Genomic DNA, 144,179 nt, shown 5'->3' on the forward strand with positions numbered 1-144,179 from the left:
TGTGAGCTGTAGCTGTCCAAATCATGGCAAGAGATCAGGAACCTATAGTCTCCAAAAATATCTGAGGAAGAGGAACGAAACCGAAAACTTGTGGATTACTATAGAGCGTTGTGGTATGTGAGTTAGGACACACACGCACACACACACACACACACACACACTCATTGGAAAACACATCACAGGAAATTGGTAATGCAACCTGCTCCCCCCTTTTGGTGGTTATGGTATGTATTGTACATATGTATTGTACATATGTTTTGTATACAAATAGTTTACTGCACCAGAGCCTAAATCACAATGAGTAAACACCAGCAATGCCTCTAAACACAGAGATCTGCCTTTCACACTTGATTGCCAGTTTATTATTTATGTCATTTTTTAAGTGAAAATATCAAACACTAGCTTGTTTTTTCAAATCTACATATGATATCTTTGTGAATGAGCTATTTGACAGTTTGGAGAGCAAATCAAGCATTTTGGAGGACATCAACTTGGCCTGTGTGATCTTGTAACATGCATTTTGTCATCGTGCTTTTCATTTCACAGAAACCCGGCAATTAATTGATGACGAAAAGGCAAGTTTGTTGCGGCCCCATTGTTTGTGAAAGTGAAGTTGACGATGGGGCACTTTAATGGCAGGATGGTTGGTGCGGTGATGTTTGGAGGAGGAGGAGGAGGAGGGGGGTGCGGGGGGGTTGTTGGCAGCAGAAAGGAGGAGTCGATAGAAGAGGGAGGAGAAGAGGTGGTGGTGGTGGGGGTCACGCTGGACTCTATTCATGTCCTAAGACAACACCACACAGAATGATAGACTCCTCAGGATTGTTTGTCCCTCACAGGCCATTCTCCCTCCTGTCTCCCTCAATGGCACCCTTAGCCGCACATGAGAGGCTCTCACAGGTACCAGTGTGTGTGTGTGTGTGTGTGTGTGTGTGTGTGTGTGTGTGTGTGTGTGTGTGTGTGTTTGAAGGGTGGGGCGGTGGTGGTGGAGGTGGGGTTGTATTTTAGAGATAAAGCCTCCTAGTCCTATGGTTGATTGCCCCGCTATAGACACTGACTCAGTGGCTCTGAAAAGCTCCCTCAGACGCCAGTGAATAAACTCTTACTCTTACGCTTCCATACATCACCCTCCACCCTCCACCCTCCACCCCTCCCTGGGCAGATCCACCCCCTTCACCGCTCTCACTCTCTCACTGAATTTTCCGGGGATTTGAACACAACCCCTCAAACTCCCCCCTTTACGCCCCTAAAAAACGTCCCCACACTTCTTTAAAAGATTTGGGGTTTTGCGTTCAATGCCTACAAACATTCATCCCTCACAAAATGCAGCCAGCGTTTGCAGCGTACCTCTAAAGCTGTTATATGGAGAGTCATATATGTGCCTGCTTCCCTTCTTACATCAGAATCCGATCAGCACAAGCATCAGCACACACGTGGTTGAATGTGTTATGTTTCTGTGTAGCACACAAACTGTGAGATCACTACACTCAAGATGAGTCAGTATATATGACAAATAATTGCCTGCCTATGTGGATTGTTAATCTCAATCTGATTGTGGTGTTTCGACGTCTTTAAAATTGGTTTATCGTCTTAATTGGAGTTGAAGTTGAGCAGTTTTAACTTACTTGTAAACGCACTGACAAAGGTTAATGAAACAGCTGATCAGACTGACCTGTGACAGGAAACGTAGTGTTGACCTCTGTTTGTCCTGTCCTTCCTCTTCCTCTTCTTCCTCCCTGCTGACATGTGAAAGAGATAGATGCTGATGCTGTCCTGGCAGGCTAACCATTAGCCTGTGTGTCTATAGGTGTCGCTCAGCACCCACATGGCTCCTGTCAGCGCTTTCCTGCAGGAAGAAAAGATCAGAATCCAAACAGGATGAGTTTACTTACTGTCGACAAACTGCTGGAAAAGCTTCGAGAAGACAAAAGGAGGCGCAGCGATTCAAAAAGAACGTTTGTCAGAACTTTCACTGCAGCCCACAGCGGGGTGCCACTGAGTCCATCATATGAAAATAACAATATATACATTAAATTATCATAATATTTTTGCTGAGAAATTATCATTGTTTTTCAAAAAAATCTTTTTTTCTTCAATCACAATTTCAACTAAATTAAACTTGACTTAAAAGGATTCCTTGTATTCTACAGATTCAAAGTGTAGTAATCCAGGTTATCCTACAGTTTTATTTTCATATTTTTATTAGGTCTATTTCGAAACTGTAGCTATGCTTTAATATGCAAAAACCCCACACTGACTCACTCACGTCTAATGCTTCATCTCCACTGTGCACACTGAATGAAAACAGTGCGTTTTAGACATGTAGGCTTGCAAATTTAAACATGGTCCGAGTTGATGGCAATTTGATTGAGCAGAATGAAATAGAAATTTGTTTCACAGTTGTAGAATTTCTTATATTTCAATTCAACATTTTCTTGATATGTGTCATTGTGTGTAGAATGTTGTGTGTATGTTAAAGTGCAACTTTTAATGTGAAAATGGAAAGAAAAATTACTAAAATTGCTGCCCAATTTCATATATCAAAAATTGTAACTTCTTGATCCTTAGTGTTGTACACTGTGAGATCTGAGGGATTACATTGATGTTTATATTAAAGTATGTGTGTGTTTTAAGGTATTTTGTACGTGTCAGCTGGTGATTGCAGGCATTTGTTTACCACCTGTCACCTCTAATTCATGTTTAGTTGGTCTAAGATCTGCACATATACATGTTTTTTAGGTTCATGATGTTATGCACTAAACCCATTTAGCTGATAGTATTCCAATTTCAGAAGCAGCACTTGTGGCAGATTGATGTATTTATGCACATTATATTATTGGAAGCTGTGACCTCACACGGTTAATTAACCTCACTCAGTGCTACACAGCGGCCCAGCAGTGACGCTGTGCTGCTATACACACACTTGCGTTTCCATTCTTTAAGCACACTGACATCCCAGTCAGTGCCGTACATTTCCATTTTCAAACCTTTATATGTAAAGCTCAGAGGCCAGAGATAGAGAATGATGCCTCCTTATGGTGCCGCCTGCTTTAAGCCTCTCACATTCATCCGCGGTGTGGAAGTGCCGGGCTTTGCATATCCCTCCGTCCTCTGGGACCTGAGTTTACCTCAGACCGTGGACCCCTGGGAGTTCTCTGCTCTGATCAAACCTCAGTTTAAACAAGTGAAACAATAACAGCATTTAAACCAACCAGGTTCTCTCAGTCAGAGGTTTATCTGCAAGCTGTTGCCCTTCTGTTGCTGCTCTGATGATTAATGCTAATACCTCAGATCCTTACGTTAGAGGGAAAACTCGCAAGATGATGCAGTTTTGACAAAATTCAAAATGAGATTCTTCAGTGGTAAATGTTTTTACACTTTTTCATTCTGTTTTCTCAGGGAAAGTAGAGCGACTGTTTAGTGCTTGTCCCCCCTCCCAGCTGTTATTTTCTTTATAACGACACATTCAGGCTCTTCAAAATCTTTCTGAACAATAGATCTAATATAGTCTCGGCTAAAAAAAGATACTTTAAGCCCCTCGAGCCCCCTCCCTCACCTCTGTTTCAATCGTCTCATACACTTGTGAGGGACTATGGCTAAATTAGGCTGCTTAGAAATGGAGAAGTGCCTTAATTAAAACTTCATCCTCTCTCCAAATCCCCCCTCTCGCCTCTTTATTCCCATCCTCTCGTCCTCTTCCCTCCTCCACCGCTGCTACGTCTCATCCAGCGGACATAAGGGGACATCTTTGACTTGCACTCCAAGGCCTTCACTTGTACCGCCGGCCTCGATAGAAACTCTCCGTCGGACACAATGACCTGGCAAATTAAAGGAATGACTGTCCAAATTAAATCAAGCAATGCAGGCCCATGCAGGCGGCGGAGCTCTCCCCTCCTTCAGTCTTTCTCATAAGGGAGAGGTGAGCCTAGTGAATAGTGGTTTTCTTCCCGCTCCTCCTTGAGATGCTACTTCTTGCTAATTAACTGGTGCTCTTTGTCATCTCCTCTGTGAGTGTGAAGGACCTCAGAGGAGCTGAATGGAGCTTTCTCAAACTGGCAACCCTTGCCAACTGTCTCTTGCTCTCATGCACTCTTCATTCTTTTCTCTTTGTCACATGTTGCAAAAGCGCATGAATTGATTGTGCTTTTATTAATTAGGCTTTTGTGCCCATTTTATGCCGTTATCCTCCCTAACATGAATTTTTGGGTGGCAGTGGTTGATTGGTCACATCCATAGGAAAGAGTTTTGTGTGAAATTGAAGTTAAAAAAAAAAATGCAATAACAACAACATACGTGTGTGTGTGTGTGTGTGTGTGTGTGTGTGTGAGTGAGTGTATGTATGCATGTGTGTGTGCCTGTGTGTGTGCCTGTGTGTGTGAGTGTGTGTGTGTGTAGTCTCTTTGCATGTGAATACAGCCATGATCCCCACACTCAGGAGACGGCCTATCTGGCCTGTCATCTCTAATCCTTGAAATATTGTCTCGGTTCAATGAATGGAGCAAAATTGGAACATATGCGTCATTATTCTGTAAATCTTTCATTATGCCATGATTGCCTGTTTGTTGGCTCGTACTAAACCTCCTTTCACACTGCTGAGAATTCTGTTTCTCAGATTGCAAGAACGATGCAGTGGATTTACTTGGAGTAGATGAGCAAAACCATGCGTCCCCCCCTGACAACAAATGGAGGCTATAACTCCCCACATGTCTGCAGGGATCTCTGTCAGAGATCAGAACAGGCACTGCTGTTTGGACACACGTCATAAACCTAACAGGGTCGGACTCCCAGAGTGTGACTCACAGATTTGCTTCTCTGTTGATCAATTAGTTACTGCTCTCCTCACGGCATCGGCCTCAGACGAAAGACTGTGAAGTCCATCACACCAGAGACAAATACGAGGAAGACGATGGGAACAGATTAAGTGAGAAATGTGGCCATGGGTAATTGTTGGAATCCCAGTCTGATCCAGGAAAACTGGCAAGTAAAGCGAGAAGACGGCAACGTGCATACCACCACCAAGAATCCTTATCCCTCTAAACTTGTTTTGATCTTCACTAAGGCTTCACTAGAGCACAGGGGTGGGAAATGTGGGGATTCTTACCATAAAGAATTTCATCACAGATAAGAAATTGATTGATGAATTGATCAGCACCTGAAAATTGTAGTATAGTATAAATAGAATTAAAAGGTATTAAGTTGGTAGGCACAGCTTTTCCTAAGAAAAAATGTTTGTAAAAATGTCTGGATTAGAGCAATAGTTCTGAACAAAATCTCTAAACTGAGGTAGAGATGCTGAAAAACTTGAATCCTTAAATCAAACATTGTAGTGGATCCATAATCGTTCCTCTTGATAAAACCCAAAAAACTTTAATCGAGTGCGATTGTACATAAATCCTGTATTAAATTAATAAGTGAAATAAGGTTACAAGCCATACATGTCATAGAAACTACAGACTAAACACAGACATCTGCCTAACACAGTTTAAATGTCACGTGTCGATGTGACATATTCAAAAATGATTTATATGTGCAATTTGCTCCATAATTCATGAGGATCCACCTGTCAGACTCAAATATAAGCTTGAACGAGAGTCGCTTTAATGGAATCATGTAGGAAGTGTGTAGGAAGTTATGGTTCTATACCCTGACAAAAGAAGAGGACCGAGGCTCTCTGGTACTGATATCTGCCTCTGTGTGTGTGTGTGTGTCTGTGTGTGTGTGTGCGCGCGCACGTGCATGTGTATGTGCGTATAGTGGGACAAAGAATAGCGCCTAAGTTGGTAAGTCCTCTGTGTTCCCCAAACACAAAGCAAGGTGTAAGAGCAGGTTGAGCTCCTTGAACTGGCTCATATTTACCAAATGAAAGGCCGTCGTCTCCTCTTGAAGCCTTATTACCTCTGTGATTTCTGTAGTGAAAGTTTCAAATTCCTGCTCTGTGGCTTGTTGTCTGTGGAGTGGACGCTCTCTCGGCCCTTTGTGCTCTTCTTGACCTTAAGTGTCTTATCATTTGGCCTGCAGAGCAGAGGTCACATGGCAATAGGTGACCCTTCCCCCACTGCCTGCTCCATTCTGCCTTTTTACAAGTCCAAGAGGTCTGCAGGAAGACTCTCCAGCTAAAGATCAGATAAAAGTACCTCTGGGATAAACCTCAATGCAGCTCTAAAGCATCGGGAGAGGGACAGAGAGACGGATGGACGGGTTGGAGAAGATTGAGAGAATTCAAGCGGTCAACAGGTTTTCATCTGTAAAGATAGAATGAGTCTGTCATTGTTTCGTGGCTTCTCTGGCCTGGCTTAACCCCTCATGATCATGAGAGCACCGTTTCTTTCTGGTCAGTCTTCTCATGTCTGCTCTCCCAAAAAAAAGGAGCCAAACATGAAAGTGTCTCTGCATCTCACAGTTTCCCTGATCTGCTTAAACTGTGTCACTTCTCCCTCATTAAGCTGAAACGGCTCAAAGCTCAACATGGATGATAAACCTGGCGACAGAAGAGGCGTGAAGAAGAAGGAGAAGAAGAAGAAAGAAAGAAATGGACAGCAGGAGACGGTGAATGGGCAAAACGTGTGATGGATTGGAGAACTGACAAGCAGTAGGGGGGGGGCTAAAGACCTGGGGCAGCAGAGGTCACCTCACCTAGGGTCGATTAGATCCCCCATAATGCAATGATGGGATCAATTACAGGCCACAGTGGGACTCAGATCCAGCATAGGCCAGTGGCTTTAAATGGTCGCATGTGACTTTCAGATTCCAGACTTTGACCGCTGCAGGAATCAGACCTGGGGGGTCTGCAGTGTGGAAAGTCAGTCAGACCACATTACTGCTGTCTTCATGACCAAAGACCCGCGCGTCCCAACGGTCATCATGCCTCGCAGCATTTCAACAGGGTAAATGGACCGGCTGATGGTCCATATCCGGGTTGAGCAGAACTCAGCGGCCCTGTTGTTGACGGCCATCCCATGCCCGTAAACTCTGACCCCCAATGACGTTTGGAGAAGGTTTTGAACAATGTGTCTGCTTTCATGGCTTAGCTTCTGATGTCTGACTGATCTACTGAACTTATGAAAACACCAACGTATCAACCAATTCAGATTAGACAGTAATGCAGAAGTATGAAAGGTGCAAAGACAGTGATGTTCAGCATGATGGTGGACTAAATTGTCTGTCAGCAGGATCCGGACTAGAAATGCATTGTGGCGCAGTTTCTGTCCTTTATTTGACTTTGTGGTATTGTGTGAGAAGTGGACAGACGATAATGAACTGGAGATGCAAGTTGGTTTGTTGAGGTCAACCACTGACTTTTAATGCGAGTCCATAACATTGGTTCATGCATTGTCTTATTTCAGACAAAAAATAGTGTTGATGGGCAAAGCATTCATCCAATCTGACTTCTGGAGATTGAGTTCATCTTTGTTTGTATTCAAAATGCCTGCAGGAAGTGAATGATGCTTAAATGAATGATGCTTGAAATTAATCAAGTCGATCTGCGTGAATAAGAATGTGTACTTGTAAAATAAAAAAAATAAAAAAATAAAAGCATCATTAAAAATTCCCTTTATTTTTCACTGTAAATTCAGACTCAGGCAGTGTGAATTTTAACATAAAAAGTGTTCAGAGCTTCCAAGTCAATTTTTTGTAAATCAAGCATTTCCTCATAAAGTTACAGCAAGTGTTTGCAGCCACGGCCCTTTCAACAGGGTTTCAGCCATATTGAGTGCCTCCCCAGGTATGATATGTTCATTTGTATTGCTCAACATCAGGCATGTTTAACGTTAAGAGCTTCAAGGGCCCACATGGCAATGCAGGGACGCAGCCCAATGCTCTCCACCAGGACAGGGAAGAACTCTCCAAACATGTCATATCAAAAAGAAAAAAGGAAAAATCCACATCCTCGGACAAACAGGGGTGCAATTGGAACTGGAAAAATAAAGAAATTAAAAAGTCTAAATCTACAACATTGACTCCACACAGGAAGAGTTGAGGAGTTGAAGTGCATTTCAGCAGCAGTTTGAAATCCAGCGGCCTTAAAGAATGTAATTATCCTGGCTCTGCTTCTCAGCTCAAATCCACAGAATCTGAAGTTGGCCAGTGTTTTCTTTGCTCACGTTCTTGCACCACAGATAAACACGTAACTCCTGCTCCCTGCTCTTTGTTTTATTCTCAACGTGAAAGACGATAAGTGGGAAAACCCAATGTTAGGTCGTTTTGTTGTTGATCTTCGATTAATCATGAGAGGCCAAGTGCAAGAACCGTGTCCAGGCTTGTTTCTGCAGGGCTCAGCTAGGGACCTTTCAAACACACACACACACACACACACACACTTGTGCATGTTCACACACACACTTTAACAGGAGCAGCAGCAGCTCTGAAAAGATCACTGGTTTCCTCCTGTTATGCAAATGTATCAAAACGCTTGAGTGAGAATTATATATGAATCCAATGAGGCTTTTTCTCTCTTTTAGAAATGCTTAGCCACAAGTACTGGGAGCCCTCAATGGCAAGCGTCCGCTTCACTCCTCGGCCATGCGTATTATTCAGCTTGACGAGACGCAAACTGACATAAGCACCCGGGCTCACTTTCACCCACTGGCAATCCGATTATATGGCCAACACAGCATCAATGCTGCAGGGCCAACAGGCAGTGAAGTCCGTCAAGCATCCCCTCCTCCACCCAAGCCCCTGCTCTCCCCATTCAGACCTTCAACTGGCCTGCAAAGCTACCCCTCCCTCCCACGCATACACACACACACATACTCACACCAGTAAACAACAAACCTCCAAGCCACTGTCCTCAAATAGCAACAGATAGCCTGTGCCAAACCTTGACTTTGGAGGGTTTTTTTCTCAAATAAATGACAAAAAGTGGAGTAAGAGTTTGAGAGTTTTGGCAGGGCAGTAAAAACAAACACTTTATTTGCCAATTTCAGGATTGCTAATACTGAAGCATTGTTGATTTTTAAGCCTGCAGTTGTTTTTAGATAAAGTGGTTTTGTTAAGGATCCCTAAAAGTTGGTCATTAAACAGAACATTTGCTGGGCCTTGACATCGCTATAAGATAATGAATTACTGGAAATAACATCAATAAACCACACAAATGCAAGCAGTTGCTACCACTTTACGCCGTCTCAGGTTCGTCCTTATAGAACGCGCGGCGCTGCAGAGCATAAAGCCGGCAAAACCTTTATGATGCAGCTGCATGTGGTGGCCTCCTGAACTCTGTCTGCTCGCCCCTTCATTCCATAATAATCAGATATTAGCGGCTATATCTATATCAAACGAGTGCTGCAGGTCTTCCTGACCGCCAGAGTCACTGCTTATGTCACAACGGGAGCCCTAAGCTAAACCGGTGTTGACAACCACACAGCACGGCCTTCTTTTCCGTGCTGCGCGGTGACGCTTGGGTCCTCAGACAGGGCACCCGCTGGAGCGCTGGGTGTTTACATGACGCTACCCCAAAAAGACTGCCAGGTGCTCGGGGGGGGCGGGTGGAGGCCCCTAATGCAAATCGGCCCGCGTCCGTGAAACTAATGTCGAGAAGAGATTAAACTATGCAGAGAGATACATTTGCAATTGATTAACACTGAGCCACTGTGACGAATTGTATATACTTTTGAGGGAGTGTGTGCAAGGCTTTGTGTGTGTGTGTGTGTGTGTGTGTGTGTGTGTGTGTGTGTGTGTGTGTGCGCGCGTGCGTGCGTGCGTGTGTGACTGTGTGTGTGACTGTGTGTGCACATGCGTGTGTGTTTTTGTCTTTTTGGCGTGCGTGTGTGAACTTAGCAAAGCCTTTCAAAAGGATTTAACACAAAATGAGAATATTTATTTTGCATAAACAAAAGAGGTTTGTTAAACAGCTCGATTGAGTATTTTTATGTCTTTTCAACAACAACAAAAATACAATAAAATACAATACAATTGATGTATTTAGTTTTGTATTTCTTGTTCTAATTTCAGGTAAAGTTGAATGAGGCACTCGTGGCTGTTCCACCTGCTGCCTGTCCCCTCTGAAACAAGGATTTAAGGGGACTACTATGCTTCCTCTGCACCCCTCTGTTTTGTTTGGTATTAATGAGCAATTAACTTTGCATACAAGGTCATGCACAATGGTATTGGTTGTCAGATTATGTTAATGCTGTTGGCTGTGGCCGCGCTGAAAGAGGACGGGGCATCCCTGTGAATGGAGAGGGCTGTGTCCTTTTTCCAAGATGAGTAAATGATATGCAAACTGTACCAACATGCGCTTTAAGAGGATTAGGACACCTCGCGACATCCACACTGACAACTGCTGATAAATGAGCAGCAGAGGGGAGGCAGGCGTCCCAGAGGTGGACGGTAAACTAAGGACAATTACTCAAACGCTGCACGTTTTTGAGCAATCTATTTAACTCAAAAGTTTTGCAGATGTCTGTCTACTTCACATATTAAAATTTTAACCTAGTTTTTGTCCCTTTGTGTTCTTCACTAGAATTTCAAAACAAAATTCAGTGGGCTTGAACAGTTTGGCCCAATCATGCGAGATCTTAATAGTGGCTCCAAAGCCTCGGTGTTGTTGCTGTCGCATAAAATCTCAAGAAAAGAGGACATGGGCTTAATTTTGACTATTTCATTGCAGACATTTCTCCAAAACATCTTTCATCTCCTTTGGGGGATTGGCCCATTGACTTGTAGGGGATTCATATTAGATCAATAATTCAGCACTGTCTGGAGTCACTATTCACAGTGAACACTGACACAATAAACGACACAACTCACTTGCTTGCAAAATCCAAGCAAAGCAATGATGAACACACACACACACACATGGTACTGAGGCACCATTTTCCATTGTGTTTGTGATATTGTCCGTCCAAGGAAACCTGTTCTAGGTGAGGGGGTCACTTCCTGCTCAAATCTGACCACAATCACAACGCAGTTTGCAAGCATGTGCTGTTTGTTTACAAATGTTCATGTGTTCAACACAAATCCAATCAAAGGTCGTTTGTAAACATTATTCCCCAAATCAGAGCAGAGCAACTTTAAATTTTCCCTTTTTTTTTACTTTTACATTTTTTAGTTTTTGATAGTGACATCAGCTTTTCTTTTCTTTTTTTACCAAATGAGGAAGAACAATGCCTCCATTAAAGAGCTGTTTCCCTTTCCTAAAGCATGTAAATCACACATGTTAATGATTTCATTAGCTGAGGGCTGAATGTGAGCAGTGAAGATGAGATAGAAATGATAACAAAAGCTCCAGTGAAAGAATTCAGTGTGGGATGAAGCAGGAAAAAAAGCGCCTGGGGTGAAACTAAAAAGTTGAACTCATGGCCAAGTGAGAGAGAACAGGTGCAGGCAGAGTGCAGACAGAGCGCTTTGTGCCAAGATGTGGCTCCAGTCCATTTGGGGAGAAGGGAGGGGCCCATGTTTAATACAAAGTTAATATCGATTTAATGCTTGTCACTGCTCTTCTGAATCTGGCGGCATTGCTAATTCGTTCAGTGTTCAGCAGGGCTTTGGCACCAGATGCTGCAGGGACCTTCACCGCCTCCGGTGAGCTGAGGTGAAGCCGCGGCCAGAGGCCTGTGAGCCGGAGCCGGCTGAGCCTGGAGCCTGGAGCCCGGAGACAAAGTGGATCTGCTGAAATAGATGTTTGGTTAACTTCAGCTGGCAGGTGCAGTGGATTCACCGCAGCATCATGAATACAACCTGGATCCAGTCTGACTGTTTGAAGCTTCGGGACATTTGGTTGAAAGTCTTAAAAAATTATGTGGTGAGAGAAATCAGCATAACAGGGCTGAGGAATGATCATGAAGTTTTAAGACATGTTTTCTTATTTATTTTATAATAATGATATTTTAGAAATCGAAAAGTGAAAACCTGTGTTTCACAGACTCTTTACCAGAGAAAGAACATGAAGTTTAGAGTGTTCACAGCATAAGAGCGCAGAGTGGTGAGCAGTCAACAAAATGCTTTCAGTTTCATTAAATTAGAATAATATTCAAATACATTTAAACAATTTCCTAACTCAACCCACCTCATGTATGAATTATTCCCCACAATCTCCATTGACTTCACTTCCAGACTAATCTGTCATAACACCAGGGGGGCATTTAGGGGACCACCGGTGGTCCTCATACCACAGTTTGAGAACCACTGGCAGTTATTCATGTCCTCTGGTGTGCAGCCTGAAATAGCACTACAAAACTCCTCTAATGTTGCTCTGGACCATGTCTCTGTGTGTTTGAGTGTGATCATAAAATTTGAACATCACGATGACATCATCACAAAGCCGACGATGCCCTCAGGCTTTGTTTATGCTGATTTGCTCCAATAAAACGCGTTTAATATCCCCAAAGGAACCGGGACCTATGATATCAGCAGCTTGGTTCAGATTGTTCTAGTGCGGCTGTATTTTAAGGACGGGAGGAGGCGCAGGTTGTCAGGACGCGTCTGTCTCTAATTGAAATAAAGCGTCCCGTTTAGCGGCTCCTGACAGATCTGGACGCTGCTGAAAGGCTACGCGCTGAGATGGATGGATGAGCGGGTGACCGGTGTCATCATCATATACGAGACTGCGGCAACCAGTCAGCGCAATCTGTTCCTCCTGTGCGCCGTGAAAGGACGGGGGAGGCGCCTTCCCTCTCTGCGCCTGCACGTCACCGATAAATAATGAGGGAATAATAAACAGTTAACCACCTGTCGGACCCGCAGCACAATGGAGGAGCCCATAGAGAGGCTCTCATGCATGGGGAACATATTTACTCAGCCCCGCTCACTTAACGAAGCAGAAAGAAGCCAATAGACAATGGTTAAGTTCATCTATTTGGTAAACTGGTAAAGGAAAAGTGTAACAATCCTTTAATGAATGCGGCGAGTCGAGACAAAGATCGCAAACTGGAAGCACAACAACAGAGTAGAGGTTTAAATGTCACATTACTATACAATATCACTACTCCCAAATACGATGTAAGAAGTAATAAATAACAACTCAGACATTCTTTATATATGTGTATTGGAATATTGATTATAATATGACAGAATACAGAATGAGAAGCTCTATAGAGTAAACACAGCATTATGAGTTCCACTGATAATGCTATAAGTCACTTTGATGGGCTGGTCTGTCACGTGACTTGATGATATATTATTTATTAATATGTAAAGACTGTTGATATAGAAGCGACAGAAGAGAGTGTATCTCTAAATCTATAGGGCAATAGGCACACACACACACACACACACACACACACACACACACACACTCACACACACTCTGGCTCCCTATAGGATAATCATAGTGGTAAAGTGATTAGGCTTGGCTGGGAGGAGGTGTTGTTGTTAGTGGTAATATTTAAGAGATGTGCTTTTAATGGCCTTAATTCAGCCACAACCAGCTGTTTTTTACTCGGCCCGCAGAAGCAGCGGGGACGTGGCAAGCTTGCAAAGCTCGTAGAAATTAGTCTCGGTCAGCCCGAGCAGCCTGAGCTTCCTGCTAACCATCTGCTTAGCGCGCACAAAGGGAGGATTTCAGGCCGCCAAGTAAAGGAATATAGGCTCATAAAAAGCTTTGAAGGTCCCGTTACTTTACTTCGTGATGGAGGTGAAGAGAGCGAGAGAGAGCGAGAGAGAGAGAGAGAGAGAGAGAGAGAGAGAGAGAGAGAGAGAGAGACCTCTCCTCTCCTCTCCTCTCTTCTTAAGGCGTCATTTCACGGAGGCGTTCCCTTTTAATTATCGGATTGTCGCCACTTTACATTAGATTGATGTCGAAACACATTTTCATGATTATAGCGGATCACAAATGAAGCAAACAGCCACTTTATGAGGCCAAACCTGTAAACGAGCAAAAAAAAAAGAAAAGAGAAGCTGCTTATTTCTAAACCAATAGTGAAGTTCCATCAAAAAATATTAAAAAATAATTAAAAGACATGTTATTGATTTGCCACAATTTAATACTGGGAATAAAAATAATTGCTCAATTCCGTAAAGGAGTTTTTTTGAACGGCATAGAAATACAACCTCTATTCCTTTAGAGTCGGGTTTAACATTTTCCTTATTCTTTTCTTTTCGATTTTTGGATCTAAATCAATCACCTCCTAATCTAACTTTGATTTATTGTGCTTGTGGTTCTAATTAGTTTCCAAACTGTGGGGATCATTAGGCCCCCTCTTCCTCCTTTGGCCCCGCCGTCGCTGTGTGCTTTAACAGGGTTGGAGGGCCAAAGCTGACAGAACACGACGATCAGGCTCAGAGGCGCTTTAATAAGAGTTTGATATGCTCTCAGTGTCTCGGCTCATATGAATGCGCTTTAAATCAAATCACAGATGCACTTTTATTCAGCCGGTTAAAATAGCAGAACAAAACCGTCTTTAGAAATAAAGCTTTTTTTTTATTCCACAGGGTTCTTTTAGGAGGGCGAGAGAGAGAGAGGGAGAGAGAGAGAGAGAGAGAGAGAGAAAGGCCGAGGGGCGCCTTCTCTGCAGCTGAGGGTGACAGTTAGTTCATGGTTAACAGGATCATGGCCGCACACTTCTCTCCTGCGCGCACTGAGCTGCGGCTCTGCGCGCTGAATGAAGACTTTGCAACAAAAAAAAGTGATATTTAACACATCTGTTAAAGCGTTTTGATAGCAGAAATCCGTTTAAGACGTTATGCCATGACGAGGGCCAGATTGAGTGTTGAGAATCCTATGAAACCCGAAAACTCATTTGCATTTGAGATGCTGCACATGCGGCGATAGAGAAAAGAAAAATGCAGATTTATGCTGTTGATACAAATAAAAACACTTGGTTATGTTCTCCTGTCAGTTACTTTTAGAGGGCGGGGTTATGCGCCTGCAGGTGTTTTAGTTTGATTTGCGCCATCGCGCTGAAACTGTGTGAGTGAGCGTGATTTTGCAGTTTTAATCGAGCAAATAAGCGAACAAATAGGGTTTAAGCTCCGTTATACGCGGAGTAAAGTCCCCATGTAATGAGCTAATGTGTACGGATCGCTCTTTAATTAGGCCTCTTGCCTCCAGCAAACAAAACAAAATTGTCTGTGATGAAAAGAAAGTGGTCAACATGCAAAATGGATGAGGAGCCTCTTTAGCGGACGGGACATTGTGCCTTACTCGCTTATGAAGTCTAATGCAATCATAAATTGCGTCCTCTGGCCAATCAGCAGGCCAGGGCTGCGGCATGAAAGCGGCCCATGTGGAGAACTTTGTTGAGGCCTTTTGTTGCGGCTGTCAGCAGTGAAAGGAGGGCCGGGGGGGGCCGCGGCTATAAAGCGACGCTCCCCTGGCTGAGGGGGAACCAGAGGAGTTAGCAGCCATTCAGCACTCATTCTCTCTCAGCTCACACGGAGGATTTCACTTTTCCACGCACCGTTTCTACTTTTTCCAACCGGGACAATGATGATCCCCAGCGTCCTCGCCCCTCCGGCCCTCTACCCGGGGCTGTACCGGCCCGCCGCCGCCGCTCTGCCGCTGCACCACACGCTGCCGTCAGCCTTCCCGACGCACTCCAGCTTCCTCGTGGAGGACCTGCTGCGGATAAGCCGCCCGGCCGCCACCTTCCTGAACCGGACCGTCCCGTCGGTCAGCGCCTCACTGCCCACCGCCACAACCACCGTGGCCTTCAGCGGCGCGCCGGCGGTGACGCGCGAATCGTGCTCGCCGAAAATGTCGATGACGAGCAGCAAGGATCCAACTTTTCTCAAGTTTGGAGTGAGCGCCATCCTGGCTCCTTCACCAAAGAACGGTGAGTCTAACACACACAACACGCACGCACGCACGCACGCACGCACACACTAGGGGATTTGGTGCATGTGTTCAGATGTAATCTTTCTGTGTGTGTAAGTGATGTTTAACGTGTGTAATGTCCCTCCACAGCGTCCTCACACCCCATCATCCACAGCCTGCACTCCAAGTCCTTCCCGCTCCCCTGCTTTGACGGGACCTTCCACCCCATCTTCAGGACGCCTTATCTGCCAGGTAGGTCCCTGCACTCTGATCACATCTTCCACTTCCTCCATCTCTCAACTTAGCCTTCAGACTTGTGACTGAACTCATCGCAGTTAGACAGAAGACACTTTCACCTCTCCGTCATATATTTGAACTGGAATCAGGACAAACGGACAGAGAAGAAGAAATCACTGTCTTATTAATGGGGGCCGCTGGCTGTGGCCCCTGCCCCGCGGTCCCACCCACCCACCCCCTAATTAACCAATTATCCATAATCGTCACGCTCTAAATGTGAGGCGGGGTTGCTAGTTATAGTCCCCCTCTTCTTCCCATTCGGGGGCGTTTTGGCATTTCCCCGCGGCCCCGCGTTTTCCCACCGGGCCGCTGTGACTGGCCACAAAGCTCCCAGCACCGTGACCAATTCTGGTCAGCGAACCACCCACACACCCCCGGAGAGTGACTTTTACCAGGCGGGCCAAAGGCGTGAACCAGTCATGCACTAATTTCCCTATTAGGCGCTATTGAGAGTTTTCAATATTCTCACAAGACCACATAGCGCGTCGTTGTTCCTGGGCGGCTACAGTGCTGACGGGACGCGCTGTCAACAGTAAGCAGAGGAGGATGCGTTCAAGCCGCCATACAAGTGTGGGAAAGTCTCGTTCGAATTTGTCATACGAGCACCAAAATCAAATCAAAGGGTATTTATCCAAGCAATGTTTACTCAAAAGTATGTTCAAAGTATGAAATAGGTCATCTCTATCTCTTTGCTCAGTGTGGTACTTGGATAGTTTACCGCTGCATGGGCTGACCTCGTAAACCCCGCGCTCCGTTGTGTCCCTAAACGTCCCTCTATTCTCTAACCGGGCCAATCAACGAGGTGCGATAAAGAATAATCTCTTAGAAAAGTCTATAAAGTCGCTAGTCCGAAGCTTTTCATTCAGACAAATCATAATGGAGACGTGGAGTCTTTTCATGCGCTCAGCTGAAAGCCTCAACAAAACAACTCGGGCGTCCTGAAAAGCTTTTCGTGTTCATTTAATGAAAATGATTTGAGGGCACCAGGAAAAAAAAAATGCACCATTGCCCCAAACTCTCCGCCCCCCTACCCCCCCTCACCGGGCATCAGTATTCTGGTATGCAGTAGTGTTTAGTTTGAAAGTGTAAATCTCCCTTTGTTGCGATAATATATGGCCTTCGCCGCCTGTCCAGATTCTTTTCTGCGTTAGTTCATTACTACACAATTACCGTTCACGGTTTATTAACTCCTCTATCCGCCCTCACAGGGCTCCTTAAAGGAGACGCTGCCTCTTTACCATACCAATGCGCCTGGGGACCGGCCAATGTGCTAATTAGTCACCTCGTGCCATTTCACTCCAAACGGAGACGTATTGCGCCCAAAGAGGGAAAACATCCCATAATAAGCTCAAGCGTTTTAGGCCCTAAGGAGAATTTACTACAAATCCATACATGATGTCTGAGTTTATAAAGTGTTTGTTGTAATTTGTGCTCGTGGGATTTTATTTTCCCTTTACGACACTTTAAGGAGTTTTACGCGAGTTGCTGGCATGGAAACAAAGCTAACTTGTCTGTGTTGTGTCATCGCTTTGCAGTATCTTCATCCGTGGTCCCCATCCCCGGGACGTTTTCATGGCCCCTGGCAGCCAGAGGGAAACCCCGCAGAGGGATGCTGAGGCGGGCGGTGTTCTCCGACGTGCAGCGCAAAGCTTTGGAGAAAATGTTCCAGAAACAGAAATACATCAGCAAGCCCGACAGGAAGAAGCTAGCTTCCAAACTGGGGCTAAAAGACTCGCAGGTAAATACCAGTTAAGACTCGTGCGGTGTCATGTCGTAAATTGAGCGTAAAGACGTAAACACAGGGCCACTTTATTGACGTTTTCCCTCGCGCCTACAGGTCAAAATCTGGTTCCAGAACCGGCGGATGAAGTGGAGAAATTCGAAGGAGAGGGAGCTGCTTTCCACCGGCGGCTGTCGTGAGCAGACGCTGCCCACCAAAGCGAACCCGCACCCGGACCTCAGCGACGTGGGCAAGAAGTCCTCAGCCGAGGAGGAGGAGATGGAGGAGATAGAGGAGCGGCTGAGGGCGGCGGGCTCCAGTATGTCCTCCCCCTCACTCTCCAGCAAGCACTCGGACTTCTCAGAGTCAGACGAAGAAGAAATCACAGTATCTTAATTTATTAAATATAGATTTATAACTCCTGTCTGACTGTACAGCAGAAACAAATAGCCGTTTGTCTGAAGCCTTCATGAAACACCAGAAAACCGAATTGTTCATAAATAAGTTTCCTCCAGTTTCAGTAAATGTCAAATCTCTCACGTCATGCGCATGCGCACTGTACAGGCTTCTGGGACACAAATTGCTGTTTTGCACAGCTTCGTTCAATTGTACAGAACTTTGTACACTTCTGTATGGACATTTTATGCCAAGAATATCGAGTTACTTTCACTTTGAATTTTAATAGAGTTGTTTATTGAAAATGTAGCTATTTCGTTAATAATTTATATGGATTTGTTTAATAAGTATGTTGTATTATGTGCTGTATATATGTTTATTTCACACTTTTTGTACAAATGCCAATAAAATTGTAAACAGTTCTCAAAGAAGCATTTGACCAAATTCAATCATAAATAATCGTTCATTTTATTGAATCACAATAACTTAAGACTCGTACAGTGATATCAGATTTAGTTGTGGGAGCCCTGGACAGACCAGTGATGTCAAACAGCATCAACCTGCTCTGGTGTAAGAGACTGTACACTAAATACTCCTTTTCAAGTACTGTAACAAATCAGCTATATAGAAAAAGTCATCAAAATGCTGAAAGGTAATCAACTATTTACACTTATGTTACATATAAAAATGTACATAGCAAAGAAGGATAGACATTCATTTAGTTTGTGAGAATCTTAATAAACTTGACAGACTGGCCCATATACGTTTCAACAACATCCACACCTCCGCAAAGACCAACAAATAGATTCATCAGCCTCTTTGTGCTTACAATGACCATAGCGGGGGGCGCGCTCTATAAAACACATAAACACACACACATACGGACTGAGATCAAGTCCAAAACAAATCTGTGTTTCATGCTGTACATCATCATCATCATCATCATCATCATCATCGAGGCAGTGCTCGAAAAAAAATAGCAAAAAAAAGCATTTGGCTTCCACTTTAAGATCTAAATGTATTTTGCATAGGTTTGGTGACAAAACACTGAAAAGCAAATGGAAGCGACTCAGGCCCATCAGACGCCCCGGCTCGCTCACAGGGAGCATGCTGGGAGATCTAGGCTGGATTCAGACTCTGTTCGTTTGGAGCCCCTTATTCCGAAACCGGGAGCGTTTACCTCCCCTATATGGGTTCGTCTGGGCAGGTGTGAACACCGCAGTCGCGCTCGGATCTGAACCAATTCAACCGGCTCCACGGGGCAGTTTGTTTACAGTCAGAAAGCAACCGACTCTATAAACCAATACAACTCAATTTCTGTACTGCACACACTGAAAACGAGTTTATTGGTAGTGTGTATAGGCTCATAAACATTATATCAACTAACCAAACTTAACTGATGCGTCTTCAGACGATGAACTGTGAATATTTGGTTGTGTGCCTCCATCAGAGCGCATTTTTTCTTCCGGTCGCCTTTTGTATATTTGATACTGGCTCAGAATTAATATATTGTCGATGTAGTTAACGTTGTTAAATCAACAACAAGCAAGGCATTGATAAACACACATACTGATGCGCCATTTTCGCTTGGGTTCGTGATTTTGCCGGGCAACACGGAAACTTGTTCCAGGTGAGGTCATGTCCGGGTCAAATCTGACCAATCACAAAAATGTTTGCAAGCGCATGGGGTTTGTTTGCAAATTTTGGACCGCTGGTAAATGTTAATGTATGAACTCAAATCTAATCAAGGATTGTTTATGAACATTACTCCCCAAATCAGAACCAAGCAAACGAACCACAGGTCTGAATACAGCCTTGAACAAAAAACAAATACAGGCGCACAATATTCTTACTTTTGAAGCCACAGAAATGTCAAACCATCATCTTTCACCCACGAGTACCTTTTTTACCTTTACATCTTCACCTCCAAGTTAAGTATATAACTATAAACAAAGCAGCATATCCGCTAGTTGTCACATAATTCATTCAAAATGTTTGTTTGGACACTTTTGTTCATCACAAATCACATAAAACATGACGGTAGAAGCATGGGGTTGCGGTTAAGGATGGGGATGAGGTATAAAATCAACATATTTTCCTAAACATTTCCTAAATGAAAGGTATTGATTTCAAGCATCGAACGTTTATATCTTTTTTCGTCTTTATAACGGTCCAAATATGTACAGTACACCGGCTTGAGCCCAGCAGGATACTAACATGCATTAAACTCCAACCAAAACCTAAAGCGCTGCTTCTCATTCACGCCTCTTCAATTCCTAAAACAGGTCGACACTCTGGGGGAGAGTGTCGACACTGAGCCCTGTGAGGTTTAAACAGCCATTTAGACAAATAAGAGTTAGAGCTAATGCACATAGTCAGGTATAAAAAAGAGTAAGGCATTGTTTGTTTTGATTCAGTCCAGCACCTAAAGAGATTTGTGCTACAGCAGCCTGTTTGGGCCAAAATGCATTAAGACCTCTGAGGGTTTCAAGCACAAACTCAGCGTTATATATGAAATGAAATTGAAAGATTATTTGATTATTTATTGAAGGACATCATTTCCAACATGTACAAGAGATCAATTCTGGCCACATTGAATGATCGTTTCCAGAGATTGCTCTTTATCTGTTGATCTGATTTTATGGAGATTTGGAAATGTTGTGTGTTTTCTGTAAATTTTTGTTACTTTAGTTACTCCAAATGATTTCATAAACTTTCAGCTGTGAGGATTGTATTGAATTAACCTAAGTGATCAATCAAAAAGCTGGGTAATGTCATCTGAAACCTCACATCGCCAACAATTTCAAATTTGGGGTGTGCAGAGATGTTTCTGTTTCCTTTGGAGGACAGATGTGTTTTGGCGTCGCTATCGAAATGGGATCATAACATTTGATTTATCAAATCACTAGAAAGCGAGGAAATCCTCCAAACTAAAGATATGAGATTTTGAACTGACAGCGATAAAACATCCTGCGTTCACTTTGTAGTAAAACACAAATTCAAAAATAAAAATGCCACTACATTTTGAAATTTTAGCCCAGCTTAAAATCACAACTCATAAGTCATCCAAACAAAAGATGATGAAACTGTGCGGTGAAGCGTGTTAGTGGCATGCTGAGTCTTCAGCTTGTCTACAACACTCGTGTTCTTTTAAACTGTAGCCAGTGAGATCACACAGATGTCTGGACGTCAGGACATCACACTGATGATTGGAAGTGAGACTGTGCACACTGGAGAATCAAACATTCACACTGGCTGGATTCATCCTCTGTCACACAGGAGAAAGAGCAGGAGGAAGCTGGTCACCCATTCCTCCTGCTCCATCTTCTCTGGTCACTCCTGAGAAAGTGAAGAGGGCCTGCAGCGCCATCTGCTGCCCGTACAGCTGGAGGATGGTGGGTGGCCTCCTGGTGGGCCTTCAGTGTTGTGATGGCTGGTGATGATGGTGATGCCTCACCTACAGCGACAGGATGTGTGTTTGTGAAGTACACACTGATGATAGACTCCTGACAGAGGAGCCACTGGCCACAGCGGTGAAAAAAATAGCAGTGCAGTAAAAAAATGTTGTTGCCCATTTTCTGAAATGTTTCATATTTGGGTTACCTGCACCCAAATGAATTAAGGTGGCTGGATTTTGTGGTCGTGACTTCACGTTCTCGACCAAAGATGCTCTCAGAGAGAACAGTTCAAATTTAAAATGTCCTCCTTTAAAAATGATCCCCGCGTTCTTCTGTTTGTGGAGTGGCCGTCTGCAGTCACAGCTTGGAGTCACAGCTTGGAGTCACAGCGTGGAGACACATGGTAGAGTCACAGCGTGGGGTTGCAGCATGGAGACACATTGTGAAGTCACAGCGTAGACTCCAGCGACGAGTCCAGGATGTCGTCCTGGTGGCTGTTGCTGTTGGAGTCACTGTCGTAGCTCTGCGGGCTGGACGACGTGGCCGCCTCCTTCAGCCGCATCAGCATGTTCATCTAACGGCAGAAAGACAAGGTGTTAGTGATAGAAGCGCTTCTTTAACCAGAAACTCTGAGGTTAGATTACGGAGTGTTTCCCTTTTTGTCAGCTGTACCATCTCACAAACGTCATACACAGTAACTCTTCTATTTGACTTTCTCACCAGTGGATCTGCGTCGCTGTCACTCTGCGGGGGATCTTTCCGGACTCCTTCTCGCGGGGCAGAGTACCCATCGAACCCCACATCCTCTGGCCTGAGCTGCAGCAGCGGGGGCCAATCAGATGGAGCGGGCGTGGCTGACCACGGGTAGGTGTCAATCACCCAGTGTGCAGGGTCCTCCCACGCTGCCCTGCGGCCGTACAGCTGCAAAGAGAGACATCACAAAGGTTTGATTATGTCAATAACATTTACGCCAGCAAAACCTTTGGACTGAATAAAGCAAGAAAGTGTAAAATTCACAGATTCAACAGAACAAAACAGTAGATCAAATGCTGATTACATGCAGAAGTTGAAGTTGCGTTATGTTGCGTGTCATCCAATGAGTGTGTTTACCTGCAGTCCCTCTCTGACAGCCTCCAGCATGTAGGGGATGATAGAGTAGTTCCAGAGGTCGGTGAACCAAACCCTGGATCCTTCCACATCCATGGGACAGGACAAGAAGAGACGCGGTCCTGCAGGCCACACGGCAGAGACGTAAGACAACAGCAAAGCAATAGTTTTAACAGCTGATCTTCGTGTTTGGGCAGTTTCCTCTTACCGATGGTGACGTCAGACGAGCTGTGTGACTCCAGGAAGCGGTTGAGGTGGTGCCAAACCCGCGGTATCCAGTCGATGATCTTGACCAGCTCCACGTTGCGCATCCGGCTGCTGATTTCCGTCTCGATCAGCTTCCTCCTCAGGTAGCGACCAAGGAAACCTTTCACAGGCTCCATGTGGTTGGCGCACAGGACCCACCTAATCAGCAAATTAAAGCATTTCAAGACTTGTATGCATGTAAATGGCCTGTACTTGTGTATATGTCCAGCATCTCAGTGCAGCTAAGGTTGACAGTAGCGGTTTACCTGAAGTTGTGGTGAAGCTGGAGGTTTGGAGCAGAGGATGTGGCCTGGCTCATGGTGCCAATGATGTACGGACTGAAGAGAAAAATGACATGACTCATTATTATCAGGTCAAAGGAAACTGATACAAAATGTTCACCTTTATAGCTAAAATACCTATTATGTGTAGTGTGTGTGTGTGCTGACCTGTGCTGGTGGTTGCAGTTGAAGAGGCCGTTGAAGATCTCTCCCAAAGAGCTGACGTGGTGCAGGTTGTCCAAAATGACCACAAGGGGGCTCTCCTGCCCTGCATCGCTGCTACATTGCTCTGCCAGGCCCGCCAGGTACTGACGCAACTCCTGCAGAGAGAGGGAGGGAGAGAGAAAGAGGGACAGAGAGAGTGAGAGACAGAGAGAGGGGGAAAGAGAGAGAGTGAGTGTGTAAGTGAAATTTTGCTGGCAAAAACCTACAGTAAATGCAGTATTCGAATGTCAACGTGTGTATTTTTTACCTTGCTGGACTTGTGGTCCACGTTGAACGTGACGACAGCATGTGGGGTCAGAGGTCGTCCCTCCAGCAGCAGGAGGTGTCGAGACAGCTGAGTGGCCAGGTGCGTCTTCCCGGTGCCGCTGGGTCCTGACAGGATGACGCGCCTGTGCTCCCTCAGCAGAGACACGTAACGCTGCAGCATCGGCTTGGGGATCAGCGAGTCGAACACCAGGGAGTCCACGCTGCCACTGCTGCCGGCTGGACACACACGCAGGAAAGGGGAGAGCTTTTACTTGTGCTACAGTGTGTCTCTGTCTCCATCTGTTGGTGTTGAGTGTGTATTGTGGTTATGTTGTGCAGCTGTGGTACCTTTGAGTTGTATGTTGATGGTGTTGCTGTCTCCCACCAGGTAACCGCAGGGCAGCAGCTCGGGCGTGTGTGCCGCGCTGGGGTGGCTTGGGCGGTGGATGTCTCCGATGTTGTAGCCCTCGACGCTGTCGGAGCTTAGGCCCAGCTGGGTCACCGGGTCCACATGGGTGATGTACTCCTGTAGGACACACAGGCATGCAGGAATCAAGGCCCCAATCTCCCCATGATGAGCCCAGGCTGCTGCTGCTGCTGACGTCATCTTGTCATCTGACGTTATATTGTACGTTGCTGCCGTTTACCTTGAAAAGACGTCGCACCACGCCGTCCAGGACATCCCACTTGGTTTTACCACTCACGCCGATGCAACCGATCAGGAAGTGCCGGGGCCGTCCGTCCTGTGATGGGAACACAAGACTGAGTTCAGCTATCAATTCAGGATGAGTTCTGCCGGTAGGGCGCCGGTAATAATCAATAGCGCATGGGAAAAAAGTGTGTTTGACTGAATTTCTAACCCGTCAGGACTCACCTCTCCCCACTTGCCGTCCTCATCTAGGCTGACGATGATCTTCACGTGTCGCCCCTCCTTCCTCATCCCTCCCTCGCCACCGATGTCGTCCAGCAGCATGTCTGATCGGAAGAGAAGTAATTCAAACACGGCTCAAAAACTGGTTCAACCTGACAGCCAAACAGGACAGTAACTACCCCCCCTTCCTAACCCTTGCATTTGCCAAGCGCCACAGTCTTGCTCATGGCTTTTATTTAAGGGAACATGGAAGTCCTCTTTCCTAATCACCCTGTTTCTCCCAGAGACCTTCAAGTCCCCCCTTAATCTCACTATGTCCCCCCTCTGTCTTACCCAGGCTGGTGGACTCGCTGGTGGTGAGGTTGAGGGTGTGCTGGGAGACGCAGGCGCCGGGGCCCAGGGGCTGTGCGTGCTGCGGGGGCGAGGAGGAGATGGAGGCCTGGGAGCCGGTCCTGCTACCCTGATTCTCCACCTTCAGACGGTCGTTCTCTGATTTCAGCTTCTCGATTTCCAGCTGCACACACACACAAACACAAATAGTGAAGCAACCTGTTGACCACTTCCTGTCTGTGTGTGTGTGTGTGTGTGTACAGACCTGCATGCGGTTCATGGCTTCTCTCAGCTGGTCCAGCTGATGAGCAGAGCTGAGGGCCTCAAGTCGGATGTCCGTCAGCTTCATCTCCTTCTCCCTGAGCTCGCTGCGGAGCTGCATCACCATCTCCGCCTCGCTGTCCAAACACTCCGACAGTCTGTATACATACACACACATTCAAATTTTAAATTATACATGAAATCAGTACATAAAGTATCGCTCATACTTTCTATCTTACATTCTCTTTCCTCTTATCTACCCTTCATTTCTAATTTTGTACCTGATTTAATTCAACTGTTTTATTTTAATAAGAGATGATTTCTGATCCTTGTGAGTGTGTACGTACAGCGTGTTGGAGTGTGTGTTCCTGAGCATGTGGCTGGTGGTTGTGGTGCCGTTGTGGGGGAGTTTGGGGGAGGATGGCAGGGAGGAGTCGGTCATCTCCTCGATGTCAGAGTGGGAAGAGGCCGACTTAGGAGACTTCTTCTTGCTGAAGGCTTGCTTGAAGGAGCTCCGCAGCTGCAGGAGGAACACAGAGAGGGAGGAAGGAGGTGAGTGTATGAGGAATACAACTCCAGAGAAAACACAAAGCTGGGAGGAGAGGAGAGTGCCGGGTTAAAGTGGAGGAAAACAGCGCGGAAAAAAGTGGAAAGGAAATATGGGTCCATCAGTCTATGCGTGTCAGCTCTAAACACACACACACACACTGTGAGGGGAGTGTGTAACAGAAAGCTCGGGAGGGGTACATTTCTTAAATGATAGCTTGTATTCGAAGCAAGAACTTTACTTTACAAAGTCCACACGCTCCAGGATTATACTTGACCTAAACCACGTGTGTGCATGTGTGTGTGCATGTGTGTGTACGCTTTAATTTCCTTAGCAACTTGCACGTTTAATTTCATTTAATTTAGTTAATTTATTTAATTTTGTGTGTAAACTAAATTAGCAATAAAAGCTATTCTGATTCTAAAGCAATAACAACAATTGTGCACACACATGCAAGCACTGCATGTGTGTAGCTGAAATCAAGAATAATCAAGGCCAGAGAGTGACAGAGGGCAGGGCAACAGAGGAGAGGAGAGGAGACGTGAGGGCGCTAAGGAAGCAGCAGAGGGAAGGAGAGAGGTTAGTAACAGTGCGGGGGCGGGGTGAGGGAGGGGGTGAGGCTGTGTGCCATCCTCTGCTTTCACACCGTCCTTACCTCATACACCTGCCACACACCAAGCGAAGCAAAGGAATACAGAGAGACAAAACAGCAACACGTTCATATGGGTTTGAATGCATCTGTGGTGTTATGTAGGGGAAGGACACACAGGCAGGGGACAGAAACACTGAGGACAGGTCTGCTGCTGATTTGATTTCACTTCCATCCTCCATCGTGACTGAAGAGGATGTTTGATGATGCATTACAGGCTGGAGCACACAGACTGCGCACTCTATATATCACACACACACACACACACACACACACACACACACACACACACACACACACACACACACACACACACACACACACACACACACCTGCATGGATATGCTACAGCAGAGCGTGTGGGTTTTATCTACACACACACACAGTGACAGCTGGATTGCCTTGTTTATTATCACTGTAACCTAAAGCAGGAACTCAAGATGTACCAAAACACACAAACCCGCATCTGGGAAAAGATAACAGGTACCACACAGCTATAAACACACACACACACCCACACACACACATACACACACACACACACACACACACGCACACACGGTTATCTCTGGCTTGTCCTCTGGTACAGAAAAGTCCTTAAACAGAAGGAAAACATACATATATGTGTATGGTATATGATATATGGAAAGTTAAGGTGAAGGTGTGTGAGATGTTATATGATCAGTATAAAGAGGTAAAGTCGTGTCGAATTCATGGACAACTAATGACTAATCTACTGATATCCTGCATGTCTTCCCCAGTAAAAGACGCCTTAAAATAGAATAACAAGAAGACCAAACACACACACACACTCGTACATTTGAAAGGAGACAAGAGACAGAAACAGCGGCACCAGCAGACGACTCACCCAGTTCTTCTTGTTCTTCTTCTTGTTCTTGCTGTCGGCGTCCATGTTGGAGCCCACGCTGGAGTGGCTGGTGGCGCTGGCGACGCTGCTGACGCTGTCAGAGGAGTGCTGCCGCCGGATTCGTAGGTCAGGCTGTTGCTGATACTGCTGAGGCTGATGCTGCTGAGGCTGATGATAATGATGGTGATGCTGCTGCGGGCTGCCGTTACTGCCGGCTGAGGGGAGCGAGTGAGTACAAGAATGTCAGTGATATTGATGTTGTGTAGAGGAAATGCAATCACAATGTTACTTTGAATGGAATTTGTACAGTCCACCTTAACACCCCCCTTGTCTGTTGGACCCTTGCATACCTGTCCTGTCTCCTCTGGGTGTGAGTTCAGGTGTGTTGATGACGCCGTTGATGGCAGCTTGGGCGACGGCGTTCTGCTTCTTCAACAGCTCGATGGTCTTCCTCAGTTCATTCAATTCAGAGTCCTACGCACAGAACACAGAGCAGGGAGAGTCAATACCGCCCTGAAAACAGCGAGCGTACAGTACGAGGACCTGTCAGTGTACGTTAGTGTCACCTTCTGCTCTGCTGTCAAGGTGAGACTCTTCAGTCTGATGGTCATGTTGCCCAGGCTTTGCTCGAACGCTGCTACCAGGTGAGCCTAAAGGAGACAACACACACAAGTCACTGCTGCACTCAGGTGAAGAGAGAAAGAAATGGAAACAAAAGCTGAAAACATTGAACTCATGAGATTTCATATAGGGGTCAACCTAGCAAGGCTTATATGTGCTAAACATCTCAAACTGATCCACTTCTGCTCTTCCATGCTGAGGCACAACTGTTCAGTGTGTAGGTGGGTAAGACACAGTACACCTTACTTAACATGTAACACAAACTCCATGTTACACAACACAGAAAAATGAGAGAATGTTTTCACTGGTCCACATGTTCCACATGTCAGGATTCACAACTAACATAATTAAAACATAATTCTTAAGAATTTATTAATGAATTTACATTGTCACATCGTTTGAATGACGGTGTGTGAAGTTAGTAGGTTCTTAGCCTCTAGGCTTCTTGAAGGTGTGTTTCCCATAACTCATACAAGTATTCATCTGTCTCCCCTACACACACGCGCGCGTGCGCGCACGCACGCCCGCACACACAAACACACGTGTGGTTACTACTGTAAAGGAAGCTACATTTGGTTTACATGATTCTTTTGATGTTTTTGTTTTGGACATATTTTTACACTCCTGTCAAGAACTCCTCATCATCTTCACTGCAGGATATTTATCAGTGTGCTGAGACTCGACTCTTACTGTAATCTAGCACCTCGGCCCCCCCCCCCCCATTGTTCCTTATCTCTAATCCGTAGCTAAACCACCACCGTGCACACTGACTCAGACAGCAGATTACGAGCGAGGCGTGGAAAGACTTGTGCAATACGCGCAGCAGCGGTGCGGCACACAGGATATCGTGTCTGGAGAAGCTGGCGGAGCCAACAGAGTTTCTTGATGGCGTTGCCAGATTTCAAATTACACCTTGCGTGAGAAGAAGGAGCTGCAGTAGTGATTTGTAAAGCATTTGATGCCTATCATGGAATGTTTGTTTGAAGGTTTCCGGGTGCGTGAGAGACAAATTCAAAAACAACATTTTAGTTTCTTTAAGGCAAAAGAGGAGCACTCCTGTCCCTCAGTGAGCTCGGTGGTGATGCATCAAGCCAAAGCAGAAGTGGATCAAAGTGTTTTAAAGACAAAACCCCTACATGACACATGCACACGTCTGGAGTTAGTAAGTGTGCATGTGTGTGTTTTCTCTCACATTGGCACTCAGCTGTGTCGTCAGGGCAGAAACCTTTTCCTGGGAGGAGTCCAGCTCGCGGCGCAATTTGCGGATCTGAAAGCGGACATCAAAAAGAGCAACACGTCAAAAATGAGAGACAAAAACCCTCCATACATACATACATAATACATACATACATACATACATACATCCAGCCTGCCCCATAAAAGAACACACACACACACCCACAAGATGAAAAGAACACCTCGGCAACAAACGAGGGAGTCTCCCAGATGAGCCTCCAGATCCATGTGCAGGTAAACGGATGCAGCTATGTGGACACGGGTGTACACAGGTGCACTTACAGGGTCACACACACACACACTTACACAATGCAGTTACACGTGTAAGTGGATATGAGCGGCATAATGCCCCCCCCACCCCCCATGTTCCAACAAGTTCAAACCACCACACACACACACACACACACACACAGAAAATTAAAGAGGGCGAGAGAGGAGGAGGGCGGAGGACGAGCTTACCTCCGACTGAGACTTCTCTTCATTCTGAGGAAAAGACAAGAAGAAGGAAAAAAAAGCATTAAGGAAGCAAAACATTGAGTGATGTCAACAGCACAGATCCTGACTCCAGGCCGCCGGGCGTGATTTATGAGCTGCACAGAGACACGCTGTATAAACTCAGCCCGGTGTAATATGTCTGGAAAGTAGAGATATGCTCCTGGAGGCATGTGTGTGTGTGTGTGCGTGTGTGTGTTTCAGCACTTTTTGTCTCCACTGAGCTGCACACAGAACAAAAGTAAGAAAAGATGTGTGTGTGCGGGGGGGTGGGGGTGAGGGGGGGTGGGGCACAAGCACGCAAAGCAAACACTTGCATGAACACAATTCCAAACACACACACATATGCCCTACTGCTGCTGCTGCTGTTCCTCTGCAAAATACCAACGGCAAACACTCAACACATGTTTACATGTAAACACGTGAGGAGCAGCAGCAGCACCGGTCCGGAGGGAAACGACCCAAACAGCATCTGTTTGCTCACTGGACCGGAGCAGGAGCTGCACGCATATACTGTTCATGTTTGATTATCAGTAAAAGCTCAACATTGGCACATTTAAAGATAAAATATCACAGAAGATAAAGGAAAACAAGGAGAATCTTTGACGCTGGGTTGTAAAAACAAAAACTGAACTGAACACATGGATGGATTTTGCTGCTTCTTAACAAACCAAATCAAACATCTGCATAAGACGATTCTGTCATCCTCCATTGTTTAGTTGAAGGAACTGAAAGGGTTACAAATCAAACCACTGTGCAGCAGACTGAATAGAGTCTGTATTTTTGGTGTAATAGACTTTGGAAATGTCTTAAGCAGTAAGTGTGACTTGTGACTTGACTGTCTATTAGAAACGTTTTCTTGTTGTGACGCAACAACAAAACAGAACTTGAGCTTGTGGGTAACTAATGGTTTCTCCCGTCGCTCGCTGAGCTCTGACAGGGTTTTGACAGCTTTAAAGAGCTTTGCATGTGTGTGTGTCCACCTGTTATTCTTTTGTGGTGCAAGAGGCGGGTTGACAAAGTTCCATCTGTCTGTCAGCGCTGTCAATCACACACGCACACAACCAGCTGCTGCTGGCTACACAAACCAAACACACAGGTTCTTCTTTATCTGACGCACAGGAGCCTCAGTATAAATGAGCAGAACGTTCCATTCATCCTAAAGAAATCATCAACATGTTGACACTTTGACTAGCGGCTGAGCATTGTGTTTTCACATGCAGAGGGCGCGACACACAACCCGGACTCTGCGTGTTGTGTTGTCAGAGAGACGCGTCAGCACAAATCAAAACAGTAAAATCATAATAATGAGTTAAGCTGCCGTCACATTTTAGTCATATCACAGATTATTACATGATATTAAAGTTGTATAAATAATGATCTGTTACTCTGTTTCATCATCAACAGCAGGGACATTAAAAGTCACAGTCCTCCTTCTCTTCATCCCTACCGTTTGTTGCCAGGACGTGACGGTTCCCGCCAAGGATAATGTCGCCATCATTTTGACGCTCCGCTCTATTTTGAAACCCGCGACTCGCTCTCTCTGGTTTGGAAGATGAAACCTTGCGCCGTATGTGTGTATGTGTGTGTGAGAACCAGCGTCTCCTCTGCCTTACCTGCCCAGGTGAGCCAGCAGGCCAGCACACAGGGAGGGAGGAAGGGGGAGGAGCTCTGGCCTCTGATTGGTCCGAGTGCGTGTATGGGCGTGTTTGTGTGATTGCAGCCAGAGGTTTCGCCTCAGAGGGCTTTTGAGTCAGAAGTCATGAAGGATCCCAGAGTAAATGTATAACAGCGTCTTTGTTTCAGTCCAGATTGCATCATTTGCTGCTGCGTGTGAAGCCTTTATGACAAAGAATGACGACCGTGTGACATTTTTTCGTGTGTATTTTGTTTTGAGTCATTTGAAGCAAAGTTTGTAGTTATAGGGTCACTGACGGGTGTCTTTCATAACCTTTACATGGTTTACCGTCTCAAATTACTTTCCTTATTACAATTCTCTAACAATAGCATTCTCTACATTCTAAAGAGTTTTTACTGAGTGTGTGTAGAGACGCTGCGGCTGTGTGCTTACCGTGGAGTAAATGGAAGAAGTGCTGGAGACCAGAGACAGAGACGATCCGTGAACTGAGGAGACAAAAAACAGGAAAAGTAATCAGGATTAGAAGGTTTATCTGTGTACACGCATTAGCCAGATTATATACAGACCCCCCCCAGACACACACACACACTGTCCCCCACGTCACTCGCTCCATCTCAATCACTGCAGCTCTGCAGGATTCAAGACAGTCCATTTGTCTTTTCTGTCTTGGCTCAAATGAGTCTGAAAAGTAGATTGAAGAACTCGACACTTTAGAAAAAAGGAGTTTCGGCTTCATTTGCTGTTGACAGGTTTGGCAGGAATGTCAACATTTCCTTAGCAATAAAATGTTGAGCTGTTTAAAGTCATAAATTCAATCAAATGGGCTGAATCTAATATCATTCACCTTTATTTGCCAATGGGAGGACACATTTTTGAAAATAACTCCTGAAGTTTCTGCAAAACTAACAAATCAAACCAGCTAAAAAGCCTTTTGGTTTGTCTTCAGGAAATGTAATACATATCTTAATTTCATTTAAAAACCTTTTACCAGACTTTCTCACTTGTCTGTAGAATGCTTGGTTGATGTGAGTTTTGCAGTGTGTGGTTGTGAGCTAATAAGCGCCTGTGTCCCTCTCTGCTGATGACTCATCATCATCTTCACACATCAAACGCTGCTCAAGGCGCCGCACCACTTCCTGCCCGTGAGCACTAGCGATGTGATCACTCTCACCGGGAAACGCGGCCTATCCGAGCATGCATCACTTCACCCCGCAGCCAACGCAGAACGCTTTTATCAACGCACATTCATCAACATGCTGACGATGCAAAGGTTAAAAAAAATCACCGTCCATTAAAGTTTCTTTCCTTCTTCTTCTTTACTTTGTTTCCTCATTTCTTTCCCACATTCCTTCCTTCCTTCCTGTCTGCCTCTTTTCTTCCTTCCTTCCCTTCAGCCCTTATTTTTTACCAATTTTTTTTCGTCTTTCCTTCATTCTCACCAAGTTTCATTTGGTCTTCATTTGATTTGAAACCGCAAATTATCCAAACCAATGTTTTCAGAGGACGGTGAATCTGAAGTGTGATTTATAATTGTTACTTCGACGTTGGATACTTTTGCATGACGCTGCTTATATTGAAGTAAATACTGTATATTTCTGCTGTGCTGTCACCATTTTCCCCACTTAAGTAAAGTACAATAGTATAATAGTAGTAGTGTAATACTTCCACCTCCATTTATCTATAAGTGACAAGTATGAAACCTTGTGATCTTTGTGTGCAGACAAAATCGGAGGGCTTGCTTACATGGAGATGGGCGGGTGTGTGTGTGTGTGTGTGTGTGTGTGTGTTGGGGGGGGGACAAGTCTTTTTCTGGGTCAAATGACACTGTGTGCCCTCAAACACAGGACAGGTTCGACAAAGTGTTGGGTGTACCTGACTTTTTGTCCCGTTAAAGTAACAACAGCTGTGTAACTTTACACCTCAGAAACATATACATGTATACACACACGCACACACATCTATGTGCTCGCAGACATACACACACAAAGACAGCGCGAGAGTAGGAGAGGGAGAGAGAGAAAGTGCTTGTATATCACCATGTGTGTGTAAAGCCTCTCACTAACACCCCTGTAATTATCTCCAGTTTGGAAGCCTGAAGGGGAGAAACACTGAAGGAGAGTGAGACAGCAGAGTGAGACAGCAGAGTGAGACAGCAGAGAGGGACAGCAGAGTGAGACAGCCGAGTGAGACAGCAGAGTGAGACAGCAGAGAGAGACAGCAGAGTGAGACAGCAGAAACAGACAGCAGAGAGAGACATTAGAGTGAGACAGCAGAGAGGGACAGCAGAGTGAGACAGCAGAGTGAGACAGCAGAGAGGGACAGCAGAGTGAGACAGCAGCGTGAGACAGAAGAGTGAGACAGCAGCGTGAGACAGAAGAGTGAGGCAGCAGAGTGAGACAGCAGAGAGAGACAGCAGAGTGAGACAGCAGAGTGAGACAGCAGAGAGAGACAGCACAGTGAGACAGCAGAGTGAGACAGAAGAGTGAGGCAGCAGAGTGAGACAGCAGAGAGAGACAGCAGAGAGGGACAGCAGATTGAGACAGCAGAGGGACAACATGTAAACTGACCCTGTAAGAAAGAGTGTAAACTTGTTGGATCCAGCTGTGTGTGTGTATGTGTGTGTGTGTGTGTGTATGAGTCTGTATTTTTAAAACTCACATCTAAACCACAACCTTTGTACTATGAACTTCATTACGGATTGTTAATAAAATGGACGCTGCTGCTTCTTTAACTTCACACACACTCACACTCATTGAAAGCTGTACTTTTCCACTGACAACATAATCAGCCTCCCTCCGTCCCTCCCAGTCTTTACTTTGTTCCTCTGCATAAAAGCTCTCTGTCTGTCTCTGTGGCCTTGAGGACGGAGCAGAATCAAACGGAGCCTGCTGGTGGGAAAAAAGGACGCCAGGGTACTTTTTCCCAATAAACAAGCTTATGAGGAAAAACAAAGGCGAAGCAAAGCAGATTATGGATTTCTAAAGGGATTGAGGGCTTTTCTCCAAGGGGTGGTTGTAATCCCACGCTAATGTACTCTAAACAAATGGAATAATACTTTTTCTGGCACAGGGATGCAGACGGAGGGAGGAGGGAGACCAAGTCAGATGGACAGATTGGAGTTTTGAGAGAAGGATTACGCCTAATTACAGATTTGTTCAAGTGTAAATTGAGTACATGGAAAAGACTCCATCACCTGAACTCTCAACATCTGATACACACGCAGTGATTCATCCATCTGTCTCTTACCTTCCTCAAATCCGTCTCTGAAGGACCCCGAGCGGCTCATGGTGCGAGTTTTCTCGTCCAGAGACATGCAGGAGTTCCTCAGGCGGTTGTCGCCGCACGGGTCAAACTGCACGCCGTCCTGATTGGTCAGGCTGTTGTTGCGCATTCCGGCAAGGTTGATCTGAGCTGCAGAGGTCGGGCTGGACGCTGTGAAAGTGCACAAGCAGCATATTAAGAATTGGAGGACACTGGTCACTGTGATAACTTTCTGCAACATTCACTAATGCTACACTGCTCAGAACTGATGCTGCTGCTGAAGCTGTGGTATCTATGGCAACGTGTCTGTGTACGGGCTGTGTGAGGAATGTTCGTACCGAGCTGTGCAAAGTTGAAGCGAGTGCCGGAAGGCGAGGTGAGGCTGGAGCCCGGGGAGAACGGTGAGTTGCTGGCCGAGTCCTGCAGCCCGCTGGTGGAGTGGGAGCGCAGCCAATCGCGCGCCTCCTCGTGGCTTCTGAGCTGGGGGGGCGGGCCGTACCTATGGAACATTCAAACACAGAGTGAGGACAATAAAACAGGTGCACCGACAGACTGTGATCAGAACTGTGATCTTTGCAGGAGTTTGGAGAAGTCAGTGAGGTGTGATGTGTAAGAGTAGAAGTATAAAGATGACACAGCAGGGACAGGGACTGATTCAGCTGGAGCAACAATCACATTACAGGAAACAAATGCCAACAGGAAGCCAGAAATCAATCAACCTGAAATCAAACCAGCAAACTGCACAACACCGCACAATGACAGTGACATGCCTCCTCACCGAGGGACAACACAACACATGTGCCAAGTGCGGAAACAGAGGAGCCAAAACGGACAAAACATCATCAAAAAGCGTGAGCACAGGAGACTCGGAGAGTGAATGAGGCGTGGAAACAAGAAAGAGGACCGAGGTCGCAGCGTGACGCGGGAGGTCGGTATACCTGAGTCCCTTCTTGGGCAGAGTGTTTCTCCCACAGTGTGGCCCGCTGTGGGGGCAGCAGAGACAAACACTTCAGAGGAGGCAAGGGAAGGGAGCAAGGAGGGAGGAAACATAACATCCTTTACCTCAGCAGTACATCATCACTTAAAAGGTACAAAGTGGAGTTTTTTTTGGCACCAAAAAATATTTACTTTAAATTAAGCCTCAGCTTTTCGAACATTTAATGAAGCAGGAGAAAGAGTGAAACTCCACAGAGAACCTTTAAAGCGGCAACAACGTATGGCTGCACGCATACATTCCACCACACGGGGGCAGTATGTAAACACTAAAGCGGGAACCACTGCTGTAGGCCAGACAGACAAGTCAACGAATACACTGACGCTACACACACACACACTCACACTTTTACATTCATAATAGCCACCGCAGCTAGTGGTCCTAACACCACAAACGACACACAACAACCACAAAATCCCGTCAGACGCCGCGCAGGAAGTAAAGGAGCCTACCGAGCCACCGCACAGAGTTTAGTGCGGTGGCTTGGTAGGAACCTGCGCAGCGGGACTTTGGTTTAATGCTCAGCAGAAGCAATTGTTTACCTGTCCTGCTTCCGAGGTAGCGTGTTTCGGCTGAATATAGGGCTAGCCGAGGGGGAGGAGAGGGGACTGGCGAGGGAGGGAAACGGAAACAACAAGACAGAGAAAGAGAGAGAGATTTAGAGAGGAAATCCATTAGGAGTAAAGGGTCAAAGAGTCACACATGAGAGCGGAAGTGCGGAAAGAACGAGGAAGGTGACGTCACGCCACCGCGATACAACTTTTTCCACTAAAACATTCCGTCCCGTCGCGTTTCAACTCAAAGTTTGTGTTTCTCAAGTCGGGAGGTCGCAAATTGGCTACGAGCGGCGACGCCTTACCACTCTCACATGGTTTACTCTCCATCTTTGAGTCTGGATACTTCAAAATGAATAAAATGAGTGAAATGAGAGCAACAAAGAACTCAAAGTGCGTTACACATCCTCAAAATTTTACTAACAGAAACGTAGAGAAAGTAGCTGTTTCTAGATTTGCGCCTGTCAGAATTTGGCAACCAATCACAGGCAAATGTAATGACGCACGTTAGCCACACGGTGTCACTGTTGTATCTTGATGAACATAGCTTCCTCTTCGGCCCGTGCTCTCTCTTTCCTACACTTTTAATTGAACTGTCAGCACCTGTTTTGTGACAAACCCTGCTGACAGATAGCAGGAGAAAAAACACGTGACAGAGAGCAAGATCTCTCTGCTGCACTGCGGGGGTGTGCCGGGTGTCCTCACCTCTCCGACATGCCGGTCTTGACGCTGCCCGTGCGTCCCAGATTGGACAGCGTATCCTCCCGGTGTGTTCCGTGGTTGCCGGCGCTGCCCAGGCTCATGTCGATAGACTCGCTGCTGGTGTGCATGCTGCTGACGGAGGGGTAACCCACGCTGCCCGCCCCGCCCAGCCCGCCCAGGGTGCCCTCCCTGCTTTGTGCGGACGAGCTGCTGAAGGTGGTTCCCCAGGTCAGACTGTTTGAGGGCCCGGTGGAGGAGTAGACTGAGCCGGGACTGGAGGCCTGCAGGCGGGCAGAGGGGACCAGGAAGGGGGGAAGAGAGGGACGGAATGTTAACTTTTGCTGAAGATTTGTTAAAACACGACTGCTGTAACACAACACCCTGTGTGTCACTTAATGATTCATAACCCGTCTGATAAAATAGTTATGAATCAGTTGAGAACACGACGGTGCTTGCGCATGACTGAACACATTCATCATGTTCTTCACTAATGTGCAGCGAAACACATACATTAGTCAGGCAATTACATACTTAAGGAAACAGAAAATAGTTTGGACTGTTTGTGCTTTAAGAGAGGCAGAAAAGAAGGAACAATGTAAGAACGCTGCTCGTACTTTTCAGGTGTTGTTCTTAAGAATTCCACTTTGGGACAAAGTTCATTTACATTTCAACACAAACTTGCTTTGTCATTTCTGAGCTTATAGGCAAACAGTATTGGTCTTATACCTGAACCTAACCTTCTGGTTTGGTGAGGAACTTGCTCACAGTGGGAGTGCAATCGATAATGAGGCTTTGTATTATTAGGTTTTACTTCCTGGGTGTCCACTGCAGGTGATGTGACCTGTGGGTGGCTGGAGACGGCGTGCAGCTAAAAATAATCCTGACGTTTGAATACACAGCTGCTCATGTGACAGCTTGCTAAAAATAACCTGAGCTGCTTTACCAATTTGGAAATAATGTTTAAAAAAAAGAAAATCATCTGGTTTCAACTCTGTGACTCAATCCTATTTGTTCTCAACCAAGTAAAACAATCACATCAAGCAACATTTGCACCAGATGAGATATTTTGGATCTTTGGTTTGGGGTTTTTTCAGTCTATTTTTCAGTTTGAGCCGTCAAGAAACATTCCTCCAAACTGTTTCCAATAAACGTCAACTTGAATCGAGCAGTTTCTACAAATGAGTGTCAGCGGCGTGAAAGAAGAATGAGATGGATCACAGTGACGCCACAATAACAACAATGATTGTAGAGATTCCTGCACTCTGCCGTCATGTGAGCTGTGTTTGATTTACATCTCACACACCAGCTGAGGCTTTGGAGAATCGGTGAAACTTTCAAAAAACAAATAAACTTACTGCAGTCTCCTCGATTTAGATAAAATTCGACTTTACTTTCTATTTTACTACTTTTCAGCTTCTAGTTGCAACAATAAAGTCAGATTATTCAGTTTTGAGCTATACATTTGTTTACATTAATAGCCTAGTTTAACTAAATAATCACAATGACACACACATACACACACACACACACTACAGTGCAGTGCTTTGTAAACGGTCTTAGACAACAATCTACCAGAATCACATGAACAGTTTATCTGTGTATCTCTTTAAGTGCTTACTGACTCTCCCACCAACTTCTCTCTGTGTTACTACATTCATAATTACATTTTCGATTTCTGCCTCATATTATTTTCCCGTTTTCACTCACCTGCTCGCTGCCCAGCGTGCTGTTGCCCGATCCCAGCGCTCTGCCGCAAAACAGGGGGCTGCCCGTCTCGGTGTCGGCCCCTCCCACGCCTCCGTCAGGTGACTCCATCACGGTGGCCCCGTGGTTCATGGTGGCGTGGGGGTTGGAGATGACAGTGGAGTTCTTCATGTTTTCAGCTGTGGTGTGTGGAGCCTGTTTACTGGGCTTCCCGCCAAATAACCTGTAAGAAAGAGGAGGAGAGGTCAAGGGTTAAATGTTTCAGTGTGGAAAACTTGAAGAATGCAACAAGATGCCACAGTGAGAAACTATATCATCAAATAACAGAAGATGAAGAGTCTGTATTTGATGACCTTTGCAGGAATTAACTGCTGTCTCACAAACAGTTCCACTCACACAAGTAAACATTTAGGCATGCAATCCCTCATTATGATTCATTCCTGGGGATCATGAATAAGCAGCAAACTGTAATGGAATTCTGACCAAAGTGTGTAAAGGCCACAGATGAATCATGCAGATTGTGGCACCGGAGGACCGGACAGATGCCAGCTGTGGCCCCACGCATGACCGCTCCATTTTGCTCGTTTTGGAATTCAGCACAATTAAGGAACTGGATTAGGTTTGGCACCCAGAATCAAACCTGGGCCACCTGGAGCTTGTAACCAGTCAACACCAGTCTAGCCTGATTTCGTCAATTAAGCTGCACGTGATTGAAGCTGACGGTGAGCCAAACCTTTCCTGGCTTTGCGACAGACAGAAGAACAAAGCCTGGCGCCCTCTGCTTCTGCTGTGTGCAGGCCAGAAACACTGCTGCCATTATTCACTGTCCATGAAGCAAGACACACTGCAGCCGGCTCGCAGCCAGGAAAGGTAGAGTCAGCAGCAGCGCAGATCTGAGTCAAGGCCAACACACACACACACACACGAAACTCTCTCCCCTTTTCTCTGTAAATCCCACTTCAGACTGAGATGGCAGGCAGCGCTGAGAGGAGGTGGAGGGGCGATAATGGGAGCACTCAGCCTCTTTGAAGGTCTGAAGAGTTATCACTGCCTGACATTAATGAGGGCAGCACGGTGAGCTAAGACGCAGCTCCCATTACTGCACCGCCACCCCCAACACACACACACACACACACACACACACACACACACACACACACACACACACACACACACACACACACCGGGTAGGCTGAGGCTTGGCAGCAGAGCTCAAGGCCTGCTCTTCACAATGGCCTGATTTAACCCCATTGAGCCTGTGTGTGTGTGTGTCTATGTGCGTCCGTGTGTGTGTGTGTGAGAGAGTGTATTTGTGTGCTTGACAACAAGCCCACACGTGTGGGCCTTACTAACCACTGCTTATCATTCACTGTGTCCACATGATTACTGACTTTAAAATGGTCTTCTGTGTATGTGTGTGTGTGTGTGTGTTTGTGTGTTCTAATCCAAGTTCATGCAAGTTGACCTGATTCAGTTTCCTTCTCTTTCTTTCATCAACTAATATGAAGGCATGGAAAGTCTCTATAATTTAACTGTAATAGCTTACACACATCACAGTACTATTATGTATGGAGCGTATGTATGTGTGTGTGTGTGTGTGTGTGCGCTCACCTGCGTAGTGTAGGCGAAGACACCTGCTGCCGCCCCGTTAGAGGAACAGTGGGGGCTCCAGCGCTCTGCATCACAGCTCCGCTCCTGAGGTTGTCGATATCAGACACGCCCTTCTCCCGGTCCGTCTGATTGGCCAGCAGGACTCCGCCACCTAAACCATTGGTCTTAGTTATGCCCATGGAGTTTTTACCCTGGGAGGTGACGGAGAGCACGGCGGCCTCGATGCTGCTGGTGGAGGAGCGGTTTCCATTGCGGGCGGCAGCTCCGGAGCGGCTAGGTCTGGGCAGGCTGCGATACTGAAGCGAGGAGCGCGCGCTCACGGGCAAGAAGCCGTCGTCATGGTGACCCAGCAGCGACCCCCCGTCTTGTCCGTTGGCCTTCAGCCCTCCGGCCAGGGAGCGCACCCCGGATTTTGGCATCTTCCCCAGGGTGGCTGAACCACTGGTGATGGTTGCTCCGCTTGCAGTAACCATGGTTACCATCCCTTGCTTCTTGAAGCCAAAAGTGCTGGTCGGGGTGCGTGAGGTCAGCGAGTGTGTTTGGGAGTGGGGGTCTGAGACAGTGTGTGTGAGCGTGTTGGCGGTCAGCGTGCGGCTGGTGCTCACTTGCTTCTTTGTCTCATCACCGCTGCTGCGTCCGGCGTCCGATGGCGAGCGGTGCAGGCCGTTAGGACGCGGAGAGTGGCGTCCCTTCTCTGACACCTTTACATCGTCTGTTTTCCCTACGAGGAGCACAGCAAAGATCAGAACAGACACACACACAAACTGTGCAGACTGTTCAGTGTGTACACACACACTGTGCAGACTGTATGCAGGCGTAAACAGAAAGGCGTCACATGCTGCAGACAAACTCAAACTGGGGTCAGCAAGTGCAATAATAATGCATTTTCTTCAGCAATGGATCAATATTAAGATGGATTTCAGTATCAGTGGACTCTGTCAGACCCTATGTGCTGGGCAGCTTGTTAATAATTGCAGCTTGCTTGATTTGATCTGCTGGCTCCCCACCTGCGGCTAACACACACCTGACCGTGTGAATGAAACGCTCTGACCTGCTCCTCCTGAGGTGAACCTCCACTTTTCCTTTCATATCACGCTTCAGAGAGTTTTCCATGTCTTTGAGGGTTTAAGCTGTAAAGCCCTCTGAGGCATGATTATTGTTACAAGCTTTACAAATAACTTCACTAGACTCGCCTTGAAATTCGCAATCCCAAAGATGGCATCCTGTCAACCCTTAAAGGACTCTTCAATCCTTTAATTGAAGTGAAAACAAGATAATCACTACTTGTACCTGTGCAAAATTCCTGCCTCATTCATTATGGAGTTTATAGAATATAAGGTGTGGCAGCATGATTACTCACTGCCTCATGAACTACGAGGCTCCATGCCATAAATTTTTGTTTCATGTTTGATGTAAAATGCATACAAAACATCACGCAAGAGAATCAAGGGATTCAAGCCAGGCATCACAGTGACTAATACAGGCATGAGTTTGGACGGCTGTCTTACCGCTGTGCGTCTTGAGAGCGATGGAGCCGCTAGAGCCCGTGCTACTGGTGCTTTTGGTTCGGGGGGACGTCACCCCCACCTGAGTGCTCATGCCCCTCCTCCAGGAGCCAGTATGGGACACGGAAGGCGTTTTCCTCCCCGAGCCCCCCTTGTCGGACTCGTCGGAGATGTCTGAAGGGTTCCGGCGGCTCCACTTGGACCCCGGCTCCATCCTGACCCCGCTGTCTGACCCGCCGTCTGACCTCTTCACCTCGTCTCCCGACCAGGCCTGGTGCACTGCTGTGGAAGCCGAGTGCTTCTCCGCATCAGTCACAGGCTGGTCACACACACACACACACACACAGAAACACATGCACACAGCAGGTCAGATTTATTACGGCTAAAGTAGGTTCTTTTACGACACGTTGCCAAGTGCCTTTAAAAAGCACTTTATGACTCCAGCCATCACTCCAGAGTCCAGCCCTCCACCCCCCTCTGCAGTATATTAAGAAGCTTTTTTGCTAAATCAAAGCTCCAAACATGTCAGCAGCAGAGGGGTTTAGCTGCTTACTCAAAATCAAAGGGATTCCTTCTTGCTGATTTTGCTTTGCTGAGCATTGAAGTCGCCAAAATGAAAGATTTCAACTCCATTGTCCAATCAGACAGGGTTTGACGCTTGTTAGCTCTTAAACGGACTCTCAACATCTCATGACAGCTCAAACAGTAAGAAGCTGATTTTGATAAGAGTTCGTAGCCTCGTGGGACTTGGGTCAGACATTTATTTGTCAATATTTCTCAAAAAACAGCAACCTGTGTCTCCTGTGTCTCCAAATACCGGCAAGTTTAATACATAGGGGCGGTGAAAGCCGAGATAGAGTCTTAATGGGACTCGACCTAGTTCATCTTTACCTTCATTTACGGAGTGAGCAGAGAGCTGCTCATCGTCCTGCAGCTGCACAGCGCTAAAGCTAATATGATTTGTGTACGTGTAGCGTGTGTGTTGCTGCCAGAGGACAGGCGATACACACTTTATTAGTCTTGCTCTGCTTCAGGCCCGCTGCACAGACAGAATGACTCCTTTGTACTCTTCAGCACACATCTCACCCTGACTTTTGTATTTATTGGGCAATAATACCGTAATTTTCGGACTATAAGCCGCGCCTTTTTCCCCATTTTTCAACCCTGAGGCTTATATAACGGTGCGGCTAATCTATGGATTTTTACAGCTAACGGCCACTCGGGGAATATCTAAATCTATGGATTTTACAGGTTACAGTCCTCTGGAAGGCGGAAGTCCTCCGGAGGCCGGAAAAGAGCGCGCAAAAGTAAAAGTGGAACCGCGAGTGGTACGAGAGAACGAACGACAGCAAGACAGACGGACATTATGAGAGCGAGACAGTTTGTGAGACACCCTCATTATGGAAATTGATATTGCCTCGTCAAGCGCTGTAAGCTTTGTTTTTTGTTATGGTACTACTGTAGGCTATAATGTAGATCAGTGGTTTTCAATCTTTTTCATGCCAAGGACCACTGCTGTAGACCACTGCCGGTACGTGCGCTGGGAGCGCACCGTTTAAGTTTGAAAGTTGAAAAGTTTGTGTGTCTGAAACGCTATGTGATACAGTACAGTTTACACAGCATAGCACATGTTCTGTAGCTACTATTGCACTAAATGATAACACTTGAAAACGTTATGCAAATATGCAACTTGTTTGTTGAAATGTTAATAAATGGGAGCTTCCTTACATATGGTAATTAAACATTAAAAAACCGGCGGCTTATAGTCCAGTGCGGCTTATATATGTACACATCATTCAATTTAGCTTCTGCGGCTTATAGTCAGGAAATTACGGTAGTGTGTGTTTTCAAATATTATCCTCTCAGCCTCCTATTTCACTTTGGCGTGACGGCTTTCTGAATCACTGCTTTAATGATCTTAGGTGGATTTCAACATCAACGTTAGTGTGGCGAGTTAGCGGCTCTGTCACCCAGAGGACTAATGGGGTACTGCAGGGTACTGGAACCATTAATAGGGCAGCGAGGCTACGTGGAGATGAGGATGCTGGTCATTGTCAATGTTTATATTCTAACCAAATATTAAGCAATGCTATATGTGTATATAATTAGATATATTTATATGATCATTTATATTATTTATACATATAGTAGTTTGTCCTCTTTATATATTTTGTGTCTCACCTGTGCATGGAGGGCCTTGCGCTGGGTGGCGGGCGTGTTGGCGTACGAGGAGATGGAGGAGCTGGTGTTGATATCATCTGTGTCGATGTTGTCGCTGATGCCGCTGCTGACAGAGCTGCTGTCGTCCCAACTGGAGGCGTACACACACACACACACACACACACACACAAAAGAAGAGGGAAAGGCTTGTTGAAACAGACAGTATGGATGGCAACATGGTTTGTTCGGTTGCATGGTTTACAGCCATGTTTATGTCAACACATAACACATTAACCCACCTACACACCTAAGAGGCTTGTTTTGTCTCAGTGTGTACGGCAGTGCTGTAGCAAGGGAGATTAGAATTGGATTACTGTGTTTTTTGTCAATGATATCATTGCAGGGATTTCAGAATAATAAGGTAACAATTCATCAGTGGAGCTTTTTGGCACTGCGGAGAGACAAACACTTTATTATATCTTCTTTTTCTCTTTCCTTGTGCACATCTGCACCTCAAAACTGACACCACGCCTGAAGGCCTTTATCTGTTTGAGAAGGATGGATCCCATGTGTCTGAAACGGGCCACACACACATAAACACAGCCTGAATGAGGATGTCTATCAAATGAACAAAGGCTGGACAGAGGGGTGACATCACACTGTGTTTATGTGTGGTGTCACCCCCTGCCCCCCTTCTTACGTCACTGTTCAAGTAGACCATCTGAACACAGCAAACAGGCTCTGAGTTAAGGCAGGATGTATTGATCTATTAGTAAACTGTGTGTGTGTTTGTGTTGAGGCGGCAGAAAGCCAAGTCAGTTAGCAAATACTGAATCACTCTGAAACTAAGGCTAACGGTCAGAGGAGGGATGAGGACACACACGCACACACACACGCACACACACACGCACACACACACACACACACACACACAGCACACAAAGAGCTGATCTTTTTCTTGTTTTTTTTTCTTTTTTGTTACAATTGTTGGGCGACACTTTTGTTACAACTTCTGGGGTTTGTGTGACACACACATTATAATAAAACACACACGTGAACACACAGAACTCAAAAGAAAATCACACTCTGACCCCAGACTACTGACACACACACAGAGATGAGACGCCTCACAACAACTGAGATTCACTGATTTGGTTTTCTCTCCTGACTGAAAGCAAACACACACACACACACACACACACACACACACACACACACTGACATGCTGAGCGGTTATAAATACAGCATACAGCTGTCATTATGCTCAGGTCCTGTGAGAACATGAATTCTTGCATGTGACTGGAACCAAACAGAAATGGATATCCAACAATAAACTCTTTGCTTTGCTTATTTATACTGAGATTTGCACAGAAACAAGTTGGGTGAAAGAATATCAGTATGACCGTAAACTCTGCACTGCTGAGCTGAAAGCTAAATAAACTGGATTAAATCAAAATTACTAAAGCAACTATTGAGGTTATTTCATTAAGGACTAAAACTGCAGGATAGGATTCCAAGTTAATTGTTTTCTCTAAAATATTGAACAAAGTCATGAAATGGTTCCCCTGCTCTCAACAGAAGGTCATTTAAAAAGCTAAACAGATAAAACCAGCAAGTCCTGTCATGTCTCACACTCACACCTGTTCAGTCAACGGGCCCAATTTCAGAAGTGAAATAAAGTTACTTTGAACACCTGGATCAGACCACAGACACACACACACACAGAGATGGGGTTAAAATGGTTCAGACGGTCTCTGAATACACAGGAGTTGTTTCTTCGTCTGCTTAGAAGAGGAGCTCGACAGGTGAGGTGATACCTGTGCACCCACCAATGGAGAGTTTACAACCTTGAGTAAATTGACTTACAATGGCATAATATAGATCTGATTTCACTCTGGCTATGCAACAAACGCGTCATCAACATCAATGACGCACATGAACACCTCGCACATCAACATCTAGAAGTGTTATATTTGTCTTCAAGGTTTGATGTTCCACCAAAGTAGCAGGTCAAAGCCGCCTTGTTCAGCAGCCAGCTTGCCAGTCCTTGAAGCCAAACTTTCCCACAGTGCACGAATGCAGCGTAAGAACAAAAACACACAGCGTTCAGTGGGAAGAAATCCCAGATCCAGATTACTGACTAAATCTAATCAGCTGGTTCTGGTCTACCAGAGGTTTTTTATCCGGATCCATCTGCAGCCGCCCTCTGAAAACCACCGGTTGTGAGCATGTGTGTGTGTCAGGATAGAGGTATAGAGTAAGTCTCTCTTCCACCAGGAGCACAGAGCTCATCACTGACGCCTGGCAGCACTTGAGTTTAAAGGAGCCATGGAGCAGATGGGCTGCAAAGTGCAGAGAGATTTAGACTGACCACAGTCGTCTCAACTTGTCCTCACGGCCACAGGGAAAAGTCCCACGCACGCACACACACACACGCACGCGCACACACAAACATAGAGACACAGACACACACATAGAGACACACAAAGAGGGTGAAGTTGAAGCAAACACACATTTGCCCACCAAGACCTAAATGCTTCTGTCACACGGTGTTAAGCCAGCATGACCACAGGGACACACACAAACACACACTCAGAAAACACACAGCGTCTACCTGTTCAGGGTGCCTGGGTTGCCGTGGGAACCAGAGCGCTGGGGGAAAATGCCAAGCTGGACAGAGAGCTTCATGACTCCATGCTGCTGAGAGAGTTCACAGAGCCAACTACCACTCTACCTCGCTCTCTCTCTCTCTCTCTCTGTCTCTCTCTCTCTCTCTCTCTCTCTCCCTCTCTCTGTCTAGGTCGAGCTGCTTTGTCAGTTCTTGCGCTGATGCTTCATCCCTCGGGCTCTCTCTCTCTCTCTCTCTCTCCCTCTCTCTCTCTCTCTCTGTCTCTGTGTGTGTGTGTGTGTGTCTGGGAATAAGAGAGAGAGACTGGAGGGAGAAAAGAGGGAAGGACCTGCCCTGCTGGTAACTCGAGCCTCCCCTGGGACTGTTAACCACTTCAACGCCGCAGCCACACCACTTTTCAAACACACTTGCAAACACACACACCCGAGTCCTAAATAAGCCAATTTAGCCTAACAGGAATCAGACATTCTCCATTCAACCCGGCAACACAAGTCAAAGCCGCATGATCACAGGACTCAGACAAACTCTCCCAAAACTGTGGGACAATCCCAATCCCACCATTCTATCACTGTATCCCCCAGCCATGATGTGTGTGTGTGTGTGTGTGTCTGTTCGCAAGACTGCAATTTCCCAGACAGATCCACCCCGACTAGCTGACAGGCCAGTGCTAATTAGAGATCGGGCCAGGCAGCACGGCTCGGCCCACAGCCTCCCACTGGCAACGCAAACCCACCAGTTAACAACCACAGAGTTCTGTACGGCCAATCACAGGAGCCGGAGACATTAACCGCACGCTGCCCCCAGAGAGGAAGCTGTGCCAGGCTCAGACCAGTTACAAAGCCGGCATCTAATAGCTCATCAACTTCAGAGGGGGGGAAGTGACTCTCCTTTAAAAGCTGAAATCTACCACTTCTGAACTCTTATCGTCATGAGTTTTGCGTCATTCTGTGATATCCGCCGTGATGTCTCTTTGTTCCTGCTCAACGTCTGGCTGAAGGGCTGAAGGAATCCAGCCTGACCCGAGCCAAACCCGCATGATCAGCACAGGCATTGATTTGGTCGGCCACATGAAGCTCTCTGTCCCAGAATGACATTTTTTGATACACACACACACACACGCACACGCACACGCACACGCACACGCACACGCACACGCACACACACACACACACGCACACAGAGATCAAAAGGTTTGTAAAAGCAGAAAGAGGGAATTTCCTGAGCATCATACACATTCAGATATCATTTTCAGAATTTGAATCATTGGATGTGAGCTCCTTTTGAAAGCCATCCAGGCTGCTCTTACACTGTTTTCCCATTTGGAATTTTTTGATATCCTTTTTTTTTAAACATATAATGTGTGCTTTTAGTGTTTATACCTGGATGAAAGTGTAAATGTAAATGCAGATATGAAGTAATTGTGTTCCAAAGCTTCTCTATAGGTTTGCGATCAGCTTTGTACCTTATGTAGCAATGATTCCTGTCACTTTGGGTCATAGGGAAGTTTGAATGTAAGCAAGGATTTCATTGAAAGATTTGACATTGATTACTGGACGGCAATCATATTATAGAGATAAATTAGAAGAGCGTCGTGACATGTGACATTCCAGTTGGAACAGCAAGGAAATTCCAATTTGTGTGTCCATTTGTGATTCTATGTGAATCAGCATATTATTTTGTTCCATGCCAAAAACTGTGGAAGCCTGACATCTCTGTTGGTGAGCAAGATTGAGCAAGTAGCATTCATCGACATCGACAGGGTGCCATCTTAAGAACACTGCATTCGCTGATTAACACCCATTCAGTCCAATGTCACCATTGAGGAACTGACACCGGCTTCAGTTCACACGGATTTGGACTGAAAACAACGAGCTGGGACGGAAGGTTCCGGATTTCCGCTTTACATTAGCTGGAGTGTGCGGTTATAAACTTTGCAAACTTTTCATCATTTGCAGGGAATGACACAATACTTCACTCGGTGGACAGCCAAAGAGGATGCAGAGTGTGTAAAGTGGTTGTAGAGAACAGTAGGGGAGGAGGGAAGCGTCCTCTGTGAGTTGACCCAAATCAAGGCATTCCAGAGGGGAGGAACCTTGTTTCTCGCCGGATCCCTTTAGAAAGCTTTCTGTTTTCCCATAGGGGTCAGAGTTCAGAGGCCAAACCTCCAATTCTTGCTGTTAGTCAAAGGAAGAAGCAGAAAGGGGGGAGGCAGGATGAAAAAAGACTGCTCCCCTGGGGATGAGCCAATAGGAGTGACTGCAAGCGTCCTGAGAAAAAGGCAGCGCTTGTGTTTGTTTAACTTTTCCTGTGTGCTTCCCTGGGGACCGTGGTTGGTTGGTCGGTTGGCCCGGCAATACTGTAACCCCCTCAAAAAGCCCAATCTGACCCTGGCACAGGCACACAGGCTCTGTGCCGCAGAAACGTACACACAGACATGCAGCCACAACAGAGCTCTGAGGCAGAAGTAAGGGGATTTCCTGTGTTTGAGGGGGCTACTGTTCCTCAAACTACGGCTGGATCAGATAACCCTGTTTCTCACACACTCACACTAATACACAGGCAGATGTGTAGAGACCTTTCACCCCTCAGGGTTTTGGAGTGTGGGGGGGGGGTTACAGGTGACATCATGGACAAGTTTGACAGGTGAGACCCAACGACCTCATAAGGAGACATGGGCACAGAGTGGGCGACTTTATGGCGTCAGAGACAGAGGAGTGTGATGTGCACAGGAGCAACTGCAGCAAAGGGCAGCAGGTAAGCTCATGAAATATGCAGCTATACGCAAATGTTACTCATCCTTAGGGTTAGGGTCAGGGTGCCACTATAAGGCCTTCCATACAGGATAAGTATGACATTTCAGCGTCACATGATTGTGATTGATCAATTATATCCTTATTGTGTCGTGCTGCCACAGGCACGGTCAGACTCAACGTGATTGTTAAAGTTGTTTTCGTCATAAGTCAGGTAAACACAGACGAAGGAAACCAACCAACCAAATCTAACCAAATGTTAAAAGTCATTTTGCACAAACGAGCACATCTGAGTTTAAATGTCCAATATAAGGGAACACAGGACAGGGCCGCTGACTGGGCCACTGGGACAGAACCCGGCACATTCCGGGCCACAGCCCAGGAACCTGTGGTGCGAAAATGACACAGCTGTCCGTGTGCTGACGAGAACTGATCGGACCAGACCGGACAACACACTCAGGAATGTCTCTCTCTCTCTCTCTCTCTCTCTCTCTCTCTCTCTCTCGCTCCTGTCTGGTCCTATTGTGCCTCTACTTTGTGAAAACATTAACCATATGCACTCAGGGAATTTATCAAAGCATTTAGATCCCTGTGACTGCCTCTCTTTCATACATTTCCTTTGACTGCTCTGTCTCCCTCTCTCTCTCTCTCCCTCTCTCTCACTGTCTTTCTATCTCTTTGTTTGGTGTGTAAACAGCACGCTCCCTTACATTCGACCGAGTGACCCGGATCCTTGGTAAAAAAACAAAAAAACACTTCACACATGTGTCACACACACACGGCTTTGCAGGGCTGCATCTCCCTGTACAACAATCGCTGCGGAATTTTTACAGACTACTTGCCAAACATGTGGAATTCCACACGTGTGTGCCGATACACTCCTTACACAAACCAACCTATTGTCACGTCAGTGCTAGAATGAACCACAAGGCTGGAAAGCTTTCGATTCAACACCAGTGGATCCTTCAAATGAGGTTAAATAATAAATACTTACTACTTATTTTGGGTTGAAGCTACAATGTAAAGATTCATTTTGGTTTCTTGGTTTGAAGTCTGGTTTAAAAACGTCAACAGATGACAGATTTTAGGAAATAAAACATTTTCAGGTCGTCTGCATTCTTTTCCACTTCACTCTGTTATTAGGCAGATGTTCTACAAGAGATTTCCATTTGAACATAATAATATGGAAAGATAAGCTATATAATTAAGTCGATTAAGTATACGGAACATTACATAATACAAAATTAAGTCAATTGCAAATTCTTAATTATGGGATCAAAGTCATGATACATTTCATTCTGCCTGTACTTAACCTTCGTATTTATCCACAGCTTAACCAACAATCAAAGGGCTCATAATGACTTCCTTTATTTTTTGCAATGGACTATTTATAGATTGTTGATAACTCAAACCAATGAAAGCATCAGAAGCAAAGTCTTAGCGGGATCATTTCAGACTCTGAGACAGTCTGAGGCAAATCACTGAGCATCTATATTAAACTTATATCCTGCTATGTTAAAGCTGCTCCTTCGCTCAGCCTCAGTAAGAAAGGGGAAGACATTAGGTTTGGTTCTTACCCCGGGTTGTGATGCCGCAGTGTTCCACAAACCGCTAACTTTAAATGAACTCCACTCCAACATGTTCTTGCTGTCAAACTACTTTCTCCCCCTACTATTTCCTCCTGGCAGCCAGGTTCAGATTCCAGACATGCGACTGGTCTCTGACCTTTGTGTTTTCATACAAAAAACTACAGGCTCGGTGGCTTCAGCTCCAATCCTGCAATCAAGACGCCCTGGATGTAAATCAGGCCTGCATTCTTTGTTGCATATTAAAATCCTTCCAGTCTAATCGGAGCCTCAATACTTTCATATCAGCTACAAACTGTCCCAAAATACCACCCTAATGAAGCAGTTAGTGTGATGAAGGCAAAGATAAAGAGAGAAAAATTGAGGGTGCCAGAGCTGCAAAGCATGAACAAATCTGAAAATGTGAACAAAACCCATATTTACCTGCGGGAGAGCTCCACCCTATGTGTGTGTGTGTGTGTGTGCCTGTGTGTGTGTGTCTGTGTCCTGGGGTGAGGCAGGTGTGCTTGTTAATAATCCCAAATGGGAGGGGGGGATGGTCTGCCAATACAGTATCCATGGTTACCAGAACACCGCTGGTATTCATAAAACCGTCAAGATGGAGGCTTTAGATGATTAAATCTTATTTTTCACATCCAAATAAAATAATCACATCAGGCAACATCTGGACGTGGTTATGAGAGAGACACTTTTCGAAATAGTTTATCTATTTTAAGAAAATACAATAGGTTCGCTTGATTGAAGAAATGCCAGCCCAGTGAGAATATTTCAAAATCCACCGTCAACTTTTTGTGGAATTCTGTGCGTCAGGAATCTGGAAACAAGACAAGAAAATCAGAATCTATTCCAGAGGATTCTTAACGTCTCATTCGTCACACTGGCTCTATAAATAACAACACTAACACTAAATAACACCTGAAATTCTGAGGCTTCCTTCATTGTTTGCAGATTTGGGAGATAAGCAGCGAGTCATAGCACTCATGATTTCAGATGCTAGTTCCTAAAATTAGCTGAATTGAATAGGAATAATGCAGTTTGCAGCACTGGTAAAAGTGTTGTTTCACTAGTTGTATGCCAGTTTCAACAAATGTAATTAAATCATTTAGTTTACGAAAAGAATTCACCAGAATATTTTGCTGGCTTGGTTTCGTCAAGTTTTCCTCCATCTTCTCTTTCTCATTTCCTCTCTCTAGTGTTTTCTATTCCATCTAAATCCCTATTGCAGTGATACTCCTCCCACACACACACACACACACACACACACACACACACAAACACACACACACACACACACACACACAAACTCGTGGGTAGAAAATCTTTTTTTTCTACATGTAAATGTAAAGGTGGAAGGGCAGCATCTGGGGAACATACTTTGTGTGGGTGTTGGGTGGGTGTCTGTAGCTTTGGACCACAGCTAACAACCTGTGTGAAGCATCCACATCTGGGAGAAGATTGCAGGTTCAGACTCACTCCCTCTCTCGCTCCAGCGTGGCCCTGAACACCTCGCCTGCCTGGCTTCATTACAAAGACGCACCGCTGGGATCGGCAGAGACGCTGCTCTCGCATTAACATAGCTGGGAGGGATTTATTGCGTTTAATATTCCAGTGTGAGCCTGTTCAAGTGTGGAAGAAAAATAGTGTGTGTGTGTGTGAGCAAGAGATAAGGTGGGGGTGGGGGGCAAAGATGAGAGCGCTGATATGTTTTAATGTTAGCAGCAACTAAAGCTGACAACAGACCCACACACTCACCTCTCAGTGACACACATACACACACACACACACACACACACACACACACACACACACACACACACACACACACAGACACAGACACAGACACAGACACACACACACACACACTCGCTCTCAGTGTCACACACTCAGTGAATGTAGGGTTGATCAATATGTATTTACACAATCTTTTATTTCCCTTCAGGCGCCTGCGTCAGTGTTTCGTCACAGCATGTTTCAATAGACCAGTGAGTGACTGAGTTCACCTATGAGGCAAACATGTCTTTGTTTATCTTCTTCTTCACTGAACAGAGGTGTCACTGACGTCCAACTTACTAACTACAATCATCGATCATACGCATCTGAATGAAGTTCTGGGAATCGGATTATTGAATACATGGAAACCACTGACAGCAACTCCACTCCACTCTCTCCTGGTGTCCCCTCGTGGTCCAGACACACCTGCTCAGGCTGCTCGTCCCAGTGACATTGTCTCCAAGCAGGACATAACTGACCCCCCGAAGGTGTGTGTGTGTGATTATCATACAAATAACACTCTAGATTCAGGAGGGAACGTGGTCGGTGGCTCATGAAGGAACAAAGGGAGAGGAGGAGGAGGAGGAGGAGGAGGAGGAGAGTAGATATTATTATTACTTTGTGAGCCCCGAGCACAACCGCAACACTGAGGAGTGCAGGTGGTGAAGGGCAGGAGAGAGACAGAGAGAGAGACAGACAGGCAGAGAGGCAGACATGTACAGTGCCAGGTGTCGGCTGGAGCTGAGGAGAGGAGAGGAGAGGAGAGGAGTTGATAAGGAAGGAGGACGGTGAAGCTCTCTTCCCCAACCTGAGGCCAACAGGGAACCTGGTCAAGTCCAGACAGGAGAGATAACATATTATGTCTGCAGGCCTGTGTGTGTGTGTGTGTGTGTGTGTGTGTGTGTGTGTGTGTGTGTGTGTGTGTGTGTGTGTGTTTGTGTGCGTTTGCGATTGAGCCGCTGTGTTCTAGACAGCTTCATTTCAGTTATAAGAAGGATTATAAAGCCGCTGGGAGAGAGGAAGGGAGAAGACTCTAAACTAGAAACAACTCGAATGTCTAATTACTATAAATACAAAAATAACATTTAATCTAAATCTGCAAACATGAAACCTTAGTGGGGATATCAGGGGCATCATTTAGACCACGCCTGGAAGAATCTGGCAACAAAATGGAGGAAAAAGGCCCAAAAACAAATGCTGTAGGACTTAAACATTCAGCAATGGTGGGAAAGAAGGTCTTGTTCAACAATAAGAATGATTAAACATGACCGCACAGAACCACTGAGTCAGCAGATTGAACAGTGGCTTTGTTTTCTGAATCGCAGTCACCGAGTTACCAGCCAAAGCGTTTACACACGACCACATGGTGGCGCTTTACCATAGCAACAGCCATCAATGTGTAGCTTACAGTTCATCAACACACACTTCATCCACACACACTCAATCCACATAACAGGCAAATAATGTAAACACTGACGACAGTACACTAGATTAGATCGATCGATTTGTGTTCTCCTCTCTCTTCTTTTTGGTTCATTCTCATTTAGGATAGAGATGAAATCATGAGCTTCAGTAAGAGGGAGGGGCCTCTCTCTCACACACACACACACTGACACACACACAGACAGAGGTTTCACACCACAAAGAGCCTTTCTTTGTCTGCCTCAACAAAGGAAATTCAAATCAGAGGGCAGACTGTTATAGATTGCTTCCTCTTTCTCCAGCTACTGAGATAAATGACAGATAATCACACACACACTCGCATACAAACACACACACTTCCATTGTCTCTATCTATTTAGTCCTTTGTGTTGTCTTATGACTCTGCGTGATCTGCATTTGCATCCACCCGCTCACTTGCGTGGTTGTGACTGTTGTAGGTGAGTAATCAGGCAGCCGATCGGCCTCAAGATCGATCTGTGACGGCAGCTGACCCGTATCAATCTGTCACATCTGTCAGCAGCTCAGCTGATAAGGCCACGTTTCCTCTGGGAGTTTCACCTGACTGAGTTTCACCTCGCCAGCCTTTGTTTGAGTGCCAGGATGCATCACATCAAACGCAAGAGGCCAAACTCTCAAACAAGGACACGGACCTCGGAGTGCTCCGGCTCCTCGCTGGTCCAGGTTTTGGTCCGATCCCCAAAGTCCCTCTCCCACCCTTTGAAGAACTTCCGCCCTCGGCTCCGTTGTGTTTAAGCTGCATCAGGTTTATAGGAGGACACTTCCACACCCAGAGAGCAAACACTGCACACTCATTCACTTACTCACCCAGACCAAAGGTGAGAAGTAACAAACTACTTTTGCTCAATTACTTTATCTAAGTACACGTGAGAGGTTCTGTTTCTTTGCTTATTTAGTTTTTCCATTTTCTGTCTCTCTCTCCTCATGTCTCCTTCCTCTCCCTCCTTGCTTCAGGCTTCACTCCTTCTCATTCATACTGAAGTAAAGGATTTGAATATACCGTGTCGTTCACCGCCGACTGTTACAACATGCAAAGCAGAGACCTCAGCTACGCCCTCCCCTCCCCCTCAGCCCTCCTCCACCTGCCCAAACTGCACCATTAACCCCCCTCTCATGTATCAAATGAGCCTCATGTTTTACAACACCACCCAGTCTTCACCCTTCACCCTGCAGCTCCAGCGGCTTCCGTTTATTATGCTAATGCATTAATCCGCCGCTTCCCCAACTCTACTAATTAATCCCAAACTAAAACCAGCGAGCGCATTTACCAGACATTCCTTCAGGCGAGGTGGGGGGGAGGAGGATGAAGGGGGAGGGGGACTCTCCTCACCCCCCGTCTTCTTTAAGATCACTCTCCCTCTTCTCTCTAATTCTCTAATCATAGGAACGTGATAATAAACCTGTGTGGAGATCATGAAAGAGCATGAAATGTGAAGACGTGCAGATTTCAAGAAAAACGCAACACCTGCCGCCCACGTTCCATTAAAGCTCAGAGAAACATGAAACGCACAAAAAAAACCCCACAAACTTTTATCATTTAATTGCTTTCCAGTTTCTGTTGCGAGCCGCAGCCTCTAATCGACGAACGATGAAAGGTGAAGAGCGAGAGAGGAGAGAGAGAGGGGAGAGGGACAGGATGTGTTAAATCCCCACACTTGAGGGCTCGAGGAGTGTGTGTGAGTGAGGGGTCAAAGGCCAAAGGTCCAAAGTCTGGAGGACAGGAAATGAGACACACCTGAGGATTTACACACACGGCTGCCTGTGGCGCTCAAAGAGACAAACAAAGCCCGTACAGATGTGCCACACTCAGCATTTAAGACAGTTGAAATCAATGAAAATAAACATTGAATTCTCCATGAAAGTGTGCTGCAGCTTGTACATATGAAGAGCAGACTCCTCTTTGGAACGCTTGCCTCTCCTGCCTTCAGGGGGGCCACAGCACGCAGTTCAAGAAACCACTCAAACTACACAATTCCTTACTTTGGCTGGAGATAGCAGATTAAAGTACACAGGGGGGATTAGGCGGATCCAGAAAGCTGTATTTGCATCTCATATTTGGTAAAAAATAGTCTCAACGGTGTCTGAGGTCTGTGAATCAAATATCAATTTCCTCCGACAAGACAGCCAGAAAGTATTTCTTATTGCTGATTCGCAAGAGATAATTATCAAAGATAAGTCGGTCCGAACAAGAGCGAATGTTGAAATTATTAATAAAGTGGATTAAAACACTCAGGGACACCAAACATGATGCTCTCATCTTCCTCCTTTGTCTGTTCTGTCCCCGTTCATCTTCCATTCACTTGTACAGCCACGCGGCAATCCATCTTCATATCTCCTCCCCTCCCCCCCTTCATCCCCCTCTGTTCGGGCCTTTGCTTGCCCATTAACCACTTCCATCTGTCAACTCGCCGGCAAGGAAATCCCTCTCCACAACACCAAGACGGCAGCGTCTGGACCAATCGCTCACGTCGACGCCGAGTCTGAGTCCACTCGTGGAAAGTCCCACATCTCACACAAACTGCTCTGTCACGTTATCTCGATAACAGCGATGGGATCTTGCCGGCCTTCTACAAGTTCACAGCTGAGCGATGTGGTTGCGTAAAGCTCAGTTTCATCACATCGCCTGCATACTGTATGTGTGTGTGTGTGTGTGTGTGTGTGTGCAAGTCAGAGCACAACCTGTTCAATATGCATGTGTAAGACAGAGATAACATCAGAGAGAGACAGGCACGCAGATCTACCCTCAAAATGTAAAAGTGTAAAACTCTGCTTGTGGAGATGTAACATGGATTTAATTATCGGTCAAACACAATAACTTGACCTGAATCCATCATTTTTTTACTGCTTATCTGAGTCGGAGAAGCAATTTCACATGCACGGAAAACGCTGATGTCACGGCTCCGTTTCTCCTGGCACAGTGTTCCGTATTCAAGCGTACCTGTCGGCGTCTCCCTGTCCGGACGAGGCGTTTCGGTGGAGCGTCTCCCGGACGGCGGTCATGCTGTCAGGCAGGCGGTTGAGGCGTCGCGTGTACAGACCCAAACCTCCATCAGTCATGTAGCTGCAAAACGAGAGACAGACAAGAGTTAGTACAGACACAGCACAGCGGATATTTGCACATTTAAAGGGTTTAAGGAAGGCAATTGAAAAAGCAGAAGAGATAATCTGAGTAAATGATTTAAATGATTCTTCCAGCTTCTCCTTTTACTTGACAGAAGGGGAGGAAACCACATCCATGTAAGTTTTCCCACCGAGGCACAGCTCTCATCAATCTCATGCTCGGCCAACGCCGCAGCGCTCAGGACTTCGCCAACGCGGGACGACAACAGCCCATCAAACAAGAGGCAGCCGGACGGGACGGGACGGGACGGATCTGCTCAGCACTCAGGGGTATTTAGACTGAATGGATGCTGGGTGACCATTAAGAGAAGCTAAAAACATAGAGCGCGTATGTGTCGGCTCAGTAAGTAGGCCATTCACTTCACTTCTTAACGGAAAATGACTTCTGGAGGGAGTTGATTGATTGCTCAGCTGAGTCACAGACCGACCGTTAGTGGCAGTTAGAGTCTAAAGCCGACGTCCAACACTTACACAAACATTCCCGGTAAAGCTAAAACAACGGCACCTAATTCCTTAAATATTTACCCGCTGTGGAGATTCTTAATGGGTATAAATATTGACTCATTGCGCTTGTTGGTAATTTAATAAAAACGTTGTTGATTTAAGCGACAGGCTGCAGCATTCAGGGGCCCAACAGGTCCGAGTGGTTTCTGTCAGCTCAAAGTTTGGAACGGTGACAATTTTGTTTTTGCAGGTAAGTGAGTACAAAAATAAGAGAGTTTTAGAGAGTATTACCTCTAAAACACACACACACACACACTCATGCATGTACATTATAAACACAGTACAGTGTTGTTACAGTGGAGGTGTGACCTAAAAACAGAGCCTCTTTGTGTGACCTGAAGTCAAACGGAATCGGCCTCTGAGACTGAGATCTCGGCACGAAGCCCAAACTAAATCATCCCCAGGAGTCATGAGTAGTGAGGCGGCGTATCCAACCCTTTTTTTATACAAGTACACACACACACACACACATATACGGTACAATAAATCTTTCTCACCAGCTGTTTCCACCCGTGTCAAAGCGTCATGGAAACTCCATAATTACCTTGACATTAATGCGATTAGACCAAGATTATGAGATTGCAAATCAACTTATCCGAGCGTATGAACCTCGTAATGAGAGTGAGACACCTGCATGCACTGTCTCACTTGCTCTCCTCATACTTCATGATAACCCAGATTCAATCATGTACATGTCATGTCTCATAAAACAGAATAAGAGTAGTAAGAGTTGTTCACTTGACTACTTTTTAGTTTAATGGTGGAATTAATTATGGACCACAGCCGGTATGACAAAGCAATGTCTGCCGTCTTTACCGTTTTTCAGAAATCTTGCAAACAGTCAGATTGATAGAGCTGCTGAATTGTGCAGATTTCATTCAGATAGAGAGATAACAGCTGATGAAGACAGCTGAAGGATGTCCCGGCTAAGTTGTCCTCTAAGAAACATCATTCCAAAAAAAATGTCACCTTGAAGCTGACCTGGCATCCACACACACACACACACACACACTACAGCTTCACACACATGAGCGACTGAGCCTCCTCTTCCTCTGGCTTCAGATGCCTTTTAACCTATAACCTTCAGCAGCAGTAGAGAGCGTGTTCAAACAAGGAGGTTTAATAGCTGTAACTCTTAAAGCTGAAGCTGAGGACGGCTAAGTACGGTTCCCACACACACACACACACAAGCAGCTGACTGAAGCAAACAGGACAGCGCAGACATTTGACTTCAAGTACTGAGTGTATATACGTTTATATACAGTATATATTTATGCACAGACATCCCAGGGAGCTTTACCATTATTTCTTATTGAAAGGTGAAACACAGACGTACCTCTCTGCCTCAAACATGGCAACACACTTTATCCAAAGCAAAATACACAGGTCCAGGTGAGGGTTGATGCCCGTTGATAAAATCTCCAAAACAAGGTGGCCGATTCCAACCGTCTGGCAGCTGTTTGTGCGTGTGTGTGAGCGTTATCAGGTCTGAACATGCGTCATGTGAATAATATCAGGGGGTGAGAGCGTATTTGATCAAACTGCTGTCAGAAGTGAGGAGCTCTTGCAGAGCAGTGAATTATCCATGGATCTAGGTTAGTGTGTGTGTGTGCGTGCCTGATTTGAATGTATATGTGTAAGTGTGTGTGAGTGTGTTGCTCTGTTGGTGCTCAGTGTTGGTATGCAGCCTCTCTCCTGAACACCACATGCTTTCCCCCGCTCCTGGCTGGAGGATGGGACACACACGCGCACACAAGGTGGAGCCGGGAGGGAGGGGGGAGGGGTATTGGATAGGGTGGTGTGTGTGGGGAAAGAGAGGGGCATGTTGCTGTGCACCTTTTTATACGCTGCACTAAATGGTTTCATTACTCAAACAAGGAGGAAAAAGTCTGGGATTTCTAATCATATCTGGTTCCGAATCGGCATCAGAATACACATTCCCAAAAAAGGGAATAACAGTCTGGCTTTGTCCAAAAACAAACTGGGCAATCTACAAGCAGCACATTTACATGCTGTCAATGCTGGGAGCATTTGTCCTGCACGTTAAAGCAGCAAAAAGAAGGCGTTATTCTGCAGCGGTGCCTCATTTGTGCGGTGAAGCGGCGCCTCAGCACGGGAGCAGAGTCTGACCACGCATCAGCTCTGTGTTGAAGAACCAGTTAGAGCGTCGCGTGGAGGGGCTGATGGAGCTGAAAGTGCTAAATGGCCTCAGGAGAGCACAGAGGGGAGTGGCCAGAGTGAGGGTGACTCCACCCACAACACACACACACCATGCACACACAGACTGAAAAAGGAAGGAAAGACGATGAAAGCTGGTGAGGTTTACGGACGAGTAACTTCACTTACTTACATAGTACATGGTAGAATACTTTATACACACAGCTGAAGTGACTAACTGTTAAAAACTTTAGTGAGGGACTGAAATTCTGAGCTCAAACAGGAGGTAACCCTTGTGATGTCATAAGAGTCAGCACCCCTGCACTTACACAGCGCCCTCTACTGCCAAGAAAGAGTGCTTGCAGGTTCACCACTACTTCCTGCGGGCCATAAGCTGAGCTCCCCTCTGTCCACCTCTGTACACACACACACACACACACACACACACACACACACACACACACACCTTTCCACTTCATTTTGACACATATCTTCAATTTGTATATAACTCACTTTGTCATCCATCCTGCTTTTGACAGCATCTCTCTGGTTTGAGAGCATCACACACACACACACACACACACAGACAAACACCAGGCTGAAGAGCATTTAGCCTACACTGATTACAGCTCTGTTTCCATCCTGCACATCCCAGACAGCCACAATTTAGTCATCGGAGCACCACAGCTTAAAATAAGAGCTGCAGAATCTGCAGAGTCTTCCTGGCTCTTGTGACCAAGCCTGGATATGAGATCCTCAGAGCGAGCGAGCGAGCGGCTCGCATCACTCACCTGTCCAGGTGTGGCTGTGGTTGGGCTTTTGTCTGCTTTGCCACACATACAGACATATCAAGTGCTTCAAGAGCACTTAGCTGCCTGGACTCCCACAGGTGCCTCGGGGGCCTGTGAATCAGCGCATATCCATGGGGGCTCGCAGAATTAATTCAAGCAGACCCATCCGTTAAATCGGTCAGTTTCTTGCATCTTTGCTCTGGCAGCTCGTAAGGCGTTGTTTTTTCATTGACACTGGCAGGCCTCATCGCTTACACTCTCTTATGTCTCTGGTTTTCGGTGCCATCAGAAGGCGAGGTGGCGCCGTTCACAGTTTCATCTGATAATAACGATGACAGCAGGAGGTTTAAATTGCACAGTGTGACAGCCAAGGTATGCAGCGGGCCTGTTTTAACATGGACACCGGCTCTCACAAAGCAAATAAACAGGTTATCAGGTTGACCTCTGCAGACATCCACATGGATCTGAGCCTCACAGTATAAATGTTCCCCCCTGATGAAGCTCACGTACCAGATAACAGCCCACACCCTGGTGATAAGAGGTTTGGTATACTGCTGCCCTCTGCTGGCAAACCTTCATACAAAGGGAACTCAAAGAAGCAACAGGGTCGCCTTGGAGCCAGAAATGAATTTATTTTTCGATTTCTTTACTATTCACCTTGTTTGCTTCTGCTCGGTTGTGAATCTTCTTGTCATTTTAAATCACACTGAATATTTGGGTGGAAAACATCAATCCACTCCACTCACCCACTGTTGATGTCATCGGTACGAGTCGCATTCTTGCTCAGCACGTCTCCATCGCTCATGTATCCCGTCACCTCCATGGCGATCCCCTCCAGGTCCACGTCGTCCGCGGCTCGGTCGCCTAGGTCCACACTGCAGAGAGCTCCGCCCCTGCCGGCCAGCTGTCTCCTCAGGTGACCCGGGTATAAGTAGCGGCCTGCCTGGCCTCCCGCCACGCGCCCGCCGTAGCCATTCCCCAAGGAAGGGGCGTCGCCTGCCTGCAGACGAGGGCTGGACTGGCCCAGTCGCCACGACGACAGTGATGGTCGGGTGGAAGTGATGCTGAGGATGCTCCGGCCCCCTACGCTGCTGTTGCTGCCACCGCTACCGCCACTGATGTCTGTGGTGACGTTAGCATCAAAGGTAGTTTCCAAGGTGCTGCACGTGCCAAAGAGAAGGCAGGATCACAGGTTCAGATCGGAAAGAAATATAATACATTTACATATTTAACAACATTTAAACATACTGATTAAATACAAATGTTTCATCTTTTTTACCCTCTTCCTTAACTTAGTTGTGAAGGAAAGTTGCCCCATGGTGATAACTTCTACAGTCTTGTCAACAAACCATATTTCAGGCTCAGTTTCAACACTAAAAATAAAAATACAAGGGTTTCTAAAAGGAACAAATTGGTTCAGTTAATAGAGCGTTTCGACCTGGTTAGACTCTGTTGTGCTGTACACAACTGAAATCCTCGGTTCAGATCCTCTTTGTCCACAGCATAATGATTATAAAAATGCCATTATACTGCTTGGAGAAGAAACTGAGCCAAATGTTAAGAGGCGCACAGAAAGCTTAAAACTCTGCCAACTGCTGAGCTGTTCACCCAAAACAAAGGCGTCGTTGTTGTTACTCACGCAGAGACCCAGTGCTTTTCACAAAACTCAACACGGACAGACAGAGATTCTGCATTGAGGTCAGGGTTCTGTGGGAGGTGAGGAGATCAAAGACGACACCGACGTCACGCTCTCCGATCAAAGTAAAGGTTCCTTTCAAAGAGGGACCAGGCTGAAATAGGGGGCGGAAAACCTTCAGAGACGAGATGAGACGCTGCTGGATATCTGAAGGCAGCTCAGTTACTGCAGCAGGGAGCCTGATACAGCCTCACACACTCACTCATCCTTACCTGTGTGTGACCTGAGTTCCTCGTAAACTGGACATGGTCTCTTCCAGGTTCTGCCGCAGGTCTGCAATGTTTTTGACGGTGCGCAACCGCCTCGTCTCAGGGTCTTCACCTAAAGGAGAAATTCAAGAAGAAAAATTCAAGAAAGACTCGAGGACAGAAGACACCACCAGGATACACATTACTTCTCCAGGGACTGACCCCCCACACCCCCCTCACCTGAGAGGTCCTCGATGGAGGGTGGGCCGCTCTTTGTGAGGGAAGCGTCTCCGCCTCGTCCTGAGCCGGTCTCAGCGTTTGCCGTCCCCTCGCCGTCCGATTGGTTTCTGGGAAAAACAAACAGTGAGACGGATCACACACATAGATTCTGAATTATTGCGCACTTAGCAGCGACCTAATATTCAGAAAATTGTCCTGAAAGAGGGAAAAAGCTGATTAGGAATTACAGTAAAGCTGCATTGTTTCAGGTCTTGTGACTCTGGTCCGACAAGAGTGCCTGCTAAGCCCCTAATGCCAGTCAAAGTTGTGTTTGAGGAATAAATCAATAGGGTTCAGCTACTGCACACTGCTGGCTCCTGGCTTTCTGGTCTTTTGGCCTTTTGGTCTTTTGTCCTTGAGTGCAGCACAAACTCACTGACTGTGAGCCAGCTGACTCTCACAACTGACCTGGTTAACTGGTTAAAACCTTTTTATTACGAGGCAGCGATGTGGGAGTAACTCATTTACAGATGCAAAGCACTACTGCACAGATTTTGAGGTGCTAGTACTTAAATGTGTGGAGTTTGTGATCTTATTTTGTCCATTTGCCACCGAAAGAGCTGCACTGTAAAAACCTGTTACACAAATTTGGCTAATGTATCTCTGTTTGTGAATATCTTTATATTTCTGCCTCAAGTGTGAATGTCCAGTGACAAAATGAGACAAGCATGAAGGAATTTTCATCAATAATGTTGTCATTTTTCTTCTTGGTTGTGGGGAGTTTTCTCTTGTTCTTTAAAACCAGAATCTATAAAGTAATCTAATAAACATTCCCAAATCTCAGATTCAATGTTCTAGAAAAGAACACTGAAACTGGAGGCTTGGAAGGAAATGAAAGGAAAATTCCAAAATAAAATAGCTCAGATGACTTTCTGACAGGTGGAGGTGGTGTGATCTTCACAGTAATGCTCTCTGACAGGAACACGGCAGAGGGGGAAGTTACTAAGTACTCAGGACGCGGGGGTAGGTGGGTGTTTTGGTGAGGCGGGGGTCACCGGCCACAGGTCAGGATGTGTAGAGGGAGACAGGAGGTCTGAGACAGGAAGTAGCTGCAGGCGAATGAGTCACCATGAGAAAAGACTCATTGAGAGTGAGAGGGAGCTCCTTCCTTATCATACTCAGACCAGGACAGAGGTCAGAGGCACACAGTTCTCTCTCTCTCTCTCTCTCTCTCTCACACACACACACACACACACACGCACAATGTCACAGATGTGACATTCCTGGTTAACTGTTTACAGATGACCCATAAAAGTCAAAGTTTGATGAATGATTTAGTACTTTCACATGCTGCCAGACAAGCATACATTGGGGAAAGACATTTTCTCGTGTCTGTATTATTGTATATATTGTACTCATTGAACAAACTCATTTCAGTTCTCGGTTAATTTTCTTAATATCCTTATATGAGTATTTGGAGCCACAGTGTGTTCTCACCTGTACATGAAAGGTGCGACGGTGGCTGTGTTGGGGTGGCTGTGGTGCTGTTGCGTCTGAGGTAGCTGCACACTGACGGTGTTGCTGGCTGTGCTCTGTGTGGTGCCTCCTCCGGCCACAGGGGCGGCGCCGTTGGCCTGCGTCTTACCCTCAGTGGAGGCCAGGCTCGAGGTGGAGCTGGAGTGTCTACTGTCTCTGTCTCTGTCCAGGGGGCTGCGGTGTGTGACCAGACCTGCTCCTAACCTCATGCTACGAGGCCTCTCCCCTGCGTCCTTTGTTCCGGCTGAGGAGGCTTTGCCTGCAGGTCCTGGGGCTTTGCTTCCTGGCTTTGGTATTCCGCTGTGTGCAGGGGCGGAGCTCTCCTTTTTGGCCAATTTACCCCCCTTGGGAATGAAACTGGCGATTTTAGAGGTCCGTTTGTTTGAACTGTCTGTGTCTGCAGCAACAGGTGCTACGTCCTCCTTAGGCTCCTCCCCCCTGAGCTCTGTCCTATCAGGGACAGACATTTGTTTGACCAACTCCTTCCCTCTCTCCTTCTCTTTCTCCTTCGCCCGCTCCTTCTCCTTGTCTTTCTCAGTGCCTTTGACAGAGCTCTTCTTGGCCGTCAGAGCTCTGCTGAAAGTGCGCTGGGCGATGCCCCTCAGGGCAATTTTGGGACTGCTGGCAGTCATGGCAACAGTTGTGCCGGACGACGTGGCGGCTCCGTGGGCTGTCCCGTTACCGGTACCGTTCATTCCAGGCCGGACGTTCCCCTCATCTTCCTCCAGAGGGTCAGTGTTGGAGCCGGCTTCAGCTCGCTCCACAGGTCCCGACCCAAGCTGCCTGGAGAGGGCGGCGCTGTCCGTCTGGGCCACTGCTCCATTCGAGGAGGCAGAAGACTTGGAGCTTCCTTTACTGTTGAACAGTTTAAGCTTCTCCAGCATTGACTTCTGTGTAACAACCTTAGCAGGTGCTTCAGTTGGTGGAGCAGCTTTACTGGAGGTCTCCTTCTCCTGTTTGACAGACAGCATGGCGGAGGAGGGGGCGTTGGAGGAGGTGGGAGAGGAGGTCTGCTTGGAGCTCATGGACTTGCTCCTCCAGGGCTTGCCATTAGAACCGGGCTGGGGAATGGCAGAGGAAGAGGAGGATGAGGATGGAGTGGAGGGGATGCTGGTGGAGGAGCTGACAGTCACCAAAGATGATGGCGGATGCTCAGTCATTACCGGAGGGTGTGAGGTCATGACCTCTGAGGAATCTGCAACACAAGACAAAGGACGTTGGTGTATTTCTCACTCACATAACACACACACAGTATCTACAGCTGTGGAAATTTAAATCTATAATCAAGTCTAAAAATCAATGAAAATCAATGTTTTCCATCAGTTACACGTACTTGATTAATCTTGAGATTACAGCACATGTTGTTCGACTGTAAATACAGTTGACACTAAACAACAGACTACAGAGTTGGAGGCTATGATTAAGAAATGAGGATTCTCACATCTAAATGTAGCAAAGCAGATATCAATATCAATAACAGTTGTCATTTATGGAGAAAAGCTGAGGAAACGGAGGCAAACGTCAATTTTGGGTGGTTTGCTGGATGGAGAGATGTGAGAAACAGACTGGAGTGAAGTTTGTAGGAGAGAAGTGAACTCCAGCTGCAGTGACACCTGGATGAACTACAGAATGAAACACACTCACTCACAGCACGGCCCCGAACTCAGTCATAAAATGAGACGTTTACATCCACCAACTGCCAACAACTCAGAATAGAACAAACTGGGCCCGATGCGAAACAAAAACTGTCACACTGTGTGTGTGTGTGTGTGTGTGTGTGTGTGTGTGTGTGTGTGTGTGTGCCAGTCTTGAGCCCGACAGGCAGATGAGCAGAGAAGCAGAGGAGAGAAGAGAAACCAGATGCTGGAGTGATTCTTCAGTGACCCCACACAGACTGGCCATATAAGGGCCTGGAGTTTGCTTGTGTTGATGCAGCCATTCGTGCCATTACTTTCCTTTGGGCGAGCCACCAGAACTGTTAAAGACCCTTTTGCACTAACAATGAGAGGAGCCCATGACAAACTGTTTATTAAAACAATGAGGAGCAGTCTTAAGTGCTTTTAAGTGCTGCCAAGCCAGGCCGGGTCAAGAAGCAGTGGCGCTGAGCTTATAAGGTCTGAACTTATACAGGTTGGTGTTGGTCTGCGTCTCTTTACTTAAGAAAGAAACTGTTACGCTTACTGCAGGTTGAGACACACAAACAGAAAAGAGATGAAAGCTTCAATAAGAAAAAAATACAAAAATGATCCCCATTTTCTACTTTAGCCTCCTGCACACCTGTGTTAATGATTATCATACAAAATCATCACAGAGAAGGAAGCATTTGAGAATCCATCATCCAAGCAACAAACGAATCAGCAGCATCTCAACATGGAAACTTACCCAAGAATGAGAAGAGCCCAATGTCCCGAGTGCTCAGTGAGTCCTTGTGTTGAAATTTGTAGTACAGTCAGAGCTGCTGAGGTTGCATATGTGTGTGTGTGTGTGTGTGTGTGTGTGTGTGTGTGTGTAAAAAGCAGTAGGAATTCAGGCCAATGACATTTGAATATTCAAACGCCAACGGCCAGAGAGAGAGGAAGAAACAGCCTAAGCAGGAGCACCGGCGGGAATGAATGAATCATAACAGTTCCTCTGATACGTACCCCTCTCACTTTGCACACACACACACGCACGCACGCACGCACGTGCATGCACACACACACACACACACACACACAGACAACACACACCCACACACACACACACAGTATAGTGAACAGTGTTCCACGTCCAAACTACATACTAATTCTAATGTTTTAAGTGCTCAAGTCACACTGGAAAATATAAGTTAGCCAAAAGTCCAACAGAATGTTAATGTTAATCTGTACCTCAATTGTTCCCCAATGATGTGTACAACAGAAATTCAGGTCAGTTAGTTATTTAACAGGCTTCTCAGCAAGGGGTCCTTAAAGAGACAGGGACGCAAAACAGCCTGTTTTCACTCTGTGTGCACAGTGGTGATGCAGTGAGGAAGTTTTTTTTTTTGCACTTTGACACAGATGCCTAAATGAAACTACAAATCTCTTGTCTCTTGTGCTGTAGCTTTTAAACTAGTGCCCAAAACTGCTGCAGTCATCTTAGACCTGATGGTTAATGGCCTTAAGATCTATACAGAATCATTTTCTGATATCCTTAATGATGCGAGCAGCAAAAAAAACGAATACATAAATTCCTCAGTGCTCATGAACCTGTGAGTGTGTGTCTCTAAATTCGGGCTGACTGCTGTGATTTAATTTTCAAATGGTTCATTAGTTCAGCATTTGCTCAGAATATTAAACACTGGGCCCATTTGTTCAACCCTCTCTCTCCCTCCACTTTATTTCATTTTTTTCAGCGCCTTTCATACCCTAATTGCACATAGCCAGTCTCTCTCCCTTCTGTTAAGCATTTAGCAAGAACAGCCCCAAACAATGCAGCCATTAGCAAGTGATTAGAGCCCAATTAGTCCTGCTAGCATTTAGCGATGAGAAAAGTGGGTCAGGTTGCTAATAGCCAGGCTTCCTATTGGTGGCGGCTGAATGAGACGTGGACCTGCTGTAATTATGGCCCAACAACAGAGACACAGGGAGGACTGAGACTCCAGGTTGGTATGAGTGCAATTCTAAGCAGGACGGAAGCTTTGATGCGACCAGCAGCATGTCTAGTCTCGTTCCGTCCCGTCCCGTCTGTAAATGAGGTCGGCTTAGATTTGAGGAACAGATGAAGAGAGGGAGAGACGGGGGGACGTGGAGAGGCCCCGGACACTGGGACGGCTGGTGGATGCCTTGGCTGGACCCATTGACCGGGGTGGACACGCTCCAGTTGGGTTGCCAGGCGCTGAGTCAGAGTGGTCAGTGTTCATCTCACTGGGTCAGAGGTCACGCTGGCAAAGTAGCTCAGGACTCAAACGACAGCAAGAGACTCACAATATCGTTTAGGAATGATTCAATTCTATCTCAAATAATTCTTGATTTGTCTGATTGTTCTGTCTTTGTTTAGTTTGAGCTTCATGATCTGATGATGCGGTTGAGGCGTAACAATCACAAAAATAGCCCAAACCTGCCCTGTGAGTGGGTCAGTGACCTAATGACCCCGTGCAGCCTGAGGGCAAATCCTGTAATGAAACTGCTCACTCAGAACATGTTGAAAGTGTTTCAGTCTTTGCAATTAAGCTGCTCAATTACTGAAAGTCACTTGAGATGAGAGTGAAGAGCAGAGAGAACACAGACAGACCACCAATATACTCTGCCTGCCATTACTAAGCTCTGTAACACGCTAAAGCGCTCTCTCCATAATTAAGAATAAGTCTTCAGGAAGAGGGAAGCTGAGTTTCTCCTCCGGACCAGGAGCTTTAGCTCTTGTACCAGAATGCATCCTGGTACCTGTGTGTGAAATAAACCTTTCTCTCTGCTCGGTGCAGCTGCTTGCTCCCCTCTTGGCCTCCTGATGACATGAAAGCATTATGGGGGAAATCGGTTGAAGCGAACCCAAAGCTGTCTTCATGGATCGTCACACTAGTATGTCTGTGTGTTTGTGTGTGTGTGTGTGTGTGTGTGTGTGTGTGTGTTAATGCCTGGCTAAGACTAGCATAACCAAGTAATTACATAGAAGTGTCAACAGTCAGTATGTGTGCGCATGTGTGTGCGCATGTGTGTGTGTGTGTGTGTGTGTGTGTGTGTATGTGTGTGTGTGTGTGTGTACTGATCCATGGTTTAGGACAGAGGGGGATGTTTGTTCTGCTCCGCTACTTCAAACGCTTCACGCTTTTTCCGCCTGCTGTGTTCAGATTTAACCCTTTACAAACGCATTGCACCGGTGAGCAGAGCAAACACACCGCAGACCTGCCGTGACCAAAAAATGCACCAACACACACACACACACATAAAAGAAACAAGCACTCAATGCATTCAAGGTTTGGTGGGCTGACACTGCGACCCCTCTCACGCTCACACCGGTCACAAGACATCACGCTAAACCTCAACCTGCTGACCTGAACGTGCCCGACTTACACACAAGTCACTCACACATACAAGGCTGGCCGAGCTTATGTGAGAGTGTGTGTGAGAGAGAGCACACTGACCACATGTAACACACACACACACACACACACACATACACACACACACACACACACACGTGGACAAACAGAAACACACACACACAGTCACAGCTGCAGTGCCCACACATGTTTCTCTGTCTCTGCTCTGTGTCACCCAGCGAACACACACACAGCAGAGGAGAAACCACAGGTCCGCATCTTTACTGTGCCACTCTGCAGTGATATTAATCCATGTGAGTGTGTGTGTGTGTGTGTGTGTGTGTGTGCGTGTTACATTGACACTGCTAAACCAATCACATCCCAAACATACAAACTAATTCAGCCCAAACTTCAAATTTCTCACCTTCTGTCACTTTCTCAAATCCATAAAAAACCCTTTTCCAGCAAAAAACAAACTGTAATCAAGTTGAGAAAACTCAAAATTCAGTGATTGTTCAACTTAACAAAAGACAAGTTCCTCTGGTTTCTTAAGTTCTTAACTCCTGCTTTCAAATTTGGAGTTTTCTCAACTTGCTGTGATTAAAAATTCATGAGCAAAACTGACTGAACCTGTTAAAGTCCTCTCAAAGGCTCAACGCAAACGACAAGATAGTTATCTCCACCTGTAAACTGCAGTCCTGGCTGAAGGATCAACAAGTGCCGGCTCACAAACCTCATGGGTGCCGTGGACGATCAGGAGACAGAGAAGGGATGAGGAGGGGGAGGACAGAAGAGGAGAGGAGAGACTTGAATCAGAGCTGGTTGTCCACAGACTGGAGCAGGGACACAAGGAGGGCGAGGAGGACGGGGGGAAGAGGAGGAGGAGGAGGAGGAGGGAGGCAGAGCTCTGTCACTTTGATGGGGGGGAGGGATTTGGCAGAAAGTCAAAAGGGGGGGGCATGGGAGGGGGCGAGCAATGACTGTCATCCTACCTGCTGCCTATCACGCAGCCCTCACACACACACACACACACACCCAGGGACATTAATGCACTCCCTCCTGTCCTCCTGAATCCCCTCCACTGATTCTCCAACCAAGCAGCAGATCATCATGAAAAGCTCTCCAGTTAATTTGTCACTGTTTAAATGCAGACAGACAACAGACTAACAACACTCTCTCTCTCTCTCTCTCTCTCTCTCTCTCTGTGTAACGCGGGGTAATGAGTTTAGACTGTGAACACTAACATGGCCCGTAGCCTAACGAGTGGTGACAGAAGTTATTCCAATTCCACTGTACAGACTGTCAAACACACACACACACACACACACACACACACACACACACACACACACACACACTTGGCGTGCTGTAAGAACGCTAAGTGACTAAAACGAGTTCAAACAAAGGAGCTTAGAGACATGAACTTTGTGCTCATGCGACTCTGAAGAGCCTCCATTGGAAATCTCATCAGAAATGTCCAATTCTGGAGAAACTCCTTCCTTCATCCTCCATCTTCATCAGTTTTCACAGTTTGTCAGTTGGCTCTCAGATTCAAAGTCCTTAAAGGAGCCAGAAACATCTCAAACTGGAGCGTTCTCTCATTTCGTACGTGTGCATTCCAGTCACTGTCCTGTCAACTCTCTCTTATAGGTGGCTTTAATCTAGAGATGCTGTTTTGCTCTCAAAGCAACAGAACTCACTGATAAAACAGCCAAGAGACCCAGAGGATCAATCACACACACACCTGACCTTTACCAAACACCATCAAAAGATGTGGCAGGAGTGTTTACTGTGAGAGTTCAACAGTTTGCTTTCCTTACTTTTTAATCAATTCTCCATGTTTTGTTGAGTCTGCTTTTGTGTATGTGTGTGTGTGTGTGTGTGTGTGTGTGTGTGTGTGTGTGTGTGTGTGTGTGTGTGTGTGTGCGACACCTACCTTTGTTTAGGTGTGAGCTGGCTTTGGTTTTGTCACTGAAGCCCTGGCTGCGTCTGTTTCCCGCAGCACTAACCGAGCCTCTCGGAGTGATGTCACTGCCGGCAGTAGACATCCTCGCTGTGGGGCCGGGAAGCCTGAGAGAGAGAGAGAGAGAGAGAGAGAGAGAAGGGGGGCGGAGGGGGAGGAGAATGGTAAATAACACCGTCCAATAGATGTAGATGGACCACTGAGGGCTGCAGATGTAAGAAGCTTAAGTTACTTTCAAACACCGACATTGTTTGGCTTGTATTTCTTTTTGCATTGTTCCCATGCACTGAAAAGGTCACATACCATACAAGAGGAATGTGTGCAAACAGTGTAAATAGTGCAAATAGTGCAAGCTCAGAGTGTGTTCCTTGTAATCTCCACATAGATCAGTAAGAGCACGATATGTCAATCTTTTTACAATTCACACCCTCCATCAGAAAGGAAGAGATGAAGAGCCTCTCTGGCCTCCATGACATTTGTGGAAGATGTTGGGATGTTAAGATCAATGAAAATTGCCTTTACTTTTATTTCTGAAGCATTCCTGCCAAAAAGCGCTCTTTCCACAGTAAAGGTGAATTTCAAAGCAGAACAAACGCAACATCAGCGATCCCTCTTTACCTACGGCCCACCGTGCGACCGAGACAGATGATGTATGCGAGCAGGTAGGACAGACGGACAGACACAGGACAGCTTGAAGACGAGCGGTAAACAAGTGTCAGATTAAACGTCCTGCTCCTTTATTCCCCACGTGGATTAGAGAGGATCTACTGCGGCATGGGTAAGATTTGCTACATGTACAAAACCTTGATTCCATATTGTCAGCTGATCTGTAATCCAGCCAGGCCGTGACACACACACACACACACACACACACACACACACACACACACACACACACACAGGGGCAGCTAATGAAATGCTAATTCACCAGCAGTGACATTGTTGGCGTCGTCCTGGGACTGTTGGCTGCTTGCTGATAAGGAGATTACAGCTGTGTGTATTATTATGTTTCTGGTGTGTTGCATCATTTCTGGTGTGTTGGACTGACTGTGTTTAGAAGAATAGCTGAATTTCTAAATGATATTTTTGGTAATATCGGCTACAGAGTATTAAAGCTGTAGCCGTGTCTGGGGTCCTGGTTTGTTTGTTACGAGGAAACGTTACAGTTTATCAGAATAAAGAACAGAAATACAAAAGCAAGATCACTGGAGAAATGTACGTTAGAACTGTTTGGGTATAGGATTGTAAAGCTCATTTGCAAAATTAGAATTTATATGAAACAGGAAACATCTTGTTGGTTGACACAGGCGCTTTGGCCCCATTAGACAGTAGTTACACATGCTGGCCGCAGGGTGGAGCCATTGCATTGCTTTTGGGAAGCTGCTGTAAGGGCAGGTGCAATGCATATAAGAATCTGCAATACGAAGCATGCAAAAAAACAAACACACACACATCCTACATCCAATTTCACGGTGCATCATGGTGTAAGTACAGTGCATGCTGGGAAAAAAACGTGGATGCTTTAAGAGCAAAGAGCATTTAAGTGCCCAGATAACTGAATTTGAGCGACACATTCCAGCCACAGACTGTTTCTGTGTTAATTATTAATGTCACATCGTGTGGGGGATGTGCCTGTCGAGCAAACTCAACCGCACACACTCACACACACACCCACACACAAACACAGACACACACATACACACTGAGACACACAGTTACTTAAGGGTTATCTAAAGGTCTCTCACAGCCCATTTAGCAGGAATGTCAAATGAGGCGCACTGCCAGACAGAGAGGGCCTTCCTAAAATGGAGCCCGGAGCTTTGGGTCCTATCTGCTCCACACTCATGCATATTAGATAGTGCATGTAGTAGAAAGTGCCCTTAATCACAGACAAAGACGCGACACCAAACTCAAGTTTCAGCGTCTGGGTCACTACAAAGCAACACTCTCAATCATTGATTAGGGGCAATTTCTACCTTCCTACTTTATTTCCAGGAATGGGAGGGTAGGTGGAGGAGGTGAGGTGGAGGATAGAGAGAGGGAGGAGAGTGAGAGGAGAGAGGAAGGTGCAAGAAAAGAGCAAATGCAGTGGAAGCTGACCTAGAGGTCTTTTTCTGACCAAGGGAAAACTTGAGCAGTTTACTGTGAGACCCATCCCTAGAGGAGAAGACAAGAAAAGGGAAACATGGAAGAAGAAAGAGAGAGGGAGAGAGAGTTAAAATGGCAGAATGTGTGAACAAGACAGACAGATGTGATGGTTTAGAACAGTGGAAAATTCTGACGGTAACTGCTCTTCAGAACTTCAGCAAATACTTCCAAGTTTATGCTCCGAGCTTGCCAGTGATGAACCGTAACACTTGATCCACGTCCCAGAGTCTGAACCCTACCTGGACTGCATCTCGGCCTGTGCTGCTTTCTGGGCTTGTGCTGTGAGGGTGGAAGTCCCATGCGTGGAGTGGCTGAGCTGGGCTGGGGCGCTGCTCTGCTGGCTCAGCGGGGGGTGTGTGCTCTGGTGCTGGGCAGAGGGCGGCGGAGCAGCGGACTGGGGGTTCAGCCGGTGGTGGGCCTGCTGCTGCTGCTGCTGCTGTTTGTAGCGGGACAAGCTGAAGAAGAGGCCGAGGATGGCTTTCAGATTGCCATTTCGGATCTCTGAGGGTCAGAGGGAGGGAGAGGGTGGAAGGTTAGAGCGGAAAAGCAGACAAGGTGAAGAAGAGGAGGATCTCAGAGTTGTCAATCTGTCCTCCACTGACCTAATGTTCTGCATTATAATAGCCCTTTAATTCACTTAATTATCAAGTTCAATTATTTCAGTTAACATTAGTTCCCCCATTAAAATCCGTCATTACAATGTCCCGCCAGAAACTAAACTTTCCAGTTGAAGTCAATTCAGTGCCGTTTTGCCTGTTCTAAAAAGAGAAGAAGCGGGTGTCTGTCCATCTCACCCTCTGCAGACAGGCCCTGGATGTTGACTCCTTTAGCTGCCAGGAAACTGAGGCAGGCATCAATGTTCTCAATCTAAAGAGAGAGAGAGAGAGAGAGAGAGAGAGAGAGAGAGAGAGAGAGAGAGAGACAGTGAGAGAGAGACAGAGAGAGAGAGAGAGAGAGAGAGACACACACACACAGCTGTAAGGCACTGCCTGCACATTTCCATTTGTAAATTTGCATATTTGTGTAGTGTGTGGTGATCTAGATCAACACACACTTCTCCTTGGACGGATATTGTAAATTTGACTGTCCTGTCAAAGTTTAAGACAGGAAGTGCTGCACATTCACAAGAGTAGGAATGTCAGTTATACCTTTTAATGCCCAGTACATGATTAACTGGTCTTAGTGGCTCAGACAAAGCAGTGAGGCGTGTTGTCCTGTTGTAATTGGATGTATTTAGTGTAGTGCAGAGCAGTTTACACACATCACTGGCAAATGTGACATCGCCAAAACAGGATTCAAACCGGGCAGGCATTCGCTGGTAACGCAGCAGCGAAACGTGCCACCTATACCGACTCAGTTGCTATGACAGCAGCCTTGGCAACCCGAGTAGACTGTGCAGAGCTGTGAGAGGATTTGATAGGCAGACTGGCTTTGTTTAGTGCCCATGTGACCCATTATATAGTGGCTCTGCTGGCTGCCCATGTAATCACAAAGTAAACCACATAAAGTCAGTCATCAAGCAGCATCATGGTGGATAAATGACAGCGTGATCAAAGTTTACCAACTGTAGAAAACGCAGCAGTTAGCACACAAAGACATAAACATGCCGCAGCAGCTGCTCTCTTATATTTCATACCTGCTTGTAGAGCTATGAAGTTTACTCCGAGCTGAAGTATTGACTTCAAATGTAGATTTAAAAGCCAATTCACAGTGTTCAAAAGGAATTAAAGAGGCGTTAAATCTTCTTTAGTGTGAAATTTACTACACGTGGACACAGATTCATCACAGGCCGAGGCCAATCTGGCAACTTTACTCTAACGAACCCATTTTTAGAAAGTACCACTGCGGCTCAGATATGATGATAGAGCCAGAGCAGCACAGATGTGGAGTGGTGATAGTCAAAGTGTTTTCTAAACTAAAACACATATGAGCCGCATCCTTTGCATGGGGGGGAGTGTGTGGGCTGCGAGCGGGAGGGTTTCGCTCACTAAAGATTAATGACATGATTACGCTTAATACGCAGCAACTAAATATAGCCTGACCTACAGCTCCTCCCACGGCGAGGAAGCAGCCCACTGTGAGGGAAAGACTCATCTACATCTGGCTCAGTAAATGCTAAATTAAAGAATTAAATTACAGCCCATTTCAGTCAAATCAAACTATAGATTACCTCAGACAACAAATGGATTACAACTGTTTATTTCCTTTTACTGTTCAGATTTGAACTGCTTCCTCCTGCTACCAGATAAATACTCATCCACTAGATTACATCATTGCTACCTAAACGCCACAATGTATATCCATCATAGTATTAATACTAACCACATTACGGTTACTATAAACTGGGACTATATTACTACCTCACTGTAGTTTACACGCAACTAACTCATCCATCAGGGTTCTTACTAACTAACAACACCCAATCTTTGCTCCATCCATCTACTTTGCCGCTCTTGTTATATTGATTACATGGACTGATCAGAGTATTACTAATCACATCACGCACAGTTCATTGCCCACAGTGCCAAAATATTACTCCCTTAAACTCTTCGAACAAAGTGCTCGCCTGGTCCGTGTCGCCACGTGAAGGCTTCGCCGCTGATTGAGTCGACACAGCAGTGCTTCCCCTGCTGTCATTTCTGTGACCTCTGACCCCTCTGGCCAGCTGTTAAGAGCGGCTGACATATGTTGTCCTTCGAGGTGATCCAGCAGAAACACAATCCCTGAATACCACCTTAAAAATAAACTCCTTTAACCTGACTGAAATAAGCACAGCCTAAATAGCATGGCAGGGATCAAACCCCTCCCCTACTGCCCCAAATTCCCTGCTACAGTTCAAGCTTAAATAGCAGCAGCGTGCAGAAAATATCTTCATAAGAAAAAACCCAACAGAAATGCCAGGCTGCTCCCGCTGAGATGCACCCCAGCCTGGCCTCTCCCAGCGGGGGGCACCAATACTGAAACATCTCGCTATTTAAAACCTTTAGGGACATGAGCACAGAAAGTCAGCAGCAACAATATGGGAACTGCTGTCAGCTGTGCATATGTGCACATAACAATGCCAATGTAGAGTTCCACGTGATCTGTGGGGATGAAATCATGTGGTAACTCATGTGCTAATGTTTCTTTGTGTCAATTCAATTCAGTCGATTGATCGATTCTGGGCCGAGCACGAAAACTCCTCCACTGTGTGTGCCAATGGATTTCTTTTTTGCAGCTCCCATTTAAGTCCTTAAGTCCTTAATTCTTCTGATATTTGGTGTGGCCTGAATGCCAGGGGGGTGAAGCTGGTGGGTCGGGTGCGTGACAATGATGAAACGTGGGCAGTTTCCATTTACAACATTGACAATACGTGTTTTCTGGCTCCGATCATGACCTCAATTTGCTCATTCCTGGGAAAAAATGTCTCTCTGTGTCTCGCGGCAGACAGTGGAGAAAAGTTATCAACCAATCATACATCAATACATGCACTTCAGGCGGAAACAGATATCCCAGTGTGTTTCTCATCTTTCAGTTCTATTTGACTTCATAAAAACATCTCTGCAGTCTGAGTCTGTGCTGCTTGATTTGTCATTGTTCTGCTGTTTAGATCAATCAAGTTATTATTCTGATCAGTTAAGAGCCCCAGATTTGGGTCAGTTAGGTCAAAAATCGCCATGAAAACAGATGATTTCCATCCCTGACATAGCCAATGTGCCACAGAGCTGTGTAGTTCTGGAACCCCTGACCTTGAATAAATGCAACAGTGTGCATCCACCTCGGCTCAGAATTAATCAATCGACCCTTGAATGAATAAAGCTCTATATTAGAATGTACCTCCAAACAAGCCAAGAGACAGACACACCAACACACCAACACACTAGCACCAAATCCCCTCTGACACCAACGGTGGTGTGTTTGCTGTGGAATGTGTGTGTGCGTGTGATAAGCTCCTACCTGCCTGGTGTGTGACGCTCTCCTAATGACTCTCTGCCCTCATGCCTCTGCCCAGGCCGGCCGTCGCCTCACACTCTGCTCCGGCAGCACTGGGCCGACCAGGCAACAGCCCACTAAACAAACACTTCCTCCCATCACAGAGCTGCTATTGTGGTGTGTGTGAGTGTGTGTGTGTGTGTGTGTGTGTGTGTGTGAGATAGAAACAGGGAGGGAGGGTGTGTATGTGTGAGCCAGAGTGTGAAACGTCTGAAGACTTTGACTGATACTGTGAATGCTGATACTGATACCAATAGCTGGTCGACACAGTGATGGAACCTGGACTAAACATGCACATGCAGCACAATGTAAAGAGTGTAAAGGTGGAATTCTTGCTCACCTCTGACAAATCTGAAGGCCAAAACAGCTGATCAGTGACAACAGGGAGCATACACACTTTCAAGGTTCTATTTCCAGCCAGCAGAGACGGTAATATCAAGCAAAGAAAAGACGATCTAAATCTAAAAGTCACAGCTGAAAACTCCCCATAGTGCCTCTTAGTGGCCAAATTGGGCAACGCTATGATATGAACTCAATGATCTAAGCCAGTCGTGTGGATGTCAAAACTGAAGTGAATACAACTCATGATGATATAATACATAATGATTTTAGCTTGCAGGGGGTTAACAATGTCAGCCTGATATGTTGAGAGGCATCAGCATGTAGACACGAGCACTATCGCTTAAAGCTCTCTGTCATTTGACTTTTGGCTCTTGTAGGAATTTGGTCATGCCATATGATTGCAACAAGGTGTGTTTATGTCTCTCTCTCTCTCTCTTTCTCTCTCTCTGGGTGTGACTTTAGATAGAAGCTACCAGCTCACCTACAGCACTGTGACGACTTCAGTCATTCTGGGGCATTCTGAGGTCAGAGGTTACAGCAGCACAAGAAAGTGCTGCTTTTCACTGCACAAGAAGCATCACTTACTTACACACACACATATACTGTATGTCAGTCATCAGTATGTATCCTTCAAGGTCGAAGTGCTGCACTACTGCCGTGCACACTGAGAACAGGTTTTTGAGCTATTGTCTCTGATCTGGTGACTACACATCTGGACTACATGTCAAAGCAAACGTGTGACAGAAGTGAAGGACCAATCAAAACAAAGCTTTCAGGGCAGCTCAGGACCTATGGGGTTGTCCACTTCTTTTGGCTCATTGTTCAGCTCATTACTGTTCTATTATCCACATTATGACATTACGATCACTGCAGAAATACTCCATTAAAACATCATCATCAACATTTCCTAAAATAAGCCCTTACAGTTCCCTCCAAGTGAAGTGAACTCCTCTCTACAGTCTCACACGTGTGAATATTATGATTTATTGCATCTCGGCTGCTCTGGATTGCGTTAGACTGTCAGTCGCTCTGTTAGTTTGTCTTCCTCCTGTTTATTTTGTGACTCTGTCAGGATGTGAAGGACAAACTCACACCAGCGCCAATAAAGGTTTAGGCTGAGATAGTTGTTGGTATAAAGAAACTGGTTGCTTAGCAGCAGTGAGTGTGATTGTTTGTTACTTTTCAGGCCATCATGTGATCACTGCAGCCCTGACTGACATGGGGGAATTCTCTTTTTTCTCTCTCTCTTTCTCTCTCTCTCTCTCTCTCTCTCTCTGATTCTCTGAATCATGACTTACATGAACATTGTGATGGGCTTAGTCCTGGTTCCGTGAAACTTAAATATCAGCTGAGTGCTCTGCATGAATCAAATTCACTGACTGAGTAAAACTACAAAGAGAGACTGTGTGTGTGTGTGTGTGTGTGTGTGTGTGTGCGTGTGTGCTTTTGTGCGTGTGTGCGCACTCAGTGTGTTTTGACAAGCTAAAGCCTTTGTGTTGAGTGGCAGTGCTGTGAAGGTGAAACATGGGTAGAATGATGAAGAAAAGGCCTTTTGTCAGCCAAGCTTAATAAACACAGACATAACACACACACACACACACACACACTGCGTGCTGTATCCACATTTACATGTAACATTCCTTGAAGGTTGACAGTGAGTCCTTCAGTCTTGTCTTTCATCAGAGCCATTACACACCTGGTCATGCTTATTAGAGCTGGTTTCTGTCTCTCTCTCTCTCTCTCTCTCTCTCTCTCTCTCTCTCTCTCTCTGGCTGCAGTAGAGAACAAACACAGCTCTAAACCACTGCTATGGATAAATGATAATAAATATAGACAATAATAAGAGCAGTGTGGCACATAGAGGAGTGCACATGTGTATATATAGTCTGAATCTGCTATGATATCAGGGCCAATTATAGCCTCTGTTCAGCTGGATCAGTGTTGGTGTGACTTACAGAGAGATTTGATCTATTTCTGATCCTTGCTTGACAGTAAAAGTTTGAGCTCCGGGGCTGCAACAGCTGCTACATCACACGGAACTCCATTACTACGTTAGAACTGATGCTAACAGGCGTCGTTGTTCACAACGGAATTGATGAGGCACAAAATAAACAGCAGCCAATTAATTTATAACAATCCACAAACGTGTCAGCAAAGCATTCTTTCATGTATTTCAGGATGTAGCACATATCTGGTGAGCTGACACACACACACACGCACACACACACACACACACACACACAGAAATCAACACTCCTCTCACAATCCTGTCTTCAGTAAGAAATGAAAAGATGTTGTATTTATCATCCACGCAAAAGTACCGTAGCTTAATCTGCTTCTTATATGTCACTGTTGTGTGTAGTTTAACGTTATTTGTAAACTGAGGCAGATTTTCATGTACAGGCTGGTTGGCGAGCATCCAGACGCCGTATACACAACATATAGAAAGTACATAAATAATGCAGTGTGTTTGGATTCTCTCATAGTGCAAGTTTAACACGCCACGCCACGCTTGGAGGAGACACGTTTGTTTGTATTTGCGTGTGTGTGTGGCACCGTGTCGTGTGTGGTTTTAACAGCCCCGTGTCAAATCAACACCCCCCCCCCTCCACCTCCCCCCAGGCCCGAGCCACACAGACGGAGCCCGGCTGAGAGGCTGAGAACAACATTACGACGTGACGACGTAGGTCTGTTTAACGAGGGTGTGACAGTTGTAAAAACAGCCACACACTCCCACCAGCTAACGTGAGCGGCAGTTTATTCAGGCGATCGCTTAATTCCATGTTTATACGTTTATAGGCCGGGGTTAAGTTAAGTGGCGGTAATTGGCAGCAGCTTTCAAAGCTTCAGGGGTTTGAAAGCCGTTTCCACACCGATGAAATCAAGTGCAGCAGTAATAGAGGGCTCTTATGCTCCTCCACACCCGTCAGCTGAACTCTCGCGTGCCTGCGTTTGTGTGTGTGTGTGTGTGTACATATGTGTGTTTGTTTTGACAGATCTACAACACACAAAGCAGACATTTACATAATGACTGTGCTTGCACCTGCCCTAAGCACCGATTGAGTGCTTCGCATTTTTTTAGTTTTAAAGCAGACAAACCTACTGGGATTGAATGCAGCCATCCAAAAATATCTCAGATGTGCCCTCCAACACACACACACACACACACCTTCAAAGCACAACTGGCTCTTGAAAACAAAATAAAAACAATGCCTAATAAATCATATCTCTTTGCTTAAACGTAGAGCATAAAAAATATGTGTTGAATTTGTAGAATGACAAGCAACAACACACAAACACACACACACACACGCACAAACCCCCAAATATCCAACAATTTAGTTGGTGAAAAATGAGAATAAATTGTCTTGACCACTTGATTTGTCTCCTTAATCGTCTCATCTCTATAGAGAGCTGCAGTGTTTTGCCAAGGAGCACAACTGCAGGGCGGAACAGTGACAAGCACAGGATGTTCATAACAGCAGAACAAAGCCAGAGAGCAAGGGAGCCCAAAAAACAGCACAAAACGCTCATTTACACACAACTGGAGTGTGTGTGTGTGTGTGTGTGTGTGTTTGTGTGTTTGTGTCCTAATGGGAAAGGACAGAGGGCCAGAGGATCGTCCAGTGTGTGTGAGGTTGTCATGGTGTTTATACTGTAAAAAGATACATGTACCTACACAATCAAATGTGAGGAGTGTGTCTGAGAAGTTAAAAGCCCGGAATGGAAACAACAACAGCTCCTGATGGGGATCAATGGATGTTTGCAAGAATGATTGTGCTGATTCAGTGAAATCAAAAATCACCCAGCGAGGTTTTCCACAATTTCAATTTGTAACTCAAAGCATTTAGATGGACTTGACTGCTGTTTCTGAGCTCAGGCTTGGATTTATAGTGAGAGCCAGTTACGATCAGGTTTAAATTAGAAAGAGAAGAAGAAGAAGAAGAAATGTGTTTGAGCAGTGGAATGTTTTCATAGCAATAGAGATATAAGTGGATAGGTTTGTTTGCAGGGTGGAGGGATCAGCTGTGCCTCCTCCTCTTTAGTGCTCTTCACTGCGTGTGTGTGTGTGTGTGTGTGTGTGTGTGTGTGTGTGTGTGTGTGTGTGTGTGTGCGTGCATCTCTGTCTTTCTCGCCCTTCGATGCTGCGAGAGACTTCAGCAGTCTGGCTGGTGGCCAGAAATAGCCCCCTCAGCTGGCACACTGGCCCAATTTACGACCCCCCACATTCAGCGGAGGGCACCCCTGTCTATGGGCCGTCAGCTTACTTCCCACAGAGGAGACCACATTCTGAAAGGGCTAAAATCACACTGGCAGCTTTTGGAGGGAAATTCCACTTAACCCAATTGGAATTGTAAAAAGAAATTGTGAAGAAAATTGTTCCGTACTGTACTTGTGAAATGATGTAAACTGGCTGCAAAGCTTCTCCTCGCCTGCTTCCCCTTCTGGAGATGGGAGGAATGCCGACCACTTTAGTGTAACAAGATGAGGCAAAATTGGTGCCACTCCAAGCCCAAAACCCCAGTCTGTGATGCTTTCAAGTGAGCGCCAACTGCTGGCCTGAGCCAAAGGTTTTACAGACGGCAGACCGCACCATCCACTAAAGTAAAAATAAATGGACTAACCATACCTATCGACTGCAATTCCCCAGTGACTTTTGCACCGCAGTCCTCAGTGTTGTGATTGAGTGAAGGCCACATGCAGCGGTACGATAGGACATCAAACACCACGCCAAATTCACAACAATCACCCAAAATAAACGGGAAAGGTCACTTACCATCTGAGTACGGCTCTTGGGGCAGCCATTGATATCGCCGATCTTCTCATTGGCTAAAAAAACAGAGGAAGAGGAGGCAGAAACAGAAAATGAGAGATAATAGAGAAGAAAAGGGGAAAAGCCTTTTCAGGTGTGTTTCTAATGTAATCCTCTATCTCATTTCCAGTGATGGCTGCTGCCTGTGTGCCAGACAGTTTGAAGGCTGAGTGAGGAGAGCAGAGGTGTTCATGCTGGTAGCTGTGACCAAACACTCCTCCCTCCTACTGAGACATGAAACCCTATCTAGTTACAGCAAATGGGAATGGGGCCGTTGGGGGCCCGACCGGCATGGGAGTGCTCCTCTGCTTCATTTCAAAGGGGGGTGTGTGAGCTGGTGGTGTGAGCATGTGTGTGTGTGTATATGTTTGTGTGTGCTCTCAGGGTTTCCCCCCATCCGTTTAGAGGCCCAACCCACAGCAGCTGAGACAGGGTCGTCATCTCACAGCTGACAACTGTGCCAACAGTATGGCCGCCTGCATCAGGAGGCTCAGTGGGGCCCACAGAGCAGCTCCACCTCAGGACCCACATACCATCTGACCCACAAGAAAATGCCCCGCTTTTTGTCTAGTGCAGGGGTGGGGAACCTTTTTCCTAGCCAAAGATGTTAATGAGAACTTGGTGATGCTCTGAATTGACACCGCACCATTAAACAGGTGAAGGTTTGCCCTCTGCTAAGATCCTGTCCTTGAATGTAAGCCATCCAAACAACCAACGAGCTGCCACATCCGGTCAGGCCTTTGTCCCGGTATGGCTGTTTTGTACGACAGCACCGGCCTGCTCCAGTTTCACCGGCGATTGTCTGGTGTGATGTTTCCTCAGTGAACAGGGCGCAGCAGACACGGAGGCAGGACAGAACAGGTGAATGTAGGACTCTGCTGATATGTTAGTGTTGTTATGATGTGATAATAGAGCAGCAATTGTCAGCTGTCAGAGAGGCTATATGAAGACAAAACGCCCAGGATCAAGGAGCGTGCTCAGTCTGATACAGCATGTCTGAAAGCTCCATAGGGGCAAAGCTAGGTACCAAAGGTGTCATTGGCTGTAAATACCATGTTTGAATAAAGTTACTCTCAAAATCATTATTCTTCATCCTCTGACGTATGATAGATTCAATCAGGACACAAACTGAGAAGTCTTCTATTTTGGCAGAGAATCTGTTCTATTTATTGTGAAAATGATTAAGTAAAGCATGAACCCAACAATCAAATCAATGTTACAATCCACAAATAATCTCCATGGCAACCATCTACAACCAGCTAGGAAAACCTAAACAATACAATTTTGAAATCCACCTCTTGATACACACTAGCAACCATTTAAAAGCATCCTAGTAACCAAGTAGCAACAAACACTTACAAACCACGCAGCAACACACCATAACAACCATTAACCTTTAACCTTATGTTTAGTCAATAAGCTTATAATAAATAGGGCATTTTGTGACTACAGCCCTTGTGACAGTGAATCCTCTCACTTGTTTATTTAGAAATAAATTCAGCATACAGGGTTAAAAAAAATGATGCCCACAAGACCGGTCTAACCCCCCAGGAAACCCTCAAAATAGAGACTGATGAGCGAGAACAGTGAGGCCATTCTGGGTGCAGGATGCAAATACAGTACAAAGTACGAAATCTGGGTCAGCAGCATGGAAGAAGAACTGACAACAGAGAGGCAGTGAGTGAGCTGAGTCACTGGTCAGCTGCTGCACCAGCCTGCTTCAGCCTGGAGTCCGACTGACTGAGGCACAAATGATGAGGATAAACGTGCAGACGAGGGACGAGACACTCTTCATAGGATGAAGTTATGACTCAAAACTCTCAAATGGGCATTGGTCAATCCAGCAATTAGACTGCTCCCTTTATTGCCTGAAAGCCTATCTGTCTTCACACAGCAGTGTCTAGAGACCTTATTAATGAGACCAGCTGTGACGGGACACGAATCATAAATGACTCATTCAAACATAGAATATGTGTAACTGCCTTGTTGTAAATGATTGAAGGACAAATATTGAAATGTGCGCTTTAGTTATGGGCTTGTTTAACTAAACTATTGGTTTAATTGTAATATATAAGAAGCTTGAGATATCAAATTATTCACAAACAAAATGGCAAACATTGTTCAGTAGAAAAATGTTCCTCTGTTAAAAGTGATAATTAAGTAATTACATTCAGAATCCATATTAACAACTGTTATGAAGAACTAATTGCTTAAAAACCGGTTAAGACATGACAAATTACTTAACATTAATCATTCAATCCTGCAAAACAGCCTGTTCCTTGAATTATACTGGCAAATATCATTACAATTATGATCCTATTTCCAAAACCTCATCTGCATGTGAGCAACAGCATTAAGTGAACCAGTGTCAGAACTTTCTAAGCACAAAACAAATGCTTCTTCCAGCAGCCACATAATCAGAGCAAGTTGAGCATATTGTTTTCAACTGAATTTGAAATGTTTTCCTTACCTACGACCTGTATGATCTCAGCCAGAAGCACTCCGTCTGTGACGTCTGTTTGCAGGTCCTTGATCAGACGCTTGTGTCCTGACTTGGCAAGGTAGTGGTTGGCCCAGTCCGTGTAGATCTGTGGTCAAACACATAGACAAAAACCCACCGTGTTCAGTTGCCAAGCAGCAAAAAATTAAATCCAGTCCGACGTGGGGCAAAAACCCGGCAGGTCAGCCGCACGATTTAAACTCCATAAACACTTGAAAACTACAAAAGGTATAAATAGTTGAAACAAATTTATGACTCTAATAAAATAACAACATGGTTGAATGAGACCGGAGTAGCCCTCTTTCTTTTGTTGGGGCACCGATCTGGCACATATCCGCGTGGTATTCAAATTGGGGCCATTGTGCTCAGCCAGGGCATTCATCTTGGCGCGCACGGCGGCTGTTTTCAATGGGCCGCGCTGACATCACTCTCTGGGGACAGAAAAGGCCCTTCACTGCCTGGAGGGTGGGGAGGAGGGGGCAGAGCAAGCATCTGAATAATCTGAATAGCTTCCTTCATAATTAGTTGCCAAACTCTCTCTCTTACTCCCTCTCTCTCTCTGTTTTACTGCCTTCTTCTCTCACCTACAAATGTCAGGACAAGCGAATTTCTGTTTCTGGCGAGACTTAAAAATGCCATTTAAAGGTTGAAGAGGAGTTGCAGAGAATATTATTCAGATAAAGCAGGATATGAGATCACTGAACACATGCTTGTATGCTTTTCCAATACCCAGATACTTGCTGTCGTGTATAGATGGCAATCTTACTTGTAAAGTGATTCAAATACTGTAGTTTGGATTCTCTCTCTCTCACACTCAGGAGCGTGATCATTCAATGCAAAGTTTAGGGAAATCCAATATATTGCATCAACTAATAGATATAGGCTAGAAGTGCAGGACAACAAACAAAACCAAAACGCAATCAAACGTTAAAAAGAGAAACATTTTACATCAAAAGAGCTTTTTGTACAAATGTGTTGTGAAGTCGTTGTCACGGAGATGACTTAGGCATGAACATGAACTTTATAGCGAGCAGATCCAGGACAATCAGACTCAGCAGACACTGCAGCAGCAAAGCTAAACACAGGTGACATCATGCTTACATCAAAAACTGAATGCCAAACCCAGTTTTACTCATCCACACACACACACACACACACACACACACACACACACAATTAAGTATTGCACCTAGATGAACTGACGGACAAACATGGCCATTCCTCGAACTCCACAGCTAACGTTTGCCAAAAAAGGATTTATTTTGGAGAAACTGATACCTCATGGATCCAGGTTGATTTACAACATCATTAGGCTTGTCTGCAAACTGCAAAGAAACTGTTTGACAAGTGTAACTTTAGAGCAGCTTCCCAAGAGGGATGTGAAACATTTGCGACACACTCAAGCTAAAAAAAAAGGCATCTCTCCCTCGGCATCTCACTCGCTCCTTCACACGGAACACAGAAACTTTTGTGACCGTGCTGAATTAGACGACACAGACGAGACAATACCTTAGTGGAAACCTGAATTTCAACCTCCTTTGTGTGAAAACCAAGTGCTCGTATTAGGAGTGAATGAGTGCCTAGCGTTTTGCGGCGCCGTGATGCAGATATATAACTGCTGGCTGGGCTGTGTGTGACATGGTTATGACCCCTGTTTCTTTGTGTTTTCTGGGTAAACAGACCCGGGGCCTTTCTGGCGTGCTACTCATCATATGAATCATGCTCTCATGATGGCTTACAACAGGTGTGAGCACTTCAAAGGCACATGCAAACACACACACACACACACGCATGCATCCTCACACAAGCACAAGGTTTGTGATGGCAAACCACAGAGAGTTGTCATGAATCACACAGATCGTGAGTCCAAACACAAACGCGTGGTTATAAAATGGATAAAAAGCGTCTGAGTGACGCATGGTGCTAAAACAGCCAGTAAACAACGGGATTAGGGTCTATCCTTTCATTTCACACACTCCGCTAGTCACAGAGAAAAGGAAGTGTAGTACTTAGGACCTGGTGTGTGTGTGTGTGTGTACGTGAGTGTATACGTTTCCTTTGAAGCAGTTTCGGGCAGGTAAATTGAGGGGTTAGAGCGTAATTAAAAACCAGGTGAAATGGGTAGCTGTCAGTCACAGAGCTGGGAAGCACAGCGGGGTCAAAAGACCCGAGGGCGAGCGAGGGGTACGAGCAGGGTGAGAGAGGAAGCGGAGAGGGAAGTGGGCAAGTCGCAACATTTTCCTTGGAAAGATACACTACTCTTTAAGGTGCTCAGGTACTTCCCTTGTTTTCCCACACAAGGAACCAGAACCTATTTTGGTCTGAACCAGCATTACATTTGAAAAATGGCTGCTGGGCCACGATACATCCTGTACAAATTTTGATTGCCTAAAAATGTCTGAGAACCAATCATCTTGTTGATCTGATCTGAGTGCGATCCATCACTCAGGTCCACGCTGATGAACTCGGCAGGAATCCAGGTCTCATGTGCCAAACTTATAACTTTAATAATCTAACTATAATCACTAAAAACCCATCGTTACCATCGGTAAAGGTCTTCAAAGGACGAACGTGTATGAACCAATCGGAAACAAACCCCTGAAAAACCCATGCTGTCCACCCAAACAGACTGAAACAGAGAGAGAACACAGGCAGCAGCAGAGGACTCAAAGCTCTCAAAGGACGCCTGCATTTTTCATGCACTTCAATCTTCTGGATGTGTCCCATCTCACGTGCCACTCAAAAGCACTACAGACAGCAACCGAGGGTGCTTGTATCCATTCGGGACCCATGGCAACAGAATGGGAACCCTACCTGACCTGATTATCATTGTGGTTTCCAATAGCGGTGCAGTGCAGTGATGCACCACATTCAACAGATCACTGTTCACAGGGAAAATCCCTCTTTGGACCCATTCCCGTATATTCACAGTGATTCCGACCCTCTCCTCGTGGGAATGGGGTCTCTTTTTAGGAGCTGTTAATTGGTGTTGGTGACGGGGACATTCCCATCACCACAGAGTGCAACATGACACTGACTCATTCATGGTTTCAGGGCCATATGGAAGCTGTCAAAAGTAGCCTGTCAAGCTCTTCACTCTGTTTGATTTGGGAATTTCTCTCTTACCTGAACCAAAACATGGTCTATATCCTATGACTTGAAATTTCAGCATTGTCCTATGATCATTACAGTAGACCCCCCTCCCTGCCTCTAACATATGCAAATAGGAACAGTGGGCTAAGCCTGTGAAACGGAACATCAGTGTGACATTTCATTTGAACTGAGTCATACACAAGGACTTGTCAACAAGCAACAATGCTGTGTGAATTCACAGGCACGTGACACACTCCAGCTCCAGCCCAGGCTGCACCTCGCCACAAAGCTTTGGAAATCAAAGCGCCCAGGTCTTAACCAATCCTGTTGCAAAGTTCAGACTTCAGAAATGTTCCCACTTTGTCTTAAGAATGGAAAATCAAAGTTTGCCAAACTGAATGCATCCCAAGACTCTTAACAGAATGTCTACAGATCATTGTGTCATCACACTGAGGCTGCTTGAGCAAAAGTTGACATTTTTACTAGATAGAAGATTTACATGAGAACAGTCATATTTTCTGAGGGTATTCAATGTAGAATGTTAAAATAACTATGAACTGCAGCTGTAAAATAAAAGCATAATACAGACACGGTTTGCCCGATTTGAAATACTAAAGTAATGTACCAGGACCTCAAAAAAATACTACCAACAAACAATACTACAAACAGTACTTGAGTAAAAGTCAGTGGTTGATTAAGTAATTCAAAGCCGTACATTAATGACATCTCAGCCAAAAAAGATTGTAATGAGGAGAATCCACCGATCCAAAAAATACTCAAGTAAAAGTCATGAAGCTTCTGATGTTAAAGATCTCTATTCTTAGGATAACAACTGTACTTAATATTGAATGTTAAAGTGAAATAAGTTGTACATTGGGATTCTTAAATAGCAACTAAACTACTGCAACTACGATGATGATGATGATGCAACCACACATCTGTTAAAGGAGCTGATAAGGGCACAACAAACAAACAAACACTTCCTCCTAACATTTCCACTTGTTTCTCAAAACATTGAACTTTATTTCCAAATGTGACTGTTCTTGTTCTAAATGTTCTTACTCACTTACTTACTTTTTATACTTCAAACTTCTGGTAAACCTACAGTAAGCATTGACTTTCCCCTCTGCAGGCAGCAGCAGCAGCGGGCAGTCTCGAGTCACTCATTCACACAAACACACACACACACACAAACAGTATATGCTGGACAAGGCAGCACCCCCACGGTTTGCTGAGTCACCCTGCCAGTGTGTGATGCCTACAGAAGGGCATGAGGGTGTGACGCAGCACCCAGGCCAGGGACAGGCTGAGGGCAGCCAGGGCGTCACACTGCCACAGCGTCACACTGCCGCTGTCCTTTGTTTTGAAGGGGACTTACTGCGGTGAAAAGTAAGTTTTGTGTGCTGACTGGATGGCGTGATTGTGCCAAAGGTCACGAACCATCATGACACAGGCTGGTGGGAGGGGCTAACAGATGTGCTTTGTGTAAAGTGTGTGTGTTTGTGTGTTCTGGGGAGGGATGGAAGTGTCACACTCTCTCATCTCTGTTGTTGTTGTTTGCCAGACACTGACATGTAAGCGACAATCTGACTCACTGAGCAAATACTGCAGTGGCGTCCATGTGTCCATGTCTCAGACCTGCAGCATCGTCACTGTTTACCCCCCAGATGGATAACAGCACATTTTTTAACTTATCCTGTAAGTTAAACTGTTTCATAACCTAGACCTACACACCCACGGCAAAAACTCCTTTTTTTTAAATGACATAACTCCAAGTATTTGATGGTATATAAAAGCCACATTCAATGAGAAGTTCTATTGACTTTGGACTGTTTGTCCGCTTCATCTGCGTGTGTGTGTATGTGTGTGGTTGGCTTGTGAAGTTTCTCTCCCTCTGTAAGATCATTTAGTATTTCCGTTGAAGCGAAAGCATGAACATTTGCACACCTCCGCTCTGTGCATTGAGGCACAGTTCTCACATGCGGCACATGGGCGGCTCGGGCCTTTCCAGAACATTTACGCTGATATCTTGAGGACTATTAGCGTTATTACTTCCAGGGTTCAGTTAGCAACCTAAAAAGCACAGCACTTATAACGCCATTATGAACTAATCTGTGAGCACGAACAATAAAGAGAACCCAGCAGGACCAAAGCTGCCATGAAGCGCTATCTCTCACGACAGGCTTTCAGAGCGAGCCGGGCCTCAGCAGCTCTGGTTCTCCTGGAGGTAATGTAATGTTCTCAACCCAGCGCTGAGGCTCTGATAACAGGGCTTTCTTCTGCTTTTCAAAGGAAATCAACCTTTGAACTTCAAGGAGAGAAGCAGCGGCCTCTTCCCTGGCTTACGTCTGACAGATACAGAGGGGTTTATGAGGTGTGATGGCTCCAGGTCCTGATGGTAAGATGACGTTCATTGATTCAACAGTTTACCTGCCTCTGTCGAAGCTCTTCTCTATAAATGCTCCCAGCTTCCAACAGGACAGAGTTGCAGGTTGAGTTCTCCTCTTCCTCCACTACATTCTCCTTCTCATTTATATTCATGATCGCCTCCGTCAACAGTTTCTGAAATCATTCCAAAATCTTTCTGTTGTCTGCTGTCGGTTTAGAAAAACTTCACATTTCCTCAAACACCTCAAGAGACGACAGCGAGAATTTAAAACAAGAATCAAAGGAATTGACCCTGAGTAGGGCGGCGGCAGATGAGTGTTTTCACTACGTTTGCATAAAATATCAAATGTCAATCCTGAACTCACGCCAAGGTCTCAAATTACTACATCAGCTCAGAATACAAGGATTCTTGTACCCAGGATACAGGATACAAACAAACACCAAACAGCGAAAAGCAGAAGTGCTAATTTCACACCAGATTGTTTTGCTGTCCGCGATCGTCAACGAGGGGGGGGCGTCCGCGATCGTCGCGTAGCATAAGTGACACCTGTCACTCACTGAGTTACATTGCAAAATGGTACAGATGGTTATTGGTCTAATTCATTTACAGTTTATGTAAAGTTTATGAATTCTATTTTATGCGCAGCATAAATTTTCTTGTGCGCTGAGAATGTGCGAGTAGTGCGCGATTGCGCACGCGCGCAGCTTAGAGGGAACATTGATCATGAGTGATCTAGCTCAGGACCCCCTGCTGTGCCTCAAAGCTCACTGTTGCCCCCTGTGGACAGGACAGATGGTGCAGATTTGACAAATGGCTTGACCAGAGGTAAACAGAGCTCCTACTACTAACATGACTCTCGCTCCATTTAGCGTCCGTCAGTGTCCGATTCCAAACACTCACACATCATTTCTCATGGGAGGTCTGATGACTCCCTCTGTGGGTTGTACTTCCTCAAAAAAACTAAAAACTGGACGATGGTTATTCCTTAAACTCCAGGGAGGTCTTTTGCTTCTTCTGCAGTCTCTTTTCCAGCACTTCTCTGCTCCCATATCCTTCAGTTCTGCACTAATTCACACAGAACAGCTGCCCAGAATGAAACACAAACTTCCTCTACAGGCCTCTGAGAGGCTTCACTGCAACTTGACACTGTGGGGAAGTAAGTGCCTTGCTCAATGTGCGTGCCTTGGAACTGATCGGGAGCAAAAAATTGAAGAATCCTTAATAAAAATATGAATCATTATCCACCCGAATTCTGCTTCGGCCTTCCCCAAATTCCTGCTCCAAATGTGTACCAGGTTACAAACACACAACTTGGACATATCTGAACACACACTCTTGTTAGTGACCCCCTCCTGCTCTCTCACCATTCTGAGGCTCATTGATTAAGACTCAGCAGCTATTCATGCTGCTGCAAGCTGAGGCAGACATGTGGCAGCACACACAGCCGATGACCCGGGCCGGAGCGTCTGGCAGATGGCTTGTGGGAGAATGATGGATGGAGCGATGGACACAGTGGCTCGCTCAGTGATCTAACAGAAGGACCAGGAGAGGAGAGGGAGCGACGAGAAGCTGTTCAGGAGGACACTTATCCACTCATCACGGATTCGTCACCTTCTCGCTGACAGCGGAATGAAAACTTGGGCAGGCGCACAGCAGGTAACTGGACACAGACAGAAGGCTTGTGAGACGTCCATGTCCCAGCCTGTGTGATGCAGCATCACGGTCCACACAGGGGTGACGGGGAGTGATGGTGGCAGTCCGCTCGGCCAGCTGCTGCGACCGCTGTTTTGCTCCGTCTCCTCCGCCCGCCATCTAAGCGACTCTCCAAACTCATCAGCATCGGCCGCTCACCCCCATGGCTTCTTCTCTGCCCCTCCACCACCCCGGCTGAGGTCTGCCGGCTCCTCTCAGCAGCCTCTCTCCCTGCCTCGGCTCTTTGCTGCACACACTCACTCACTCACTCACTCACTCACACATACACACACACTCAGCCCTCTCAAGTGGCTTTAGACCGCGGAAAGCTGAAACAGGCCAAGTCTAAATGAGTCCTCATGCCTCTGCTTGCTCTCTCTTTGGCACATGAAAGACATGTGGCTTTGTGAGACATGGAGGCCATAGTGAGTGCACGGTAAACAAATTGGACCACATGCTCTCTGTTGATCTCACATAGATGTGGAGCATTAAGGCAGCCCGGTGTGTGCACATGTATTTATGTGCTTTTGAAAACCTTGAATTAGACGATTAAGACGGTTTTCATCTTGTTTGCTGCAGATCTTAAATGAATCCAACAGGAATTATAGAGTTATGTTTGAACAGATGCACTTGCACGCCTGTCGTGACGATAAAACATCAAAGTTAGAAATAAACAAGCTTTGAAAAAAGTGGAAGCAATCATTTTGACGAATGCAACAACTGTATTGTTTGATTCATGGCTGTGTGGACCGTTTACTGTGATTACTGTGATCACAGAGTTCACATTCCCATCCAGAATATGACAACAACAGAGATAAATCTCTAATGCCTGCCCTTTGATTTTCAATAAAGACAATGTGATGCAGGCAGGTGTGATCACACAGCAAGCGTTACCCCAGCAGGTTTAGCTTTATATCATTACTGTATGAGACAGAATCAGACGTAGTGAAAGAAACAATGTCCCCTGCAGGATTCCTGTGTCCCTGCTGTGACGATCCCACTGTATTTCTGCCCAAATAAAGTCAAATATGTTAAACTCAACTGGAACGGCGTTCCCAAACATTGAACAATGACCTCTGGTGGTGCAATGTTTTCTCTCTGACAACCAGAGGCTTCAATCGGTGCTACCTTAAACTGAATTCAACACATTAAATACTTAAAAACCCAAACTCAAACTATCAAAATGCACCTTTAAATGGAGACATATTACATGTTCCAGATTTCCATATTATTTCTATACACTGGACCTTTGCCTTTAATGTCACAAAACAAAATGATCAACTTTGACTGGTCCTTGCTCCAGCACCACTGTGCACACAGACTGAAAAAAGCCCAGGCGTCTCTTAAGAAGACAAGTAAGGCAAAGTCACAAGCAAATTCACATTTGTGTTTATGTATAAAGCTGTCTCTGTTTTCCTGTGTGTGTGTGTGTGTGTGTTATGCCACTTGTTTAACACACAAACCTCAATCAGTTCACTCACAGAGATACACAACACAACACAACACACCTTAACTGTCATTAATTAAGGTTCCATTCTTTATCTCTATCCGCTCTGCTTGTGCTGCCTTTGTGTCAAATTAAACATATAAATCATGCATTGTGATCTGTGCAGCACATCCAATATTATGTTGACAAAAGGTCACAGCGATCAAATAATCAATAGAGCTGTATTAGGATAGAGTGGATGATGGACATTGACTACACTTCATAATAAAAAAGAAGGTCATTTTAATTTCTGGAAGTGTGTGTATGAGTTCAAGTGTGCATGCGTGTAATCCCTTTGTCATGCACACGCACACACACACACACACACGCACGCACACACACACACACGCGCGCACACACACACACACACACACACACACACACACACACACACACACACACACACACACACACACACACACACACACTGCTGCTGACCCCTGTGGCCCTCAGTCTCCCGTCGGCCGCGGTGTGTGTAGGCTGCGGCGCGTAATTAAACTGCCCGCCTTATCGGCTCATCTCTAGACTCGAGTAATAACCTCCTCTACTTCCATCTCCCCTTCCTCTGCGGGTTCACCAGCAGATCGAGATAGGGCGAGTGAGAGGGGGAAAGAGAGACACGGAGCGAAAGAGAGAGGGATAGAGATAGAGAGAGAGAGGGAGAGAGAGAGAGAGAGAGAGAGTGTTGTTGGTGCTCATTATAGAAAATTACTTTTATTAAATTTGCCTCGTCCTGATTTTATCACACACATCAGTGTTATTAGGATCTTGTTCACACTGCGCAGCCTCCCTGCAAGCGACCGGAGCCTGGACTTTATCAGTGTGTCCCAGATCCCGTTGAATATTTACCACCTGCACTGAGCAAACAGTGAAGCAACAATGCGGTCGTGTCCATTCATTCTTACAAGCGGACGACTGCAAAATATACACATACATAAACATGTCGCGTGCAAAGAAAGTCCTTTGACTTTCAACGTAAAGATCAAAGTGAGGCCGCTGTCAGGTGACAACCGGGATGCACGGCAGGATGCACACCTTCAGCACTTCCTCTGACCGATACTGAAACTACAGCCACTAATCCGTTGTGCGCCTGTAATCTGACACCACAGCTCAGGCTGATGAGACGAGTAAACACAAAAATCTGAGTCAGACACATCCTGGAGCGGCAACATGAGGAACTAAAGGCAGGACAGCGGCAAAACAAAACTCTAACACTGTGTATTGATAAGGCCGGCTGTTGTTTGGTCTTTCCTCCTACCAGTTTCATGCTGAAGTTGTTCTGTTCCCAGCGACACAGCATCACACTCATGGTGAGCCGGCGTCCTGCCGCTTCCCTCCTCACAGACACCTGCCTCACGTGGAGGAGGAACGCCGGAACTGTACCCAAGCCATCCGAGGCCGGTCGAACCGAGACTGGACCAAAGAGGGCTGTGATGTTCCAGCTGAAGATCTTCAGGTGGGGAAATCACACAGAGAGAGAAAAATCCAAAAGCAGGAGGTTGCAGGTTTGAGTCAGTGCACCATGTGTGGATCCACGTGAGAGAATGATGGAGTGACTGCTGCTGCTGCTGCTGCTCACTCGAGCCCCAGCAGGTCTGTGTGAGCTGGAAGGAGGGTAAAGCTCAGCACCTCCAACTTCTCTCCACCCACTCTGAGCACTACAGGAGGAGGGGGGGTATGTAAATGCAGGAGGCAAAAGGCAAAAGAGAAGAGAGCTCCACGGCCTGAGCTACCACTGTGACAACCGGCCAAACCAAGTGCACAGATAGAAGAGGAGGAGGAGGAGGAGGAGGAACCCCCCTTCTCCTCCATACCTCCCCCTCCACAGACGCCCACGGCAACACATTGTGCTATTGCTCTTCAATAGCCCATTGGTCATATGGGGAGGAGAGTGAAAGAGAAGAGGACAGACCTCTTCACCTTGCAGCTTCCCCTCCCCCGACACTCTAAACTGCAAAAAAGACTGGGAAAAAAGAAAAGGGGACTATCAGCACACGCTTGATAACATATACAGACTAAATATCGGGGGAAGCACAGAGCTCAAGAGGCCAAACCACCAAAACTCAACACTAACCATCAGTTTTCTATTTATTATTTCTTTAAGCGGCCCCTCTGCTTTCTGTTAAAAAAAGCCATGTTTGATTTTCCGCGACCACAGACGCAGCAGGCCGCTCTCTGATCAGCACATCACCCACAACACACTGCAGCGGCACCGTGTGTGCAGCGGCCTTAGCATGTGCGCAAGTATGCATGTGTGTGTGTGTGCGAGGAGTCCGCAGCACAGGATACCCTCGGTTTGAGCGCGCACACACACGCCCCACCACCGGCCACAAATTACAAGGCGCATTTGAATTTTTGGGTAAGGCCCAAGATTTACAGAGAGTTCCCACAGCGGGGGGATGCCTGATCACTTCCAGGAGTCTGCGCAAAAAAATACACTTGTGCAACAATAAAAACACTGGAGCCACGCACACACAGCCAGAAGTAATGATCTGTGACATTTTCACTCGAATAAATCTGTTTTGCTTCTCAGCTGCCAAACGCTACAACATTGTGACGAAACTCACAGCCAGCAACACAAACGCTTTCACTCTGTGTCTGTTTGCACTTTGTGATGTGAACAATTAAGACGATTAACACGCAGGCTAGAGACTTTTTGTGCTCTTGCTTAATCCAGGTTTTTGATCTTTTTGCTGTACTTCACTTCTTTACGTCTTTACTTTTTTATGATGTTTTATGATATGTTTCATCAAATAGCCGACTGCTTCACTGTTGTGTTGTGTTTTGCCGTCTATGTTGCACAATTACACTATTTGCAGTGTTTCTATCGTTTCCTATGTTGCCTTGTGTCCTTCCTTATGACAATTATGACCTGAAGTGAACCAAAATGGCAGTGGTCCCATGTAAGTTCCAGTATGGTGAGAAGCAACAAACTTCGAAAGAAATCCAAGGGGGATGAGGTCACAGTGCCGCCCACACTGATTGATTAAAGGGCGATTTGCGCAATAACATTGGAGATTGGCCATTTCATATTTAGGGCCAATTTCATCCAATATTGTTCAGCTCGGCGAGACAATGAATTTGTGTTGAAAAGTCTTAGTTATTGCATCGGTACTTCAAATACACACAGATATTCCAACCTCTCCACCTGTAGTTTCTCATCATCAGTGTACACGGAGGGATTGCTGCTACAAAACGGAGGAAATCTCCCAGCAGCCAGCAGTCCGATGGCTCTAAGCAACGCTGATTTAGTGACTCAGCGTTTAGCGCTCGTGTTTCATCGCTTCACTACAAGCCTTCAACAAGCTCATTAAGCGCCGCCGCGCTGAATGGGCCGAGCAAGGCTCCTTTCACAGTCCTGCAAGGGTCCAGATAAACCTCAGTGTGTCGGGGACAATGAGGGAGTGACCCTGAGTGTGGAGGGGCCTTTTGTTTTCGGGGACCCCCCAACCCTTTGGTTCAGGGAGACTGGTGAGGAGGATTGGGGGTGATGGGTGGGGAAGAAGAGGGGGTTTGGATCGTCCCACCGCCTGGCTGTTCTGCTCTGAGCTGGCAGAGGTGGAAGGGGGTGTGGCTAAGAGACATATGGACCCGCCAGGGGTAGAAACACACACACTCACGCATGCAGACACAAAAGCAATGGGACAGGTGGGGGATCAGACGTAGATGAGACTCATTTTTTGGTTCTAATCTAAAGGAAACATCTTATGCTTCCTTTGTTTTATTCCTGTCGTTTCTATAGAACACGTTTGCATCAACGTCAATGTCGTGCATTTCAATTTACCCCCATCACCACACATCTGATTAGACACACCCACAAATGATGAGGCCAGCAAGAACAAAACAGGAGCTCACTCAGTGTGCACAGAAGTGCTGCAGCAAAGCACAGAAGAGGTGCAAAGAGCAAAGGGAATGTCATTAAGGTAATTTGATGAGTAATTTTTAAAACCGTTTTGGTTCCATTATGGTGCGCTGGTGCATGACGTGCTGCATTTTGCCATGCAGGATGCCAGCTGGGCCTCCATCGTCATGGCTACCAGCTGTGACCACCTGGCTAATGAAACAAATACTCAACACTGAACATGATCGCATTTCCCCAGCAGAATAAAGATAGAGTACAGTGGAGGCTTAGTTAGTCTGATTGATACGTTTTGAAGTAGGTCTATAATGGAACCCCAACAATCTGCTCATCAGTGGATATATGGATTTGTTTTTGATCAATCAACCAATCATCAATCGCTAATATGTTAAGAAAAGCTCATGCATGTCCATCACAAAAAAAGCTAGTAACAAAAGCAGGAAAATCTCACATTGTAGAAGCTAAAAACAGCACATTTTTTGTATTTTCAAATCACTGCAATAATCAACCAGTTATCAAACTTCTTTCAGCCCTTACTCCCTGATTTAGCACAGGTAACGTCCTCTGAACCGTGATCACACAGCTGAGGCTCAAACAAAAACACCAGCCAAACTGCAGCTGAGAGGTTTAGGCAACAGTGATGACATTACATTACGATCATTTGGCAGACGCTTTTATCCAAACCGACTTACATTACAACACAACCCTTCGCAGAGGGGGGAGCAATTGAGGGTTCGGTGCCTTGCTCAGGGGCACCTCGGCAGGGACTCGAACCGGCGACCCACCGGTTCCCAAGCTGATCTACCCACTGAGCTACTGCCTCCCATGACATGTTCACTCCTCAGGCCTGATGTTATATAATATCAGTCAATGCACCGTGTTCTGTTCAACATGCTAGTGTGTGTGTATGTGTGTGTGTGTGAGCTGTAGCGAGACAAAGCCTTTTGGAGTCACTGAGTTGCTTCTTGAACGGCAGTGCTTTAAAGCCACATCGGGGAAGATTCTCGATCTGAGCCCATGTTAACTGAGCGAGTACAGACGTGCAGAGTGGTGCAGACTTACGCCATACACAGACACACACACACACACACACACACAGACACACACTTAAAATTGGATTAATTTTGATTCCATTCAGGTTGCAATGGGAAAATCAAACAGCATGAGAAACTCCCTAGAGCTGAATTGTGCTAAATGCAGGGATGAGAAAATCCACCCCGTCGTTCTTTCACAGCCGCTGACAAAGAGTCAAATCATATTTCAGAGCTGTTTTCATGCCTGTTCTCACTGAATAGAGACAGAACAAACGCGAAAGAATGAAGCAGGCCTCTGCCGCTAACTCAGAGTCAAGTGGAGTAAGTAAGGATCCTGATTCCACAGTAACTAGTACTTTGAAGCCAATCTGGATACATTTGGAGCACATTTTAAACACCAAACACTACATTTTCTGTTGCACAGCCTTGTTGACTGGGCAGCTGACATCATCGGCTCTCCGCTGGGTCGTCAGAGGTCATGGTGTTGCGTGCAGCAGCCTCTCAGCTCTGGGTGACCCGGGCGCCGTCCTCTGGGGGAAGCTGACTTCAGCCCCGGTGACCTCTACCTCCTGGCGTGTCGTCCTGTTTCCACGCTGCCCCCCGTTTCCAGCCGGGCAGACAGAGATGGAGCTGATTGTGTTAGTCTAACCGCCTCTGCTGTGCCAAATCCCCAGGGGGCGCTGCTCACAATGACCTCCTTGTCTGGCCCCACGGAAGGGCTCCCTGTGACAACTAACACGAGGAAAGCAGAGGAGGAGAGAAAATGATCGCAGGAGGAGGAAGAGGATGAGAAGGGCACCTCTGGGAGATCAATGGACGGACGTTAACTCAGGAGAAGCAGATGCCCGCTCTTCATTAACATGGTTAAATCCTCAGCCATGACCTCACACAGGAAGGCGAGGGGACAACCCTACAGGAGGTGGAATCTGATCAAGACACATTAGACACGGATGAGGTCATCACAAGTGGAGCCATATGATCACCAGAATCCTTAGAGAGGTCTGGGCTTCACTCAGTGTGATCATCTACTGCAGAAGATAGCAGAGGGTAAGAACGTATGGAAACACAACTGTAAAGGTAAACACAACAACATAACCTCCTGATATTAGTCCACTCACACTTACTGAGATTCATTTACTGTTATTTGTCCAATACACTCACATTACAGGTCACATGAGAGTCAAGGTCTCAGAGGATTTCAGGATCACAGCAACTTCCATAGAAATCCAACATCACTTCTCACAACATCCTTGTCAAGAAAATGGAAATGCTATGTCAAGGTGGCACTAGAGGAAAAATGTGTGTATGCTCAAAGTCCTTAGGACTGATCCTCTGGGGACCATGCATGTCTAGATCACAAAATAGCACACTGGACTGATGTAGGCGCCCCTCGACTCCTCCAGACTTTGGACGAAATGGAAAACTACATCTGTGGACTGTGGCCTTTCAGCACGTCTCTCTCAAACACAAGCTGTTTTCTCTCTGAAGCCTGATATTTTCTCTTGTGGGATCTCTTTGTCTCTTCTCCAACATCAGGGATTTCACAAAACTGCAAAACAAAGAAACCCATCTCCTCCATTCCCTCCATCACCTCTGCATGTAGATAAGACGCAGCTGTCGCACCGTGCATCAATTGCTCTGAACTCTCTAATCTTCACTGTACTTGAAGGATTTGGGAATATGAGAAAGAAACTTGGCTGAAGGAACAACACATTTCCATCCCTGGATAGTTTTGGATAAAGTGGTTCCTAATTTAGTTTGATCTTAAGGTCCAAGGTGCCTTCTGTGATGGGTTCCTGATTTGCGGCTATCAAAACATGAAAATAAAGGCTGCACTTAAGAACTTTTTCACATGAAATGACACACACGGGTATTATGATCACTCGCAAGACCTAACAAGACATGCCTTTTATTACTTTAGTCTTTCTACTCTTTGTGTGAACTACAGCAGTCTGTTAAATCCTCAGTTATCCCTTTGAACAATGACATCTTGCACAATGACTCACTAAAACATCCATTAAATCGGCCTTTATTTTGCGGCACCTCCTGAGGAGACATATGTGTATGTGTGGCCCTTTGTAATGCTAATAAAAAATAAAAGCAGCCATAAAGTCTCTCAGACCCCCCACCCCAATCTGTCCTCCTGTGGGTGGGGAGGACATTAGCAATCCAATGCAGCCCAGCACTCTGCCTTTCACTCTCACCTGCCGGGCTGAGGCTTACACACACACACACACACACACACACACACACAAACACTGAAGCATTTCACACAACACAGAGGAGGTGGAGGAGCGGAGACCAGACTCCGGTGACCATATTAATATATGTCAAATTTGACTAAATATTCAGCTTTATGACAGGTGGGTTGCACGGCGAGAGGCGCTGAAGCAAACATACTTAATGCCATTCTATTCTCAATTATCATAAGATACACAAAACAACTAATAAACACTTTAAAGCCTCGACAAAAATGCTAATTTGCTCTCAAAAACAACCTGTCTGAGACCTGATGAGGATGATTTTGTAATAAGGGCGGTGATGATGATTTAATTATATTTCACTTCTTGATAAATAAATAATATCTATCAAACGTGCATGTCATCGATTACTCAGCATGACCCCACAAAAAGAACAAGAAGAGGATTCAGCAAAAATGGCACTACGAATGTGAACCAGAGGTCAAAGGGTCAAACCTGAAGCTTTGTGTACACGCTGCAAATAGGAGCTATGAAATACATGAACAGGAGCAACAACAACAACAACAACAACATGGCATTAGCAGTATGACTATATAAATATTAGAACATACAATTATGCAGAAGTATGATGATTTATTATTAACGTGATTATTAGGGAATATGCTATTTTAATTTCTCCTTCTTGTCTCATCGAAGTAGGAAACAGATCCTGATGGACACATAAAGGATATTTGTATATACATGTACAAATATTCCTTACTTGATCACTAATCAAAATAATCAAGAGTGACAGTGCTGTGTTCAATACAGAACTGTGCCAACCTCTGTTGCAGTTTTTGTGTTTAGTCCTGTAAAGCAGCCTTTTGACCAAAACTGAATATTGCTGACATAAAAAGTTGCGAGAGACAGAGCGAGAGAGAGAGAGAGAGAGAGACAGACAGACAGAGAGAGAGAGAGAGAGAGAGAGAGAGAGAGAGAGAGAGAGAGAGAGAGAGAGAGAGATCACATCCCCCAGTTTTTAATATGAAGCCACTATTCGAAATTCAATATGCCGCTCTAGTCTAATCTATTCCCTACATCAATCAATAGTTTGCCATTAAGGGTCATTTAATTAGCTTTCAATCCACAATAATTAAATGAGTTCACACATCTGGCTGCTATCTGGAGACACTGCTTTCCTCTCTTCCCTCTCACGGTCAAACTGACTCCCAGAATGAAATAACACCCCATTTGAATAATTCACATTAGGGAAATCATAATCTCAGGGCAATTACACATCTTCATGAACACAAAGAGTTGAGTTAATGGAGCTGTGTGACTAAAGCAACCACCACACAGAGGAAACACTGCACCAAGACTCTGTGATTTAATATCATCCCCAGCTGAAGGTCCACCTGTATCCTGGCATATTTCGAAGCAGATCCTGTGTGTAAATATTAGCTGCCCCTCTCCAATGGGCCAATATATTTGTGTGATTGTGATTCGCCGCCCAGAGCAGGATCAGAGCTGCCCGAGCCTCCATAATGACTCCAATAAAACCAGACGCTGACTTAAGCCTTTATCTGGGAAGATGCTTATTAAGATAGCAGCTCCTTATCACACCGGCACATGGACAAATCATTCTCTGTGGCTGTGCACACATGCATGACAAAATATAAGCAAGCACATGGAGCGCTGTCTGTCTCCACAAAGGCTTTTGGGTGCACTACTATAGAGTACTGCTCTCTCCAAGCCACATGAGCTACAACGCACGACAACATACACTGTGAAAGAGAGACAGTGAGACAGAAAGAGAGGCCGACAGAGAGAGGGGTGACTTGAATGGGGAGGACTGAAGCAAAAAGTATGAAGCGGGAGCAGATATAAATATCCCTGAAGAGATGAGACAAGCAGTTCCCTTTTCAACCTTGTTTGTTTCTCATTATCTGGATTCCATGGCAACAATCCTCCTGTTTCAGTACTGTTTTGAGATAATGATGCTCATGTTCGACACCACCCTCATTGGACTCATCTCTGATGGGGACGAGTCCACCTATAGGCGTGAGATTGATCGTCTGGTGAATTGGTGCAGGCAGAACAATCTGGAGCTGAATGCTCTGAAAACAAAGGAGATGGTTGATTCCGATTTTCCGACTCCCCAGTTGACACTGTGGAGTCCTTTAGCTTCCTGGGATCCATCATCTCCCAGCACCTCAAGTGGGAGCTCAACATCAGCTCCCTCACCAAAAAGGCCCAGCAGAGGATGTTCTTCCTGCTGCAGCTGAGGAAGTTCAACCTGCCAAAGACAATGATGGTTCATATCATCCGCTGCGCAGAGAAGGTGATCGGCTGCAAACCTGCCGTCCCTCCAGGACCTGTATGCCTCCCGGACCCTGAAGCGGGCAGGCAAGATTCTGGCCGACCCCTCCCACCCTGGACACAAACTGTTTTTAACCCTCCCCTCTGGCAGGAGGCTGAGGTCCATCAGGACCAAAACCTCACGCCACAAATCCAGCTTCTTCACTTCCGCAGTGGGCCTCATCAACAAGGCCCGGGTCTTCCACTGACCATACAATCAGAACTATTGGTACTTGCACATTTGTACCTTGAAATTTGCACGCTTAATTTATTTTAATTTATTTGATTTGTGTGTTTTAATAAATTTTTTTGCACCGTTGTTGCTCTTATATGTTAATCGCACCAACGACCAGAACAAATTCCTTGTTAGTGAAAACTTAGTTGGCAATACAGCTCTTCTGATTTCCCAAACACACTGTAACAAGGTAAACCATTGTATACAAGACAGTGGAGGATTTGTCCCCTTCGTTTTAAGAAGAAAAGGTTTTAGCGCTTTATGGTAAAAGAGACCAAATGATTTATGAAAGCAGGCGCAGGACAACACCCAGCCACCAGAGGGAAGCAGAGTATCTGTGCTGAGCTCAAGCACTGACAAGTGATAAAAGGTCAAGACAGTCTGTCATGTCACATCCAGTACTCTCTCTTTAACACACACACATACACACAGTCATAAATACCATTCACACTTTTCCAGACTATCACCTTCACATCAGATTCAGCAGATTGTGCTAGACTTCACACACACACGCACGCACGCACACACGCACACACGCATGCACGCATGCACATGCACACACTGTAGTAGACTCCTCAACTATTTATGAACACTTAAACACTCTCTCTCTCTCTCTCTCTCTATCTCTCAACCACAAAACTGTGCCTCAGCTTGGTTGATATTAAGTTGATATTAAGTTCGTTGATATTAACAGTATGTGATGTTAAACATACACACATAACACACATGCAGCTTTCAAACTCAGTAGCCATGTTTGTAATTGCTTCGGTATGTTTTTCCCAGTGGCCACAGAGAGAGAGAAAGAGTAAATGATTTCAAACACTGGAAACATCACGTCATCCTCACGTCTCCAGAGAACCTCGTCTCATCTCGTTCCTCTCCTCATTCGCCCTGCTGCCCTTGGAGCAGATTGGGTTCAGGCTGAGGACCAATGGCGGCCGAGCTCAAACTCCACCGAGGGTTGGCTCGGTCTGGCAGGGCTGCAGCACAGAGGGTACAGAGTCCTCCCGGCTCTTCCTCCAGCACCCTCCGTCCCCCGGGTGAAGCCAGGCAGACGCAGTGCAGACTTGTGGCTTACAACACTGAGCTGTATGGCCACAATGTCACTACTTTTCTGTGTTCGCCCTGAATGATTTTCCAATTATACACAGTATATATGATTGCAAAGGGACTGTGAACAATAATCTGTGCTCCAGGTTGAGTCTTAACTGCTCCATTTCCATTTGCAAACACAGAGAGTTAAAATCCTGCAAAGTGTTTGGACTTTGGCATTTGATGTCAACATTGCACATGCTGACTGACATCCATGTGACAAGTAGAGCTCATCTATCATACTGCAACAGTGACAAATGGAGAAGATATAAATATACATACACAACTCTACTTATAGACCAAAGGGAACTGCACTAACTTGCTAATATAGAGCAAAATATGGGTCCTTTAATTAGTGTCAGAAAGTATCAATAAACATATAACATGTCTAATCTTTGTCCATTTATGTAATCGCCGTCAATTAATTTGATTGTGTCCTGAGAATCCTGATCACAGGTCCAAAAAACACAGCAGAGGTGTTTCTCACACACACACACACACACACACACACACACACACACACACACACACAAACAAGATTTCAATACATGATTGCACTATTCACATGGCTGCTCCTGGTCAGAAAGGGTCAAGGGTTAGTAGAGCCGAGGGGGAAAACAGCTGCTTCATCAGCAGCACGGAGTGAGGGAGAATCAGAAGTCATGGAATGTAGGTCATGGAGAAAAAGCCATTAGCCCCAAAACAAACCACACCAGCAGCAGCAGTAGCAGCAGCAGCAGCAGTGTGTGTTTCTGCATTTTGGCCTCAAGTTTGTAATATCATCACACTGAATACAGATTCACCTCTTGAATCATAACAGCGTGCTTGACGCCTCAGTGCCTCTGACTCACGCTTACTGTAAAGGCAGTTAGCCAAGTGTGCACTTGCTCACCGGCACGACTCACAAACACACTCTCGCCTCCTTTCCCCCCCTAACTGCCTTAAATGGCGATGTAACAATACCGCTCGCCGTGCGCAGGCAGCCGTGAGGGGTTGCTAAGTGCAGACAATATTTCACAAACACAGCAAAACAGCCACCCTGATACGCCGCTACCCTGCCATCCTGGACAGCACAGGCACAGCTTGGCTCCGTCTCCTTCCAGGAACACACTGAATTTTGGCTGTGACACGTTAATGCAGAACTGAGCTGCACACAGCAAAGAGACACTGAGAATCACTGAATCACATTCAACAACACACCCCGTCACACTGTTTATTTTTAGCATAGATTTATGGACTGAGTGTTTCCATGCTATTATTGCCATTTTGTTCTTTGGTTAGCAGCTCTTTAAGGCTTTCTGGTGTTAAGTGTGAAACCTTCATCACATCTAACCCTGCCTGGCTGGTATCTGATTGTTGACAGAAGGTCAACATTAGCCCAATCTATTGATCAAAGCTGGATGACAGCTGCGAGGTGACTGCTAAATATTCTGACCTGAGTGTCTCCGCTGGTCTCTGACTCGGCTCTGTTGCTCTTCGGGGGTATCCAGCTGCTCACCTGCTGGCCCACGGTGGGGACGTGGCTGCATGTGGTCTTGAGGGAAGCTGGTGGCAGAGCTAAAGCTGTGGGCCTGCTGGGGATGTGGGGTATGGGCAGGGCGCTGTGCACTGGTCTGGGTTTCGGGAGTCCGGACTTCATCTTAGAGGCCACCAGGATGGCTGGCATCTTCTCCTTGGCAGCCAGTAGAAGACCCCTCTCTCACTCTGTCCCGCCGTCTAGCAAAGATCCTGGAAATCCTGCTGTTGGTCAAGAAGAGTCCCCTGCTCACACACACATGATCCACGCTGTGTGTAGGTAAGAACACACACGTACTGGTTCTGTAGACCCCCCCTTATTGAGCGCTGGGTTGATGTGTATGTGCTGGGAGTCCTGGTCCTGGCTGCTCCTGCTGCTGCTCAGCATGAGGTGAACTGAGCTCCCATCATGCAGCGAGGGGCTCCACCTGTTTCCATGTGCCAACTAGCTTCATTAGACAGGCAGTACCAAAGTCCCCTTGGAGAGTTCTGTTCGATGAGTCCAAATGGAAATCAGAAAATCCCTGAATCCCCCCTGCGTGTTCCAGCAAGGAAAATCAAAAATCCCACTTCACACACACAGGAATTCCCTGCTGCCTGCTGGCAGAGCCACTGTGTCCGTCCATTTGTTATGTGAGCTCAGTGTCAGTAATTGGCAAAAGGATCTCAACACGGAGCGTGACAGTTCCCAGTTAATTACAGGTCGTCTTCAGGGCGACATGAAGAAATCAGAGGAGAAGAGAACGAGGGATGAGAGAGGAGAGGAAGAGAAAAACCACCAGTGAGTCAGAACCGCTCGCTTCAGCGACTGCTCAGCCTGTGACTGCACAGCCGGAATCACACTGTACGACACAGCCTCTCTCTCTACCCCCCTCTCTCTGTTTCCCTCTCTTTCTGTCTCCCTCGCTCTCTCTCTCTCTCACTCTCTCTCTCTCCCCCTCTCTCTCTCTCTTGCAGCAGGTGTGGCTTAGATCAGGACTGACATATGTGGAGAAAAGCTCAAGAAATGTACTCAGAATGCTCCTCTCTCTCTCTCTCTCTCTCTCTCTCTCTCTCCCTCTCTCTCTCTCTCTCTCTCTCTCTCTCTCTCTCTCTCCCTCTCTCTCTCTCTCCCTCTCTCCCCCCCTCTCTTTCTCTCTCCCTCTTTACAGCATTTACAATACTCTGATTTATAAATTGATCCACTGATACAACACCGTACACATTGAGGGAAAATGGCCAATTTATTTCAAATCTTAAAGTCTCTTTATGTCCCTCAGCTGACCTACAGACCGTGAAATAGATTTACAATATCATAATCTATGTTTGTTACTCTGTGTCTTACCAGGGGTGTGAGTGGGTAAATTCAAGAGTGTGACATGTTGATGTCTACAGAGAAACCATAAACTAACCTTTCAGTGCAGTAAAGCCTGGATTTGTCAGATTTTTCAGTTTTGACACGTTGAGCATGTTTGACACAAACCCCTTCCAATATTACACTAATGGTTTACATTTCTCAATAAAATCAATAAACAGGATCAGTGTGTGGATTTTCCAAGCGCTGGTGCTTTAAAGTGTTCTATTAATAGGCGCTCTCCTCTCTTCATGACCTCCTCTGGCAGCGTTAAGCTTCGTCCTCTTTGAATACGAGGCTGCCACAATTAGTGGACCAGTGTCTGACCGAGCTGAACTCCCAGCGGGCTTAGATGATGTCAAACAGCTCTCAGAGGCTCAGAACTGTAGAATCAGCAAAGACGGCAAAGACAGCAAAGACAGCAAGGACAGCAAAGACATCAAAGACAGCAAAGACAGCGAAGACAGCAAAGACAGCGAAGAGAAGAGGAGAGAGGAGGTTTTATTCTGCTCCAAAACGAATCATCCTAACCTCCAGTTGCTTAAATAATGTATATACAAGATCGATTGTCTCAAGCCAGCTTTTGCCAAGATCTGTAAAGAGCAGCAATCTATTCAAGTGAGGGAAATGTCACCAGATTACTTAGCCTCTGACCAGTAAGAATACATATGGCAGGAATGTTTACTGATTTGGTTTTTAAGCATTAAATTGCTCATCTTGCTCAAAACATTATGCAGATTTTGGAGAAGGTTCAATGTGAAAAGATCGGAGAAACCAAAGCATTAGCAGCTAACCAGATGAGCAGATGGAATTAGAAAACGCCCAGATTTATACCATACAACACACACACACACACACACACCCTCACATCGCCACATAGCACATAACACTTTACATAGATATTATAAAAGGTCTGATTTCATCTAGGAGAAGATGTTTTAAGTGTGTTAATCTTAATCCTATTACAGTTAAATTAAATTATGGAAATGCTTTATCTAATTATGATCTAGCATGGATTAGTGTGTGTGTGTGTGTGTGTGTGTGTGCGCGCGCGTGTGTGTGTGTGTGTGTGTGCGTGCGTGTGTGTGTATTTCACATGGTTGGGGGTCCAAGCAAATTTTTTTATGCTTCTAGATTTGGAAGTCCTTGTCTTTTGTTTGCGTCTTTACACCGAGGACGCGTCAAGTTGAACGGCAACATAAGCCAGAGGTGCAATTTGACATTTTTAATTAAATATGAATATAACCGCACTATTACTTAAGTTAGAGAGGGAAAGTAGAGCATAAATTAAAGTAAGTCAAGTAGAGTGTGTTACCCTGTCAAGATAACACAACTGGAGTTTGCTCGCTGTTATTTGTAGGAAAATACATTAATCCACCCGGCATAACAAGGGAAACTTGCACATTTTCCTGCCGTCCTGTGTGTGCCAGAGCCTGCAGACGACAAGAAAAGCAGCAGTCACGTGTCATTTATGTTGTAACCTTTGAAGGGACATGATGACAGTCCGCCGCAGTCTAATAATAGAGCAGATCTGCTGTAAATGGGCGGTATTGACGGTAATAACTGGGACGCCCGCTGCCCTGCTCTGCCAGAGTGTTTACACAGAGGTGAGCTCTTTGAAATAATAAACATTCGTGTGGGGTACAGGGTGGGCGTTTGTTAGTGTGGCTGTGCAGAGAGAGAGCTGACACCAGACTTTTTAGGTATTGTCCTTGTTGGTTTTCAGTATTGCCATGATGTTTTTTTGATTTATGTCAACCAGATGAGCGCAAAAACCTTCAACTCATTAATGGACACTAACAAAGTGCCTTTAATCGAGCACTGTGCTTAAGTGTTTGTTTTCCATCCACAGTCGAGGCCAAGCAACTATACTTAAAGTTGAGTTGGTTGTTGGTGAAATGAAGCAGGCAGTTGTAAAGAGCACTGGACAGTAAAGGCGTTAAAATACCCATCATTTATTTGGTTCGAGGACGGCCAAGGCTCAGCACGCGACAATAGATCAACAGCTACTGTGTTAGTGCAGCGGCTAGGCTAATTAGCCACCTTTGTAAGTTCATATTTCCTCATTAACAGGCAACTAATTGCTGTAGAGAGACGAGGGGGGGAGAGCTGTGAGGAGGAGTCTTACAGCTACAGCAACCACCTTACATACCATGCTTCACTCATTACATATCATTTCTTCTTCTTCTTTCATCACAAATGAAATGCAAAGGCACACACACACACACACACAGACATACACACACACACTCTCTCTCTCTCTCTCTCTCTCTCTGTTTCCTGCTTGTTTTCATTAGCAGAGTTAGCAGAGCAGAACAAGTGCGCTCTCACTGACAAGCACAGAGCTAACTGGAACAACGACCTGACATTTCCACTGTGACAGCACAGGATGATCTACAACCTGACCTACACATACACACACACACACACACACACACACACACACACACACATACATAAACACTTTACGCAAAATTATTAATGATAGTGAGCAGAGCCTGGCTCTAGTGTCGCTGGACAGCATGGTACACACAGCACAACATCAGGAGCAATACACACACACACACACACATACAGACACACACACACAATAACTATTCATCCCATCTGGGCCCAGAGGAATGCTGCAATGGCAATGTGCAAGAGAAATGAGCCCAGTTTGATGATGATACATGGAATGAGCCTGAGCCTCACGAGATAGACAAGACAATGAACATAGACTGACAGGAGAGAGAGAGGGAGAGAGGGCGAGAGAGAGAGAGAGAGAGAGAGAGAGAGAGAGAGAGAGAGAGAGAGAGAGAGAGTTGTGTGGGCTTGTTTGTGTGTGTGTGTGTTGTTGAGGTGTCGCGTCAACTCCCCATCACATACCCCCTCGCTTACACAGATATTTGCTGTGGCCGTCTGTCCGTCCACACACACACACACACACACACACACCACACACACAGGTTTTGTTTGATATGACACAAAAGATATTGGATGAAATGGAAACACACAACACAACAAAGACCCAGTGTCCCACAGAGCTGGGACGACACGTGGAAAACAAGGGACATGCCCTCGCTCTGTGTGTGTGTGTGTGTGTGTGTGTGTGTGTGTGTCACTCCCCCTCACTCTCTCCTTAATGAAGCCCATACATAATTAACCGGCACTGATCACGCTACATCACTTCGTCTGATTCACATTAGCTAAAGGTGAGATTATGTGTCAGCATATTAGAGCTGTACACGTGTTTCCTTCCCAGCTGAGCGAGAATTACCTGACCGCTATCTGCCCAGTCTGTGAGAAGACGATGAAAAGAGATGAAAACCTCTTCACCTATGTAATAACAATCTCTCTAAATTGAACATTTAGTCAACACTGGCTGATGTGACCTTCTTCTTCTTCCTCTTCTTTCCAGTGTGTAGAAAATGACCCAAATACAAGTTCATCCCTCCCATCTGACTCCAGCAAGTAACATTACAGTTACATTACATCCTTATCCTCCATGGGGTTGAAAGCGAATAATCAATACGGGGTGCGATTAAGAACAGCAGAATGTAACATGGCGGCAATAAAACAGCAGTGTAATGTGAGCCCGAGGCTTAAATAGCAATTACCCCCCAACCGCTGTGACAGAAAACCACTTACTGCCTTTTCTCAATGACAGAAATGGGACAGAAAGGGGAGACGGAGGGCAGAAACAACGTTATTACAAATGGAGAGAGCGAGTGAGAGAAAGAGAGAGAGAGGGACATTATTGCCAGTTTTGCGTTACTCAAAAATATTGCCATCTCAGCTGATATTGAGACGAGAAGCATAATACCAAAGCTGCAGCTATCTAGAAAAAGGAACCATGTGGCTCCTTCAACAAGTGATTCACTCACACCAAACACAGCAAGGTATCTGGAAATCTGAGGGGCTAACAAGTCTGTTGTTGTCTAGCTGATAATCGTGATCTCAGAATTTCTTGTAGTTGTGTTTCTTTAAAAGAACTGATCCTTACAAATACTGGCTCGGGATCCTGATGCACATTAATAGATAGACCAGCCTGGACACATTCAAAACTGGAACTAATGGACCTGATCGACCTTGAAGTATGCAGAAGTAATCAAAATTGTCTCTGATTGTATGGGATGTCACATGGTCATGTTGTGTCCAATCACAGCACAGCACAGTGACGTATGAGAGCAGAATGAAGACACGTGCAGGAGCTCTGACAGAGCAACATGGAAAAAGCTCTGTGCAATATACCTGAGAAGAAGTTGATGTACAGCAGAGGCACAACACGCCTGAGCTTCATCTCAAAAAACCCTTAAGCTACAAGTGGCTGGCTGATGTAAACAACATGAGTGATGCCCTCAGGTATTTACTTTGAGGCTTATAGTGGTAGTCAGGGGCAACCGTAGCAGCTTTCTATCTCCTTCAGACATTTTGCTGTTGCTGTTTTGCTAGGGACAAAAACCAAATGTGAGATTCTATAGATGATGATGATGTTTGCCTTCAAATTAGTACTTCCTGATCCATCCGACAGCATCTACGCCGGAGCAGCAGGGAGACAAAATTGCATCCCGGCTCCTTCCCTTCCCTCTGAAACGGAGGAAGAGCTTTCGAATTTCAGAAAAAGTTGGCTTGAAGAGGCGCTGCAGATAAAACAGCTGAATACCACCACATCAAAAGAGGCTTTTCACCCTGGCAGCTTTCTCCCTGAGCAGCAAATTCACAGCAGAGCACACACAAGCTCATTACCGAGTCCACAATATCCCCACGGCGACGCACCAGAACAACTTTCCACAGCACATTTACAGAACTAACGGCTCATTAGTGCAGCGCTTTAGATACAGGGAAGCAGAATAAACGGCTCTTAATGTTACCAAACAAGCACGCATCATCTATTTCAGCCAGCACATTGCCAAGGATTATTAGCTGAATATTTCTGTCGGTGCGTGCGGGGAAGAGCAACATAACGCAGACCGTGCAGAGATGGCAACAACACACAGTCACTAAGCGTCTCCTTTGGAAGAATCCGTAGCGACGGCGGTCGAGCGAAGATCACGGCAGAGATTTAAAAAATGCAAATGATATTCACCAAAGAACGTGCAGGAATCTGTTGTGGGTTTGTGGAGGTGATTGTTTGTGCTGATGCATTATTCATCACAGGCCTGATAAGCGTAATTTTGTGTATATTTGACTGTGAGTCCCACATCAGTGAAGAGGGAAGAATGCGCTCTTCATCATCACATCACGAGGCCTCTAGTTCGGACTTATGTGTGTGTGTGTTCTTACTGCTCAGTAGTGGTAGAAGATGAAGATGAAGATGAAGATGAAGATGAAGATGAAGATGAAGATGAAGATGATATTGGTAGTGATGAAGAGGAGAGTTGCACGGTTTGGTGACATTTTCACAGTGTGGGTTTCATACATTCAGATCATCTAAAGATGGAAAAGAAGGAAAGATGGAAGGAAGAATGGAACAAGGAAGGAAAGAGAGAGGAAAAGAAGGGAAGAGAGAAAGTGGGAAGTAAAAGGAAAAAACATAAAAGAAGATGTGAGGATGTTTTGAGGAGATGTTCAATTAGACCACACACACACACACACACACACAAGGCATTATGATGCAGAACAATAGAGGAAATCACATAATATAACTGTTCCAAAGCTTTTGTACAGAAGCCCAGAACCTCAAGGTGTAAAAGTTTTCCGCACAGCTAACAGCCAAACACTGCACGATGACATAAATACAGTTGAACATGATCCAATCCTGTGTACATTACATTGTGTTAAGAAGAGCGTTCCTGCTGGTCTGGACACACTCAGGTTTTTTGGTCAGCTAGGTGCAAGAAATGGGTGTGGAAAACGCACAGCACACATCAATCATTTCATCGGGAATCTTTGTTCCAGGTTACTTGCGCCCCCTGCTGGCTAGCCACTAATGGCATCAGCACAATAAGCGATCTCTAAAAGCTACAGAGTGGTCCATCAATTTGATTGGACAACATGAAACAGCCAGCTACCGTGTGACCATTCCTGAAATCTAAACACTAACTGTTCTTTTAATGTTTCATCCTTCAACAAACCATTTCAGGGATCAAAAGTGTGACTGTTACTTCCTATTCTGCTGCCCAATAACATAAAAACGCTTCCTTTCCATTTCACAGTTTATTCTCTTTTCTCAAAAGGCGAAGCATGAATCTACACACTGTGGGGTGTGGCGGTGCTTATGCACACACACGCACACACACGCACACGCACACACACGCACACACACACGCACACACACACACACACACACAAATGTTTGTATTCATCTCACAGCACCCTCTTACTTTACTCAGTCCCCCATCTGGCAGACACATGCAAGATTCTAGCGCGAGGCCTGGAGCTCCCACAGTGGAGACGTCAGGAAACACAGGAAACAGCCAGACAGAGAAAATAAACCAAAAAATGCAACACTTCTTACCTGGAACAGCAAAGGTCACAGCGTCGTACAGGCAGGCAGGGTGGAGGGGAGCGAGAAAGAAGAAGACAAAGAGAGAGAGAGCATCGTTAGTTAAGCCTGAGACACAAAGGGTAAAGTTTACAACATTTGAATGGTGTGAAATCGCTGCTAATCACGAAAACCACTTTCAGACTTCATCATTAACACCTTCTTGATTTTTACATCCGCTTAAGAGAATTCTGGTCATGGGGTAAAATAAAATAAATAAATAGAAAAAGTAATTGTAGAAATGTACAAAATAACAAGAAAATGCTTTCACACTGTTAACTCAATTAACACACATCTATTAAATATACAGTATGTTGAAAACACTGTAAATCATAGTAGATCGATTGTAGTATTTTGTCCTTGATGGTAATTTGGGTCTAATTTATAAATTGATGATAGATTAGATAGATTTAGAAATATCGACAAAATTCGACGAAATTCTTCCATACTTGATCTTCATATGATGCCTTTTAAAACAAACAACAACAAACAGGGCTGACTTCAGACTTCAGAAGAGAATTCCTCCAGAACTTTCCATTAGAGCAGAACATCTGTGTATATTTCACTGTTATACGATGAGAGGATTTTCATGGGAAAGCCTGGTGGTTTCACTTACACTGCCTGAGACGGTTGAAAGACGTTTCTATCAAATCATGCAAACCTCTGCTGTTTTTAATGTGTTCAATGACGCGGGTATGAGCGAGTCATAAAACAACTGAAACCCATAAAACAACAATAACGAGGAACGCTCTGATTATGCAGAAAAGCAGGCGAAGAGGAACGATGGCGAAGATTCTGCAGCTGTCATACGGCAGAGAGGAACAGGAAGAGCTGCAGAGAGGGAGACGCCATTTTAAACGTGTGTGATATACGGTCTTTCACGTGATTCTGCCACACGCGGTGCCTGAGAAAGTCTGCGTTTGTTCGCCGGGTTTTACGGCCTGTTCCTGCCTGCGGGGAGCCGGAGCTGAAAGGCCCTGCTGCCAAATGCGGCCCACCCAGCTGAGCCCGCCACCCCACACACACACACACTTACTCACAGCTTCCATCCCACAGGTAACACTGTTTGCACTGTGATTTAAAACCAACAAAGAAAAGGGTTTTACAAGAGGGAGAATTAAAGTAAAATGTGAAGCACTCACACACCTGATTTAACGAGGACAAAGTTACGATCAACGCGGGAGGACAAATTCAAAACACTGCCATCCAACATCTACACAAGGAAAGGTGCACAACCAGGATGAGGTATTCTGCTTAATTAACTGTGTGTGTGTGTGTGTGTGTGTGCGTTTGTGTGTGTGTGTGTGTGTGTGTGTGTGTGTGTGTGTGCGCGCGTGTGTGTGCGTCTCTGTACTCTCAGTGCGATTCCTCATATAAACGGATAACAGCACAATTAAGAAAGGGGATCAATTAAGAAAGGGGAGGGGTTGTTACCAGGATTCGTCTTCTGTGTGTTTTTATTCTTCCTATGTAATCATAAACAGGGATGATGACGGATAAATGTCAGCAGGAAGTGGACAATAAAGGATTAGCGGATTTGGAAATGTATGGGGCGGCAATGACGTAGCCCATAGGAGACTCGGTTTGGGACCCCAGGGTGGCCAGTTCGAGTCCCCTGTGGACCAGAAAGTGTGGAGTGGCAGCTGGCAGCCAAAGAGTTGCCAGTTTGCCTCCATCCCACTGCCGAGCAGCCCTTGAGCGAGGCACCAAACCCCAACTTGCTCCACTGGCACCTGGCTGCCTGCAGTACCCCCTCTAGTATGTGTGTGTGTTTGTGTGTGTGTAGGAGGGGGGCGCAAACTTACCATGGGTGTGATTTGCATTGTGTAACTTGCATTGTGTGCGAAACATGTACAGTATGTGTAGCATGTATACCAAAATAACTGCATGAAATGTAAATAAGCATGTATTGTAAGACGAATTTGACTGAGACGATAAAAAGTGTTTAATGTGGAGTGTTGGGGAAACTTATGGGACACTTCAGGGCTCGCAAAGGAAAACAGGAAATTAACCCGACCGCTAACAACAAACAAGAGTTTTGTCTTGTGTAATACAAGCATGTTGGTTAAAGAGTGAGGAGAGAGGAAATCAAGTCTAAGGCCTCATTTCCTGCCTGCAGGCCTTTGATGGCAACGCAACGGTATTCCAAAACTCAAATTTATGAAAAGCTGTTAAAAGACGGTCTTAAAAGTTTGAATGTTCAAACGGCTCGGGGAGGGCAAACATACGGACTCCAAGCCGCAAAATGGAGCGGCAATTAAAGGCTCTAATTTGGCCGAGGTCGGCGCGGGATGATTCCAATCGAGCTGCCGCACCGCAAGCCGGCTGAGTTGATGGGATCCAACAAAGAGTGGCAGCGGCTACGGCAGCAGCCCGCCCACACACACACTTAAACACACAGAGCAGAAAGCTGTTCACCAGGCGTCCTTAACATCGCAAACAAAGTGAAAGATTTGGTCCATATATGAATTTGCGTTAAATTTGTGTCGCTGTGTGTGCTGTTGTGATCCAAACCCATGACTAACTTGTTGTTCAGGAAGCTCTATAGATTTAGACTTGTTAAAGCAAGAAATTGTCAGATTCACTGTATATGGCACACACACACACACACACACACACACACACACACCTAGAACAGCACTTGGCACTGCAGCATCTCACAGTCAGTATTCACGTCTATAAGGCCAAAACTCAACCAATGGAAGCAAGTGGTAATCCCTTAGAATAAGAAAAGGAGCTCGGCTTCCTCGCCACAGCTCAACGCGAGCCAAACTGGCTGCCATGAATCTGAGCCACACATAGTCCTCACAGGCTGAATGCTCCTTCCTGTTCTCACGGGTTTGACTGTATAAATCTGGATGTTCTCTCCGACCTCAGCACAGAAAGCGACAGCACAGCAACACGTTCAAGTCATTAAAGCTTGTTGATGTTTGCATAGTTGATCTAAAGGTATCACCACTTCACCAGCATTTGAACTGGAAATCTCATCAGTTGCAACTTTACTCTCACTGCAGTCGCTAATGTTTCATCATGTTTGTGCCGGTCAATGGTAAAGGACATAAACATGCACCTTCCATTCACATTCACATAAGCCCAGTAATCAAGTTTCACCTGCGTATCCATGTGCCCTCTTCTTCTCTGCTTTTATTCTAAAATACGTGACAGGTGAAATGAATGAAGTTCCAGGCGTTTGATTTTCCCGCCAGGACGCTTTGACATGTGAAAGTCATCCATTTATACCTGTAATCTAAATAGCTCAAATGAAAGTCTCGATATCTCACTGAGATCATATTTCCATCGACTTTGGCTTCACATAGAACCTTAAATAAGACCAACCACTTTGCCGTTTCAGCTTTTTCCTGCCTCTGGAAACGGCACGTCACTTTTGTCTGACAGTGGCAATCCTTTGATCAGATTAGAAGGTGTGCACTTCATATGTGAGCAATCCTCTAAAGAGCTTAGTGAGCGAGCTGGGTCTGCCTCTGACAGCGCGCAGGGTCAGAAAGGCACCCGCTCAGCATCGCCCACTCTGCACCCGCTCTGCACCCGCTAATCCTCCTTTTCTGCACAGAGCCTCTGTGCCAACTGGAGACATCACAGGGCCAGGAAAGGAGAGGAAGAAAATACAAAGAATGAGCGTGATTATCCTGCCATGACAACAACAGAGCATGCGGATGAGTCAAAGTGAAGAAGATGTGCTGAGGGCCATGGAGAGAGACGGCACTGTACTGTATGTGTGAATCATGTAACTATGGCTTATCGATTGCAGAGCATTCAGTGGAGGCCAAAGGTCGTACAGCTTTCACTGCCTGAAGGCGTGAAATAAAGTAAACTAAAATCTTTCATTTTCTTGTTTCAGTCCATTTAGACAGCAGATTCTCTTCTCTAAAAAACATGTAGTGAATGAAATTGGGAACAACAACATGGAATCCTGTCTGATATTTCCCCTTTACAATGGCTCAGCCAGGATCAAGTGTTGCTTTGTGGCGCGGATGTGGATTCAGTCATGTCCCATTATTCTTTAAACTCTCTGTGTTTTTTCCTCATAATTCCTAAAAAGTGAAGCGGCTAATAAATGAAACACTGAGATCAAGATGAGATGAGATATTGTCGTTGATTAAGGGCTAACTTGATTTTGTGAAACAGCTTGTGATTTGACAGGAATGTTGGCAAATTGCTTTAATATTTTGACAATTTTTGCTGAGCTTCCTCTTGATTTACAAATACAGCACTGAAAAAGCACTATTTTATTATTATTATTATCCACGTCTTATCACTATTATGTTTCTTTCTTCTCTTTCATTTCTTCAGGGTTCACAGGGTTCACCGTGCATTCACGTGCAGGCTGTGTGTGTGTGTGAATGTGTGTGTGTGTGACTGTTTGACTGGCTGATGATGAGCATCCTTGCTTTGTCTTCACCCTCAGCAGTGAAGTGGCTGCGACAGACGAAGAGGCCTGGCGTGATCGCTGTGATCACCACAGAGCTCTCACTTCAGTCCAGCGTACCACGGTGTGATCATCACAGCGCCAAGAGATACGCCGAGGGAGGGATGTAGCGGAAGGAGGAGAGAAAGAGAGAAAAACGAGAAGATACTCTTTTTAAATAAGCATGAAATAATCCCACAAGACCACCGCGAGGAAAAAGCCCAAATAGGGGGAAGAGATGCTGCAAGAGGAAGAAAGAAGGAAGAGAAAACAGAAAGGAAGAGAAAAGGAGGAGGGGGGGGAAAGGAGGAGGGATCTTGCTGGTTTGCTCTGGGAGCCACAGAGGCCCAGAGCATCCAAACCCAATGTCAGATCACATCAACATCGCTGCCAGCTCCTTCCTGCTTCCTGTATGCATAGACACGCACACACACTTACACACATTCACCAGTAACAAACATAAATATCCAAACGGATGACACACACACAAAGCGAATCTAAGGTCATTTCTGTAATTTTGATCTACATTCACCCAGGACCAGAACTCCTTCATCCCCCTTAATGTTCATACCAATATGAAGGTTCACTGTGCTTTGGGATGTGGAACTGAATTAGATCCTTAAATATGAAGCAACAAATCTCCCTTGGTATACTATTCACTTCATGATTAAGTGTTTAATGGCTTCATTTAAGGTTTATTTGAGTGGTTCTGCCAATAATCGTTCACATTAGGATAATTTAAGGTGCCAATTTTGCATGTTTTAGTCTTGAGCATAACGTACACAAACACATGGAGGTACACCATCTTTATCTCTTTTTTACCCACTGGGTGGAACACATGCAGAACGTGGTCTCAGCCCAGTCCAGGACAAAACAAAGTGGAGCGTTTAGTTTGTGGTGAGAACACGATCAGAGTGCGTTCTGAGCCGCCGCCACCGCCGCGGTGCATCCTGCTACTTTGTCTCCTCCACTTAAGGTAAGGCCCTTAGTCGGTATGCGGATGTTGTCTCAAAGTCGAATTCAGCGTTCCGATGCCACAGTTGATGAAGATCGCATCCCAATCCTGCTGTTGTTCCGTGCTACGTAATTAAACCTCTTCCTGTTTTGATTTTGACATTTTCGACTGAGGAGAGCGAAAGTTCAACCAAGGCTGAATACTGCAAAAGTGACAAATCATCTGACCACCTTAAATAATAACACATTAACTATTCAAAACCTTACGATTGTTAAATGAATACCAGTGGCGAATGGATGTTTTAAAAATGCCTTCACAATGTGAGACTGCACTCCTTGAACCACTTTCCCCATGTAGTACACACACACACACACACACACACAGCTAAACATAGATATGAAGATGTAAGTGCGTCTGGTGGCTGAATGGCAGTCGACTCCCTGAGGATTTCGCCCTAAACGCCCTCAGCTACAGTCTCCTCCTTCTCTCCATCCTTCTCCCTCCATCAGCATCACGTGTGACCCACTTCAGCTCTCCTCTCTCTCTCTCTCTCTCTCTCTCTCTCTCTCTCTCTCTCTCTCTCTCACTCTTTTCTTCTAGCTCTTCTCTCCATGTCCTTCTCTCTTTTTCTGGCAACAACAACAAAGAGCAAAACTTTTCCCGGAGCAGGAGCACTTAAAGACAGCAGCTCCTGCACCCCCGACTACCTGAGGACAAACATCAGGTCACATCGCCGCCCGTTTACCTCAACAGACATCACCTTTATCTTTACCTTCACATTCGCCATCTAATTAATTACAAGTTGACTCATTACAAGTTTGTTGCCCTGTTTAGCAAACCCTTTTCATTCTTATGCATCCTGAATTTGCGCCTGATTGTCAGGATAAACATGCCGATACAAATTGGCTTCAGGCCCTTACTGCTATGTTCTGTTACGTCCCACAACATCACAACCGCACAGGCAAACTACAGTATTCACACGCTCTACGATCTATTCAAGCATTCAGAGGAGTGGACAGTCAAATTATTTAAATCCGTCCATCTGCACTGAAGTGAAGCAGATGAAACAGAGGACGTGCTTGCTGTCAAACGCCCCTCTGTGGCGCAGGACCATCAAGCACCCACTGCTCGTCACCCGAGGCCACGGCTCTTCAGCGGGCGTCCATCAGCCGCTCGCTCTACGGTGAGAAGAGAGGAGCGTGTGTGGATTTTAAATGAAGGAGCCGCTTGTTTTAGGCACAGCCTGAATGAATGTGTTTAGACAATAACGTTTCCTTATCTCAATAGTAGCTGGGGTAGCTAATAGATTGGCTCATTCAGCAGAGGGGAAGTTTCTGTTTCCCTCGCTCCCTCTTTCTTTTCCTCGTAGGAGCGGCGGAGTCTGGAATAATTGGTTTCACTGGAGAAGGGGAAAGTATTCCTCCAGGGTTTACAGAGGGAGAGGAGGGATTTACGCTGAAGAGTTTCCTCTCCTCGCCTCTGATGGATGACTCACCATCCCGACTGCTCCTCAAGATTTGGAAATTTAAGAGATTATTAAAAGTGAAAAGGTTGATTATTTAACAAATGTGGCAATCTGTCTTCTTTTTAGTTTAACACACAGTGGAATCATTTCGTCCAACGTTTCCACCATCCACTTCCAGCCTGGAAAGTCCGTTTGCCAAAAAGCAGAAAGCAGCATTGTACTCATGTTGGCCTCCTGTGTCAACTCCAGGTCATGCGGTGGACTGGAAGTCCATCCAAGGTGTCACTCCGCCTCCTCATCCAGTGCATGCTGGGATACTGTCTGCTCCACGGTGCAAAAACAGGAATTTGACAAAGTCTCCAGGTCTTTTAAGGAGATTCAACCTTGTTTTTCATCTGCAACAGATTAATCCACTATCAAATTGATTTGTCTTTGTAAGTTATTCAGTCTGAAAGTGGATTAGACCTTTGATTTATTAATCATACAAAAAAACTATTGTAAGGAAACAAGATGGATTTGATTATTTGAAGAGTCGGGCCAATTGAGAAATTTTATAGATGTTTCAGATGCTTCATTGTCCTGTGTGTGTATGCTTCACACACACTCATTTACATGCTTGGTAGACATTGTCAAGTTTTGTCAGAGCCTGCAGGAAATATTTAAGGCGTTCACAATATGAGCTCAAACAGCAACTGTCCAGTCTCAATCGAAACAATCTTAATTGAGTCACTATCACTCTGAGGGCGGCACGGTGGTGCAGTGGTTGTAGGTTGTGGGTACTTTGTGGAGTTTTGGTGTTCTCCCTGTGTGCTTGGGTTCTCTGGCTTCCTCCCACAGTCCAAAGACATGCAGGTTAATTAGGTGATTCCAAATTGTCGGTAGGTGTGAGTGTGAGAGTGAGTGGTTATTTGTGTCTATGTGAACCCTGCGACCCACTGGAGCAGGGGAGGCAAACCCGCAGCTGGCTGGACGGGTTAGCCACCCCTGCACAAGAGGATAAGCGGTTACAGATAATGGATGGATTATCACTTCGACACACCTGTCAATCGGCCACTTCAATCTGACTCAACAGAGGCCATAGTGACTGGTTGAAGTGGTTAGCTGTGGTAATGTGAGGCTTGGTTATGAGAGGGCAGCAGAGACTCAATTCCAGGAAATAGAAGCTGACAGGCCATAATCTCAATTTATCCTGCTGACTATGTGAAAAGCCATAACAGGTATATATTGGATCATAAACTTATGGCAGCTTCAGCGCAACACTGCTTAGTCATTTGTCCCCAAACTCGCCTCCAGAAACACCAGGATATTGCTTCCTGCCAGGAGCCAGCTCGTCTCTCTGCATTAGCCCCGAAGCCAAGCAGGGGTCACATCACCCGTGACCTCTGCTACTGCTGAGCTCTGAGCTTTATATCACCCCAGAGAGACGCAAACGGGAAGGCAATGGCCACGGACAAACACAGACAGAAGTGGAATTGGGGATTTAATGTGAAAGCCTTGATGCTCTGTCACCTCCATCGATTGTCCTCTTGCGAATGCTTTGTCGGCGCAAATACGACAAAATATATAAAGGTCGAGCTTTAGTGTAAGTCCCCCCCGAGTCTAACAGCTTCTTTCATGAGCCCCCACTTTGCCCTGATGTTCAACAATCTACAGAAAACAATTTTAGAAGTGACTAAGAGACTCAATTCGTCCACAATAGATCAAATATCAATACGAGGCAGATAAAACAAAAACATATTTCACTGTTCAGCAAACTATTGTTATATTACCACGTCATTATTGGCTGTACTTTTTGGGATTTTCTTAAATTTCTTGAAGTTTTTGAAGTATTCCATTCTTATTTATTGGGCCTTAAATCTCGTAAATGCCTTCTTAAAACAGCGAATTGTGTCAGCACAGAGAGAGCAAAACAGTAAATTACTGCACATCAACACCCAAAAAGGAGAAATCCTCCTCAGGAGCTGGCTGGTTACTGAGCTTCAGCAGCAGCTTTTTGCATACAGGTTTGATGGCTGGTCCTGGAGCAGATCCCAGAGTGCTGCTGGCTCCGTCCCAGCACAGCCTCTCCTTAGCTGGCACGGCTTATTTGGACTCTACAAAAGCTTTGCAGTAGATGGTGAGGGCCGACAGAGACAGATTCAAGCCAGTGGAGGCTCACTAAACACTTTCATGGTGCCTTTAACCCAGCCTGAGAGAGGGTGGGATGCTGGGAGAAAACCAAACTTGGCACCTACTGAATTCTTTAAACACTCACATGGAAGCACAAGGAAGCACACAGAAGCCTCTTGTAAGTTGATTTCTTCACCGCACCACAACACAAAGACCATAGTTACAGTCTTTGACAACATATCTAAACATTCTTACTGAGGGTATCTGACATGTGGTCTAGGATTGTAACACATCAGCACCCAGTACGTGCTGGAATCCAGAGGTAGTTGCAGGGTGCAGGGGGCCCCTTTAGAAGGCTGATCAGTGCAAAAATGAATTTATGTCAAAATCAATAAGGTTATTGAATGAGCGTTTGTGCAATATTGCTGCTCTGTTTGTGTCCGGGATTCAGAGCAGGTCAGTAGGTTTGATTGATGGTTTGATGTTTATCGATTTTTCCTTCCATTGTTTTTACATATTTGAAATTCCAATATAAATGTTCATATAAATTTAGTGGAAGTTGTTGGTATAGTTGAATGTATTATTAATTAAAAAGCTCAAAATAAAAATGAATAACTCCTGCGGCTCTCCAGGCCAGAGGGACTCAGTTTGGCAGCTGACTGCTCTAATGAAATCTCTGTAACATATGGATGCATCATCCATTCCTGTTACTTCTCCAAAGTGCTTGTATTCATTTCTCAAAATGCAAACTAAACCAAAAGCAAGCAATCTGATGATCCGCTCGCCAAGCTTAGAAGTTCAGCATCTGCTCCTCTAATATGATTTGAGACTCTGAGTGAAGTTTGTATTCCGGAGTAAAAGGAAACTCAGCGATGTATGATGTCTTTGTCCTTGACAGGTTTGGTCCCTCATGACATCCTTTCATAATCCGCTCCCATGACTCCAAACCTGATATTCAAATTTAACAAATTTCAAATCAGCAGGAAAATTAAATTAGCCTGGCCTCGTTTGAAACATCCAAATGAAATTGGAGGAGCTCCTTGATACGGATGTCAGCCAGTTTCCATGTGGTTGGACGGGCAAACGCTCATAGCAGCTAAGAGGCGTGACACAAATCAAATTTAATCAGCCCCGCACTCCTCCTCCTGAGATCTCCATCTCCAGCCAGGTCTCTTGGAGAGTTAATAATTACTGTGATGAACATGGAGAGCGCCTGGTATGATGGAGTCTATCTGTATTCAGAGCAGCATCTAGCAGGAGGTGACATGTTCTCTCCTGTGAGGGGATGGCAGAGGGTAGAGGGCGGTTAAGTGAGTCATTGTGCATCGCTGCAGCACCAATCAGTGTCCATCTCTTCAGCTCACTCGCTCTATATCGATGTCTGAAGAGGCCATTTGTTCTCTCTGCGGGCTCCGTAGTGTTGATACGTTTTACGCGGACGAGCCGGAGCCGCCTCAGGCTGATTAAAATGTCCCCAAGAGAAACTGGGGAACAAGAACTAAACTATAAATTCAGTGAAGATGAGAAATAACCACAAGGTTTATCATCCACAAGAAACTTAAAGGTCTTGTCACATTTATACATGCGATTACGAGTACACCCTGCCACCTACTTGCACACTTTGGAAAATTAAATACTAAATCCAACAGGGGGCGCTGTGGGGCTAAATGTATACACCGTCCCTTTAAAAAAAAGCATCTGATTTTATTCAACAGTGCAAATAAAGATGGCGACAAGAGAGGACACTGATCTAAAAGACATTACGTAAGCAAAATAAAGCGCAACCGCTGCGAAACCATCACGGTCAATTACCCACAATTCATAAATATCAACCAGCGTTTGATTGTCACTGTTGCTGTCGTGACACACGCTGACAATTCTGCCAGCCTGTGACTTCAGGTGAGATGTTCTTTAGCGATAATTTGAGAGCACAAACAATGCTTTCAAATGAATGCAGGGTAGGCATGGCAACCACACTGTGTTTGCTTATGCAGTACGTGTCAAGTGTAAATCTGGCCTTCGGGTTACACATCACACACCATTCAACAAAATGAGCACAGCTATTCTTACACACAGCATCACAGTCACAGGGCCCACATTCATACACAATGGGTGCAGATATGGAAACGCACTGTTTGCCCTGTAAGAAGTAGTGTTGTTTACTCTCTTCTAGCCTGGATTATAGTATCAGTTCACACAGCATCAAAAATTGGATTTAGACATTACCACAACAAATGAACCATAGCTAATTAACTACTGTGTGTCAACTCGAAACTTCCAGAGTTTCACAGAGCATAATTAGTGAACAGTCCGGGTCTTGGGGAAGGCAGGGAGCGCAGCAAAGTCTTCTGGGGGAAAGGAAATACTCACGGTAGAGCAACGAGGGCAAAAGCATTAGCATTGATTGAAATAATCATGTAGAAATGAATAGAGAATGATTTCCTCCAGCTCATCAGGAGGAATGTGTGCTGACAACCGGAACAGCAGACTAATTACTGCAAGTCAGCGATGACACGCGTGCGTCATGCTTATCTTCAAAGTACAAGCTCAGCGTCTCCACTTGCGAAAGGAGATGAGATATGTTGGGATATGTTCTAATTACAGCAGGACTCGTCTATCAAAGTAACAGCCAGCTTAATCACCATTTTCAGGTTTGGAACATCATCATCTTCGTCATCATCACATGTTTGATGGGCTGGAAAGAGAGACAGAGGAGTGAAGCTCTCCCTGTATGCTGCTGCCATCAATGAGGACCAGATCCAGGATCCAGACATCACAACCAGAACAGATGGATCATAATGGCCCCCAACACTGCAGAACCACAGCATCACCTTCATATTGTGTGTCACCATAAAAGACAGAGGAGTGAGTGTGTGTGTGTATGGACCTGTTATGATTGGAGGAAGGGACAGCGCTCAGGTTACTGTGATATTCACTGCAAGATTCATAACCCCCACACACCGTTACTCGAGGGAGGCCTCTCTCTCTTCGTTTTTCTCGCCACCTTTGTCTGCTGTTTCCATGGCAACGGACTACCTCACTCCATGGCATATCGACGAAATGGGCTAAAAGCGTCGAAAATGGCAGAGCGCGCTATTTCTGCTCATTAAGCGCTCAGTGTGGCAGCGACACACTGAAGCTGCTCAGAACCTTCATGTCTGCTCAAAAGCGGATCATTCTAGAGGGCGACTAGTATCACTAGTACTGGTACTGAGACTAGTCCTACAGGCAATGACCAGTATGACACCAACTTAAACCAGCTTCAAATCTCCATCTTATCTAGTTATTTGCACTGAACTGAATAGATGAAGGGAATTGATGTATCATAAGTACAAAATGTGCCAGAAAAGTGGTTCAAATAAAAATCAAGCTGTTAAAATTTCCAGAATAAAGTGGGATTGTATTTTCCTTGTGCTGTGTTTGAAGATTAAAAATGAAAAAGAGGTTGAAATATTATATTGATTTGTGCTTAGATTAGGAAAATAAGACCTTGGGAAATTGTGTAATTATGAGGTGTATGGAATGCTGCAATGATTTCCAACCTTTCCTGTGCTGTAACACATCACATAAATATAAATACAGCCCTCACCCACTATTTCCATTTTAACTATGCTGTATATCTGAGAGTACAGTCAGAGAGCCTTAATGAGAGCAGGTGAGACATAAAAATGTACTTTGTCATGAGTGGTGGCAGCAATAACGGTTTCCTCTTGGGGGTAATTGGTCTTTTTAATAAAACAGTAACACTGTTAAAGTCCTTTTATTGCAAGTTAACAGCTGATCTGGATTGTAGGACCTTTGCACGCACACACGCTGATTTAAAGGGACGCCAGAAAACAGCAGCTGCAGGGATAAAGATAAAGTTTACTGCAGTTTTATACAACGCAGCATTAAAAGCATCAGAATCCCGATCGATTCAAGATAAAGGGATGGATTCAATCTCGCCAAAACATCCTATTATGATTATTCTGCAAAATATGATAATCCAATCATATGACTGCTTTGTTTAAGGCTGAAAATGAAAGTTTATTTGACAGCAATTAACCGATTTTGAATTTTTTTCAGTTATCAGCATTCAAATATTAACAGTTAATAATCATGTTTCTTTGACATGTTATTGTCCACAGCAGAGGTCTCCAACAGGTCGCTCGCAAGCTCCCAGTATCTCGCCGGCCGTTTCTGAGTAGCTCCCAAAGGGTTCAAAGAATACATATATTTGACAATGCGTCACTTGGTAAAGCTGTTAAAATTGCTATCCAACCAAATTCACAGACACCCCGCCCCCCTTTGTCACAAAACGATTATAAGCCAATCAGCTGTCAGTCCAACAAATGACGCTGCTGTCATATTTGGTTACGTGACACCGTAACATTCGGCTAGCAAGCGCCAGATTTGACGATGATCGCTGCTGTTGCTGTCTCGTCATAAAGAATTTCAATGTACAGTATTACCCTGTGTTTTACTGTGCAAATGACAAGAAAAGTGAAACTAGGTACAGGCGCAGGACAGAGAGAAGCAGAGATGAGTGACAGCTGGAAAAAAATATTCCGTCATGTCCACTCAATGTGTTCTTCCAAACAGAAAAACATTCCAAAACTATGACAGAGAACGTGCTTCACTGCAAGAGCATTCCAATTCTATTTTAATTCCTCATGAAAACCGTACAACACTCTCATTGACATCAGAACAGACTGAGTGCATGTGAAGTACAGATGATATGGGAACTACAGGGAATTCCCTGAATCACAGGGAATGTGAAGGGAAATTGTGACAGTGATATATGGACAGACAGAAAATGTGAAGTATGGAAGGTATTAGAAAAATTGGTAATACCATTGTTTTGTTTTCTTTGAGATTAATATGATGTGAATTCATGAGTGTGAGCTTGACACTGAAAATGTTTACAGAAAAAAAAGCTCATGTTGCTGAATTGGAGTGCATTTTGATAAAAAATATTAAAAAACATATTGTAGTGAACGGATGAATGGAGGCAGAAGATGTTATCTTTAAGCTATTACCAATGTGTGCCATTTGTTCTACTGTGCTATCAAACGATTCTATGAAGCCATCAAAGCTGCAGCGTCACTTGGAGACAACCCACAGCCACTGAAAAGATAAACTTTTTGAATACTTCCAAACTAGTCTCAAATCCCTCCAATGTCAACAGACATTGATGAGAAAATCTATGTTTATACAAGGCACTAGGCCCAGTTTGATATAAAACACAATTTTATACAATATATATGTAGGGGTCCCTGCTCCATCTCTCCGTCAGTTTGGGGGTCCTTGGCCTGAAAAACGTTGAAGACCCCTGGTCTACAGTATAGATGTGTATCATTGTCCCATATAAAATAATGTATAGACTCAATACATTATTTATCTGGGACAAATTCTCAAATCACATTTTCCTATCTCAGTTTGGTTTTGTGGATTAATTGTTCAGCCATATCAAAGTTTACCACTGTACATCCATCCAGTGTAACCACAGCTAAAAACACAGCCTGTGCCCTCAGTGTGCAGGATGGAAAGGGAGCGGTTGTTGTGTTTTTACTGCTGCCTGAGTGACGCACTCGCTGCTGGTGTTTTGGGTGGAGGTGTTGTAGCCCAGCTGTTGCCAAATTGGGGGTCCAGGGACCACCAAAGGTCCATGAGAGGGGATATTCAGGGGCAAAATGAAGAATAAAAAGTGACCTCACTTGGAAGGAGAGAACGTTACAGGAGTGAACGATCTGAGTAAAGAGGCTCGTATAAAATAACAGCATGAAATGCAAAAAAAGGATATTTGTAATTATCAGGGGCATCTTGTGTTTCCATTTATTCATTTTACGAGCATTTAAAACCTTACAAGCCCCAATGAAAACAGAGAGGTAACAGTGATTTTCCTTTATTCCACTAATTGTACCTCTTACTTTGCATTGACATCATAGGGGAGTGAAAGAAACCATTCTAGGCAACATTTAAGACATCAGAATGTCTTTGGAGGACCCAATTTAGAACTTAAGTGCCCTGATCTTAGTGCGTTGGATTTTTATTTTTGTCTTTGGTGCAGCTGCAGAAGCTTGATTTACTTGATTTTCCCCTCATGTCTGCAGCTTCATGGATTTTAATAAGCAACGTGTATTGATATAAAGTTAATTAATACATTCAAACACTGCTGAGGAGAAGTGGATCATAGAAGAACATTAAATCTGTACAATATTTCCACTTTAAGTACTTTAACTGCTCATATTTGTTAATTTTGTGTGACATATCTGAGTGCACAACTTTTACATCTATTATTCCTCTGCAGTGCTGCTCATATGAGTATTTATTCCACTATTTGAAATGATCATCACCTCTTAATGTCTCATTAATACAGCTGATAAGATGACAGACAGATGCGCATCAGCAGGACCGCCAACTGTTGAGTGTTGGCTATCATACTAAGCAGCCGGTCAGGGGTTGCTTCATTTAATTGGAAAAATATTAATGTTTTATTAAGGGTTTGTTACTTTCATCATTCACGAGGGAAACATTTCCTTCACAGCAGCTGGTACGGCGCATGTGACACAATGATTGGTCGTCCATGCGAGAAACAGTCCTGGCAGTGTGCCAACGCATCACGTGTGTGCAAAATCTCACACGCACACGCACACGCACACGCACACGCACACACGCACACACACAAATCTGCATGTGCTGGCTAGAGTGCAGCCACGGTGACGCAAAAAAAAGCCCTAATTTCCACGCCAAATGTCCCAAAAACCTCTAATGGAAGGCTGTGAGGTAGGAGGGAGCGAAGCCACATGAAGGAATCCACCAGCGTCACAACTTTAGTCCCACTTGGGCTGTTTTCCATTTGAAACACACAGTACCAGGCATCTGGCATTTCAACACCCGCATCCTCCCCATTTCAGACTTCGTCCCACAGATCTACAGTCACTCAGGGTGTGACCTTGTTGATCAGTTTCATCTCTCAGCAAAGACTTGAACCCGTTTTTGTCCCAAATCATCAAAGTATAGGCTTTTTAAAGAGCAACAATGATGCGGAAACGTGCTTTCAGATGGATTTAGGTTTAAAAATGGAACCATCCGTTCATTTTGTGCCTCCCTTTGAATTTTACAGTAGCAAGGGAGATATACTCAGCTGTGCAATGGAAGATTCATTTAGGGGGACAACATTCAAGAAAAGACTGGTTCTCTGTAGTTGTGATCAGAGAGGAAGTTCTGCAGAGGTTGTGCAGCACTGACTGGATGACATCAGACAAGTGAAAAAGACTTCAACTATTACAGCCAGACAATCAAATGCTAATCTGAAAGCACTTGCAGTTCATTCACTACTCATGATAGTAGACAGGCACTAAAGGTAAATGGTACTAAAAGTGTCTATCCAGGCAAAAGCAGTTACTTAGCAGTTCTTAGAAAGTGTGGAGTTAAAAGTAAAATTAATGAATCAAGACTTCCTATCGGGAAATGTTCAAGTAAAGTACCAGATTTTAGAGAATGCACTTGGATAAATACTGCATATTGACCTCTGGGTCCATTGTTCCTCATGCGTGAGTCGGAGGCACTTCCAAGGACTGGGGCAGGCGGGCGGGCGGGCGAGTGGGTGGGTGGGTGGTTGGGGGTGTGCTGTGCCCTCACTCAAGGCCCAGGATGGGCATTCTTTCCTTGGCTGGCACAGCTCAGCGGCCCCTGCCAGGAAAGCTTCACTCACGGATAAGGACGGGTATAAATAGACCCCGCTGGTAATGAGGCATCGTGGGTAAGAGGCGAAGCAGATGAGAGAAGGTCGGCACAGGGGCGCCAAACGCACAGTAGAGCCGGATGAATCATTATTCTGTTACGCAGCAAATGAAGAGAAATGAAAATCAAATAAAACAAACGGCTGGCGCTGGAGTATTCAGGGCAGGGCCACGCTTTGCTTGGCTGCCACTGCAGTGCCAAACAGCTCAGTCAGTCGTGAATGACAGACATATTTGGTTGTGCGGGTACCAACCTCAATGGCCAACAAAGGCAATAAGTTAAGTCAATGGTGGCCGGAGAGGCTGAGCATAAACAAAAGGAAAGTGTGAGAGAGAGAAAGAGAGCGAACACCACGTTTCATCGCATCGCCTGTTGATTTAGAGGCATAGCGGCAGCAGTGTTTGAGAGTGAGAGGAGAGTGGGCTGCTGGGTAAACACACGGCCACATGTGGGACCACCAGCACGCACCAAAACACAACACACACGCACACACACACACCAAGTGAAAGACGAGAGGTGGAAGTAAAATGACAGGAAGGCTTTGAGAGCTTTGAAGCAGCTTTTTATCAGTGATCAACTCTAGGCATGTGTCTGTGTCAACATTTGCACTACATTTCCACATATCCATCACCTTAAGGTATCATCCGATCTTGTAAAAAATACGACTTTTATAACTGTATCTACCACTGGGATGTTGTCGTGACAGCTATTTTTAAAGCAGCCATATTCTATTTTAGATTTGTCCCTTGTTTTTATAGTGTAATATAGTTTAAGTGTGCGTTGTGCATTGCCAAATTTGAAATTGACGCCTTTAGAAATGCATCCAAAGAGCTCAGTTTTAGTTCGGTTCAGTCCCTTGAACTTATGCACCTACACACCCGATTCCACACTGAGACAAACTGTTTTGGGGTTTTTGTGACATTTTTTGCCCATTAAACCAACAGTTTGAAGATAAATGAAAGCAAGTACATGGACGTGTGTGTATAATTCGTCCCATTTGACCTGTTGGTGTGAACCTGTCCTCAATCAATCATCCACATCCAACATTTGATTGATCAGTAAGACATAAATGCAGACCAAGTCCAAATGTGAAATGTCAGCTCGCATACACACTTATTATTGTACATTATTATTCCTTGTTTTGTACTTTTCGCGTTCTGAGATGATGAGAGAGTTCCCCGGAGGCGTCTCGCGGTAAACACGGCGTTGAGCTGTCCCACGCCGAGATGAAAGCCAAAGTTTTTATTAGAGACTGCAGCGGTCACACTCCCACATGGCACATCTGCTCACATCTGCTCACGGCCTCACGACAGCAATAGGTGAAGCCTTAAAGTTCACCATCATCCGTGACACAAGCCCACAGCTGACTGTACACGGCCGTCAGAACGCTGGGAAAATACATTTGAACTCACACGCCACATACAGGACATACAGGATCATCCTGCACAGGTAAAGCAGGTAGAGAACTGATTTTGCATTGGCTACATTTAAACCATCTGTTTACATCTATATTTATGGGTGACCCACATGTGCTTCATGGTCTTACACCAGAAATCCTTTAAGAGTCAGTATGCTTTGGTAATTGACACCCTGGATAGTTTAATCTCTGCTGTGTCCTCACATGACGAGTCTCTGCTTGCCTACGTGGGAAATAATGTTTTTTTTCTGCATGCATGAGGACAAATGACCAGAATTATGAGATAAACAAGCAAACTGTAACTCTATGTTGCCTCTGTTCCATAATTTGATTAATTCCCGATTGAAACAGTATGATGAAAGCCAAACACACACAGTGGGTGGAGCGTGATCACTGTGTTTCCTGCAACTTAGTGATCCAAATCATTTTCCATTCAAACAATACATAATAATCTGATCTAATGTGTATTAACATTGAATAATTGTTAAAGTAACTAAGTAAGATGCAGATTTATGTTGTGTATTAATGTGAAAGCGGTCACTGTGTTTATAGTGTAACAGTGAATGGACTGCAGTGGCCTCCTGTGGCCACCTTAAGCAACTACAAATGTAAGTTTTAAACTGGACGGAACAGCAGCAATAAACACAAAGAGTTTAGTTATATGGTTATTTGTTTCTAACTCATGAACAGTAGACAACTTTAGACAATTGTCAATTCCTGAATAAAAGGCAAAGCAGGAGAAAGGTGCATGTTGAACAAAGCAGCAAGAATTGATGATTTATTAGAGGATATTTAACCAAAGTTGAGACACGCCACTGTTGAGTGGCATGTCGAGACATGACATGTTGAGAATTATGCATTCTGTGATCACGCATGCTAAGAAGAGTTTATCACTCTTCACAAAATAGAAGAAAGATTGAAAATCATAAAACAAATCCAGGTTCTGTCTACACATCCTCTAAGATTCCTCAAAATCAGTTCAGAAGTAAAGTAGAAGTACCCTGCTGATGAACAAACAATGATCCCAATTGTGGAAAAACTCTAATCTGCTGTACCTCAGGGTGCTGCTTAATTAATTATTGTGTCTCCACAAGTCCACAATAACGTGTCATTTTCTGGAAAACATCCTGGAATCTCCCTCCACATTCCCAGACAAAGAGCCTTAGAGCGACATGAAATATAATGTCCTCATTTGCATAAACCTCCCCTTAATTAAGACATTAATATGCTCTTCCGTCACAGACACACATGAATCTCACATGCACAAACTCCGCCTGGAGCATGTGGGCCTGTAATGCGATTAAAGTCTGCCTGAAGATGTCCGTGCACGGCGTGATTTCACACTCATTGTTTTTGCTCACAGAGAGGATTAAACACCACTCAGTCTGCCTCCACTCAGTCAGATTCTCTGCACAAACGCAGGATTCAGACCTCCGAGCGCAGGCTGACGGAGGCATCAGGGACCGAGTGGGACAGCTTGACTCAGATACATTCACAGCCCCACTGGCACAACACAGATAGCTGTTAATTATCCTAATTAATCCTTATTTAAATGGAAATTCATCCCGCAGACACGCATCAAAATTAAGATATCACCAGTTTGTTCTATTCTGTGAATTCCACGAGTTATTTAGTGCCTCACTTTGCCCTGCTTTGTGCGCTTCTACTCAGAGAGTTTCGATTTCCCACATTCCCTAGAAAGCTTGAGAGACCTGCGCCAAGCCATTAAACAGGGGGAAAAAATTCAGTGTCTCTCAAGGCCCTAAAATATTTCATTGTTCACAACTTAACATCACTGCTTCAATATAGATCAATACAGAATATAGATGATTGCTCAAAGGCACGTTGACCGAGAACATATAATGCCTTTACTTCACATACTGACATGTACATGTTACAAGGGTGGATTTGAATTCATTCATATCTATTCAGCTGGTATGAAACATTTAATCAAGATGTAATGTTTGTTTGTTTGCACATCATGGAACATCTGGTGGCATTTTATTCTTTATTTCAGATTCTCCCCAGATGTGTTTGAGGAAACACAACGCCTAAAGTCTGTGCCAGGCATAAGCCGCCACTAGGTGGGAGCAAAGAGACTGAAAAATGGGAGGATATCATCTTAACTGCAGCCAGGGTTTGGTGTTTGTGCTGCAAGATCGCTTCCTTCTGTTTTTGCATTAAGAAGATATGAAGAAATGCTTTCACACCACCACAATGTCTGTGCATGATCCAGAGTCAGATCAAAACCACGTGAAAGCTGAAAGATGGACAGAAAAAAAAGAAGTTGAGTCGCACACGCGGCAAGGTTAGAGTGTAAGTCATCTATAGTAAAAACAGATGAATAATGTAGCAAGTGGAGAAGGAGAAGGTCTCTAAACCCAAACCCACTCCCAAGACATCAGCATCCCTGCCTCACACTGCAGACAGATCAGTGCGGACAGGAGGAGCTGCACACACACACACACACACACACACACACACACACACACACACACACACACACACACACACAGTGAAGTGCTTGTGGAGTGGGGCGTCATGAAGGGCGATCGTTCCACCAAAGAGAAGATAAAATGGCTCCATCCATTAGGAGGTCTGTGGGAAACACAACAGATGAAAAGAGCTTCTGGAGGAGGCTCGTTCAGGAACCCCATCACCTCATTCTTGAACACCACCCCCAGGACGAGAAACAACCCCACCACCACACCTAACCATCAACCCACCCCTACTTTCCCTCCACCCCCGACCCTTTTTGCCTCTCATGTCAGTGTTCAGGTTTTGCAGACGCCAATTAAAGAGTCCCGGTGATGTTTTAGCACCAGTACGCTTGGATGAGCAAGAGACGAGAGATAGAAAGGAGGAAGTGAGCGAGAAGGAAAGAAAGGGAGAGGCAGCCTGATGGAGAGGGAGGTGGATGTAGTCTTGGAAACCTAAGGGGGAGGGGGGGGGTGTAGTAAAGGGTCTGTGGGAGCTGGAGCCCCTCGTCTGTGGGTGCATACGCCCTCGTTACCCCGCCTTCCCAGCAGCCTTTACAATGGCTCTGACTGATGGCCGTGGGGACACACGCAGTGTGTGTGTGAGTGTATAGAGCCATAGTGTGTGCATTTGTGAGTGGGCTGTGTGTGTGTGTGTGTGTGTGTGTGTGTGTGTAGTCCTAAAGAATGACCTGCTGTCGGGTGTGTTCGGGTGCCGCTAACGGCGAACAGAGGGGGAGGATTTGAGAAATGACAGCAAAAATAGACAGTTACAAGGGGTTAATGTGGGCACAGCCAATATGTGATATATGTTCCCTATATATATGTGTGTGTGTGTGTGTGTGTGTGTGTGTATAGGGTAAATGACCAGTGCAGTTTACCCGTGGGTGAGAAAGGGTACAGAGGGTCTGATCTAATGAGACCATTAGTGGCCTTCCAACGCCTCAGGGAAGCTGAGCGACATAAATGCACGCTCACACACACACACACACACGCGCGCGTGCGCGCACGCACGTACGCACGCACGCACGCACGCACGCACGCACGCACGCACGCACGCACGCACGCACGCACGCACGCACGCGCACACACACACACACGGACACACGGACACACACACACACACAGAGGGATACACGGAGGGATAATTAAGTTTGATTGCGTCTCAGAATCAGGGCCCAAACTGTTGATAAGGAGTCAGCTAAATCATTGTTTAACTGTTAAAGATTTTATTGTCTTTTCCTCTGCTGCCTCCTCCCCTCTCCTCTCTTTTACTCTTCTCTTCTCTTCTCTCCTCTCTATATCATGCTCTGCATCAAGACCTTGTGTTTTGTATTTATAGCTATGGGACCTATCTCTTACGGGTGTAACACACTCCTCCACACACACACACACACACAGGCGCACTGTAATAAATACAGCCCTCACATTAACATGCTGTGAGACCTGTAAGTTAGCTTCAAACCAACCAAAGCTTACAGCTCACACCCATCTTCAGCTCTGCTTCATCTACACGCCGCCCTGCTTGGTCTATATTTACACTTACAGCCTACATATAATGATCACTATTTGGCAGCTATGAACACATATTGGAAGATGAGAGAGCACACAAGCACATATTTACAGTAGAGTGAATAGAAATGCACTAAACACACACACACACAAACACACGTGACTTTCTATTGGACATCATTTGTACATGTAACCTCATCAAGCACAGCACTGAGGTTCCTCTTTCAGACAAAGTTTGAAAGTCAGCTGTGAATCCAACCCATCAGAATCTGGAGCTGTTTGGTCTGTGTTTGCCTTTGTCTGGCTTTATTTGCCCCGTGTTTGGGTTGTCAGCGTTGGGTTTGTTCCCGGCGTGACAGCAGGGCCTCCACAGCATCTGAGGCACCTGAGCAGTTAATGGGAATCTGCTGGCTGGAGATGTTGACATGCTTCTCTGCAGACGTCTCCCTCCCTCCCATCTGTCTGCTGTCTGAGGCTGATCACTGACAGCTCCATACCACCAGTGCTGAACCGTACACACAGCTGGGACACACACACACACACACACACACCTGCATTGACATCAGGTATCCATTTACATACTGACGCACTTTGCCAGCAGCATTGTTCCGGTTAGACCCAGAGTTGAACACAAACGTAAACACACATATTTAGTCTACAGAAAGGAAAACGCTGGCATCACCCAGAGTCATGACCCATTTACTTCAGTTTGGACAAAGAATGAATGTTTGGTCCTTTGATCACACACACACACACAAACACACACACACACACACACACACACACACACACACACACACACACACACACACACACTCTCCTCACCGTCTGTTCCTATAACCTCCATCTGTTAAAGACAAACAGTACCTGTATCTGTTTGAAGGATGAACCTATTCTATTACTCAGCACTGAGCCAAAAGTGTCCATCAACACTGGCTGTGATATCAGAGGAAATCAAAGCTGGAATCGGATATGAACGCTTGACAAATACACCCTGCATCATCTAATTTTATCTTAGAAAGGGAGGTCACAACACACCATGTCATCACAACAGTAGCAGAGTATAGAAGTAAAGTGATAGGAGCTGGTATGAAAGCTTAAAATAGGACAAAGCAAAATGACGGGATGCAAAGCGAGCAGCATGGCGGTTTAGAGAGGTGGTAACAACGCGGCAAACCCGATGAAACGCTTTCTATAATTAACAGTCAGAGGGATGTGATGAAGACGTGCGAGCAGCAGCAAACCGCCAGAAGAAAAGTGCACAACGAAGCAGAACACATACGATGACTTTGATAATAAGTAGTAGCAAAGTGGAGAAGTAAGTGATGGTGTGTTGAGGTACATCCTTCCATCACCATTTATTTCCGTTATACTATCTGTCTTTCTTTCTCCTTTCTATCCATCTCGTCCTCCTCCTTGTCTTTGGTTGCACTTCCTGTCACTTTGCTGTACTGTACGTGTCAGAGCAGCACTCGACCCCGTTGTGAATTATTCATCAGGCTGACAGGAAGGAAAGACGGGTCACCAAAAAAAGAACAAAACAAATGAAGGAAGGACGAACAGCATACACTTTTACCAACACCTACGTGCCTTTGAGCAAAGTCAACACACAGCATCAGCCGCTGGGTTCGTACAAGCGCCTGAGGTCACAGTTAAAAATTAAAGCATCGCCAGCTTTGAGCAAAAACAAATCTCACATTTCACTCCTCTTCTAACCCTTTTCCTTGTCTCGTTCCCTCAGAGTGTTTGCTTGGTGCTCCCTTGTTCTCTTCTGTCTCCTTGTTTATGCCAGTGAGGATTTCCCTGGAAGCATCCCCTCCCGTCCAAATGGGATTACATGAAATTCCCACCGCCAATCCAGCTCATACCCTGCCCTCCTCCCTTGCCCACCCATCCTCCGCTTCCCTGCGGGAAGTACCACAACATCCACAAGAGGAAGGAAAAATCCAGTTAGTGGTGTGAGAATGTAATCACATTTAAGCAGCACACAGCCTCTCAAATGGAGCAGTGAAACCTTTCTGCTTCCCGACAGTGAGTACAAAAGCAAGCGCCATCACCCTGCCACCACCCATTGATTCTATCCGCCTGCTTTTTGTCATTAATAGTACGAGGGGCAACTCCGGAGCCTATTCTTCCCTCTTCTTCCTGAACGCTGCACCGATTCATCCAGATAAAATTCCATTTCTCCAGCTGACAGGGCAGCTCTCCTCTCCCTCCTCTCCCTCCTCTCCCTCCTCTCCGCTTCCTCGTCCCCTCCTGGTCTTCGCCTGTTGACAGCCAGCCGGCCTTAATGCACACAATTGATTCTGTGGCCTTTCCAGGCCATAACAACAAGCAGAGCTAATAAATGGAGAACCTCCAGCCCGACACTGTGACCCCCAGATGGATGACCCTGCCTGGCTGTGGCAAGATTACAGAAGGGGGGCGGTGGGCTGGAAGATTTGAATACATATAGGAAAGGTCAGATGACAAGGAAAGAAAGAAAGAAAGAAAGAAAGAAAGAAAGAAAGGAAGAAAGAACTCGAATACTGGTACCTGTACAAGTACGAATATATGGACCTGTAACTCAGCTGTGTATTTGAGTGCAGTAAGGAGAATAAAACTCTCCTCCTAATAACTAAACCTTGGAGATCCTCTGGCCTAGTTTGGTATTTTCCACATGAGTATGTATGCAAGCTACGTGTGTGTGTGTGTGTTTGTGTGTGTGTGTGTGTGTGTGTGTGTGTGTGTATGTGTGTGTGTGTGTGTGTGTGTGTGTGTGTGAGTGTGGCTGTGTGTAATGATGTGGACATAATGAGGACAGATGAGGTCAGTCTGGCAGTTGGGGTGGTACACCTGTAGGGGCCACGGCGGGCCGGATGAGTGGAATGATGTATGGGAGCCGTGATGGCGTCCGGATACTCAGCACCAAAGAGCTGTTAGAGCGCCGCAGAAAGTCACCATCATCACCATTATTAGAGTCATCATCCTCCGCCATCCATCTTCACCTATATTCTCCTCACCATCATCATCATCATCCATCACCTGGGTCAGCAGAAGGATTCTAACTAGCTGAGCAAATATGGGCGTGGAAGAATTAATTGGTAATATTCTAGGGAGCATATATCTGCTGTGTCCTCTCATCTTACAGTGTGATATACTGTAGTGCTATAGTACAACATAGATACAGTCAAAGTTCAGATGTACACCAACAAAATGAAAGATGAAAGATGCATCATATGACCATCAGTCATCAGTAATGTCACCTGTCATTTTCTGCTCGGGCATCTCTGCTGTAAACGCATTTATACCAACACAGGATCCGCATGGCAGCCATCATGCAAGAGCATACTGGAATGCTTAATGCACCTGCTGTATAGTTCTGCCTCAGTAACGGGAAAGGCAAGGCTCGTATGGATTAGTCCCTACACCGCTAACAGTCCCATAATGTAGCGCTTAGCCCTAAATGGAAAGAGCTGCGGTGGCACCCTGGTGACAGCGCTGCTCCCTGGGGTGCAGAGAGCGGCTGTCAGGGGGCCGGTGGAGCCTCCATCACTGCTGCTGCTGAAGCCAGAGACACTGAGCTGGCAGGAGCCCCCCAGGCCAGGAGGACCCCCCCTGCTCCTCCACCACACCTCCCTGAAGGAGATATAAATCACCTGAGTCCTCCTGGCAGCAGCAGTGTGGAGAGGAGTCACCTTGACTGGAGCTGCTGGGATTCTGCCCTGGAACACGTTCACCCACTCATTACTCCTCTCTTCTCTGTCTGTATAAACACCTTTCCTCTCTGTCACTCACACACACACACTCTCACACTGAAGGCCCCTGCAGACGTATGTCCCCCTCATTGATTACAGCAGTGTGTCACCATATGACCGTCCTGCTCAGACAGGAGCCCATTACTGCTGCTCTTCCTGCTCCTCGCACCATGCAACCAACGGGACGTTTACCTGATGCCTCTCGGTCTGCGTTTGCTTACTCGGCAAATAATCTTGTTCACTAACTACTTCATCCTCTCCACCCTTTTGTCCTACATGGTATCCTTATTTTTTGTACAACTTCCCCTCATGTCTTTCTTCATGTGATCATGCCGTTCTTGAGTTCTTTTTACTGCTATGTTTTCAATGGAATTCACTGTTCAACATCCAAGCGGAAACAAAAAGCAAAAAGGGGTGTTTGTGTCGGGGGTGTGACTGCTTCAGAGTGCAGAGACACAACCCCCTCCCTTCCTCCGCCGCTCATCTCTGTCTGACAATCTGATGCCTCCTGTTTGTCAAACGCCAGAAAAACACGCTTCAAAACCTTGTGTCTCCACTGTTTGGCATGACAGAGAGATTCCTAATTACGGGGTTGGAAGAACACTGTTTGTCATACGGCATGTTGCTTTTTCTGGTCGCGGCACGTCGGTCAAAGCTGAGCAGTTTGCAGCCGTTTAAGTGCACTAGTGGGCCCCTATGGAACTCTGGATAATGATGAGGGGGATTCTTCTTCCATTTGATGTTACAGATATTCATGAACAGTATGAGTCGATGTTTGTCTGCAGCCTTTACAGTTCTGTTCTTACACTCTTACTATAATCTAGTTCTTGATACCATGCTGCTCCCCGATTCACTCTTTTGTTTTCACATCATACTGTTTCTTGCAGGTGACCTACTTACTAATTTAATCTGTTAAAAGAGATCGTATTTTTTTGTTTCTGCAAATTTCTTGACACTTTTAGGGGAAAAAATCTGTTATTTCTGGAGACATGCCTGACATGTTCCTGTCTAAACTATCTAACTGTTACTTTTGCGTTGTACACGGCACGTTGGAACTGAAGCACCTCAACCTGCTGTTCAACAACATTGATGCTGAGCCACGGTTTTCTTCCAAAGCCAGTGTTCAGCACAGATGCAGGGAGCAGATATTCCTGTGGTAAAGGTGAAATAAAGGTAAATAAGCTGAACCATTGAGGTCAAGAGGCCGTGACATCTGACCATGGCTTGAGCTCAACATTCACACCTGACACTGCCAACATGACAGCATCAACACATCTGCACCATAGTTTCCATCATAGCTCTACTTTATAATCATATACATTCAGCCCAGCAGATCCTGGTCTGGTGTCATTGTTTAATTTCCTCCTTACACCAACAAACTGTATCGACTGTATTTCTAATAAAGTTAAAGATTCAAGAGCCATCTTTAATAAACTCCTAACGGGAGCCTTGATCCACTGAAGGCACCAGGTATGAATAATGTATAGATAATAACACCAGCAATAATGCATACTACAATAACCAGTGCTTAGAGCAATACTGTGGTGGAGAATTTAACCTCCACACTTTAAGGTAAAGCACATACACACATATCCCAAGTCTGCCATATAACTCCAGCAAGCAAAAATGCGTGCTGGAGCCTTTTCCAGAAAACAATTCTGATGCTCATTGACTGCTTTGACCTTTTGAATTAGGATGATGATGGTAGGGAGGGAACTTCTGTGTCAGGAGTCTAAGACGTAAAGACGTAAAATCACCTGGTGTGAGTTACAGCTAAAAGTGATCCAGAAGTCAAACTGTGACGAAAACACGTGGTCGCAACAGATATAGCAGCAACCGTGTTAACACCTGGTCAACATGAGTCAGGGTTACCTATGTGTTTGGATAACAAAGACCTTGTTACACATACTAACAACAGTCTCCACTTCCCAAAAACTTTCAGTTGACACAAAAGGAGTGAGAGAAGAAAGATCTATAAATAGCAGTGAGCTATTTCCAGCGTCCGTCACGACAAAGTCACACGGAGACGAGCGTGCTAATTTTTGCAAATATTCAAAGCTGAAAGCACTAAATCGCTTTAAGGCCTCTCGGCGTCTCCAGAGGCTTCTGACAGCTTCCTCAGATCGTCAGTCTCTAAAGCTTGTTCATTCTCGCTGCATTCAAATGTCCTTTAATTACAATTGCAGGCTTGGGCTTCTTCCAGCAGGAGAGGTGTTGGTGGAGGTGCAAACAGGGGAAAGAGGGGGAGGAGATAAATGATGGTGGATGGCTTTGTTTGGGAATTCAATCATAATTGGATATTAAGTCGTTCCCCGTTAGCAGGCGATGCCTCACGCTGATGTGTCAAGGTGTGGAGGATACTGATGTGTTTACAAAGTAGTCTGACGTTTTGTTTGCATAAAACCACTAAAGTGGATTTATCGTAGCAATGCATGTAAAAAAAAGAAGAATTTCAGCCTAAAATATCTATCAGTGATTCATTGTGATGGTTTCTGGCCCCGTTTTGTTTATTGCAGTGTTTATGTAGTTTTTCAGAATAACTGGATCAGTGTGATCAATGTGGCATCCAGTCAAGATACTGCATTTCCAGCAGCCACGGCGGCATTCAAGAGCAGAAGTCTAGAATGTTTCTGTTTGTTTTGAAAGTCTTGAATGTTTCTTGAACTGTTTCCATCTCAATCTCTTCACTTTCATCTAATATCACACCGAAGGTCGACGAACCAGAAAGCATGAACAAACGCCACAGGAGGACATTTGCTACGCACATTAGTCAGAAATGTCTTGGGGAGCATGAGGAAGAGAAAATCAAAACAGGAAATAGTTTAAAGTAACATGGAGCCATGACAGAGTTGTTGCAGGATAATGTTGCACAGTCAATGAAAAGCTTGCTGTGTGTGTGTGTGTGTGTGTGTGTGTGTGTGTGTGTGTGTGTGTGTGTGTGTGTGTGTGTGTGTTATTGGCAACTGGCAACATGCGCAATTCAAAATTTGTGGCGTCCCCCCCCCTGGTTTAGAAAAATAAGAATAACAAACTATACTCTCAAATATTACAGTATTTAGGAGGGCGCCTACAGGCCCAACAGCAAAACAAACCAGGAAAACAAAGCACCAACTGTGCAAATACACAAACGAAAGCTCAAACATACACACACAGGCAACATACACAGTGCCAGCCTCAGTTACCATAGAGACCGGGCACTCTGGACATATTGAGGATTTATTTTATGAAAAAAATGGCAGAATTATTCGCTCTGCGCCCTGAGAGCAGTAACACAGACTGTCACCACACCACAAAGTGTGACAGCTAATAGAAGAACCAATGTGTCCTGCTGCCTTTGTGCCAGAGGGGAGAAGTAACTCGCTACATTTACCCATTTACTGCCTCACCCCTTCGCTTTTTTTGATGACTCTCTCTCTCTTTATTTCCCTCTCTCTCTCTCTCTCTCTCTCTCTCTCTCTCTCTCTCTCTCTCTCCTCTTCCTCCGGTACATTTTAGAGGAAGATATAGTAGTTTTTACTTCTATAAATCTATCTGATGGATGTTTGTATGTTGCAGATTCAGATTTTGTATATAGAATGAGATAAACATGTTAGAAATCCCACATCTCAAAACCCTCTACTCAACAATCTTTTCAAGTCCGTTTGAAACCTCACAGTCACTCATAATTGATGCACTAATGTATTGTATTTGCGTGAAGGCATCAATAACTTGACATATAGTACTTTGTGTATGTCACACCTCCTGTCCTCACACACAGACTTTATATTACCCAGGGACCTTGTGTGATTTGCTGTCTGTGATCTGGACTCCATGTCAATCTCTCGTCATCATTCACTTATTCAGGGCCTTCTTCGTCTTCTTCATCTTCCTTCTTCCCACATCCTTAACTTTGGGAGGATGTGGTGCAATATTTAGACAAATAGTTTGATGGTATTTGTGGTCTTAGTTCTGACAGCAGCATGGAGACATAGCAACATTTGGGATTTGATCAATAATTCCGATTGAAATTCAGACTTTTCTACACAGACTTAAGCCCTATTTGGATGGTAAATATTTCTCGGGGGACGTATGGAAGGAGAACAATTTAAATAATTAAAATAATTTTGGGAAGCCAGATTCTCCTTGACAGCTGAGAGATCCGGATGGCACCAAAATGACCACAACATTGGTAAGATTGTGGAATTATGGCCTTGGAGAAAATCATATCACAGTTATTCCATAATCACATGAGGTCCTCAGGTAACACTGTTCCCACTCAAATATCAATTTAGAAATGGACTGAGTCCTTCTCCTACAGCAACAAATGGCACAGTGGGCTATTCCTTGCAGGTGGAGACCGTCACAGTGCCACGGGTGCAGGTGGGTGAAAGCAGGCAGCACTGAGACAGTCAGTTTGCAAGTGAGTCTCTGGGAGATTGTGTAGAGGAGAGGGTCTTGAGAGCTTGCACAGCAGGTAGACGAGCCTCTGGCCTGTAATTGGATGGTGCAGCCAACTCAGGACAGTTAGAGTCCACAGATTCTCCTCAGAGCTCTGACAGGCCGGAGATGCCTCAAAATAGCTTTTAAGGAAAGTTCTGGATTTTTTTGTATGTGTGTGTTTTTTACACAACCAGGGACGTAGTTTGTAGTTTTGGCCGACATTCCTGTCAGTTATAATACTTAACTTACTAGTTTCACTGCAGCGTGTAACACCAACACCCTGTCTGATGCTATGAGCATTTTGCAGTGGTCCAAGACCAAGCAAATTGGTGTGAGACGTAATTAAAACACATATTTGTTAAGTAAAAAACATCCAAAGCAGAGGAATTATGCATAAGCTTGGGGTCCAAAATGGAATGAAGTAAGGCAGAGCTCCATTAGATCAGTTTAACATC

The 144,179-nt window shown here is 45.5% G+C and overlaps 2 protein-coding genes across 4 annotated transcripts; one reads left to right on the plus strand and one right to left on the minus strand.

Annotated features, from left to right (window-relative positions):
• The first annotated feature begins 15,295 nt into the window (after positions 1-15,295).
• Positions 15,296-18,460, plus strand: dbx1a (developing brain homeobox 1a). The gene is made up of 4 exons (XM_076147013.1): positions 15,296-15,707; positions 15,839-15,940; positions 17,521-17,723; positions 17,823-18,460. The coding sequence occupies exons 1-4, from the start codon at positions 15,359-15,361 to the stop codon at positions 18,099-18,101; spliced, it is 933 nt and encodes a 310-aa protein (XP_076003128.1). The 5' UTR covers positions 15,296-15,358; the 3' UTR covers positions 18,102-18,460.
• Positions 18,461-18,545: 85 nt separating this feature from the next.
• nav2a (neuron navigator 2a) lies at positions 18,546-94,863 on the minus strand. Of its 3 annotated transcripts, XM_076147010.1 has the most exons (38): positions 94,669-94,863; positions 84,721-84,838; positions 82,215-82,267; positions 73,918-73,990; positions 73,363-73,624; positions 70,949-71,082; positions 63,978-65,211; positions 62,502-62,608; positions 62,286-62,394; positions 61,124-61,537; positions 56,744-56,866; positions 43,631-43,760; positions 41,453-41,768; positions 39,945-40,665; positions 38,337-38,556; positions 36,633-36,910; positions 35,318-35,362; positions 34,718-34,878; positions 34,365-34,550; positions 31,551-31,603; positions 29,447-29,470; positions 28,944-29,018; positions 27,697-27,780; positions 27,481-27,604; positions 27,131-27,345; positions 25,414-25,586; positions 25,071-25,224; positions 24,809-24,989; positions 24,479-24,579; positions 24,252-24,347; positions 23,953-24,130; positions 23,606-23,841; positions 23,302-23,453; positions 23,119-23,190; positions 22,815-23,011; positions 22,610-22,728; positions 22,220-22,420; positions 18,546-22,073 (listed from the first exon to the last, which is right to left on the minus strand). In XM_076147010.1, exons 1-38 carry the CDS (start codon positions 94,717-94,719, stop codon positions 21,948-21,950), a joined length of 7,296 nt encoding a protein of 2,431 aa, XP_076003125.1. In that variant the 5' UTR covers positions 94,720-94,863; the 3' UTR covers positions 18,546-21,947. The 3 variants fall into 3 exon arrangements, with proteins under 3 accessions (XP_076003125.1, XP_076003126.1, XP_076003127.1); XM_076147011.1 differs by lacking the exons at positions 63,978-65,211; positions 70,949-71,082; positions 73,363-73,624; ... (2 more) ...; positions 84,721-84,838; positions 94,669-94,863 and adding an exon at positions 62,729-62,889; XM_076147012.1 differs by lacking the exons at positions 56,744-56,866; positions 61,124-61,537; positions 62,286-62,394; ... (6 more) ...; positions 84,721-84,838; positions 94,669-94,863 and adding an exon at positions 46,224-46,632.
• Between the last annotated feature and the right edge of the window lie 49,316 nt (positions 94,864-144,179).

This window comes from Genypterus blacodes, unplaced genomic scaffold (assembly GCF_046128005.1).
Source record: "Genypterus blacodes isolate CSIRO-AG114 ecotype Tasmania unplaced genomic scaffold, CSIRO-AGI_Gbla_v1 ptg000036l_1, whole genome shotgun sequence".
Lineage (NCBI taxonomy): Eukaryota > Metazoa > Chordata > Actinopteri > Ophidiiformes > Ophidiidae > Genypterus > Genypterus blacodes.

Excerpts from the sequence above, each read along its gene's own strand:
- nav2a (XM_076147010.1), bottom strand. The coding sequence starts at position 94,719 with ATGAGTGTGATGCTGTGTCGCTGGGAACAGAACAACTTCAGCATGAAA. Across the intron at positions 56,867-61,123 it reads ACCGATGACATCAACAGTGG|CTACATGACTGATGGAGGTT; the intron begins GTGAGTGGAGTG and ends CTCGTTTTGCAG. Across the intron at positions 27,781-28,943 it reads CGACACAGCTGAGTGCCAAT|GCTCACCTGGTAGCAGCGTT; the intron begins GTGAGAGAAAAC and ends TGTCTCCTTTAG.
- dbx1a (XM_076147013.1), top strand. The coding sequence starts at position 15,359 with ATGATGATCCCCAGCGTCCTCGCCCCTCCGGCCCTCTACCCGGGGCTG. Across the intron at positions 15,708-15,838 it reads GGCTCCTTCACCAAAGAACG|CGTCCTCACACCCCATCATC; the intron begins GTGAGTCTAACA and ends GTCCCTCCACAG. Across the intron at positions 17,724-17,822 it reads TGGGGCTAAAAGACTCGCAG|GTCAAAATCTGGTTCCAGAA; the intron begins GTAAATACCAGT and ends TCGCGCCTACAG.